The sequence below is a fragment of the Homarus americanus genome, unplaced genomic scaffold (assembly GCF_018991925.1).
Source record: "Homarus americanus isolate GMGI-L3 unplaced genomic scaffold, GMGI_Hamer_2.0 scaffold29324, whole genome shotgun sequence".
Classification (NCBI taxonomy): Eukaryota; Metazoa; Arthropoda; class Malacostraca; order Decapoda; family Nephropidae; genus Homarus; species Homarus americanus.
Window position 1 is genome coordinate 152619 of NW_024755207.1, and position 124894 is coordinate 277512.

Below are 124894 nucleotides of genomic sequence, written 5' to 3' on the forward strand. Positions count from 1 at the left end.
TAGCACCTCACCACCAGCAGGTAGCTCCTCGTGTGTCACTGAGCAAGACAACGAGTGACTCAACATCAACACCTAAATAACTCTACACACAGCCAAGTTCGTTTTAACATCTTTTACAATGTAAACAATATGATTTTCTCACCTTATGATCATGTTAGTTCAACTTACGTTCATATTTAGGTCATATTGGACAGTATAATATTTAGTTCAACTCTTCAATATAACTTTATTTATTGTCAGGTTTCAGTCTTTTATCAATTTACTCGAATATTTATTTTTAAGTTTTACGTTTCCGATAATAACGTAGTTTAGTGATACTTTCATGTTCTATTCACCTATTGTAACTATATAATTCACTGCTTCATATTTATAGTTTAACAAGGTCAAGTTATAGTCACACTTCTATAATCAGTAGAACACAATAATACAGGTCACGATATAAATAACTATACAACTACACTGCCATGTTCAGTGTGATTTCTGTGTTGTCATGTTCAGGTCTACCCACAGACCGAGGCGGCCCTGTTAACAACTGACTATGGCTCGGGGCAAATTCTAAAAAAAAAAATCGATGGCGCCACAAGTATTTCTGGTAATTATATCATTTTAAGTGACGTATTTTAGATAACTATATATTTAATTGACGTATTTTGGACAATTATATATTTTAAGTGACGTATGTTAATTTTTTTTATCAAGTGACGTATTTTAGGTAATTAAATAATTTCAAGTGACGTATTTTAGGTTAAGTTGACGTATTTTAAGTGATTTATTTTAGGCCAGCTAAGCATGTTTAAGGCGACTTATTTTAAGCAACTTCACCTACTTTACCCGACTTATAATAGACAAGTGGGCGAATTTTCCATAACCATTTTATTAAGAGAAGTGACCACCATATTCCCCCGGACAGGTAAGGTAAGGTGTGGGGAGCATCAGTTGGAGCCCGGACAGGTGCTCACTATAATAGGCACCAACTACACCTGTTCCTGGACCTTCAAGGTGAGTTAATTACCTATTACTGAGATAGACAGACAGAAACAGATAGATGGATAGATAGATAGATAGGCATATACTGTAGACAGAGAGTGAGACAGACAGACAGACAGACAGAAAGACATATAAACAGACAAACACCTAGATATAGACAGAGAAAATCAACTTTATATAAACCTGATTAAGTATCTATTATAAACACGTGAATTAATCCGAGTTGTGTTGCAAGAGATCAAAACAAAATTTCTTTGTATTGCAAGAATATAACACATCGGTAAGCTATGTTGCAAGATATCAGGATACCGCTATATTATGTTGCAAAACGTTAAGATATCACTGTGTTATATTGCAGGGGCCACGTGATAGCCAGGTCAGAGCAAAATGCACGACCTTCCAAGTGCCAAGGTCAAAACTGTGCTCCGGGGCGGCACTACATGTCTCCGCCCCGGGTAGTGCCACCAAGAGGTTAGTAGAGCCTACCACCCCGACACTGGCACCACGTACTGTATGGACCTAATGATCTGAATAACACCTGTATAACACCATCATATCTCCTGTGTAACACATGTATAACACAAATAACACCTGAATAACACCTGTATAACACTTATATAACTCCTGTATAACACCTGCATAACACCTGAATAACACCTGAATAACACCTGTATAACACTTATATAACTCCTGTATAACACCTGAATAACACCTGTATAACACCTTCATATCTCCTGTGTAACACATGTATAACACCTGTATAACACCTGATAATATTTGAATAACACCTGTAGTTATAACACCTGTATAACACCTGTAGGTTGTGTGGCCGCAGAAGTAATGTAATGATAGACAGGAGGTCACAAAGCCTGACCCTAACCAACCATCCCCAACGTCACACCTCTAACCTCTTCACCTGTGACCTCTACCTAGTGTGTAAGTACCTCTTGCTGAATTGTATTTAAGTAATAACCTTTTAAGTGTTTCGTCTTTACAAGTACACAAGCACTTTAATTGTTCAAGTACGTACAAGTGTGTTTAAACTGTACTTAACTCCCCTATAAGTATTCTAAGTACTTTACCTTCTATTTAAGTATGTAAGTATATATCTCACATCTAAGTATAAATTAGGTTTCAACTGTAAACATAAATACCTCATAAATAAGTACTACAGTTAACTACTTTTACCATCAGACACACAAACACTTATTTTAGATCCGTTCATTAACCCCAAATGTAATTATCATCAATATTATATACAAGTTAACCCCGTATGATAATGTTACAGTGACGCCCCCCCCCCTACAGCTGGTATGAGTCACAGATCACTTGTTTACTATAATCAGCTGATAGTATGACGTCATAGCTCTCGTGTTTACTATAATCAGCTGATAGCGAGACGTCATAGCTCTCGTGTTTACTATAATCAGCTGACAGTATGACGTCATAGCTCTCGTGTTTACTATAATCAGCTGATAGTATGACGTCATAGCTCTCGTGTTTACTATAATCAGCTGATAGTATGACGTCATAGCTCTCGTGTTTACTATAATCAGCTGATAGTAAGACGTCATAGCTCTCGTGTTCACTATAATCAGCTGATCGTATGACGTCACAGCTCTCGTGTTCACTATAATCAGCTGATAGTATGACGTCATAGTTCTCGTGTTTACTATAATCAGCTAATAGTAAGACGTCATAGCTCTCGTGTTCACTATAATCAGTTGATCGTATGACGTCACAGCTCACGTCACCTGTTCATCCAAGCTTCTATAAAACGGGGAGATACTGATAAAGAAGAAGATAAGAGAAATAATGAAAAAAGATTAAATTACAAAAAAAGATTAAAAATAAAAAAGAAATCGAGAGACAAATATAGAAAGATAAATGAAGAGAAATATAGATAGAAACAAAGAGAAGAAAGAAAGAGTAAAATAAAGAAAACATGAAAAATAATGAAATAAACTTAACGAAAATAATTGTTTTTTGTCTTTGTTGTGTGTATTGTATTTATCTTTGTTTATACAGTATATTTTATTTATTTGTTTTTCAGCGCCTCCCAACTCCAGGGTCAAGTGCAGTAAGTCCACGTTATGTTTTTATGTGAGGGAAGTGTGTGTGTGTGTGTGTGTGTGTGTGTGTGTGTGTGTGTGTGTGTGTGTGAGTTATTCTAAACCTTTTTAAATATTTTCATTAATTTGGCCATATTTTGATAATAATTATATCTGTACACGAAAAAAAAAAGTTATACCAAACACACATTCCAACAGGGCCCTCAACCTAACCTAAGCCAACCTAACCTAACCCAACCTTACCTAACCCAACCTTACCTAACCCAACCTTACCTAACCCAACCTTACCTAACCCAACCTTACCTAACCCAACCTTACATAACCTAACCCAACCTAACCTAACCTTACCTAACCGAACCTTCATGACTGGGAATCATTAGGACTTCATATCCTTCAGGTTGAAACATCCTATTATACAATCCTAGCTGTTATCTGTGACTGTATCCTTGTGTTGCATCGTTCTATCCTCTGTACCTACGGCTGTATCACTGTATTTACCCCCCCCCTCCCTCTTAGAATGTGGTGCTGAAAACCTACAAGGATCTATCAGACAATTGGGTGGCTCATGGGCGGCAGAGGGCGGCGATGGAGACGAACTACCTGCACAGATATCCAAAATGGGCGGCGTGAAGATCGTGGGCGGCAAAGAGACGAGGGTGGGCCAGTACCCGTGGATGGGCGGCCTGGCGTGGCGGAACATGAAGAGGGTGTTCTGTGGGGTGGTGGTGGTGACCGACAGACACGTCCTTACTGCCGCCCACTGTGTTGACGAGTGAGTGAGGGAGCCAGGGAGGGAGGGAGGGAGGCAGCCAGGGAGGGAGGGAGAGAGAGAGGGAGCTAGGGAGGGAGGGAGCTGGGGAGGGAGGGAGGGAGGGAGGAGGGAGGGAGCCAGGAGGGAACAGAGGGATGGGAACCAGGGGACAGGAGGAACCAGGGAGGGGATGGAACCAGGGGATGGGAGAGAACCAGGGAGGGAGGAGCTTAGGAGGAGGAACCAAGGAGGGAGGGAACCAGGGGAGGGGAGGAGCCAGGGGAGGGAGGGGACAGAGGGAAGGAACTAGGGGAGGGAGGGGAGCTAGGGAGGGAACCAGGGAACCAAGGAGTAAGGAGGGCAGGCAGGGTGTTAGGGAGGGAGGGGGTAGGGAGGAAGGAAATAAGAGTGAAATAGGGCGATCTAGAGTGAGAGAGAGAGATGGAGTAAGAGAGGGAGAGATGGAAGGAGCAAGAGAGATAGAGTGAAGGAGAGAATGAGGGAGAGATGGAATGAAAGATAAAGTAAAAGATGAAGTGAGGAAAGTGTTCTATTGGTCAATGAATATTCAAATATGAGAATCTCGTTGCTTCTATTGATGCTTATGTGACGTCACGACCAATAAGATTTCTAACACTATGACGTCACGACCAATAAGATATTTTTACCCTATAACGTCACGACAAATAAGATTCCTAAGACCATGACGTCACGACCAATAAGATCTCTAACACTATGACGTCACGACCAATAAGATTTATAACACTATGACGTCACGACCAATAAGATTTATAACACTATGACGTCACGACCAATAAGATTTCTAACACTATGACGTCACGACAAATAAGATTTCTAACACTATGACGTCACGACCAGTAAGAAGTCCTGGAACCTGAAGGTGGTGGTAGGGGAACACGACCTATCGACAAACCGGGAGTCTATCAAGTGGACCAGAACTATAGCCGATATAGTCTTCCCTCCCGACCATACGTGAGTAATATAACGATAAAAGTATAGTGTTTTAACCCTTTGAGTATAATGTTTTAACCCTTTGAGTATAATGTTTTAACCCCCAATTCAAACAATTAAGACAATACTCAAGGGATTATATAAATAGTTTTAGTTCGCTGAGAAAATACCTCAATACACTGAACACATCAACTCACAGGTACCAGCGGGTTGACGTGGGCGACTTGGCGGTACTCACGCTAGACCGGCCCTTACCTTTCGGCCAATTACTACAGGTGAGAACATACATAAAACAAATTTTACATACACACCTGTACAAATTAAAGTATATATACACACATACAACGGTACACATAGAAGGGAAAATGCATTTATATATATGGATATTTTTTTTTTTTTTAGGGGATTAGCCCACCCGGGCATAGGTCACTGACCCACATGACCACATCAGGTCTGGGGGGGGTGAAATAATTATTATAATAATAATAATAATAATAATAATAATAATAATAATAATAATAATAATAATCAATACAAAATAATAAAAACAAATAAAAACTATAATAAAAATAATAAAAAAATAATAATTATAATAATAATAATAATAATAATAATAATAATAATAATAATAGTAATAATAAATAAATACAATAATTAATAATCAAGAGTGAGAAACGATATACTGTACAGTATGTATTTTGTCAAACCAAGAGAAACAATTGAGACCCTGCAATTGTGTGTAAATGAGGCAGAAAGTCAGATCAGCAACCTGGGACTTGGTCACAATTTTCGTGGTGCCATATGGCAGCAGGGTCTACCATTAGACAACACATTATGCTTCCAATATCTTCCCAGGCGGTAGTACCTCCCTGTTTGGTAGCTGCCTACTTCCCACTACATACATATACCGGTTATACTGTGTTATTCGATTCAACAGAGGTAAGTGGCAATCTCTACAGTAGACGTCTCGGCTTTAGTTGTACAAGTATGTGCTGTGGTGCAGGTGTAGCCAGTGTCTCCCCCCCCCCTCCTCACTTAAGGAAGATAATTAAGGTACAGGTGTTGTGGTGCAGGTGTCGATGTCGCCTGTGTGTCTCCCTGAACGAGACTCTGGCAGCTGGAGTGACCACAACGCCACCGTGATGGGTTGGGGCACAACCGACGCCAACTCCCATCAACTGCCCCACAAGCTACAGGCGACAGTGGTCCACATTATGAGCAACAGAGAGTGTCGCACCACCACTGGCTACGGGATATACATTAACCATAAGCTCCTGTGTGCTGGTCTGCCACAGGGAGGTTCAGATGCCTGCTTGGTGAGTCACTGTTTATACCTCGAGTTACGGTTCTCCTGGGTGAGTGGTCAGTCGTTAGTCTAGAATAAAAATTAAGCAGCTAGCTTTCGTCATACAGACTTACTGTTCAGAGGCGAATCCAGGAATATCAAAATGGGGGTCAAAGAAGTTTTGGGTTGAGGAACCTGGCGTGCAAAGTGAGCCCAAACAGCTGGGGGATTTAAGGGGGCGTTGTAAGCCCCCAGAAATATTTTTTGAAATCTGACCAATATCATGGACATTCTGAGGCCATTTTGAAGCAATGAGCACTTGATATTAGGAGATATTCTGAGGTTAATTGTAATTATTTTTTACTATACAAAAATACCCGAGTGCAATACTGCATTAAAGAAAAAGTATTGGAATTTTCTGATTAAAAGGGGAGGTCAAGACCTCCTGCATGCCCCCCCCCCCCTTGCTGTTTACCATTTTCAAAGCTGTTTTATCCCCTTAAATCTACCCTTAATGTATCTTAAGACTTCCCCCCTTCATATCATTATTTCAGTCTTCACATTTTACACTCTAGAACTGATGCACAATGTCATTTTTTATCCTAACCTCGTCACCTTTCACTCTGGGGGTTGGTGTAGGGTGACAGTGGAGGGCCCTTAACAGTGCAGGGTGAGGGGGGTCACCACACCCTGGTGGGGACAGTGTCGTTTGGTCGATCGTGTGGTGTCTCTAGATGGCCAGGCGTCTACACCAGGACCACGGGTGAGTCTATGCTTCTGATCTTACTCTGGGTCAATCTCAAAACATGTCATAGTCTGGGGCAGTGGATTATGTGATAGTTTCATTTGATATGGTCGGGGTGAAGCATCACGGCAGGTTTAACCAGGAGGTATATTAAATATAGCTATATAATATTGCCTACATTACACATTATACTTCATCCGTTATCTTTTTCTCTGCACCACACTGAAATCTGGAGCTACTTAACACAACATTAAAATCCTGAATAAAATTTAGCCTTCTGACAACTGATGCTTCTGGCACGTTAAAAAACTAGTCAATAAACAGTTTGTTAAATTTGGGCTTTAGAGTAAGATTAGGTTCGACAAAAACTGAGGTTAATATTCGTCCACTGGCTGTCCGCAGGTTTCCAATTTTCAATATTACAGACACAAAGACTAGAAAAAACAAACATACGATCAAATTTCTTGTGCAAATCAATATTAACGGAATATCTCACAAATTTCTTGGTGTAAATTTTTGTACCCGCTATGTTGCCAGAGTCGCTTTTCTCGTCCTCTCCTCCTCCTCTTTGTGACATGACCAATGATCTTCAAATATCGTGTCATGTGACTTTGCTGGCAAATTATTTTGAAGCAGCCTTATGAAGGCTGATGCAGCCATTTTGACGGTTCGTGATGGAGTGCGAAAAGTTACCCCCCCCCCCTTATCTAGCTGTTATTCAGCGAGTTTATCAGAACGAGTGAAACAATCCAAATATTACAAGGTCACGGTGTCCTACCAACATGAAGACAGTCTTCCGTATGGAAATTTTTTTTTTCCCAAAGAGACAAATTCTTTTGCCTATAACCATAGGCGTACCAGAGCGCCTAGCCGTATCCCCCACCACAGTAGCAGGTAAGCTCTAAAAATGGTTAGGGTAGGTTAGGTTAAGTGACGTTAGGCTAGAATACGTTACTTTTGTGTGTGTGTTTTATGGTGTGTTTTACTCAAACCTGGCCGCCAATTTGGTGCAAATTAGTCGGTTTCTGTTACAAATGAAGAAGTTAACTGTTTTCAAAAACCGCTAATTTACACATGAAATGAGTCAGATAAGAGTAAAACACACCATACTACACACAACAAAATATTTTTGTATCAAAATCTGTGGACAGCCAATGGATGAATATTTACCAAAACTAATAAGGAGAAAAGGTTACATCTTAGCCCCTGCCTTATCCTGATTCATGATACTGAGAGAGAGAGAGAGAGAGAGAGAGAGAGAGAGAGAGAGAGGAGAGAGAGAGAGAGAGAGAGAGAGAGAGAGAGAGAGAGAGAGAGAGAAAGAGAGAGAGAGAGAGAGAGAGAGAGAGAAAAGAGAGAGAGAGAGAGAGAGAGAGAGAGAGAGAGAGAGAGAAAGGAGAGAGAGAGAGAGAGAGAGAGAGAGAGAGAGAAAGGAGAGAGAGAGAGAGAGAGAGAGAGAGAGAGAGAAAGGAGAGAGAGAGAGAGAGAGAGAGAGAGAGAGAGAGAAAGGGAGAGAGAGAGAGAGAGAGAGAGAGAGAGAGAGAGAGAGAGAGAGAGAGAGAGAGAGAGAAAGGAGAGAGAGAGAGAGAGAGAGAGAGAGAGAGAGAGAGAGAGAGAGAGAGAGAGAGAGAGAGAGAGAGAGAGAGAGAAAGGAGAGAGAGAGAGAGAGAGAGAGAGAGAGAGAGAGAGAGAGAGAGAAAGGAGAGAGAGAGAGAGAGAGAGAGAGAGAGAGAGAGAGAGAGAGAGAGAGAGAGAGAGAGAGAGAGAGAGAGAAAGGAGAGAGAGAGAGAGAGAGAGAGAGAGAGAGGAGAGAGAGAGAGAGAGAGAGAGAGAGAGAGAGAGAGAGAGAGAGAGAGAGAGAGAGAGAGAGAGAGAGAGAGAGAGAGAGGAGAGAGAGAGAGAGAGAGAGAGAGAGAGAGAGAGAGAGAGAAAGGAGAGAGAGAGAGAAAGAGAGAGAGAGAGAGAGAGAGAGAGAGGAGAGAGAGAGAGAGAGAGAGAGAGAGAGAGAGAGAGAGAGAGAGAGAGAGAGAGAGAGAGAGAAAGAGAGAGAGAGAGAGAGAGAGAGAGAGAGAGAGAGAGAGAGAGAGAGAGAGAGAGAGAGAGAGAGAGAGAGAGAGAGGAGAGAGAGAGAGAGAGAGAGAGAGAGAGAGAGAAAGGAGAGAGAGAGAGAGAGAGAGAGAGGAGAGAGAGGAGAGAGAGAGAGAGAGAGAGAGAGAGAGAGAGAGAGAGAGAGAGAGAGAGAGAGAGAGAGAGAGAGAGAGAGAGAGCTAAGTTACCCCCCACAAATAATTTTTACAGTGATACGTTTTCTGTGTTTCTCTTAGCGTACGTCAGCTGGATAATGGAGCACATTAAGGACGGACTTCGCTGTGACCAGTGACGTCCTGACGAGAGTACTGTACACCCTGAGCCTACATCCCACACCTTATAATTGTATCCCCTATAGCTTAACATCTATCCTACATCCTATGCCATCCAACACCTCCAACCTACACGACCTAATTACTTCATTCAGTGTTCTTCAGGTTTACTGTGGGGTTGACAAAGGACATTATACTCTGAATGCATCGAAACTTGTGTAAATATTTGCACAGTTAACCAAGACACACTACAAGGCATAGATCACCATTGTGTTGTGGGGAGGGGGGGGGGAGAAGGGTGGTGGAGGTTTATGTAGTTAGGACCCAGCGCCGTGTGTAACGGGTGTAAGCCAGTTTGGCCTGGTTATCAAGCCAGGGAGAGGTGGGTGGACTGAGGTCAGGCAGGTACTTGAGCCAGGTAATTTCAGAGACATCAGCTTGACATATCTTGAGTCACCCTTACCAGTATAGTACACAAACCTGGAAGTGAGTAATGACAAGTTCAGTCACTCAAAAAGTTATCTCTACTTGAGAATAGACGAGTTGTCGGTCGGAATTTTTTCGTAAGATGGCAGATCAATGGGTAAAGAAAACGCTTCAATTCACTTCTCAACTGATTAGCTCTGTAAATAAATATTATTAGATAATAATTGTGCCTTACTGTGCAACACAGTATACAATATTGAATATATAAATATAACTAAGCACATTAACTAATTCAATGTATATCAGCTGCCCCTACTACAAATTTCATATTATAAACATTCCAAACAATATTGGTATTATTTTCGTTTTGGTCATCTGGGGAACCTTAAGATTCTAACTATGGGATTAAGTACTTTAAACAATAAGACACATTTTCTCTACGGGATTTCTGTCGCAAAACATTTTTCGATCGCATAAGAAAATACAGGTCATATGTTGGGTTGGGTTGGGTTAGGTTAGGTTAGGATATTATGAGTTATATTATAAATTATAAGGTTAGCTTAACATACATCGGTAAGGGGGAGGTGTGGTAACTCAAAACTAGTGTTTCCGATGGAAATGAAGGTCAAAATCGTTCATAACACATCGCAAACCATCAGAAAAAAGATAGTCTGCATGTCTAAGTACAAGGATAACAAAACTTAAAATTTACCCAGTACAGCCTACAGTATCTCGAATCTAAACATCCAAATACTTATGGTAGTTAACGTAAAATTTTACCCATTAATTAATTTAAATGATAATATATCCCAATGCATTCTCAAAACAAAATTCAGATAATGTCATTACTTCTAAATTAACTCGATCTCCATCTAGTACTGATATACTCTGTAAATGAACTGGAAAAAAGAGAGTCTTCCAGGTAAGAATACATGACAGGTGAGCTGGTGTGAACAGGGGAGTTTTTTATGTCCATAAGCTGCTCTTCGCGGCACATTGCTTCACTTACGAAATGTCCATGACTTAAACCATAAAGAAACACCCTTAAAACTTACATGGACGTGGCATTTGGGGTCAGAAGAGGCCAACCTTGTATTACCCTCCGACTGCAGGGGTGAGTTTGTTGGAGAACGTCGGCTGCAGGGAAACAGGGCCGCCATTGCAAATGGCGGCCCTGTTTCTAGAGAAATAAACTTATCTCGACTATTATAGCATGATTTTAAACTTTTATTACTAATTATATATACCGTATCACTGTACGAGCGTGGCAGAGTGTATTTCTTGTGTTTACCGAGAACCGACAACTCGTCCATTAACACTACGACTCCTGTTGTCTCGGTAGGGCTGCCAAAATCTTTCGTCCTTGTGTCATTTTTTTTTCCAACACAATTTTCTACAGATAGTTTTTTAAGTGACTGTATATATCATTCATGTGTTAGGTGTGGTTAGTTCAAGAGACGACATGAAGAGAATTAGATACTATACGAAGTGTTCTGTACTACTGATGTAATACAACTGTATATACGTAGTTTACAGGATTTATTTTACGTAAATGTATTTTTTTACATTTTCTGACAGAATGTTAGTGCGTCTATGATATATTGTTAACGCAGGTATTTATTTTGTAAGAAAAATAACAAAATAATCCTGGAAGCTCTTATGATTTTCACATTAAATTTAGCTGCTGAGTGTCACCTTATTACGCTGTCACTCAGGTCACTCATTTCTCTACGAGGCTTCATCACGTTCCCGAACCAATTATATTTACTAATAAGGAATTAATCCATATAACTGACATATTCTTAGCCACGTTAAAATGACTCAAATAAAGTTAGCAATTGTTATTTTTTCCTTATCTTTCTTCCTCGTTGTTATCTTTACCTTGTGTGTGTGTGTGTGTGTGTGTGTGTGTGTGTGTGTGTGGGTTCATTATTCTTACAACTCATCACAGTCAACCTCCACATGTATAAAAATGAAACTAATGTATATCAACGTTGGTGGTGAGATGGGTATGTATTAAAGCGTGTGTTTTGTTTGGGAACATCTCTTTGTTAAAACTCCAGTACATAAACAAGAATAAATGAGTGTGGTGTTTGTTAACCTTGAGTGTGTGTGTGTGTGTGTGTGTGTGTGTGTGTGTGTGTGTGATGTTGAATTAAGATTAGGATTATCATGGCAGATCATGGCCAAGTGAGGAGAGTGGTCGAGGAGAGTCAAGTGAGGAGAGTGGTCAAGGCGGAGAGTCAAGTGAGGAGGGTGGTTGAGGAGGAGAGTCAAGTGAAGAGGGTGGTCGAGGAGGAGAGTCAAGTGAAGAGGGTGGTTACTGTGTAACCAACTGTTTCAGCCACACATTGTCCACTGCAGGACAGGTATTATTCACTCCACGTTAAAGGCGTCCATATTACTGTCCACCAATAATCTATGTCACCGTTGCCTGGCACATGTAATGAGTCAAATTATATAATTTTGGTCCCAGGCTACTGCGTGCACCTCACGTCTCACCGAGTAACTTGGAGGCTTCAGATTCACATTCAGATACTCTCGGGGTTCACACCTCAAGGAAAGAATGGATTGACAACGCTGAGTGTACTAGTCGGAAATGTCCCCAACTGTACATACATGATATAGTTCACTCCAGCACACTCGTAAAATACAACTTATTTGCAGACGATAGTAATCTCTATGCCAGCAACTCAGACCTCCATTCCTTGACGAAAATTATGAACACTGAATTGACTATAGTCAGGAAATGGGTAACACGCAATAAACTGACGTAAAACCTCGAAAAAAACCACTACACAATGTTTCACAGAAGGAAAAACTTACCCCCAGACTTGGACCCCCTGTACCTTGATAATACAGTCCTCAAACACGAACAAAATACTAAATTCCTTGGCGTTATTGTTGATGAGAAACTTAGCTGGAGAAACCACATACAAGCCATTCACACTGAAGTCAATAAACAGTGCGGTATCATGTATCACACTCGTCAGTCACTCACTCTTGCAGCAATAAAAGTATATTATGATCTTGTTTACCAACACCTGATACACTGTCACACACACTGTGCCCTATTTGTATACAAATCTATCAATCACTTGATTGACAATAATTATTTCCAGTTCCGGAAAAATCAGAGATACAACTTAAGGCACCCAGAGCTACTAAGACCACCCCCCATGCGCTCCTCTCAGTCCCAGACCTCCATAAAATATCATGGTATGAGGGTGTGGAACAAGTTACCCCACTCATCCGAGCAAAGACTACGCTCCCTTCCTTTAAATCATCTAAGAAAATATCTATTGTTAATGTATTAATATTTTTGTAATACCTACTTTATATTCCTGCTTATGTTGTACCACCAGAACCATTATATCAGAAACTGTCAAGTAGACAGACAGAAATTACCATTGCAATAATTAGATTTGCCGACAAGACATGATAGTGGCAGTTTCTGTCCTCTTGTTCCACCTTAATACAACCCAGATATCAACTCCTCTGTATAATATGTATATATTCTAATATAAATGTAAAATATATAAAATAAATAAAGTAAGTAAATAACGAAGTGATAACCGTGGTAACATTCTGATATGTTCTTACCACCACCATGTTACGTATACTATTCCAGATGATACTAAATGTGACATAATACTTCATTGAGATAAATGTACAGTATATATCAGGTGCCTTCAAGAGAGTTCAGGCTCTCAACTGGCTCAGCCATGTTAATATTGTTATTATTATCAACTCTGTACTGTATCTGTATTGTTCTGGCTAAATAAACGGCTTCAATATCAATAACAAAGACCTTTGAATCAAATAATACTAAAAACAAATAAGTTAAATATAATTAAAACTGTAAAAACTAAGAAAATCTCACCAAGAACCATTGATACCACCGTCAGAGCTGCGTACTGTATAATAAGAACATAAGAAGGGCCTATTGGCTTATAATGCACCCAACCCCTATCGCTCATCTATCCATCCATCCTATATTTGAAGCTATCCAACGCGCGCGCACACACACACACACACACCTATAGGCACATCTACCGTACATACCCAATCACCCACACACATAGACCCACACTTAATATATTTGTAAGTAATGTTAAGGACAGGAGCTTGTGGCCATACTATCCGCTGGTGTATTTGGGAAACCATCAGAGGGTCAAGGGTAAATATTTATACCCGCACACAGTTGTAAACAATCTGTATTTCATCAGTCACAACAAATAAACAAGAGATATGAGAAATAACTACGAGTTTGATAATTAAATATAACGAAATAGCTGCCATTAACCAAGTTATTTGAATATATAAATAATTACAAGTATAAGTTAAGCTTATTGTTTGTTTCATTTTATGTATACCTGATTTAAAATGATGGTTATTTTTTTTTATGATTATTATTATTATCTCTCCGCTCGTTCCATTTGTTAAGTTGTTTTTTATCTCAACCTCTCATGTACCCACCACTTTTGTTATAGCAATCGACGTCCCTGTCTGGTGTAGAGGGTAATCCGCCCCTATGTCGGGGAAACTGACGCCACTGCTGACACTGTCCGTATACTTGTATGGCGATTGTACATTAAACGAATACCTGTCCATGTCTACCTTTCTAACTCTGTAAACTCTTAGCCTACTCACGTCTATGATCTGTACATGTTTAAAGAGCAAATAAATTCACTCCCTATAAAACTCTTACTGTGTTTAAATTCAAATTAGGTTAACACAGCAGACGCCAAGCAGTGGTAGTATTATGCAACACAAGAGTTCACAGTTAAAACTTTTGAATGACGGCGGTAATAAGAGCCAGCACAACACGAGGGTCAGTACCTGGGTGTCTCTGGTAGTGGATGGGTGCTGGTCTCTCCTTCCTCCCTGTCCGTGTATGGCAGACGATGGCGGCTTAGAACACAGGACGAGTCTCAGGGGGTGTTCCACGGAGAGGAGCGTCACGAACACTGACTACAACAGTCACAACTCCTGAAAATTATAACTTAGAGATTATAAAGCGGTACAAAATAAGATATCCATAAATAAAGATAATTAATTAAACCTGTAAAATGGCTCCAAATTATATAAACTATTTGTGTTACTTATATAGTGAAATAACAAGTGATCGTGGGCCCTTCGTGCCCGGTGAAAGTTTGAACGCTCGTGCTTGGCTAGCGCGCAACCGCCGTCCGGCTGACAGCGTACGAGCATAAATAAAATGGTTAATTAATGCCTTCCTAAAGAAACCATCGACATGGGACCAGGTTTGTTCCAATCTACGAATTTTTTGCGATTTTTCCACCAAGTTTGATGAACAACGATTGTGCCGTTTCGGCTACCCAGAACACACACACACACACACACACACACACACACACACACGGCTATTGCTATAGTATATTAGATGAACAGTACTGTGTTATGTTAATGTGTGTGTGTGTCCAGAATGCAGTAGTGATGCACACAAGGTGAGTCAAGGTTAAATACATACGGTAAGAGATAATGGGGAGAGAGGAGGGTGGGAGGCGAGGAAGAGGGGAAGGAGGAGAGGAGAGAATGAGAAGGGGGATGATGACAAGGGTAATGTGTAAGGCCATGGGAGGTTAACCTTGGTGGAGGTCAAATAATCTAATCTTAGAATATGGTAGAATCTCTCGACAGACAGACCAGGATACAAGGTTGATTGTGTGGCCTGACAACCTGGAACTAGTCAATAACAGGATGGAGGCCATAATGATGTGAGAAGAGGAGGGGTAGGGGAGAGCCGTGGGAAAGGGGGAAAGGGGGAGGATGGAGAGGGGTAGAGGAGGAGAAGGGTAGATAGGGAGGAGGGAGATGGGAGGGGGGAAGAGGGGAGGAGGAGGGGGTAGATAGGGAAGGAGGGGAGATGGGAGGGGAAGAGGAGGAGGAGAAGGGTAGATAGGAGGGAGGAGGAGGGAGGAGGAGGAAGAGGGAGAGGGGAGATGGGGAGGGGGAAGAGGAGGAGGAGGTAGATGGGGAGGAGGGAGATGAGGGTGAGGGAGGAGGGGAGATGGGGAGGGGAAGAGGAGGAGGAGAAGGGTAGATAGGGAGGGGAGGGGAGATGGGAGGAAGAGGAGGAGGAAGGGAGATAGGAGGAGGGAGATGGGGAGGGGGAAGAGAAGGAGATGGGGAGGGGGAAGAGAAGGGAGATAGGGACGGGGAAGAGAAGGGGATAGGAAGGGAGAGAAGAATGGGAGATGGGGAGGGAGAAGAGAAGGGGAGATAGGGAGGGGGGAAGAGAAGGGGGAATAGGGAAGGAGAGTTAGAGGGGGAGGTCACTGCATTAAAACAAAAACAAGTGGAGTATATATATTTAGGAATTTAAATGATTAATTCTTCATTTTAATGCGAGAATTTAGTCAGGTGTTCATCATTGCTGAGTCAGGACAGTAAATTTCAGATCAGGGATAACGGAAGAAAGAGGGAAGGGGAGATGTAACCTAACACATAAGGACACGAGACAGTGAACTGCTCAGATCTAACTGGTACGCCCCGGATACGAGTTGTGTTTACTGTTCATGAAAATAAGTTGTTTTTAAATATTGTTAAATTTATTGGTTAACTGTCTATGAAAATTTTGTGAAGGGAAGCACCATCATCCAATTGTAAGGAGCGAAAGTACGAAGATGAACATAAATTTTAAGCCAGAGTGTCTCTCACCCACTCACTACAAAGCCAGTACAGTAACTGGAAACGCCACTACGACACAAACCACAAAAACTTCTCGTGTGATTATCCACCTTAATCAGAGTTACGTAAAAACAATCTTTGTAAGGCGGTAACTGGTTAAAATATCTCTAATTTTATTGTTTTGTTTTTCTTTTCATTTTTCCTCCAAGTTTTGACCAAATGTTTACCAAGACAAATAAATATAATTAAAAATATTTTATAGTTATTTTCACCATTTTCCCCCCTTCAGCAATTCTATTTTATGTCACTGAAATGAAGACAGGCATATATTTTCTGAGTCTTTCATTATGTACTAAACATCCTCACCACCGCTAAAACAAACATCACTCAAGATTCGGATAACATTTATGTGTACTCCTGATTATTGAAACAACTTAACACTTTAAAAACTACTTACAGGGTACATGAGTCAATATTACTGCGTACAGGTGTTTCATAGTAATATTTGCATGCGGCTCTTACTGTAGGTTAAGCAAGTCTGGCTCACCCCTGATGTAGTGGAAGGAAAGGAGGGGAAAGCCGGGAGAGGGATGGAAGAAGAAGGATAAGGAAAGGAGGGGAAAAGCCGTGAGAGGGATGGAAGAAGAAGGATAAGGAAAGGAGGGGAAAAGCTGTGAGAGGGAGAGGGATGGAGGAAGAAGGATAAGGAAAGGAGGGGAAAAGCCGTGAGAGGGATGGAGGAAGAAGGATAAGGAAAGGAGGGGAAAAGCCGTGAGAGGGAGAGGGAGGGAGGAAGAAGGATAAGGAAGGGAGGGGAAAAGCCGGGAGAGGGAGGGAGGAAGAAGGAGAAGGAGTGGGGAGAAAAGTGGGGGGAGAGGAAGAGGGAGAAGATGATCATAGTCATGAATATAAACAAAGTGTGACTTCCTTAAGAACTTGGTTTTTCCAGCCTTCCTCAAACACCCACCCAACCACCCACCACGCCGCCCGCTTGACTACAAACACATTGGAATTCCTTGATAGTAAAGTGGACGGTGTGCAGATTTGGTTGATTAAGGTAAGGTTAGGTTAGAATAAGTTAGGTTAAGGTAGTTTAGTCTTGGGTTGGTCAGGCTAGATTAGGTTTACTTAGATTAGCTAATAAGACGTTTTATGATTGGATGAGAACCCAGTCACTTTTAAGTGTATTCTGATTGGTTGAATAGCCTAGATTCTCATTGATTGGCTGGATAACATTACGTTAATAACTCTGCTAACGTTGTTTAAGTTTGTAAAAATAAGACACAAAGTTAAACGAGCAATCAACATCACCTCATGCATACAACGCCAGACGCACGTTCGCCTACCCTGGCACTACAAGAGAAGCTCCATAAGGCCTGGAGACCTGGCAGAGGTGAGGAACAAAACAGGTATCTTGCATCAACACCAAGGTCACCTCTGTGTGTGTGTGTATGTGTGTGTTTGTTTGTCTGTAAATACGTCCGTGTGTGTGTGGGGGGGGGGTGTGGGGGGGTGGGGAAAAGGTGTAATGGGCAGACACAGGTAGGCGGAGTTGGTCAGTGTACAGGCATCGCACCAAGAGGTAAGTCCACCTAGCCTTACCAGCCCCTTCTACAACTTCTATACTCTAACATTCTTCATTATTATTCTTATTTATCATTATTCTTCCAATATCATCTTTCTTTCCCTTTGATCTTTATTATCCTATGGTTCTTATTTTTATTTTGTATTACTTAGTTTATCTATTTCCTTTATATAGCTTTTTATTTTTTTTACAGTGTCTTCGTCTTCTTCTTCTCGTCTTTATCTTAGTTCTTCCTATCATTAATTTTCTGTGTTTTTACTTTATTATCATTATTGTAATTATTATTGATACTGTACTTATTAAGATATGAAATCCTGCTTGTCTGAAAAACCCACACACTTTACCCACACAAGACACACACATACCCGCACAATCACTCCCACATACGCACACACACTATCTACATTTAAACCTACACATTCTATCCACATTTAAACCTACACATTCTATCCACATTTAAACCTACACATTCTACCCACACTTACATCGACACATTCACACCCACATACACACACACATACTCTACACATGCACCCACATACTCTATCCAGCAACATAAGTAAATTTACTGATGACACTAAAATAGGGCGTACAATTAAACCTGACGAGGACTCCGCAAAACTACAGGAATATCTAAACAAATTTTTCGAAGGGTCTGAAAAATGGCAGACGAAATTTACTGTGGACAAATGTAAAGTACTTAGTCTAGGAGATGTAAGCAAAGAAACCAGATACCAGGTGAACAACGATGTTATAAGAGAAATCCGGCTGTGAGAAAGATTTAGGAGTAGGGATCTTAAACCTAGTCAACAATGTGTATTTGCTTGAAACAAAGTACTTGGGTTCATACAAAGGAGTGTTAGTTACAAAACTAGCTAGGTCATCCTAAAACAATATCTTGCGCTTGCGAGACCTCACTTGGATTACGCAGTTCAGTTTTGGTCACCGTATTATAGAATGGATATAGAATCCCGAGAAAGAATTCAAAGGAGAATTACAAGACTAAATCCCGGGCATTGGGAACCTTGAGTACAGAGACAGGTTAAAGCATCTTAATCTGCACTCCCTCGAGAGACGTAGAGTGAGGGGCGATATGATCGAGGTGTATAAATGGAAGTCAGGGCTAAACAAAGGTGATATAACAAAGGTACTCAAACTATCCAAACAGGAGCGAACTCGTAACAATGGTTTTAAATTAGACTAATTTAGATTTAGGCGCGAGATATGTAAACATTGGTTTGGAAATAGAGTAGTGGACAAGTGGAACAAGTTACCAAACATCATCATGAACTCGAACACGCTGGATAGCTTCAAACATAGGTTGGATGGATATATGAGTGATAGGGGTTGGGTATAAACGGGACTGCCCAGTATGGATGGGTCAATGGGCCCGCTGCAGTTTTCTCCATTCTTATGTTCTTGTGTTTATGCTCACACCCACATACACGCACACTACCCACACTTACACCTACTCACTCTACCCATCCGGGCTATTTCAATTTATTATGACCAACATCAAGAGCTGGGGGGCGAAAATATAATAAAATAATAATAATAATAATAATAATAATAATAATAATAATAATAATAATAATAATAAGCCATAAATAAATTAAAAAAATTAAAAAATCAATAATGAGAAAGACTATATGTATGTTGTATTGTCAAACTAAGAGAAACAATTGAGACCCTGCAATTGTGTGTAAATGAGGCAGAAAGTCAGATCAGCAACCTGGGACTTGGTCACAATTTTCGTGATGCCATATAGCAGCAGGGTCTACCATTAGACAACACATTATGCTTCCAATATCTTCCCAGGTGGTAGTACCTCCCTGTTTGGTAGCTGCCTAATACCTCCCTGCCTACTTACACATACACTACCTATACACCCACACACGCACACGCACACGCACGCACACACACACACACACACACACACACACACACACACACACACACACACACACACACCATCCACACTTACACCTGCACACTTTACCCACACTCAAACCCAACCAAATACCCATGAATACCCCACATTGACCCACCAGAGGCCACACCCACAAGGTCAAAGTGCGACTATATTACTACACTGAACACTTTGCAATCTCTCTCTCTCTCTCTCTCTCTCTCTCTCTCTCTCTCTCTCTCGTCTGCTTCTCTTCACCCTTTCAATCCCCTTTCTCCTCTCCTCTCCTCTCCACCCTCCTTGTCCCCTTCCTCCCATTCTCTTCCCTTTGTCTTTCTGCCCTCTTTCTCTCTTACTCTGTGAATTAGTCTTCCTTTCCTATCTCCTCCTTCTTTACTTCTTCCCCCTCTCCCTTCCCCTATCTCTCCTTATTTTCTACTTCCCTCTCCCCCTCTGTCTCCTCCTCCTCCCTCCCTCCACCCCCCCTGTCACAGGTAAGAGAACGCGTTTTACTTATTCAGGTAACTTTTATGGTGCAGATTCAGTGTCCTGTCTATGACTTGAATATATTTATGGTGTTCATGGTGTCACTCCCCCATGATATGGCAACACCCACTGTGCCACTCTCCCATGATATGGCACACCCACTGTGCCACTCCTCCTATGATATGGCAACACCCACTGTGCCACTAAATAATATGGCACACCCACTGTGCCACTCCTATGATATGGCAACACCACTGTGCCACTTCATATAATATGGCAACACCACTGTGCCACCTCCCATGATATGGCAACACCCACTGTGCCACTCCTCCTATGATATGGCAACACCCACTGTGCCACTTCAAATAATATGGCAACACCCACTGTGCTACCCTATGATACAGGCAACACCCACTGTGCCACTCATATAATATGGCAACACCCACTGTGCCACTCCTCCTATGATATGGCAACACCCACTGTGCCACTCCTCCTATGATACATGGCAACACCCACTGTGCCACTCCTCATATAATATGGCAACACCCACTGTGCTAATTCTATGATGAGGCAACACCCACTGTGCCACTCCCATATAATATGGCAACACCCACTGTGCCACTCTCCTAAGGATATGCAACACCCACTGTGCCACTCCTCCTATGATATGGCAACACCCACTGTGCCACTCAAATAATATGGCAACACCCACTGTGCCACTCCTATGATATGGCAACACCCACTGTGCCACTCCTCATATAATATGGCAACACCCACTGTGCCACTCCTCCTATGATATGGCAACACCCACTGTGCCACTCCTCCTATTATATGGCAACACCCACTGTGCCACTCCTCATATAATATGGCAACACCCACTGTGCCACTCAAATAATATAAGAACAATAACATAAGAACATAAGAAAGTGGGATACTGCAGGAGGCCGACTGGCCCATACAGGGCGGATCCCTTTCACACCCATCCCAGCACTTCCATGTGCCTATCCAACTTCGTCTTGAAGCTCCCTAGCGTCCCCGATCCTACTATAGCACTCGGTAGTCTATTCCACATATCCACAACTCTATTACCAAACCAGTGCTTGCCTATATCCTTTCTGAATCGGAATTTATCTAATTTAAAGCCATTTTTTCTAGTTATTTCGTTATTACTGAGCTTCAGAAACATCTTCCATTTTACCCTTGTTAATCCTAATTTACCCACTTGTACACTTATCATATCTCCTTAACCCCATAGCCTCTCTAATGAATGTAGTTTCCAAGCTTTTCTCAGTCTTTCTTCATATGGAAGGTTTCTAATATTATGGATCATTTTTGTCATTCTTCTTTGTACTCTCCAAAGAATCTATGTCCATTCTATAATAAGGACACCAGAACTGAACCGCATAATCCATGTGTGGCCTCACTAATGCTAGGTAAAGTTTCAAGATAACGTCAGCAGTTCTGTTACTCACAGATCTAGATATGAACCCAAGAATCCTGTTTGCCTTGTTGCGAACGCTAATACATTGTTTTCTAGGTTTCAAGTCGTTGTTAACAAATACACCTAGATCTTTTTCACAAACCGAGTTTTCTATTTCAGTGTTACCTAGTTTATACTTAACGTTTGTATTCGTCTTCCCTATCTGTAGTACCTTGCATTTATCAGTATTAAAATTCATTTGCCAGTCTACTGACCACTCATGTAAGGTATCTAGATCTCTTTGAAGGTGTTCAAAGTCACTGTCTGAATTTATCACTTTCCCCATTTTGGTATCATCTGCAAATTTACTAATCCTACTAGAAGAAGCTCTAAATCAGTGATCATTAATGAATATAACAAACAGTGAGGGCCTAATACAGATCCCTCAGAACTCCGCTTTTGACCGCACCCCAGTCTGACTTTAATCCATTTATGCTGACTATTTGTTTCCTACCAGTTAACCATGACCTAATCCATTTTAATACTGATCCACCTATTCCATGTGCTTCTACCTTCCTTATCAATCTCTCATGAGGGACTCTATCGAATGCTTTACTGAAATCTAAATAAATTATATCATATGACTTATCATTATCTACCGCTTCAAATACTTCTGAGAAAAAGCTAAGCAAATTTGTAAGACAAGAACGTCCCTGGGTGAACCCGTGCTGAGAAGAATGAATTAAGTTGAATGTTTCAAGGTGGCTTCTGATTTTGTAGCAATAATTGACTCTAGCAACTTGCCTATGATTGACGTGAGACTAATGGGACGGTAATTTGATGCTATTGATTTATCACCTTTTTGAAAATCGGAACTACATTTGCAAGTTTCCAAGCTTCTGGCACTAGGCCCGATTCTAATGACTTATTAAATAAAACTGCTAATGGATTTCTCAACTCATCTCTACATTCTTTTAATATTCTAGCATATACCTCGTCTGGACCAGGCGATTTATGAGGCTTCAGTTTGTTAATTACTTTAAGCACATCGTTACTAGTAATATTGATATGGCAACACCCACTGTGCCACTCCTATGATATGGCAACACCCACTGTGCCACTCCTCCTATGATATGGCAACACCCACTGTGCCACTCAAATAATATGGCAACACCCACTGTGCCACTCCTATGATATGGCAACACCCACTGTGCCACTCATATAATATGGCAACACCCACTGTGCCACTCCTCCTATGATATGGCAACACCCACTGTGCCACTCAAATAATATGGCAACACCCACTGTGCCACTCCTCCTATGATATGGCAACACCCACTGTGCCACTCCTACGATATGGCAACACCCACTGTGCCACTCCTACGATATGGCAACACCCACTGTGCCACTCCTATGATATGGCAACACCCACTGTGTGAAAAGAAACCGAGACTTAAAGCTAAAACTATTAGCCTCGTATAGCTGAAGTGTGAAAGGTTTACTCTGAGTTATACCTGTTAGCCTGAAATAGCTTTAGTAAAAGAAGTTATCTTATAGCGTCCTAACTTAACATATACAGTACACAAAAATTACAGTTTTAACTTTTGTCATCATAATATTGTTGTTATTTCAGAATCAATTTTATTTTTCTAATTTATAAACAAAATCAACTTGAATCTCTATAACATTAATTTTTTAGTAAATATTTTTCACTTTTTTATATTAACCCGACAACTAGTTTTTCTTATATATTTTCTCACTCTCTGATTTAAGTAATATTATCGAGTATTTGATATTATTTCATTATTTATATCCATTAATCACTACTTGTAACTTTCTACTGTGTGTTACTTGTTAAAATAAAATAGAAGGATCCACCAATATGACTCTTCGAACGTCTTAAGTCATTTTCGTTCATTATAATTCTCAAACGTATTAAGTGTTCCCTCTGTTTGCCATACCAGCTCACATGAAGATTAGTCCCCCTCAGATTATTTCACCTGATGGTTTAAACACCGTAATGTTATCTTGAGGGTTAAGTTAAATTAGGTTATCGTTAAATTAAATAAGGTTAGCGTTAGGTTAGTGTTAGGTGAACACACGAATTATTACTATTATTTAACACCTAAAAATGACATCGTTGTGCGTATTTCTCTGACTCAAAAAAAAATTGACATCATTCACATCTGTATATACGAATACCTTCTTCACGCTCACTCATCTCCCACAGGAGTGATGACTAGGGTGGGTGAGGTCCTCACGCTGGTGGTGTTGGCGGCATGGGCGGCCATCAACACTCTCACCAATGCCGCCCCTCTCCAACACCCACTGCCACCCATAGTTCAACTTGCCCTCGACAAGGTATGTGTGGTCTTGTGAAGCTGTATAGTGATGCTAATTTATTATAGTAGCAGTAGTGTCACCCATCCAAGTACTGACCAGACCCAACGTTGCTTACCTTCGCTAATCGGACAAGAAGCTGTTTCCAACGTGGTAATTGTTTTTATAAATAATTAAAAAGAACAGCCTAACCTAGCCCAATATTTTATATTTGATTGGGAAGCACTGAAAAGATTCACTTGGGAAGATGCATTATTACTGTTTTGTGTTATGAGCCTTCATACCCTGTCAATGATGATCCCACCAAAGGTGTACAGGTCTTTGAAGCAGTGGGAAAATGTGGAATTAAATACATAACAAAAAAGAACCTAACCTAATCTGATTAAGGCTCATAAGTTTGTGTTTGCTAAAAAAATTTCCATTATTGAAGATTTTCTATGTTTCTCCTTCAGAAAATGTTGTTGAAGTTCCCTGAGACAGGACTCCCTTTAAACAACTGAAAGCTCTCTCAACGTTACTGATGTGACTCAATAAATGCAATAAGCCTTTCTGTCACACATCAAATTTTAAAACAAAGGAAAACATATTCTGACTTCAATAAATTCTTTCTGAGACTTGACGGGGGTGATTATATACTTCTACATCAATATTAAATGCAATGGAATAAGCTAAAGGGGTTTAGCTATTCCATTGCATAGAATATTATCAATGATTTTACCAAGAGAGAAGGTTTCAAAGAATCTTAAATGATCGAGAACCAGTTAAGTGTGTTTAACCACTTACCACTGTCTCCATTCAAAACATGGCTATCATTGAATAAACATTTAAGAAATTTCTTTCTTAATTTGAACTGCGGTATAACAACAAAGCTACACTCTGCCATCCAGTAAGACTCATGGAAAGAAATTTAAATTTTTTCCCAAGTGATTGATGTCTTTTTTGTTTTACTAAATGTGAATTATGTCAAGTTCAAAACCACACAATATAGACACATTTGATTTTCCCACATTGTTATAATAACCATCACCTCCTGAACTACTAGACGGAACCAAGTGAGATGATTTACTTATGAACCTTGTAACACTCTCACCAACTGTCTTAAGAGTCACTATAATGTTTTTACATAGTGGTAATATATAACATTTAATTCTACCGAAACGTTCTAGAGATCTGAAATATTTTTTTTTTCACCGTTGGAATCACTGAACCGATTAAAGTGAAACCTGATGTTGACGGTTTATGTACCATCATGAAAATGTGATTGGGGATTGGGTAGCCATCTTGTGAGGATTAGAACCGTAAGATCTCTCTCTCTCTCTCTCTCTCTCATTCAAAATAATGATTAATGGTTTGGAGGAAAGTTAACCCAAGTTTACTTAAAAAAAAAATAGTTGAATTACTGACGTGTTGGTCGGCCATATTGGGACTAATCTCACGAGAACATTACACAGTGATCGAAAAGTCACTGTGCACCTGTCGATAATTATCAATAGAGGTGTTCCTTGTTATACCTGCATTTTCTGTAACTAGAACAAGGTAAATAAGAATATCCGTAATAGTTGTAGGTGCACAAGGACTTCTCGATCACCCTGGATAATTTTCTGGGCCGAGCATAGTGACACCTGGAGGTACTGTATTTAGGGGCCAATACCAAACATGTGAGCGAGCGACCACGTGGCACTAAAGATACCCACAGTGCCAAGGAACTGACCAAGTGGCACTAAAGATACCCACTGTGCCAAAAATATGATCACGTGGCACTAAAGATACTCAGAGTGCCAAGGAACTAACCACGTGGCACTAAAGATACCCACTGTGCCAAAAATATGATCACGTGGCACTAAAGATACTCAGAGTGCCAAGGAACTGACCAAGTGGCACTAAAGATACCCACTGTGCCAAAAATATGATCACGTGGCACTAAGATACTCACAGTGCCAAGGAACTAACCACGTGGCACTAAAGATACCCACAGTGCCAAAAATATGATCACGTGGCATTTAAGATACTCACAGTGCCAAGGAACTGACCACGTGGCACTAAAGATACCCACAGTGCCAAAAATATGATCACGTGGCATTTAAGATACTCACAGTGCCAAGGAACTGACCACGTGGCACTAAACAACTCAGAGTGCCACCAGAACTATAATGACCCCTAATAAATGCCTCCCTAGTGCGTTAACCAGCTTGAACTCTTATCAGCAACATAAAGGTCACGAGTTATGCCGAGTCATGTAGTTAACGAGGAGAAAAGTAAACAAACCAGAATGTCTTAAGGCGAGATGATAATAAGCAAGGTGTGTTAATTGAAGAGGTGTGTACGTATTTAAGAGGTGTGTACGTATTTGAGAGGTATGTACGTATTTAAGAGATGTGTACGTATGAGAGATGTGTACGTATTTAAGAGGTGTGTACGTATTTAAGAGATGTGTACGTATGAGAGATGTGTACGAATTTAAGAGGTGTGTACGTATTTAAGAGGTGTGTACGTATTTAAGAGTTGTGTACGTATTCAAGAGGTTCGTCCACTGAAGAGATGTGCACATGTTAAATGAAATATGCACATAACAAAACACATGTATACATATTAAAATAGATGTATACATAAAACATTAGTTCTTTATATACAATACCCGTATTTTGTAGCACACAGGCAGTGACGTTATCAAAAAAGGATATGACGTCACAGCATAGGTAAAAACATAACAATGCAAGAAAGAAGAAATTTTAAAGAGGTAGAACTTTCACGAGATGGTTATTATTTTTATTATTTTTCTTCCAGTTTTGTTTACTATTGTCTTTTATTCACTATTGTGTTACGATATCTGATATTTGTGTTGTTTTTTTAGGAATACAATACAATGTTTTAAAAGACGTGTAAACTAATATATTTCTAGGCGAGGTTAAATATAATATGTAGGTACTAAGGATAAATATGATATGTAGGTACTATGTAATATGTATGTGACTATTGTATATGTTTTTAGGTGTTGTGGAGTATATATTAGTAGTAGTTGTAGTAGTATTTATATTACTATTATTATTATCTGAACAGTTTATCTTAATCACTGTTTCTCACCGTTTATACTATTAATTACTGTCACTTCCTCAGGTGGGTCAGAGGACAGGTGGTGGTGACGTGGCAGATGGCTCGTCACTGTGGCAAACGGTGTTCAAGTTGGACCAGTTGTTGCAACGACCTAATGAATACAATACCCCGATGTGGGAGTCTGGGGAGGAGGACGACCAGCTCTCTAGGTACGACCCTGGAGCTAGGAGGAGAAGGAGGAGGAGGATGAAGTGAAGGAGTAAGTGGTGGTGGAGGAGGAGGTGGATGAAGTGGAGGAGGAGAAGGAAAATGAAAAAGAAGAAAAAGAGGAGGAGAGGGAGAAGGGAAAGGAGGAAGTCGAGATAAAGGAAGAGGAGGAAAATGAAGAAGAATATAAAATAGAGGAAGAGGAGGCGGATGAGGAAGAGGAGGAGGAGATGAAGAAGTCCCTATATCCGAGAACAAACACTACATCACCTTATTGTACTCGAGGACGAACTACATCCCTTCAAGCACACATCATAAGACACTAAGTCACTCGAGGCAGAAGATAGCGATAGATACTAACCATTGTCACAGTATGTAGTGTGTGTGTGTGTGTGTGTGTGTGTGTGTGAGTGTGACGCCCTTCACCTTTAAGTTACATCCAGTGTTCGTCGATGACACCCACGTTATACAGAGAGAGAGAGAGAGAGAGAGAGAGAGAGAGAGAGAGAGAGAGTTAAGATAGCCACTGTGTCTTCGTTTTGTAAGAGAAAAAAAAAACACAATTCAGAGGAACGTTTTTTGACAAGAATGAATGTTATCAGTTACATGGACTCCGGTGGTGATAGTGTTTGGTGAGAGGTGAAAGTGGTGTGGGGGGAAAGAGGGCCAGACGATGATGATGATGATATGTCGTATATATACAGTTATACAGTGTTATCACTGCCAACAACACCGTCAAGGGTGGTTAGATTTTGTGTGTCTAGGGAGGAGGGAGACAGGTCGTTGGCTCGTTATCTTAATGAGAGGATGACACTGAGGAGCCACACTAATGCCTCAACTCTTCCATATGTGTCAATACTGAGTCTGACACTAAGGAGCCACACTAATGCCTCAACTCTTCCATATGTGTCAATACTGAGTCTGACACTAAGGAGCCACACTAATGCCTCAACTCTTCCATATGTGTCAATACTGAGTCTGACACTAAGGAGCCACACTAATGCCTCAACTCTTCCACATGTGTCAATACTGAGTCTGACACTAAAGAGCCACACTAATGCCTCAACTCTTCCACATGTGTCAATACTGAGTCTGACACTAAGGAGCCACACTAATATCCCAACTCTTCCATATGTGTCAATACTGAGTCTGACACTAAGGAGCCACACTAATGCCTCAACTCTTCCACATGTGTCAATACTGAGTCTGACACTGAGGAGCCACACTAATGCCTCCAACTCTTCCATATGTGTCAATACTGAGTCTGACACCTAAGGAGCCACACTAATACTCAACTTTCCATATGTGTCAATACTGAGTCTGACACTAAGGAGCCACACTAATGCCTCAACTCTTCCACATGTGTCAATACTGAGTCTGACACTAAGGAGCCACACTAATATCCCAACTCTTCCATATGTGTCAATACTGAGTCTGACACTAAGGAGCCACACTAATGTCCCAACTCTTCCACATGTGTCAATACTGAGTCTGACACTAAGGAGCCACACTAATGCCTCAACTCTTCCATATGTGTCACTACTGAGTCTGACACTAAGGAGCCACACTAATGTCCCAACTCTTCCACATGTGTCAATACTGAGTCTGACACTAAGAAGCCACACTAATGTCCCAACTCTTCCATATGTGTCAATACTGAGTCTGACACTAAGGAGCCACACTAATGCCTCAACTCTTCCATATGTGTCAATACTGAGTCTGACACTAAGGAGCCACACTAATGCCTCAACTCTTCCATATGTGTCAATACTGAGTCTGACACTAAGGAGCCACACTAATGCCTCAACTCTTCCACATGTGTCAATACTGAGTCTGACACTAAGGAGCCACACTAATGCCTCAACTCTTCCATATGTGTCAATACTGAGTCTGACACTAAAGAGCCACACTAATGCCTCAACTCTTCCATATGTGTCAATACTGAGTCTGACACTAAGGAGCCACACTAATGTCCCAACTCTTCCACATGTGTCAATACTGAGTCTGACACTAAGGAGCCACACTAATGCCCAACTCTTCCACATGTGTCAATACTGAGTCTGACACTAAGGAGCCACACTAATGTCCCAACTCTTCCACATGTGTCAATACTGAGTCTGACACTAAGGAGCCACACTAATGTCCCAACTCTTCCATATGTGTCAATACTGAGTCTGACACTAAGGAGCCACACTAATGCCTCAACTCTTCCATATGTGTCAATACTGAGTCTGACACTAAGGAGCCACACTAATGCCTCAACTCTTCCATATGTGTCAATACTGAGTCTGACACTCATGATGTCAATACTGAGGACACTGCCACACTAATGCCTCAACTCTTCCATATGTGTCAATACTGAGTCTGACACTCAGAGCCACACTAATGCCTCAACTCTTCCATATGTGTCAATACTGCCACACTAATGCCCAACTCTTCCATATGTGTCAATACTGAGTCTGACACTAAGGAGCCACACTAATGTCCCAACTCTTCCATATGTGTCAATACTGAGTCTGACACTAAGGAGCCACACTAATGCCTCAACTCTTCCACATGTGTCAATACTGAGTCTGACACTAAGGAGCCACACTAATGCCTCAACTCTTTCCTATGTGTTAACAGATCACTACAGACAGCTGATTCAAACAACCCCTCCCCGTTTTACTAAGCTGGGATCAACTCTACAATAAGCTTAATAAATCAACTACCTTACATAATATTAACATACATCTTACAATATAAACATCACCTCAAGTTCAATTTAACACCATAAAAAAAAAACATGAATAACTTGTTAACATTAATTTTTTTTTTTAAGAAATTCAAGTCATATAACTTACATGCATTAAAACCAAGTGAAGTGAAAGTAAACAAGACAAACTGATCCATCAGGTATATAATAAAAATAAAAGGCGAGAAAAGAGAAGAAAAATAATGTATGGCCAGGGAAGAGAGATGGCCAGGTGGTGGGGAGGATGGCCAGGTGGTGGGGAGGATGGCCAGGTGGTGGGGAGGATGGCCAGGTGGTGGGGAGGGATGGCCAGGTGGTGTGGAGGATGCCAGGTGGTGTGGAGGATGGCCAGGTGGTGGAGGATGGCCCAGGTGGTGTGGAGGATGGCCAGGTGGTGGGGAGGATGGCCAGGTGGTGTGGAGGATGGCCAGGTGGTGGGGAGGATGGCCAGGTGGTGTGGGGGACGGTAAGGTGAGGTTAAGTGAGGTCATATTAGGTTAGGTTGTTACATTAGATTGAATTAGGTTATATAAGAGTAGGTCAGATGAGGTTAGGGTAGGTTAAGCTAGATCAGCGTAGTTCAGGGTAGGTTAAATGAGGTTAGGTCAGGTTAAATGAGGTCAGGTCGGATGAAGTTAGGATAGGTCAGATCAGGTTAGGATAGGTCAGATCAGGTTAGGATAGGTCAGGTCAGATTAGGTTAGGTCAAGTCAGGTTAGGATAGGTGACCCGTTTTGACCTTAGTTCAGGAGTCGTGGCAAATTCTGAAATGTGTAAACCTCAGCGGCGTCTCTCCCACCCAGGCTGTTGTACGAGGTTCAGGAGAACTCACTGGATGGCAACACCGACCTAACAGAGGAAACACTGCTCCGTTACCCCAGAAATACCAAGGTATGATTTCTCTCTCTCTCTCTCTCTCTCTCTCTCTCTCTCTCTCTCTCTCTCTCTCTTCCCTCTAAATTCATGATTGAAGGTATGTGTCCAAATAAATCAGTGTCTGTGTTGAGAGAGAGAGAGAGAGAGTTATAACACCCACACCACAACGCATGCTCTCAGTCTTGTAAATATTAAAACACCGTTACATACCTGACCTGCCTATTACCTGTCAATGCTTGTGTCCTGTCGTAGAGAAAGTGACTGAGTTGACCTTTCTGTACCTGCCTTGTCCTGTCCTATAGAAAGTGACTAAGTTAACCTCTCTGTACTTGCCGTGTCCTGTCCTAGAGAAAGTGACTAAGTTAACCTCTCTGTACTTGCCGTGTCCTTGCCTAGAGAAACCTTTCTGTACCTGCCGTGTCCTGTCCTATAGAAAGTGACTAAGTTAACCTCTCTGTACTTGCCGTGTCCTGTCCTAGAGAAAGTGACTAAGTTAACCTCTCTGTACTTGCCGTGTCCTTGCCTAGAGAAACCTGTCTGTACCTGCCGTGTCCTGTCCTAGAGAAAGTGACTGAGTTTACCTGTCTATACCTGTGTTCTGCCGTAGAGAAAGTGATTTGAGTTTACCTGTCCATGCCTGCAGTGTTGTAGTAGGGAAAGTAAGTGATTGTTCTCTTCTCTCTACAGAAAAGTCTGGCAAAAAGAGACAACAGGGAGACACAACTGAGTAATGAGGAAGAGGAGGAGGGGAAGATTACAGATGTGACAAGCAATGAAAGTAGAGAAGACCGACAGAAGCGAATGGCGCGAAGAAAAAGCCATGAGGTAAGTAGAAGTAGTAGTAATAATTTTAATATGTGATAGTTACTGATACTGGTCTATAGCTTGTGACCCAAATATACACATGACTGTTTATCCTTGGTGTGTGCGTGTGTGTTTAGTGTAACCTAACCTTTCAATTTGATCAATAAGATTAGTAGTAGTAAGTAGTAGTAGTAGGAGTTGTTGTATAGTAGTAATAGCAGTAATAATAGCAATAGTAGTAAAATAGTAGGAGTGGTAGCAAAAACAATAGTAGTAGTAAAATGGTAGCAATAGCAAAAGTAGTAGTACTAGTAGTAGAAGTAGAAAATATGGTAGTAATAGTACTAGTAGTACTAGTAGCAGTAGTAATAGGAAAAGTAGTAGTAACTACAGGAGGAACGAGAACGACAAGATAAGGGCATACGGGGAGAGAATTCAGAACGTTGATCAAGGCAGCTTCACTTCTCTAGTGTTCACAACCTCTGGTAGGATGGGACCAAGTGCAAGATGCTTCCAAGCCAGACTCACAGAGGTGCTATCCGAACAAAAGCAGCAGCCCAGAAGTTATACTACAGCCTGGATGAGATGTCGACTGTCCTTCTCTCTCCTTAGGTTGGCTTTGCTCTGCCTCAGGGGAACGAGAGCATCGGCCCCAAAGTCGACAACAGTTGCAGATATTGACTATGAGGCAACGGTCACTGAATGTCGCATAAATCTGCCGCTCAACTAACTCAAAACAGCTAAGATAGCTACTTTTGTATTAGGATATTTAATTTTAAGGTAATAAAATGGTGGCGAAGGTATGGCTATAAGTAGTAGTATAGTAGCAGTAATAAAAATAGTAGTAGTAGTATTAGCAGTAGCAGTAAGAAGTGGTAGTAATGGCAACAGTTCTAGTAGAAGAAGAAGAGGCCCAGAATAGCTAACTTTTCAACTTGCTCAATAAGATATAATTCATGTGTGTGTTTCAGAGAGAACGCAGCAAGGAGAAGAAATGCAAGCCGAAGAGAGGGAGAAGACCAGGGAGTAGAGAGAGGAGACCACGACCAAGAAGCAGAGAACGACCCAGACCAAGCCAAGAGATGTGTGTAGATGATACTACTACGACGACCTCTACTACCACCCCTACTACTACAACTACTTCAACTACGACCACAACACCCTCTACTAGTACTTCAACTACTACAACACCCTCTACTACTACTTCAACTACTACAACACCCTCTACTACTACTTCAACTACTACAACACCCTCTACTACTACTACTACAAGCTCCACTACCACCAGTACGACTCCTTCAACCACCACCTCAAGCACTACCACCCCACCGAGATAAGGTGTGATATCCTGCTACAGCTAGACACAAGACAGACACAAGCAGCAGTGGAGGAAGAGTTTGTGTAAGAAGTGTATGAAGTAAACGATATACAACCGCCATATTAAAACGTCCGTAGACACCATGTACTGGAGAACACTATCATGACCCTCTTGTGTTTTCGGTCCTTGATAATTACTGTATGACGTCCTCTTGTTTGAGTAGACGATTGATTGATATCTTCTTCAACATTCTCTTTCTCTTCTTTTGCTTCCTCCTCTAGGTTTTTCTTCATCTTCAACATTGTAATCTTATTCTTCTTCAACATTCTCTTCCTCTTCTTTTGTTTCTTCCTCTAGGTTTCTCCTTCCTCTTCAACATTGTCTCCTTCTTCAACATTCTTTTTTCTTCGTCAACATTTTCTTCTTCCTCTTAATCATTTCTTCTGCCTATCAACATTTTCTTCTCTTTCATCTTGTACCTTCTTATTTTCATTTCTTCTCCCGCCATCTACAACTGTCATCCATCCATCCCCGTACCCTAACCTAACCTAACCCTTACCCTAGGTAGCGTTTAATCTTAAGGTGAAATAAGCTGGGTGGCGGCTAATCTTTAAGGTGAACATTTTACTTACAAGGGAGGCAGGCAGCTTACTCAATCCTTCCTAGGCAAGACGTAAAGAAAAGTAGAGTAAGATTTTCTAAACTCTTTCCTCTTTTATTAAGTAAGTAAATAATGTAGCTGAGTTTACTTTGACTTTACTTTACCTTGTTTGTGTGTTATGAGATTTACTTAGTTTTGAATCAATTATTGTGTTTATGCAGAATTTTATAATATTTCTGTTTTATTTGACTGTTTTGTGAGGTATTGTATTTTATTAAACAATAGTTCTCGGAGAATTGTATTTAATTAACCTCTAAGTCATTATAAGAAAATTTGCCATTTATAGAATGTAAACAAATCAATCATTAGCTAAAACAACAGGTAACAAGAAACACTTTGTAAATAAACTGATAAAATGTGAATAATCCACTCCGTTAGTCCGTCTGTCCGTGTGTGTGTGTGTGTGTATGGGATCTTCTCGACACTGTCAAGACAAAAACCTGCAGAGACCCTCGGCCAGATCGAAAGAGTACAGCAGGACTGCTTTCATAAAAATGAATCGGAAATCAATGTACTCGTCGATGATAAACGTGCTGCTGTAACTGACGGGCAGAACAACCCTTAGTCTCGGACCAAATCTGATACCTTCAGCAAGAAGAAAGCGGCAGCGGCGCAACGGGAACTTTGCAGTCTAAAGAACGACTGTTTTAAAAATAAAGCATGTGAAACACAAAAACTTGCAGATCAGTACAAGATGCGCAGATTTTTCAATTCCATTAAGACATTTTATGAGCCAATCACTCATGGCGCAGCCCCCCTCTGCTCATTCGACGATAACTCCATAATTAAAGACGATGAAGGCTTCCTTCAATGCTGGAAAGAGCGCTACCATTCACTGCTCAACCGAAACACTGATGTGGATGTCCTGACTACCCAGCAGGTCCCTCAGCATCCAGAGCTGATCCACCTCGGCTATCCTCGATCCCTGGATGAGGTAGCTACTGCCATCAAACAAATGAAAAATAACAAAGCCTCAGGGCCTGATGTAATCCCAGCAGAGCTGTATAAAGCAGGAGAACTTTGCTTACAACCAGTCTCCACTCTCTCCTGGAGAATATATGGGAAAAGGAGGAAATCCCCCAAGCTCTTAAAGACGCCTCCATCGTCAATATTTATAAGAAAAAAGGAGACCGGTCAGACTGTGGCAACTACCGCGGGATCTTGCTGCTGTCCATAGCTGGCAAGATTATCGCCCGATTCCTTCGAAACAGACTTCTTCCTGGGGCGGAAAATTTCCTCCCAGAGTCTCAACGTGGCTTTAGACCATCACGTGGCACCACTGACATGATCTTTCCTGCCCGTCAGATACAGTAAAAGTGCAGAGTACAGCGCCATGACCTGTACATGGCCTTCATCGACCTAACCAAGGCCTTCGACTCGGTCAATAGGGAAGCCCTCTGGCAGACCCTCAGCCGTTTTGGCTGGCCACCAAAATTCATCGCCATTGTGAGGCACCCAGTCTTAGTTCTTCCCCATCCAAATGGAGGTAAAACAAGGATGTGTACTGGCACCAACGCTTTTTTCCACTTTCTTGGCTGCCTTCCTTACTTGTGCCAGTGCCAATTTAGCCGGTAGGGTGGACATCGAGTACCGGATGAAGGGCGTTTTCAATATAAGACGACTGTAGGCAGGAACAAAGGTGTCGGCAACTTCCATTACTGAACTTCAGTATGCAGACGACCTAACCCTTGCCGCTCACACTGAGCGCGACCTACAGGAGATCCTGAACACCTACCCAGATGCGTATGCACACTTCGACCTTGAGGTGAATGTACATAAGACTCAGATTCTCCTTCAACCTGCCCCTGGTTCAGCCACACCTCCATCATCCATCCAGCCTCACGGCACTACCCTCTCTAATGTTACCCACTTTCGGTATCTCGGTTCCCACCAGTCCACCATTGCGGACATCGATGAAGAGATTCAACATCTGATCAGATCGCATCTTAAGCCTTTGGCAGACTCTGTACCCGTGTCTTCAGTTGTAGGGAGCGGAAATTATCCACAAAGTTGCACATATTTCGAGCAGTGGTCCTCCCCACCCTGCTATAGGGCAGTGAGACATGGGTTACATACAGGAGGTACCTCAAGGCACTTGAAAACTTTCACCAACAAAGTCTACGTTCCATCCTCCGAGTTCGCTGGGAAGACAAGAGAACAAATGCCAGTATTCTCGCTGACACCAACTGTACGAGCATCGAGGCTACCATTATCCATGAACAACTACGTTGGACTGGCCATGTTATCCGCATGGACGACAGTAGACTGTCAAAGCAGCTACTTTACAGTCACCTCACGAATAGTAAACGTAACCCTGGCGGGCAACTGTAAATGTATAAGGCTAGTCTTAAGACAAGCCTGAAAAAGAGCCAAATCGACCCCCTCACCTGAGAGACGATTACTCCACACCGTAACGCTTGGAGGAGCACCACACAAGAAGGTGTCAATACTTTCGAGTTAGCCCGACTGCAAACCAAGGCAGACAAGCATCAGCGCCGGAAAGATGCTGCCGCTGCCCCTCCCGCACCAAATGTAGCCCTTCACATGTGCAACGTCTGTGAACGAAGTCGGTCCCGTATCGGCCTCTTTAGTCACCTCAGAACTCACCAACGTAGGTGACATCCTTAATAACTGATTTAATTGCATCACAGCTGGATGATCGTCATACTCGATTCCGAGTGACAGCAAAGTGGCAGTAGAGTGTGTGTGTGTGTGTGTGTGTGTGTGTGTGTGTGTGTGTGTGTGTGTATAGAAGGGTTACAAGCTCTAGTTGTGTGTTAAATAGTGTGAGTGTGATTGAGTGCATAGGCGCTGCCTGGCCAAGAGAGAGTGTGGGTGATCGACTTTGTTCAAGGACAACACGGCGCCTGTAAATATTAAGGGCACAGAATCCATTGAACACGGAGTTAATGAGTCCAGTGAACAAGTTAACCAGCAATGACTTCTACACACACACACACACACACACACACACACACACACACACACACACACACACACACACACACACACACACACACACACACACACACACACACACACACACACGTGCAAACAGGCATTAGTCAATCTATTGTTTACCATAATGAAATGTATCAAGTGAAACATGTACTGTATACGGAGCAAGTAACAAGATCACTAGATTACAAGATGTTGTAACCGCTCGACTAACGTCAGGATATAAGTACCTCTGGCAGTATATCCCCCAAGCAGATGTGAGCAAGACACAAATGTAAAGTGTGTGGCCAGACATATGGCCACATACTCGAAAACTACGTCCTCGACTGTGTGAAGATATACCTTTTAGGGACAGGTTCAAGCACACTGTGTGTGACATAGCACAACACTTTACCTGTAATGGCAAGATAGCCGACATATTAAGACTGTATCCACTTTTTTTGCACTCAGTAGCTACATCAGCTCCCATGTATAAAACCAAACACACGATGTGTTTGAATACCTCTCAAGCAAATGTGAGTAACAAAGTGTGCGGCCAAACATATTGCCTCACACTCCTGTACGCACAGTTGCGAATAAGTACATGCAGAACTAAACAAAGAATTTATTTGAAATACTATGTAACATTCAATGCCATGATATAGCTGACCACTGGGGTTATAATTATTCAGACCCTTTGTGAACTCTACTCTGTAATCCTTTTGCACTACCGCTCACACACACACTACTATGGGGATTTCATTTAATTTGGATTAATTTCAGGGGATACTATTATTTTGATTTGCTTAGTGTTGTTCCCGCCCTGCCGTCGAGAACTGCCCGAAGCTAAACAGGATTTGGAACAGTGTCAGTTGCTTGTTCTTCTTGTTCAAGCTTCTGTGTAAAATCATCCATTATAACTGCAGCTTAAAATGGCTGTCTCATAGATATATTTAAGAAATTTGGCACCGACTGTCTCCACTTTCTTTCCGCTTTCTAGTAACATTATCAATCATTCAAATCTCGTAGTTTTTTGCGGATCTTGGAAAAAAAATTAAATAAATTTTAAATATGCTAGAACGCTTCGCGAATTTCCTGGCGCGAATTAATTAAAATTACACTTGAGACCTTAAGTGTCACTTATAAAATTGGTCTGTCTAGAGTTACTTTTTACCACTTAACTATCTAGGCCACTGCTGTGACGTCATCAGCCACGCAGGTCATGACGGCCTGACTATACACGAGGGATTTAATTTATCAACTTAAAAATAAGTTACACATCTGTTTTTTCTTAATTTGAAAGTCAATGACGTCATAATTTAAGACTACCAGATATCACTTAGAAAATTAATGATCCACGAGGAAGTCAAGTCAGTCTTTACATCCAGAACTTAATCAGGGAAGATATAACCCACCACTAAACTACCTTAACTCCACGTGGAAAGTTGGACAAAAAAACACTAAGTTATCCTAATAATAACAGAAACAAAGGAGGTAGTGGCCGCGCTGATACAATGTCACGTCCTAAAAGGGTCGCCGTTCCTTGTGTATGGAAGGAGTGCGCTATATTCGACTGGTCAGGTCTGTTGGACCCAATTACAACCCAAACCAGTTATTCAAATTACCCAAATTTAGCCACAGCTTCAACACTCACCAAGCTGCTCCAGTGAGTACCGTGATGATACTACTTATTGGTCTCACAGACGTAAACAATACACCCGCATGCTGTGTAGACTCTAGACCAGTGGTTCTCAACCTTGTTTGCCCCATGCACCCCTTTCACCATATGTCAGAATGTCATTCCCCCCTCCTTTCCAAGATTGTCTGCCTCAAAAAGTGCATTCCAAATAATATGCATATAATACTGAAAATCCTTTAATTTTTCCATATTAGTATCAGTTCCCCCCTGAAAACCTGAGGAGGGAAATTCCCCCCTGGTTGAGAACCCCTGCTCTAGACAGTCCATCGAACAGTCTTGGACGTAACAGGAAACAACACAGTTTTTATAGCAATGTGGAGGTTTAGGGTGACTTTCAACTGTTCTAGCTGTTCAGAAATAGAAAAAAGTTGAAGTTTTAACTGTATACTGGTTATTATTATTTATTAGAGTTAAAAAAAAGGATTTATGCCTGCAGAACCGAGGAAAAAAGTGGCTGGCCAAAATGCAAAGCGCAGACATTACACACTACAAATTGACCATATAATATTCAATGTTCCAAAATAAAAAAATATATAATTTTTTTTAGAGAAATGGCTACGATTCCTTATTATTTAGCTTCATCATTAGCAATTTATGTTTTATCGTGATGGTGTTTTTTCCATGACTTAATATTTTTTTAATGTCAACTTTTTTGTTGAGCGATATTGTAACGTTTTAGGTACCCACCCACAGCAGGGTAGACCTAGAGAGCACCTGACCAGAACCAGCAACACTTCAGGTATGTGTCGAGCGATATATCCACTTGCATTAGGCTGTTGGACTCCACCAGCTCATTAACGTTTATTAAAAAAAATTGCTAAATTAACAGTGTGTCATTTTGAAATAGTCCTTAATTGGATATAGAAAATGTTTTGATGTGCTTGAGAGACGCCATTGTCAATTGCCAGAAAAATAAGTCCAATTTGTATTTTAAAGGGCTTGTGTTAACTCGCCAGCCCTGACGTAAATGCGTTGCATATTCTGGTCGTCTGACTGGCAGTCAGTAAAAAACAAGGTCCACCACCATTCGACATCCTGCACGCGTTGGTGCAGTACTTGATGAAAGTTTGAACAAGCACTCGACTACAGATAGACAGTCAAAATAATTGAGATTATGAAAAATTATCGTAATTAAGTCTATACAAAACTGGTATATGCCTTTGTCTCGAAAAGGAAAAATTAACGTGTCACATGTCATTCGTAAAGTATGTATCAGAACAACACACCATGCTCATGCCACACGTAATCCTCTAATGCTTCTATTGAAGTGATGGATTGCTGGGTCGTCCTCTACACTGATGACCCTGGTAACCACTATAGGAAAGACTGAGGCAGGTGTCTACATCTCCCGTCTCAAGGGCATTAAACCGAGCTTAGACTCTGACAAACTGAGTTTCTAACGAGACATCCTCTTAACAGGTTGAACTGGTACCCTCCTTGCTACTCCTCCGATGAGGAAGAGAATTCAGTATACGTTTGCTCTCTACTTTTAACCCAGGTCGATGCTCAATGCATCAGGGGAGAATAAGTACCTCATCCTCCTCATACAAGGACCGTCTTGTGACCTCCAAATAGATACCCAGTCACGTCAGTAACTCGACGAATAAGGCAGCAGATAACCTTACCAAAACCGGTTCTACCAAGTCTATACTTGTGACGTCCTACGAAAAGTTGCACTAAAATAGACCAAAATTTGCCACATAGAGGCTGGTGAATGAGCCATTCTTCTCCCCACTCCACAGATTCTCTGAATTTTCCTTTGTTTACGGGAAAGAAACAGTCGTATCATCTCTGAGTACGACTTTGCCCAGAAGAATAATGTCCCCACTTCAACTCCTAGCAACTAGCCTGTGCTCCATGTTTGGGACCAGACAGCCACACCCTCGTCCACTGCCCGAGACTTCCTCGCATAAACCTCCGTGACCCTTGTTAGATCACTACTCCACAGCGGAAACCTGATGCTCCTCTACAGACTGAACGTGTAGTTTGTAAACAGAGTAATCCGGTATTGTACACTGCCCCTCTCCCTCCTGGATGTGCCGCGCGAAGCACTGGGGAAAATCTTTCTCACGTAAATTTTAATTTTATTATTTCATTATAATTAAGAATGTCTTATTTTGAAGAAAAATATATACAGTTGAACCAAATAATTATAATTCTATAGATATATTCATAAAATAATTATTACATATTGAAATTATTATTGGACTTATTTAAAAATATGGGTAAACAATTATTCGTATACACAAAATTATTATTCACATACACCGCAGGATTACTAATATACCTGTTGTTTTAAGTCAGTCAGCGAGATCTTGTGGTAGCAAGGTGCACTCGCGTAAATATATTTCGGGCAAAGTCCATTACGGTACTTTGTGAAAAATATTCCTTCTACTATATAATCTAACTCATATATATTTGATATTTTTTATATATCAAGTGACTTGAACCAGTCTATCGCAAGGTCTACTTTACTGGACCAGTCACAGCCGCCGTTCACTTGTACATACCAGTTTCTTATGCAGTCAGTAACAGACCAGTGTTAATCGGGGAGGAACATCGTCTTACCAAGCTAGAATAGTCTTCTTGTTCAGCTGGCCCGTGCCCGTTACTTTGTTAACAGGCTGTTGCTACGGTCACCCTCCAAATTAAAAATATAAAATATAAAATAAGTAATCGACTGCATATAGATGTGAGTAGCGTACGCCGCAAGATACTGAAGTTATCTATAGTGATAAATTGTCCGCAAAGTATAATAGTACTAACTGACTTTCCTTCAAAATTCATCCAAATCTGTTGCCGTGTAGTGTTCCGTTTTCCCAAGAGAGGCCCATAAAAACGGTTAATTCGCCCTATTCAATGCATATTTTAAATATCTTATTATTTAATTTTAAGAGTCATAAAAGGGGGGGGGGGAGTTGTTGTAGGGAGATAATATTATATCAAATGTTATATGATCTTTAGTTAGAAAACAGTGATTAGTTTAGTTTCAGGAGACTTGGTATATACACCTGGCTGTGGGCGAGGTGTGGGCCGCGAGTACAGTTTCCTCGCAAACACTACTTGTTAACGGACGGACAAACGAACACCCCCTTGAAAGTGGAGTTTTATCGGCACGAATAAAAAAAAACATCGCATTATGATCAGTAAATAGCTATACTCAACACTGAGTGTGTTTGTATAAAAATTCAAAATTTATTCATAGAGAATTAAGTATACAGTCAACAGCAGCAAGGTACTGAGCGGGTGCGAGTGTCCGGGGTCAACTTTCACCCTCTGTCCACAGAGTTGCTGGGCTGGTCAGGTTGAGATGAGAGTGCGTGGGGGCTGGTGGTGGCGGCAGCTTGCACTTAGTATCTCCCCAGAAGTACCGAGAAGAACACTTGCGCAATTTTAACTCCCGCAAAACTTGAACAAACCTTATTTTCTCGAACAAGGATAACTTGAGTGTGACCTCGCTACTACGTTGAAACTAAAAGTAAGTGACATCGATACAGTTACGTTATCGAGGATCCAGCTTGACATCCATGACCCTTGTGAAATACACTTCAGGGGGACGGGACAAATTACCCTTATAATAACGGTACAATGATTGAGACTGTGATAATAGGCAAACAAGATACTGATAAGTGTTAAAAATAAGCAACAGTGATTATATCTTATTTGCTTTTGTTCTTTGTGCTGGATAAGCTGTGATATGAAGTGTGAGCTGAATTTAACTGCAAAATATGTTTTACTGGTGGAAGCTTCGTCGGGACAGAAAGTTGTTACTTTTGGCCCATTAGAACCATATAAGGATATAAGGATATTCACTATCAAATTAGAATAAGTCACTCAACGATACGTTTTACCTTTTCTTGTCATTTATCAAGAAATGAAGGGCCATAATTTTTAATGATTTTTTTCCTGTTAGGATAAAGAAGGCTTGAGGCACCCAACAAGAAGTTTCATTCTCTCCAATACTAATTATGTATGGGGCTATACTTAGACATGTTCGTAGACTGGCAAATTATGTAAAGTTGGGTGTAAATAGAAAATCAAAATACTGTATACAGTATTCTTGATCACCAATCCCCCCACGATAACGTAAAATTTCATCCTCTCGTCAATAACAATCCGTTTTCTTAACCAAACTTCCCAGCCTAAAACAAAATCTGTTCTACACAGAACAGCATCTCGCTAGACTGCTCCACATCCTCCTCCCTGTGTTCTTGTTGCACGCTGAATAAACTCCATCTGCATTCCCCTTGACCCCGGTTTCCCCTTCAACACCATGGTATAAACGTGTTAGGTATACCACCCGATCCTGTTTCCATCACCACCTCCCTCCCACAATCCACCTGTTCCCCCCAACCCGTGAGGCCGGACTGGTCGAGTTACCTCACTAACCTCCCTTACTCGTTCTCCTCCAGTCGACTACCTCCCTATTACAGTACCTCACTTTCCTCCCTCCAACTGACTCCTTCCTATTACCCCAATTACTACTCCAACGCCACCGCCCCACCCTAGCCGTACCTCAGAAGTTGACGGCCATCAAACCCAGTGAACCAAGCATGCCACAACCAGTCCAACTCTCCTCTCTCCATCACCACCACTCCACCACCTCGCCACTCCACTAACACTAATCCACACCTTCCCTACTCCACCACCACCACCAGTCCATACACTCCCCACCACCATTAGCTCACACCCTCCCAACCACCAGTCCACCCCGTCCCCCAACCACCACCAGCCCGCCCCAGCTACCTCCAGTCAACCCCCAACCACCAGCAACCCACACCCTCCCAACCACCAGCAACCCACACTCTCCCCACCACCAGCCCGCCCTCAACCACCAGCAGTCAACTCCAACCACCAGCAGTCAATCCCCAACCAACCACCAGCAGCCCACCCCTCACTACCATCAGCCCACCTTCCCCAACCACCAGCCCACGCCCTTCCCCAACCTCCAGCCCACCCCCAACCACCAGCCCACCACCGGTGACTCACCACCAGCCCACCCCTTCCCCCAACCACAAGCCCACACCTCACTACCACCAGCCCACGTCATCCCCCGGGCCCCACCACTCGCAGTTCACACCCTCCCCACCATCAACACTACCTTACACGAGGACTGCGGTCCATCCATTGAATGTGTTTTTGTCGATACAATTTTACCTTTCATTATTGTTTGCCCCTTTACCCCACTAGCCACACGTGTTACATGTACAGAATATATAATAGCTGTACTGGAGAGAGTGACCGTCGTTGCTTGCCCCAGGCTTAGGGTAATACAGTAACTTATTTGTGACCATCTGGAACAGCTTATTGCGAAAGAGGAATTTAATGCTACCTTGATTAATGTAGACGCGGGACAATTAACCTTTTGGGTACGTAGGCAAAATACCACCTGCCAATCCCCCTTTGCCAAAAGTGTCAGAGCTCAGACTCCTTCTAGGTCGGCGAATCTTAATACCCAATTAGGTCGGGTTAAAGTAACTTAGATATGGTTATTTGGGTGTCTGCCATACAAGAAGTGTAACCAATTTTGATTAAGTTGATGAGTTTGAGGACTTTCTTTTTTTTTATTTACCTTCATAAACTCGCACAACCATATATAGAGATTGATATTCGTTCCGGAAAATCGTCAAACAAGGTTACAGTGGTTCAACATGTACAATATACTGTATAAGCAGTAGAAGCTTGCTAATAGCAGGAAAGAGGAAGTCGATTTAACAAAGAATAGCCAAAGAACGCCATTAAAAGCACATTTCCTTAGATAATTTTAAATATTCGTGTTGTTTAGCTTTTCTGAAGATCTAAAATTGTCAATAAATATATGGCATTGCTTTCTCCTTCCCGTCACAAAGCGCAAGTAGAGAGCTGTGAGAGGCGAGGCTTTTGGGTATCAGTGTTTGTCAGGTCAGTTTTTATATGCCTGCCATAATCATTGTTAATAGACCTAACGAAAAAGTCACTGCCAGACATTTTACTTACTACAGGTTTTGTAGGTTACCTGCCTGGTGACCGGTTAAAAAAAATATCACAAATAGATAGTCACAAATTTAACTTGGTCATGTTTGGTGACTGAATTTTTTTTCGTGGATTCACCCAAGGATTAGATACATTAATTAGTCCCCGGATGCAGCCGTTAAATTTTCCCAGAGTCTGGAAATATCAGAAGTGTCTAATTGGTTAATTTGTTTTTACATCCAATGGTTAAGATTGGTTTTACTGACATCCGCATTTCCTATACAAAGAGTGAATATTAAGTACTTTCTGTTAAATATGGCGACGGGGTGGGGGGGGGGGTCATGGGGGCGGAGCTCCCGGCTAGGAAATTAGATAAAGTGAGGTAGGTTTCTTAGGTTGGTTAATGATATATATATATATATATATATATATATATATATATATATATATATATATATATATATATATATATATATATATTTGACAACTAAATCGTTGTTTCCTTGAAAATCACAAATTTCCCAGGGAAATGAGAGTCGCATTTGAAGAAAACACGCCAAAGTACACCATAAAATTAGGGTTTCACGTAAAAAACATGGTCACCAAAAGTATTAATTACTCGTCCAAGAAATGCTGGTCAACATGGTGTTGAAATTGCAATGAGACTGCAGTAGTGTAACTAGATATACTTTCTCTCTTAAGGTAAATTTTCACTTGTTGTCACTATATGAAATCAAAGTTGAAGCTATGTTTTCCTATGGTTTTTGATGTTATAAACGAACTTGACCTTCATTTCTGGAGCAAATCAATAGTTTCTGAGATAAGCACCCCCCCCCCCATATCAGAATCTAGAGATTTTTGCTATAAAAATAATGGTTAAAAGTGTTCAAAACACATCGTAAGCCATCGGAAAACAGTTTTGAATCTAATCTGGCCTAACCTAACCAGGGTAGCTCCACAGAGCGTTCGATGTTCAGGGTGTGTACCGCTATGTAAGAACATACATAATAAAATGTTAAATATCTCGTCTATATGCAATTCGCGCTGGAAATGGCAGTGAAGAAAAGTGTCTTAGAATTGACGAAACTACTGATTGCAACTATAAAATTCCTGAGATTCGTTTAGAAGCAACAAGTGAACTAATACCGATGTTAATAGTTTTAACCACAAACATATCCTGTACCTGCCATTCCTAAGCTTCAACTTATCCTGGCGACCTAGCCTGGTAGCCTTCAACGATTTTTTTTTTCGCTAAAAACATATGACGCAAAATAATTCGCTCATGTATAGTGATGTGGCAATTCGACAAAGCAGGATAGTACTTACAAGGTAGTGACGAAAACTGCAAAAAGTTGGCTGGCCTTCATTATGGTGCACAAAACTAACCAAACGTCCACGCCAGACACAGCCAAAGTCACACTGAGTGACTGATTGTTTAATGAGCGTTTAGGAAACAAACACGAAGAATGATACACAGAAAGTGGGGAACACAGGGAGTGGGGGACGTTTTCTTTCTTTCTTTTTAATAACACCCGAAAGAGACGGTAGGACTACTTCATAATTTTAAAGCATCCCACTGTTCAAGCTCCCGCTCAACTGCTGCGTGCAACGACAGTCATCGAGTGGCACAAGCATGTAAGATTTTGTGTAGCTAAAGGTCCAGAAAAGTTTGGGCAAGTTTAAGTTCATATTTCCTTTTGGCACTATGGGAGAAGTGTGTATAAATATGTCTGATTAGGTCTTCGCAATGTCGTGGTAGATATTTTATTGATTCTGATGTACATAAGCGAATGCTATGACAAATATACATTTATTTTAATATATAAAATTGTATTCTTCGATGACGTGGCACATGTATGAATATGTAACATAATATAAGGTATTAAATAAAACAGCCATAGTAATATATTACAATAAAATTTATTGAAATTTCAATGTAGAATAAAGCTTATTTTAATTTGTAGAATTTATGAAGAATGGGCGTAGGACGTGTCTAAAACGTGGCCTTGTGGTGACTAACTGGCAACTAAAAAGCCACGTTACTTGCCAAAGGTCACTCACTAGCAGACTACAATTCGGCAACGCTGGTCCATACAATTCAAAAGGCAACTGTCAACTTGTCATAGACTCATGGGAAGAGTCAGTAAAGGAGTTGGGTACAGACGCCATACATTACCGTACGTATAGATATCTGAACCATCAAGCACATAGAAACCTTGTAAAATCACGCACATAAATGTTCTAGGGCTCAGTTTCCATTGAAACGTAAGTGATTTTCTTTTGTCAGACGTGGCAAGAACAATGTCTCGCGGTTTTCTGGATGACCTGATATTGACTGACATTGCAGAATTAAGAAACTACAAGAAATCTTCCCTCCCGTCTTGGAACAAGCGCGGTGTTGACACTTGAAACCCATGAATCGATGTACTTTATTTTCATTTTTTCAAGATTATTAAATATATTCGATTCTTTTTGGCCACATATAGCAAGATGAATGTCTCACTTTCCTGTAAATACCTGGGTATCGACAAACATTCCACAATTAAGGAGATACAAAAGAAATATGAACTTTCTTCAAACAAGTTCTCGGCTAGCCTAAGGTAGCCAATAGCACTATTGAACACCAGTAGTCAGTACCTTAACCCTAACAGAAGAGTAAGCAGTCTTAAAAGAGTGATACAATTAAAGATAACCTTTACCCACAACCAACAGACCTGACCTAACCTACTGATAATTAGGCAACCTTCCTGGGGTTTTAAGGTAGTAGGGTAATTGGTAAGTTACGCACCGGTATATATATATCTCCCCCTCCCTTTCTAAAATCACACAAAATAACACACTAATGAACACAGTGAAACTGGGGAAAAAAACAGAAAAATAAGGTGGCGAAACTAAAATAGGAAATTACCTAACAATATTACCACAGCATAAAGGTAAGTTAATAACCTTTTAAATGATGTTGATATCGTGGAAAGGACTTCGTTACTAAAGGAGTACAGCTTATGAGAAATATTATGTGTTGATTTTGTAAGTCCCATCTCTTAACTCTTCGCTCATGTTTTTTTAAACTGAGCTCACACAACTCATTTCCGATGCCAAAGGAGCTAGTATGAAGTAGAACGAATCAGCCATAACATCATATTTTTTGATTTTATATAGAAAAAACTCGAATGCTTGAACATTGATATTACAATTCATTACATACCTGCATCTGATTTTGCCCTTGAAAGTTGTGGGGTTGGTAATCCTAGGTTGGTACGGCCCAATCGGCCTATGGATACAGTGTTCCTTCACGTTTTACTGTTCTTTCCTTACACTCTACTCAAGTCTGTAATCACTTTTTTTTAGGTGGAGAACACACACGGGCAAATTTGGTGTTTATTTTATCAGAGCGCTTGCAGGCATTTATCCATTTATCACAAGTTTTCTTATCTCTGGGAGATCTGTAATACTTCAATTTCAATTGTTTATTCCTTGATAGAGGAAGCGGGATCCTAGTGCTGTCACTAGGTACCCCTGTACAATGACACCAGAAGCATCTGGCAAGTGTGACAAGTATATACAGTATAAATATTATAAAGGGGCTTACTAAAGTTCTCCACTTGATGTGCTCTTTGCTTGGGATTTAAGCTTTTCTGGTGCACCCATATATTGCACAAATAACCATAATTGTTGATACACTGGTCCCAGGAGCAGACGCGGGCACGCGGAGCTCACCAGACGATGCGTATTTACAACAACAACGTCACTGCTGTGCATTGTGGGTAAAACAAGTGCTTGGTGAACTATCCTTACTGGTATATGATCCTTGTCAATTGGTACCTACTACCGACAACTGATGCCCGTCACAGTCGTCACTGCCAACTAGTTTATGGGTGTGCATGGGTGTCAGTGCTGATCTTCAAGGTGTAAACACAAATTCTTATTTTAACTTCACTCGCTATCTTGTTTGTTATGGCTGCTTATGTCAGCGAACAACTTAACGCATGTTCTTCCTTTGACGTGGTTAGGGAAATAGTGCTTGGGTAATATTAGGAGGTACTGTAGTGGATTTCTCCCCTACAAACGCTGTTTGTCGCTGCGTAGCCGACCCCGCGAATTCCCCAGTGTATGCCTCGTGGTCTGGGTCAACCAGCGCCGCCATACATCACGGAGGTCAACTACTAAGCCACGCCTACCCCCCGCTATTTAAGACCTGACCTCGTGGTGATCGCTCTCTTTCTACCTACACAAACCAGCCAGCAACACCTCCTCCTCCTCCGCCTGCCTGGCGGTCCTCTCTCCCGCCCGCGAGCATGGCGACCCACAAGCTGTCCTCCTCTGAGCACCCTCACCAACCAGCTCTCACTACTCAACGCTTGTAACCATGCTGCCTTCCCAGCACCAAGCTGCATCGTACATCCAATACAACATGTATACAGAGAGCACATTGTGAGTTTCCTTTCTCCATCCCATCCTGAGTGTGAACCAAACATCCCATACACCACAGTACTATATTTAATTTTCACCCCAAATAAGACAAATTTCTGCACTATAACTTTTAGACTAATATACTGTATTGCTTTATCTTCTGGATGGACACTTTCCTCATGTATGCAAATTTCCATTACTTCACTCTTGCTGATGATAATTCCCAAGTTTTTTATGTGCCCAACTCCATCATCATCACCATCCCAACAATGGTAACACCACCGCCCATCCCCCGTTTACAACCAAACCGTCACCAGCAGAATATAGACCCGTAAAGATAGCCTCTTGTTACCCCCTTCTTTCTTTCCTAGCTCTCATTTACTCATATTGTGTTCGAAACTTCGATATCATTAGTGAGAGTAGTAAATCATCCCCTGCATCACTTCGCTATCCATTCTAAACCAAACACTGGTTTCTCCATCTATTTTGACATAACAGTGACGAGGTGGCCATTTCCAAATTTCCAAAAAGGAGGCCATTTTTTTTAAATTTTACTTCATTTATTTTTAACCTGAATTAAACATGTTTAATGATGAGTTGAAATATAAAAAGTTGTATAAGATATACAAAATATACTTAGAAGTGTTGATTTGTCAAATATCACTATACAATAATGTAATGAAGGCTATTCTGTGGTTTTTCTAAAATTTTATTTTTTTAAACGCACTGTACATGTTACATACATGCATTCATACAGTATAAATAAAGAACTGAAAGAAATGAATATTCATTTTTACTCCTGGTGGAACAACATACTGTATGCTAACCAAATTAACTTACTTCACAAACTATACGAAGTAGCCTACTTACCAATGTGGCCTTCAGTTCCCACTGTTTTAGTATACGTAAGGTAATTTATAAAATTCTTTTTAGACAGGCCCAAAAGAGAAGGACAAATTAACGTCCTGCTTGAGGTGGCGCAGGACGGAGGACTGCGTGCTCAAAAGCAGTACAGTACTGTCCTGCCTAAAGCAGGACGTCTGGCCAGCCTAATAACTCTCCACACCCACCCTCATATCAGTTCCTCTAGTTACACTGTATTCAGTGACATGATATTACTGTGCCATTCTCCACATTTCTTCGCTCCATACCGGGCTGTGTACCTTTTCCAGATAAATAAAGTCACAGTATATTGGCCTCGCATCCTCCCACATCTTGCCTGCAACTTGTCTTTTTACAAAAAGCAGTTCCACTGTTGACCCTTCCGTTATAAATCCCGTTTGTTCAATTTTGTTTGTTGTGAGCTTTATCCTGTTTAGTATGAGCGGTGAGCCTTATACAATAATTACTTTTTATCACATTGGCAATACTGTACTGTATACTGACACTAAATATTTTTTTATAAAAGGGAATTATTACACCTTCCTTACCTGTTATTGTTTCGCTTTCTTGGACTATTAAATACCATAAATACCATTATTGGTGCTACATTCATCCTGTTAACAACTGCTTTCACCATCTCGTGTGATGTCTCATACCACCAGTTCATCCAGTCCATTATTTTTTTTACTAGTCACTGCCATTTCCACTTCCTTATTTAAACAGAACAAATCAAGACTTCAATACTTGGTGATGCAAGAATTGTTTTTCTCTATAATCTTCCAGTAATACATGAGTTTCTATGCCTTTGGTTAACCTTTTGCTTTACCTCTGAACACTTGAAGGAAGTGGGTCTTGTAACCCTAGTGGCTTGTCAGGGATTGTGATCATTGTGGGTACAACCCATTAACAATATATATACTCAGCCTTTGGTACCCAAGGAGCTGGGTGTCCCCTGGGTGCGAATTAGCAACCCTTAGGGAAAGGAGCAGTATATGAGGTGCTCCGCATTAGAAGGGGGTGAAGCGCCAAATTAAAAAAGCTGAGAAAAACGTTTTAAGAGTTTTTTGAAGTTCAAACAACCACAACTTTTTTGTTTTTTTAAGCTAGGGGGTTCTTTTTTTTATCGTGCAGCTCAATCCCTCTTCTAGCGAACTTTGAAAACTGAAAGTTAGTACAGGTACTTTGAATTGTTATTATTTTATCACGAGTTGAATGAGAATAACTACCCATGCTGTACAGTTGTTTGATCTTCAAACAAACACTAATCGCGTTTTTCTGCAAAATTTTCTTATTATTGTGGGCTAATACTGTAAAAAAGTTAATGATCACCAAAACCAGCACTCGTCTTGCACCCCCCCCCCCAATGAAATAATAATAAAAAAAACTCATTTGCCTATCATTATTTATCTTTCCGCCCCTATTAGTAGCCAAAGATGTATAATATTGTTAAATATAATACTGTGTAATAATAAGGAAACACCACTACACTCATCCCCCCACAAAGTAATTAACATACGAATACAAAGGCGGGGACAGTTTGCATAATCTTTGGTAAAAACAGTATCATGATAATAGTATTACATTCTTACTTTGTTTAGTTCCTTCATTTAATTATCCCTGAAGATCGTAGTAAGTTGAAGTTACGTAAATCCTGAGGAGTGCATATAACTTTAATACCCTTTTGGGGTTTCGTGATGTTGAATCGCACATAGGATGGAGGTGAGAAGGGAAACTCAGCTATGGCGGTTTTCTTATATAAATATATTATATACAAAACAGTCTGGTGCTGGGAAGTTGCTGCGTGGTAGAGGAGTTGCTGCGCAGGAGCTTCTTTGGAGGAGGTGTTGCGTGTTGCAGGGCTCTAGCTAGAATCAATCTCAACGGTGAGGCATGGAGCTTATATACACGTCCAGCGGATGTCGAACCATTAGTAAGCGTCGCAGGTGGCGACCCCTCCCCCCTAGTCTAGACGGCAAGGCTTATCAGAGAAACTCGCCAGTTGGCCGAACCCCGGGGAGAGTATCCACTACACCCTGGTCACAATCAATCACATACTGATCCAAGTCTTTCTGTGTACTCTCTAAAAATCGCCACACAGATTCTTCATCAACTAAATCATTGATTAATTATTGATGCCGGCAACAGTTTAATTTCATTATAAGGCTGAGTTATGGGCTCACTTTCACTAGCATTCGTTGGGTCAGGCTCACTTTCATCACTATCTAGGTCTGTTCTTGTTGTGATACATTATTGTCACTGTTTGTGTTACCATTAGACTCACTTTCAACATTTTCATCTTCACTTTTATAGTCATTATTGCCGTCAGTGCATGTCACGTAACTCTATACTGGATCACAGTCTGCAAAAAGATCTTGTGATGCTTAGCAATCACTTTTTGTATTATGAGTACAGTATATTCAATTTCATCTATTTCAAGTTCCCTTTCACTGCCATTATCATCGTCAATGCATGACACATTGTCTTTTAACTCTTCATAGTCGGCAAAAAGATCTTCGGACACTTCATAGCACGCTAAAAAATTATTCTGTACGTTCAAAGTGTTATTGTCATTATGATAATCACTTTCATCATGCTGTGAGTCACTCTTATTGTCGACAGGTAAGTCATCATAGTCTCTAAAAAGATCTTCCGATGGTTCATAACGTGATGTATTGTTTTTTTCTGCAATCACAGTGTAACTGTCATTAAGGGACTCACTTTCATCCTGTTGTGGCTCATAATCATCATCATATTCTACATCTGTTTCATCACTGTCGCATTAAGTTTGTACAAGTGGATATCTCACCAACATTCTCATGCACGTCACCTGCACCATCGCCAGTAGCACTTGTAACACCAAAATCACTATCACCAAGCATTACTGGGGTGTCCGTGTGAGCACTGGCATCACTACACACAAGCTCACGAATAATGGGCTCCTGAACCCACACCAGAAGGTCTGGCCTCACTTGAGTCTTCCTCTAATATTGGGCAGATTGCACAGCACTTCTCACACCCGTGGAACACGAATAACATCAATGTTATGCCGAAAAGTTATAAGAAATGGCAGTAGAATGTACACTGAACCTCCTTATGTTATAATATGTGCCAAAACTAAGAAGGAGGCAGCATCTGGGTGCACGGATTGGCCGAGGAGTTGTGACGTAGCAAGGGGAAATCCATTGTGATTGGATGCCTCAGAGGGTATGGTCCGAGGGAGGCGCGCTGTCATTGGCTCGCGCTCTGAATGGGATGTTGCCACTTTCTTTGACAGCGCACAGCCACATATGTAGCTCCAGGCCTGAGGCGAAATCACACCTTAGTTTTTAAGGACTTTCTACCATATTTTTATTCTAGCTAGATGGTTACATCCAATGCCAACATGTTGAGGAAGGGTGAAAGTAGTGATATCCATAAAAAAAAACCCATTTTGGCCGAGGTGTCGCTTCACCCCCTTCTAATGCGGAGCGCCTCATATGGTGTCAATTATCCACAGGAGGAGAAGTACAGTACATAGTGTCAATTACCCACACAAGGAGAAGTACAGTACATGGTGTCAATTATCCACAGGAGGAGAATTACAGTACATATTGTCAATTATCCACAGGAGGAGAGGTACAGTACATGGTGTCAATTATCCACAGGAGGAGAAGTACAGTACATGGTGTCAATTATCCACAGGAGGTGGTTCTACTAGTGTGTTAACCAGTGATTTTCTTTTGCTCATTTCAGGAGTCATGATGGAGGTGCGGGAGGTGATGGTGCTGCTTGTGATGATGGTGGCTTGGTTCTCCCCACCTGTAAGCCCACAACCCACCATCCAACCACTGACCACCTTGCCCACCACCACACCTACCACGGTTAGTGAGTAACGACCTCTTATTTCAGATCTCATGGTGTTTAAAAAAAAGTGGATCCTATGTAGTACGCACTTGCTTTGGGAAATTTTTTTATTCTTAACTATCAACATATCTCAAGGTTTTGTAGCAACAACTTTCAAGTGGTGGATGAACTAAACCCCACAGGATAATGTACAGTGAGGGAATGAAGTATCTAACCAGGGTTTTGATGAATAAGCCATTCAATACAAGCTGCTGACAGGCCTGTGAAATCTAGGAAAGGGGTCACCAGTGACTCCATTCATTGTGTTGGGTACTCAGGTTTCATTATACTTTGACCAAAGCTGGTTAGATACTTTATTCTCTCACTGTATGTATTCATGAGACAACTTTCAACTGGAAAAAATCCTCAAATCCCACAAGAAAATAATGATGAAAAACCCCACTGACTCCCATTACTAAATGTTAAATTATACCATATTAGATTCCATCAGATTTGGTAAAAAAATTTATCCCAAGAAAGTGCTTACAGATTCATTGACAAAACCCTATTAGTGTACTGAAGGACTGTAAATGGAGTCCTATGTCAAGGATTTACCATACGATTCACAGGCTTTGCCTGTCATCTTGACATTTGGACCCAATTATCAGTTTCTTCATATGATTTCACTGTGTACCTTTGAAAGAGAAATTTTACTTCAGCTACACCTTAAAATTGGTTAATTTGGGTAGTATCTCATTAGCTTAGGTGAAGGGATTATATGCGAAGAAACCCAGAGTATCAAGATGGCAAGCAAATCCATAAGAGAACTTTAAAACACATGTTGCCTCAGTTTTACAGTTTCATTGATAGAACAGTATACTCACTGTCAAGTGAATCATAACCTCGACCTTGCACTAATGGTGTTCTATACTAGAAGAGTTCAATACAGTAGTCTCAGATCTTAACAAGACAGATAGACTGACTCTCTGAACAACATTGACAGTAACACCTTGACAGTCTACACAACCGCTTGATGACATATCCTGACAGTCTCCTCACTGCCACTTATTTACATACCCTGATAGTCTCCTACATTAACAGTCTTCACAACCAGTTAGTGACACATCTTGTCATTTAACAGGTGAGTCAGTCAAGTGATATTGGTGGCGTGACAGATGCGACTTCACTGTGGCAGTCGGTGCTCAAGGTGGATCAACTGCTGCAGCGGCCCAACGAGTATAACACCCTCATGTTGGAGTCTGGTGAGGAGCCAGACCAGCTCTCTAGGTACGACCCAAGAGCTAAGAGTTGAATGACTATAACGAATAACTAACTAGGTGTAAGACAAGGCTCTGTTCTGTCTCCAGTTTTGTATAATACAGCACAGTACAGTATACTGTATACGGATTTCTTAGCGATTTTTTTTTCTTTTTTTTTTTAATGGGGATTAGCCCACCCGGGCACAGGTCACTGACCCACATTGGGGCTTGGGGGGGGGGGGTTAATATAATACCCTGTACTATTAATAACACTAATATTAATGATGATAATAATAATAATAATAATAATAATAATAATAATAATAATAATAATTCATAAATAAAATTTATAATAAAAAATAAAAAATTTAAAATTAAATAATATAATAATAATGATAATAATAATAACACTGTCATAATAATAATAATAATAATAATAATAATAATAATAATAAAGTACAAAATGAAAAAAAGATCAAAAGTGAGAAACAATACTGTATATGTATGTTGTGTTGTCAATAGTAAGAGAAACAATTGAGACCCTGTAATTGTGTGTAAATGAGGCAGAAAGTCAGATCAGCAACCTGGGACTTGGTCACAATTTTCATGTTGCCATATGGCAGCAAAGTCTACCTTTAGACAATACATTATGCTTCCAATATCACATACGGTTCGTATACAGTATACTCTATTCAGATGATACTGCTCTTATCACAAATAGTGAAGAGACATTACAAAAACTGGTTCACAGAATAGTGGAAAAAGGGGAGAATATGGGCTGAGAGTTAATGCTGTAATGACGAAAGTAATGGTTGTTTCCATATACGAAATAAATCCTAAAATATAAAAATTGCTGTTGGCAGCAGGGAACTTAAACAGGTGGATTTTTATTTTATTTTTTGCATTTACCAGTAGGATATAACATTAGCTATGATGGTAGAGGTGCAAAAGAAACCAAAACCAGAATAGGTTAAGCAAAAACATCATTTAACCTACAAGACCCAATAAAAAGGCACATTTGCTTCAGTTTTAAAAAAAGCGCTGCTAAAATACAATGTATGGTCTGGACTGTTGAATGGATCAGAGGTGTGGACACTCAGCAGATGTAGAGGTCTTTGAAATATGGTGTTACCTGTATTGGAGAATTTTAAAACTAAATTACACTGACAGGAAAACAAATGTAGAACTACGAAGATTGGCAAAAACATAAAGATAAATGCTTGAAATTTATAGAAGGAAAATGAGATAACTTTGGTCATTTAAATAGGGATGGGGAGATAATAGCTGAAATAGTAATGGCCAAAGTTAATTGTAGGGAGGCCAGGGGAAAACAGAGACTAGAATCGATGAATGGAATTAAAAACTTTGTCTGGAGAGAGATGCAAAAATCTCTAAAAAAACAGGCTGAAAACATTTAGAGTGGAGGACTGTAGTCGCCAATCCTCAGATATAAGGATGGCTCTTTTGACTGATTAATTGAACTACAGTATACCCTTTCCACGCTAACCTGGTCCGTCAGCCACGCCCCTCGTCTATAGCTACAAATAGCTGATTGCTTCCCCTGAACATCTTAACCCCCGGACTGCTCGTATATAAGCACGTATTTACTGTATATCAACCTTTATGATAAATATTTAAAAATTTCTAATATCCTCTCTGAAGTGCTAATGCCTTGAAATCATTTGCATTTTAATAATCCAGATACAGTATTTAACATTAATTTAGAAATAACAGGTCTGCTTACCAATTGTGAACACATTTAGTATGAATTTTCTATGAACCAATCAGCTATTAGTGTATAAGAGGGGCGTGGCTTACGGGCCAGGTTAGCGTGGGAAGAGCATAAGTGTGTGACTTCAGGGATATATGTACTGTACAGTACTGTATATTGTACAATACCTTAATGTAAAACCCTTGAAGTGTACAGTCCAAAATGTGCAGATTTTTTATGATAAAAAATATATAAACCTGTACCTGTATTTTTTAGGGTTCTTTGAATACACTGTACTGTATCAAGGAAACTTCACGTGTAGATTTGAATAAAATTATAATATAAAGGAACTCCAAGAAATAAAGTAATCTAATACAATATATAGTATGTACTAAATACTAAGAGATTTTACCAAAAACTTTAAATAACATACCGTAGTACTGTACTGTGAAAATAAAATTTGCTTACCGTAATAGCCCAAACAGAAAGTCATAAATTATGGACATTAAATACAATAAAATCCCTCTACTGCTTTTCTCAAAAGCCAGACAAGGAAACTGAATAAGCTTATGATTAAATCAGTAAAACCAAACACCCTCTGGTCCAGAAAGAAGTACCGGTACTACAAATATTCTGTAGAAAACCGTTAGGACATGGATAAATCAGCTAATTTTTCCAAACCAACAAAAACACATTATACAGGTATGTTAGACTTTCAAGCACCCTCTTCGTTGGCAAGGAAGGGTTGTAACTCCCTGGGATAATCAAAGATCGACTCTAAACCCACAATCTTCAAAAAGCATTGCATATTTAAATAATTTAAACTTGATTTTCATATACTGTACAGTATTCTTCCCAACAGAAAAATGGGGAGGTAGTGCACAGACTAATCATGCAGTACATTGTACTGGTAGTTAGTACAGTACAGTAGTGTCAATTTTAAAGAAAAAATATTTCAAATTCGTACAGGTACATTAGTTTCCCACTTGTAGGGTTTTTGTGCACCAAAATATGTTTCAACGTGGCCAGAAAAGAGCTGATCCCCTGATTCTTAGCATTCAGCAGCTAGTGGGTTATTCTATCTCCTTGGCAGGATGATACAGGTAGTCTTTATCAAAGTATTCTTCCACCATTGGCAAGAGCACCTGATAGTGTATTCATCTGTTGTTTAGTGTGCAGGATCTAGGAAAATATGAGGGAGGAAATTATTTTGCAAACAGGTAAGTAAGTTAGCCATCTTGAGATCTCATATTACATATTGTACTGATAGTATTGTTACTCAATGCAAAAGCTGTAGAGTGATTTTTTCCAAATTCACAAATGTGCTTTATAGATTGGTAAAAACATCAACATTGTAACTGCTCTATCAAGTACAAGCTTTCAATTGCTGCTAAACCTGCATAATGATTTTCCTATTACAGGCTGCTATATAAAATGCAAGAGAAACAACGACATTGGGAAATGCAGTGGGATATGTACAACATGATGCCCAGGCCTGATGTAATAATAAACAACAATCTTCAGATGGTGCACCAGGTATGATTCACAGTACAGCACAGTGTAAATCTCATAAGTTCCCAGAACAACCTTCACTTAAATACTCCTTTACATGACTGAAAGAAATTCTATTTATAAATACTGTAAATGTCTGTGCCAGCAGAGATGGCTTCAATCTCTTTGAGGGATGGGGAGCAGTGACTAGTGAAACTAATAAACTAAACTGTTTACTATATATATATATATATATATATATATATATATATATATATATATATATATATATATATATATATATATATATATATATATATATATATATATATATAATAATAATAATAATAATAATAATAATTTCTGCCACTTATCAGCCATTTGGTCAAGCACTCTCTTCTTTGATATTTTGTTACAACCTTCAATGTGCAGGAGTAAATCAGACTACCAGGAGAAAACATGCAATGTTACACTGGATAACATGCTTCTCACATATAACTTAAGTATTTGAACCCACAACTGCAGTGATGAGAGGTAAGTAAGCACTGTAGGTATACTGTACGCTGTTCACTTAAGGTAGACATCTGGGACGAACGAAACGATGTTGATGATTGGCAGACACAATCAGGATAAAGGTTGGGTTGGAGTGTGGAGACGTAGGAGTCAATTTGATTACCTACCATTCGTTGAATGCACACCACTAGTGAAACACTGTCTCAGGAACAGAGCTCAACTATCTTTCTCCACTCTTGTCCTCACACTATCTCTTAGTTCCTTGGATTTTTTGTCACTTACAGTGCTAAGTTTAATATACATTGTAATACCGGTAATAGTACATTCAGAATTTAGTAACAAATAATTCAGATACAAATCATTACAGTTTATTACAAACCATAATTTACAAGGCTAGTGGACGGGAGTGTTCCTTTGTTTGCTTGTGTTAGCGTGGTTCACAGAGGTTTCATCCAAAAACACCTCTGGTCATCTGTTGGTAGGGCTACTTTTTCTTTTCAATTAACCTTAGGTACCTGTTCCTTACCACCACTTTGTTATCTTTCTCCATTAAAAGTGCCCTCCCACTTGACACTCTCACAATTATCTAAACTCAAGTTCAGAACAACTTTCCACAGTGCCGTCCTCCCACCTTCAAACTTCACTGGATTTTCCTTCACTTTCTTGAAGAGTACATGTAAGGTCAGGAACTCCACTCTTGTAGAATAATAGAATTTCTTCACTGTATCCAGTTTACTTAATACATGTGCAGTGTTCTTTCTTGATGTTATGTGCAAGTAATGATATGGGGTGGGGTTTGCATTCAGATGCCTGTCACTTTACTCTCTGCACCATGCTTAACAACACTTACATGGCCTCAGCAGTTTTCTGGGTGACCTTAGTGCTTGAATTGGCTCCCCATTGTCGACTGAAGTAACGATATACTATACTGTACATTCATGATGAGATTGCGAGTCCAACTACGTATTTGTGCCCACTGACTATGCCTACCAGTCCCAATTTCTCTCCACAAGCTGACATGTGATGAACTGCAGGGGTACTGGACAGTACCAATCAGTGCATAAAATGACTGGTTGAGACAGCCCATCAAGTGGTCTAGATAAGATATAATAAATTTACAAGTTATAAAAACTAGAACATGTGTGTAAGAACAGATTTTCATGCCTTTTTATGCCAAGCTTTTCAATGGTAGTCAAATTTTATGAATAAAATATTGAAGTACGTAATGAGCAAAATTTCACCCTTTTGTATAATTTAAAAGTTGTCTTACAGTGCACAGAAGATTAGTCACTGATCATGAATAGATTTTTAGAACAGGATTAGAATAATGATTATCCAAATTATTATCATACTCATTATCATAACTATGTGTACACTACATCTAGTAAAGTATTAGAAATGCACATGGTCATTGGTGAAGATAATTCATCAGTTAATAAAAGGACAAACAACTGTCAACTGCAGTATAAAACTACATGTATTAAATCTTTCAACAACTATAGAGAAGAAATAGAATGTGTTGAGGTACAGTACTTACACTTAATATCTTACACAATATTTGGTATATCATCTACACACAAGGATATGTTGCCTCCCATGACTAGGTTACACAGAGGTAAAAATATATGTTTCTAGATATTGAAGAAGGAACCAACGAAGGAGTATTTTTGTGTGAGGAGTTCAGGTGAAAATACTGTATGTAGAAATGTTCAAATTTGGTTAGGTTATGCTGAGAGTCTACCCTGAGTGATGTTAGAAGTACAGTACAGTACTGCTATATTGAAACCTCTGTATGTTGTACCTACATGTACATACAGGTGTACTGTAATTATGCCTTGTGTGTTCCAGAATAGGTTACAAGTACCGTATCAAGCAAGACCAATGACAGCAAACCGAGTCTTCTTAAAAGAATAGGGTAAGAGACTGAGAAAGTAAGTTAATGAACCTTGTTGTCAAATGAATTAAGCAAGTGCCTCTCCTTTCCATAATGTTTCATGTAATTTCTTAATGTCAGTAACAGTGTGTTTAAGTAATGTAAATTTCAATACAGTAGTCATTTTAAATAAATTTTTCTTCCAGCAAGGGCAATATGGCCGGTGTAACTTAAAAAGTAATCCCAGGAGTTGTGAGAAACATGGACCACACAGTCATGTAAGACATGGACCAAGGAGCTGTGAGAAACATGGACTACACAGTTAAGGAAGACACGGACCAAGGCATCATGAGAAACATAGACCAAAGAGTCACAAAAGGCTTATTAGTAGCAGAGGATTGTACTACTAATACATAATGAGAGAATGTAATTTCTACCACACCTACCACTAAATTTACACCAGATCCAGCTACTGTGCTACTGTAGACCTACATCATTCAGTATTTAAATTTTCACCCCATCAACAACCACTAGATATAATGTATACCAATAATAACCACCATGACCAGCACACCAACAGTGTCAGCAACTACAGTCTCTCCACTCACAAAAACTACAGCATTGAGTACAAGAGCTACTAGTCACACAACACACTCCTCAAGTCCCAGTACACAGCCCAGCCAGTCTTTGGAGGATCAATGTTGATAGATATCTTCACTACCATTTCACACACTGCCAAAAGCAATGGTAATAATAAAAAATGGCATAGAACAGGCATATGAGGAGGTTATGTACACAGACAGTAATAGTATTGATGACTCTGTCAGTTATAAAAGGTTACATTATCTTATGATGCAGAAACTCATTCCTTTTCCAAGAAGACTTCTTGGAGACGGTTATGACTTGGAGCTTTTCCTTATTTCTGCATTCTTTTTAGCTTCAGCTGCTAAGACTATCCATACTGCTTTAGCAAGAATAAATACTTTCAAGGTACTATTCAAGTCTAAATTTACTCTTGTTGTGATATATTTAATAAATTATTTATTAAATTTAAGAAAATGTCTATTATTTCCAACACTCAAGAGTGAAATTGTATTACCGTACAGTTTGGTTATGGTACATAATTATACAGTCCACATTTATAGGGTCGAGGTACCGAGATAACCAAGGCACACAAGGTAACTTCTCACACCTGTGCCAAGCTTCATACAATGCTGAAGCCAAGTCAGGTCAGAAAATGTAAGCAAGATATCTTTTGGACAAACAAGAAAACAAAAAATGGATCAACCCCTTTCAGAACTTATATCTTGATGTTACACGTCATGAATCTTTTTACAGTACATGCCCTCTAGTTTCAATGCACTCAATTCAAGAAAAAACAAATAACCTGCTAGAAATATTAACAGGTTTTTGTATGCTCTTAAATCTTCAGGTATAACAACTACACTTTTTCCCACTGTACAGTAGTAATGGGTATACTGTACCAAGTTCAGACTACTGTACACACTTTCAAGTGCACTGTGACACATGTACATCAAATTAGCACTTTATAGAAATAAAGAAGGTTTACAGTAAAGAAAGACAAAGTTACTTGCATAATTTATGTATAAAGTAATATACTTAGAGGTTATAAACTTTTTCCTTTTGCTGGCTTACACAAACAATAAAATATTCTGAATGTACTGTACCAGTTTTTACAGGCATACAAGGAATCAATTCTTTGGTTTCCTGAAAGAGTTGGCAACATTGGGGATTGACATTTCCAATTGCTTTACTGCATAAAAACTCAAGATATGTAACATTATGCCTATTTACAATAAATTTACAATCGTAAAATAAACTCTTAAACACAGGGACACAGTAGCTGTTCCGAAGCCTGTGAAGAAATAACTAAGGTGGAGTATAAAGTCAAAATGGCTGAAAAAAATTCTTGAGCATATAATGATCTATAATGCAGAACTAAAAGGAAAACAAACAGAAACAAAATTTCCCAGTCCTGCTTCAAAGAAACTGACAGACTGTCCGAGCCTTCAAAAGTTACATGACAGTTATCTACTCCACCCTGTTACTTCAGTCATTATCCAGGTTACAGAATGTAATCTGAATACTGAGCAGAACTTGAGTAACAAAAGAATCATTTTACAAATCTTCCATGGAAAAAACAACAAAATTAAATATGAAGAAATAAATTTAAGATAAATACTCTGAAATTTTTTTTTGGAAAGTTGGAGCTCTGAATGTGTGTCCATAAGCAAGCTGAGTAATTATGGGGGACAGTTTAGTCTTTCTCAAATACTGTAACACCTATTACCCAGCTATTGGCCATGGATTAACTGCTGCAGTGCTAACCAAAGTAACACAACTGGTCCAGTATGAGGACTCGCAATCTACACAACAAATGATGGAATGACATTATCTCCTGATATTGAACTGTGGTAATATTTGGTAGCAAGACTAATCAAGCTTTGCATATCATATAGCACCTTATCAAAGCTTTGCAAATAAATTTTTTTACTCAATCCATTCTCCAATTACAAATCATAAAGAACTTATACAATCCAGGCTCATTCACATATGAAAAAAATCACCAGACAGACTTAGCTTGTAGGAAAAAAGTTCCGGCACTTGCGTGAACATTAGCCTACCCGATGTCTATATACTACAGACAGCAATTACACGACAGCTTTTGCTAAGTTCTTTAAGAAACAGCAGCATGAATGCTGTGCATGACCGTAGCTGTACTCATAGAAAAAAATTACTCAAATGAAGATATTCTACTGTATATAGAACAAAGAATAAATCCAACTAGTCAGAACTTAGCAAAGACCATTGTTGAAATACTGACTTGTGAATATCTCAAGGTATAAAGCCTTTGAAAGTGAGAGTAGATTATCGACTAGATCTTTGTTTTCTTTGCTGGTGAATGCTGAAAATCCCCAAAAATCTATTAACACTGTTTTAATTATTCTAATCACTGGGAGACTGGTCTCAGCACCTCACTCAAAACACCAAAGCGGGAAATGAGCAAGAGAAGTGCAACTTTGCAATACACTAATTTGTCAGAAAGAATATATGACCCACTCATGACAATTATAGACATGTCCAACAATATCTTTTTGTGTTGGACAGAAATAGTCTTTCTATATATATAAAATTCAAAAAACAAAATTTCCTTTCTAATACTATTGTCCTTTGTCACATGAAATATATGAGCCAATGGAAGAACCACCATTCAAGGCAGAGAAGTACATCAATAGATGCTAATTTGCCAACTATTTCTCCATTAAAAAAATTATAAATCTATATAGAGCTAACTTTATTCTCTCAGTTAATGAATACATAAATATAATAGTTAATTTGAATATTTATTTTTCTACACAAACATTCCCTCTAGACACCACCATCAACAAAGTGTAGCCATATAAAAGCTGTGAGCTGAGCCACATCGTCCTCATTCAAAACAAAGAAATCTTTACGTACTGCCATTAAGAATTAAGTATTTCAATTAGGCCTGGAACCCTCTCTTACTCGGAGGCACTAGGTGTTCAGGGAGGTCGTTGGGCAAATCGTTACCATCCAACTTGATGTTGATCAGGTGCATTGCTAGTGCAAACTCATCTGCATCCAACATACCATCTTTATCAATGTCAGACATTTTCCAAACCTTGCCCAGTACTGAGTTGGGTAACTTTGACTTGAGCATCTCGTGCTTAGCCGCTGTAAAATTGAAAGAAATAATTAAAAATATATAACAGATGCTCATGTATATATATTATAAAATTGAGATAAATTAGTAATCTTATACACTACTATATGCAATACTGTATATTAAGCTAAAGTTAAGTGTTTTGAAATTTTAAGAGAACAAAATAATCAGTTCACATGCCAACCTCTAATACTGTACAATGATACCTCCCACATATCTACCAAAAAGTATTTAGAAAATTGCAAGATCTGACAACTACAATAACAATGCTGTGATTAAGTGTTCACAGAATAATAATACAGTACTTAATGAATTACTGGAAAAGGACATGAAGCTTTCTGAACTTTGCATTATAAAAGGGATACTCATGATAAGATACAGTAGATACACATTGTAATACAGTACAGTACTAGTAAGTGAAAGAAATTGAAGGGAAGTGATAATTAATATGTACCCCGGTAATATTTCTAGAAGGTACAGAAGATGATACAATTAATACTACAATACTAGTAATCTCTCTGTTAGCTGGACTCTTCAATCCCCGGAACTCTCCAGTAGCCAGAAAAAATATTTGAGCATTCCGAGAAATTCTGGAAAAAAATCTCACCATTCAGAGCATGGGAACAAATTTCCAAGGATTGCAACATTCGCATTTCCGGAAAATTCTGAGAAAATCTTTCTGTTACTAGGCATGGGAGTGAATTTTCAAGAGATTCCATTATGTTTCTAATGCGGGGATGCATGCCAGGAACATGGGTGGGTAAGCTATGATTGGCTACAACTGTCATGTGACTGTATGGGCTGCCTATGAGTGGCTGATGTTTCTCACAGCCTAATTACTCAAACTCTTGCATCATGATACTCTTAGTTCATTGTCTGCTACCTTTGTACAAGTTTCTTCACTCACTTACTGCTGTTTTCGCATACGATCTGTGTTGTGCGGTACTGTATCCACAGCATATAATCAGCCAAGAATAATGTTAAAGAAGTGTTAAGACTTAAAAAGTGATTACAGTTATGTATACTGTACTGTACAGTGCAAAGAATGGACAGTGTATGCCAGCATGTAAAAAGTGTATGTACGGTGTACAGTGCTTATACAATCCCTCCTTCATGGAGGGAGAGGAGAGTGATAGTTAGCAACACCTGCTACAGAAGATGGTACAGGGCAAAGGCAGGCCATCATGTATCATCATATCACCATTTGACCTGCCTGCCTGTATCACAAGCTCAAGACGACAGCATCTGCTGGAGTACAGTACAGTATAAAGTATACAGTAGTATATTTTGTTTATTTACAATGTACTGTTTGTGTAGTGGTGTTTGCATAAAAAATACAGCTCCGTCTGTGAGATGTGTAGTTTACACTCTTGGAATACTTTCCCAGTACAGAGTGGAAAATCCCAGATGGTGGGGTGATTTCCTTGTCAAGCTGCAAGAATGCCAAACCTACAGTAATGTTTAACTAGATTGTTTTTATATACAGTATACAGTATATTTATTTAAACAAACCTTTAGGTAAACTATTCATGATTATTCCAATAAATAAATGGCATTTCTAATGTAATTAGAACTGATTTTACAGACTCCGGTATAAGCCTTTCTTACGTTTTTTCATAGAAGACTTGAGTCTCCATCATTATATTGGTCAAAATATTTGTTTAAGGATCTTTTATTGAAACAATCTTGTAGAAAATTTCTTCAGGATCATTATGGTACCAAATTTATCTCTCAAATACAATTAGAACAGATGCCGTGGATAAAAGTTAATACACTTTTTTGCTAACTGTAAATATTTTTGCCAGTGACCGCAGCCTAAAGAAATAGGACTCCCGTAAAACTTTCCCCAGTACCTGGAAAAATTCCGAGGATGAAAAAATTTGTCTCCATACCCAGAAATCTCTCAATCCCTGAACCAATCTGTACCAATTATTCCATAATATTTCTTCTTGTATAAAAAGTGCCATTAAATGAGGAAAGCTACCAAACTACTGTCCAAATGCAGTAGCCACAAAACAGAAGTTAAGTGCAAACTGAAACAGCAAATTACTCGCCATAATAATACAGAAAATGTAAATCAGTGATATCTCCGTTAGCCGGAACAATTGGTGCAGAGCACTTCTGGGAATGAGAGATTTCCGGGTAACGAGACAACTCTCTCAAAGCCAGAAAAAAATCCCTCATCCCTGGAATTTTCTGGGTAATTTTCATCTCTCAAACCCAGAAAAAATCCCCCCATCCCTGGAAATTTTCTGGTATCAGGAATTTTTTTCTTGGAATTTTCCAGAAAATGTGCCCCTCAGAAAATCGTTCTCAAAGTCAGAATTTTCTGCAAAATTTCCCAAATCCAAGAAAACTTCAATTCCGACTATCAGAGAGTTCCGGGTTTGAGGGATTCCGGCTAATGGAGATATCACTTATAAAAATATAGTGAAAACAAGCATATGAAGTGATTCTGCCTATTGTCACCTATCAATGAAAAGTTGTAACACCTACATTATTACAGTGAGGTGGCTTGTTTTTAATTAATAATCAATACAAGACATGATTTTTGTTTGGAAATATGGATTAGTAGCTGTACACCATGAGTTAAAATTTACAAATCATGGAACACTAGACCGTATCTTGTCATGCTTTGCCGAGGCTTTGGCTTAACCACTTGGGGATATAGTACATGCTATTTGCTCAACTGTTATTATTTCATTGTAAATGCTTGAAATATACAGTAATTATCAGAGAATACCTAGTCTGGGTATGTACAGTACTGTACTGTATCACTAAACAGCAGTGGTTCTTAAACTGGGGGCACGAGTGGTCAGAGAGAAAGGTCTGGTCAGGTTCTGAACGCGTCTTGTACATGATTGCTCATCCCTCCCACTCTATAATAACCATGGGTTGCATAAGGGGGTGGGGGGACACGAGGCAAAAAAGTTTAAGAACCACTGCTATACAGTACTGCTAAAGGTGGGTTCTCCATCCATTATTAGCCATTTGCCTCAATTGATGAAAATTTTGATAAACAGTGATTATTGACTTTTGGTACATATAGCAGTACACACTATGTATAAAATTATGCTACCAACTAGTTTAATCATCATCTTCAAGGACACAATCAATTCACAATATTTGGAAAGTCTATTCACTCACAGTCTAATCATACTGCTTGGAGTCAATTATCATGTTCTATAAGAGTCTAATCATCCTGTTCATGGATAGTCAAAACACCTTGTTCGGGAGCAGTGTCTCTTACCTGAGCCAGTGATCTTGCCATCGACAGGGTTAAGGTTGTCAAAAAGTTGGTCATACTTGAAGCGATCTTTGGCTACTATCCAATCTGGGTCACCAGCTCCTGCATCTGCTCCCTCTCCTCTCTTGAAACCAAAAACTGTGCTGTCATTCATCACACCATCAAAAGCACCACCTGAAAAAATAAAATGAACTGAAACTTAAAAAAATAAAAATAAATAAATAAATAAAAAATATGCGCGTGGGGTAGGCACTCTCTTTTTCAGTATGAAAGTTTGCTAATGGGCCTACTCACCATCCCTCAATGTGAATGTTGTTGCACCAACTTCAGTTTCTGGGGAGATGCTGGAAGTCAAGTGCATATATTTATCCTTGATATTAATATTATCAGTTAATTCAGCCCAACCCTACCTCCTTGGAGGACCACAAAACTTGACCATTAATCTTCCCTATTTCTAACTTCTTCTATTCAAACTTCCCATATTTTGTATCATAAAATGTTTTAAAAAAGACAAAAGCAAATATATAAATTACTCTCGAACTCTATAATAACAAGGTGCAACTTTTTTTCAAAGACACCCATAAGTCAGCATGATGAGAGTTGAACTTACCACGAATGACTGCATTTTCTTTGTTTGAGGCTGCTTCTTCGACTGGGATCATTGCCATCAAACGGGCAATGTCTTCTGCCAGCATCCTGTCCACAGCCTCTAGCAGTCGGGGCTTCATTACATTGAACTTGGTGAAGTCATGATGTTGGAGTTGATCCTGAGGGTACAATATCATGTTACAAGCTAAATCTTTGCATGAACATAATTCATTCACTTGCTCTTCAAATGCCCACTTTACTAGACCTTATGGTTAAATTCACCAAGCTCATTCATTTCACACATATCTTACAACCTACTTTCCTCTTCTTCAAGTTGCTACAGTAATGAATGCAATAAGGGTGAAATATGAAGGGATGAAGAGGAACAAGATCACTTTATGAGTGCTGTATGTATATGAAAGGGTAATGTTTGAGCTACAACAGAATACAGTACTGTAGGAAAGCAAAACAAGAATAGACGTTGAAATGAGAAGGCTCTGCTAACTAAGAATACAAGATTATATGATTGCCAGTTGCAAGCAAGGAGAGATAAAAGAAGGGAGGACTACAGGAGGGCCCCCAAATTTGCGAGGGTTTGGTTCTCAAAATGGCCGCAAATCGCCAAATCAGCGAATAACATTTGCGGACGGGAGGGGTACATTTTTACTTGTGTACAAAGAAATGTATATTCCCATTATGTGTTTGCCCTTAGGACAATTATTTCTTTTACTTGTAGTATTGTATATGTGTGTGTATGTACACACACACACACACACAAAACACATACAAATAAATAATAATTGAAAAATCCTCTCACAAATAATCAGAAACAAATTTATTAAAAATATGAGTCTACCCTCAAGTCCGTGCTCTATTAATAAAATAATAGAGCATGGACTTGAGGGTAGACTGCCACAATCAGGATTTTCCAATATTATTTATTTGTATTTGTTTTGTGTGTGTGTCTACACACACACACACACACACATATTTACAATACAGGTAAAGGAAATTATTGCCTCTAGAACAAATGGCTCCCTGTCCCAGCCGCAAAAATGCCGGCAACTTTAAAACTACCCACAGACATACTTGGGTACATCCAGGGTGTCATCCACGAATAACCGAGAACCGCAAAGTAAAACTCCGCGAACTTGGGGGACATACTGTATAAGGAGATAAAAAAAAAAAAAAAGCAATTTGAGAGAATATATGAGGAGCACAAAACAGAAGTAGGACAAGCACAGGTATACCCTAAAACAATATGTATAATGTCTTTCACTAGTATCAATTAAATATGCACTAACAATACTACAATCTTTCACTTGAATCACTTCAATATCTTCACTGGTTCCAAAGTTATGGTAATTTGAAGGTTTGCAATCTTTAACTGCATTTCTTCCATTTTTCATTTACAGTGCTTGTCCTACTTCTGTTCTGTGCTCCTCACATAAAAACTGAAGATAGATGGAAAGAAAGTTTGCTACAAGGTTTTAAAGAGAACAAAAAGAAGTGGTAACGAAGAATGAACAAGGGAAAGAGGAGGTAAAAAAAAGATGGAGAGAATATTCTGAATTAATGTTAAAAATAAAAGATGCGAGGGGTCAGACATATACAGTAATCTTCAGGGTGTAGAAGAATGAAAGAAAAATATTAAGTGATGAGGTGCCGAGACAAACTTAAGTCAGTGGATGAAATCACCAACGCAATGTTAAGGATGAATGACGGAAAAATGATGAGATAGATGAGAGTACAGTATACCATAGGTTAGGCATGGATAAAAAAATACTAAGAGAATGGTAGAGAGCATGTATAGTATAGTTTCCTTGAGGAAGTAGAAGGGAAGGTGACATAATCCACTCAATTCGGAGGATATCTGAACTCAACCTGTGTTTCGCCCGCCCCTTCTGGCCTCATGCTGTTCAGTCTCCAGTCAACACCCGTGTTATTTACATCACTTGTTTTTTTGTTGTCATAATATTCATTTCTAGTGTCCCAAACTGTTTTTAACCCTTAAGTCCCGGGTTTCAGATGGATAACAGACATTATGAGTGTAAACACAGATAACAACAATGGCGTCCCATCTCCTCTTGTGTGACCATATTATTATTGATTTATATTGTATAAGGTGCATTCATAAACATTATTTAAAGAATATAGTTAGCATTTTTCATTAATTATATTGTTTTGGGGGGAAAAGAGGGTAAAAAAAACACAAAAAATATGAAAAGGTCAGACTTTGGTAATGCATCTCATATTTATTGCTTTACTTTAATGGTAATTAATGATTCACAATATTGGAGGACAATATTACCGTCGGTATTCGAGGCTTTACTGTACAGTATACTGTATATATGCTTGTCATTTTTTCATTGATATTCACTTAAGAAATAAAGTCTAAAATGTAGTGGCTCACTGATAATAGTAATAGGTTAAAGTGGCAAAAATTTGACCTAATTGGCAACTCAAAATGCAGGCAGCTGCGAGCCTTAAAGGAAACATTTAGAGCCTGTTCACTCACCAAACAGAAATTAAATTTTTTTTTTTATTATTGGACAATCTTATTTTATATAACATTTATTTATTAAAATAGCTCTTTCATAGTAATGCATTGTTCTTTACTCATGTGTGATGTACAGCCCTGTACTCACCCTCCTTTACAGACGAAGCCATTTGTGTCGTGTGCAGTCAGCTGATTATTATCAAAACACCACTTCATTTCATCCATATACAGTAGAAATATTCTTTCCGAATAAAAGTAATTTTCACCATTTTTTGTATAATTTTCTTAACTTATGAAATAAATTACAGTACCTAAAATATTATGTATTACCATGAATTTCAGCCCGAGAATATTTAGAGTGGAGGACTGTGGTCGCCATCCTTCAGATATGAGGATGGTACTATGATTGATTACCGATTGATGTTTAATACAGTAGCTCGTGTTTTAGTAGCTACTGAGGGCAATCACCATGCTTCCGAGACAACATCAGCTGAACACTCATAAACCTTAACATAACTAATTTCCACAATTAAAGTAATTTTCTAATTAAAAAAAGAAAAGAAAAAAGATACTAGTGTTTTTAATATTACTGGACTCTCAAAAACCTATCTTCCTTTTAAAATGGAAATTAATGGGAAAAAATTACGTGAAAATAAGTTTTATTACACAACTTGCTGCATCTCAATGATGTCTTCAAAACCATTACCCCATTACTGTATATTCGAAGGTATTACTATATGCTGTACTACCCTGCAAGAATGTTTAAAACAACATTAAGAACATATTTCAGCTACAGGTTGACCTCGAAAATTAATGCTAATTGGTATCCCACCCTAACTGGATTACCAAATCATGGAATTGTGAAATACAGAGCCTATTACACATATTGGAAAATATACAAAAAAAAAAAAAACACTAATTGTACTGAGGAAAACTTGTTTCACCGTTAAAAAAGTAAATTTTGCCTTCAATGTGTCATCATTCTCCTACAATCACCATACAACTTACACCTCTAACTCAATGGTGATGAGTTGAGTTGTCTCCACCACACAAAGTCACTCAGCCAGTTGCATGATTGTTTAATTCTCCTTTTTTACTCAAGTAATAAGTGGAAAATTAATTATGTTATTCTGTATTCTTAAATTTCACATGCTGATTATGTACAGTCGAATACTGTACAGTATTAAAGTCCATTTGCCTCTGAACCATGAACCCTGATATTCAGAGTCACGAATCCAAAGCATTTATTAACAAAATAATGTATTAGTCTACTACTTCGGGTTCACGAGTCTGAATCTCGGGGTTCGAGGTTCTGGGGACGAGGCGAACGGACTTTAGTAGTTGGCTGCACAATGAAGGTGCAGAGCCATAAGGGAAAGTGTGGAATTTGGAAGTGTGGATTTAGGCAGCCACGCACAAGAGAACATAATTGTAGTGTAACTTGACTGACGGCAGTGTTCACGCCATGTAAACAAAGTATGACTCACCTTGGAGTCTGTACAACTGCTTCCTGGACTGCAATTGTTCAGACTCATGGTGATTAATGGAGCAATAAACACTTGTGTTGTGAACCATACTTGACCTTCTCTTTCATCATACACACCTACTTTCTCTTTCATCATACACACCTACCTTCTCTTTCATCATACATACCTACCTTCTCTTTCATCATAATCACCTACCTTCTCTTTCATCATACAGTACTATACTAACCTGCATTCTCTTGATCTCTGGGAAGTCTCCAGGAGAGATCTGGTGTTCCCGTTGAATCTTTTCATAGATGGTACTTAGGTTCTTGATGAGCTCCTTCTTCTTATTCTCTCGGCCAAACATAGATGGCATCTCCTTCTTCAGCTCGGCGATGATGTATGCGTGAACCTGCAGATAAGGAGTGTATTCTTAATATCTTTGAAAGGCATATTTCCTGAACATTGCAAGAAGGTTATAACTGGCAAATTGTGGTGTGAGAGAATTAACTTTGTCACAGGGAAATCATGGGGGAAGGGGGGGGGGGGAGAATTGACTTCAAAACTGTCACTGGCTTTAATCCTGCAGCTTTTCAACGTACTGGCTAAAGAACTGAGATCTAAAAGTAGTAATTCCAGTAAGTACAGTAATTTTGTTCTTGGCCTTCTAAATAAAGTAATCCCAACCATGTTTGAGTGCCCATGTCTCACCTCATGTATATTCTGAATTCAGTTTTCCTTTTATGTAAGACCAGAGGTGATCCCTTGACTTTTTGGCAGATTTTTATTTATTTAACTTTAGTATGATGACATTATACTTAGGAGGTTAAATCATAGTACAGTATAGTGCTGCACTCAAGTGGTTAACATGTCAAATATCATACCGTTTAAAATACCCTGGAAAGAACACATGAAACATTTGAAGAAGAATTCCACAGTTTGAGTAACATGTATGAGAAGCAGTTGTCACATGCCTGCACATACATGCACTAAGAAACCTTGTGGACAGGATGGAATTTAAACACCTGTATTCATGTGCAAAAGTTTGAGAACAAAAAATTAAGAAAGAATGAATTCAAGACTAGAAAAATAGTTGTCAATAAAGGGATGAAAATAAAACTATCGACATTCTATTTCAGAAGACAGGTTGGACCCTGCCAATCCAGGAACCAATAATCCAAGAGCTTCAATGGTTCAGGACGGTGTTGAATCTGGCTGTCGTGAGTTTGCGTCTGTCATAGTTCACTTCTAGTGCCTGTTGCCACTATAGTATTTTACCTTTAAATATTTACCTCTAAATATGCCTCCTAAGAGACCAGCAAGCAGTGTAAGTGGTTGTAATGTGGCAAAACATTAGCATGTGGCATTAACAATTTTAGAAAAGGTGTCTACACTGAATAAATTAGAAAGTGGGCCTTGTGTGTAGAATATGGTGTGGGTTCAATGATTGTGTACACTTTGTCATAAAGAGGTCCAGTAAGCCTGGAATAGATTTCTGCTGCTGTAAGTTGTATTGGTACAGTACCAGCAATAGTAAATTTTATGCATTATTTTGCCTATTACTGTATAACCTTGTCGTCGATGGTTCGGAATTTTCACTCATCCGGAACCGGTCTGGTCCCAAACTTCTCGGATTAACGGGGTCCAATCTGCATAAGGAGGCAGTGCACTCAACTGCCTTCACTTCCTTCAACTGATACCAAATGACCTATAGTAATACCAAGTAATCAGGTATATACTGTATCTATGTAACAATACCAAGATATACTTCCTGTATATATTTACACCAACCAGCTGATATCAATATTCTAAGAGCAACTGATCTGCAGGTGGACATTTTTAACTAGTTTATTGAGTACCGTGATATAATTATAACATTTATATGATAATGTCAATATTTAGAAAGCAATGAAGCCATGGTTAGATTAGGTTAAGTTGGGTTATGTTTAAGATATTGCACCAGAGGTGATGAAATGTCTGTTGATAAAATGTCCTAGAACAGATCTCTATACGAGTACATTGATAATGTACCACGTTCCACTACCTATGCTGCACACTACCAAAGTACAGAAAGGTCTCCAGGTGAACTCAGAGAAAAAAGAGTGTGTGTGTGTGTGTGTGTGTGTGTGTGTGTGTGTGTGTGTTGTTGATAATAATAATAATAATAATAATAATAAATGGTTTAATGAAAGAGCATTGCAGCCGGAAGGCTTAAAATATACAGTTAAATAATATACAAGTAACAGTGATACAAATATGATATATAATAACTAGGTGGGGAGAAACTCAAACTACAGGGCATTTCAACATAGTGAGTGTGTAGATTACGAAGACAATACAGGCTATTATGACAAAGATGATAAGGTTCTCTATCAAGCTATATGCGATAAAGTTCTTTCTATCAAGCTCTTTGTACAGTATAAAGATTGCATTTAGTTATACAGTGTTCATATCTCTGCCATTCCATTCCTAAAGAGCTGCATGTCCACACCAAAATGGCATTAAGTGCAAAAGATGGAGAAAGGAAAGAAGTAAAAAAATAATTGACAGGAAGAAAGTAGGCCATGAAAGAAATGAGGTAAGTAGCATGAGAAAAAAGGAAGAAAGTGCCATAAATGAAGGAGGAGGAATGTAGAGCAAGTGAAAGGAGAGAAGTAGAACATGAGAAAACGAGAGGAGAGAAGGATATCGTATAGGGAAAGAAGAACGACAAGAAGAGTCAAAAGTAAGGACCATCACAGTAGCAGAAAGAAACATTTGCAAAGAGGACAAAACAAGATGAGGATCTTACGATGATTAGGAACCCTGCTTATTTAAGTTAATGATTAAATACCCTAATACTAACTAGGGGGGGTAAATTGGGTTGGGGTGGGGTGGGTTGAATGGAGTTGAGTTGGGCTGGGCTGGGTTGAAATGGGTTGGGTTGGATGAAATAAGTAGGGGTTCCGAATCTTCATGAGATGATGAATCTCATAAGATTAGGAACCCCAAGGTAAGGTAAGGTTATATTAAATTAGGATATCCTGTTAGATCAAATTAGGCAGAGTTAGGTTACCATTTGGGTGTTAAATTATCATGTGAAATAATTGGGGCCTTTTAATCTACATGATATCCCTGTGATGCCCTGTTGAGACATACCTTAGCGAGGCGGGCACGTTTGATGAGATCATTGAGTTTCCTAAGCGCTGCATTCCGGGGCAGAGATTGTAAATCGGAGAACAGATCTTGCTCTTCAGCTTCAAACAATCTGAAAATAAAAAAGGCTTTAGAACTTTGATATTTTGTGTCAATATACCGTAAATAAAAAAATGTCATACTCTTGCTTTCAATTCATCTAAAAAAGAAGAAAAACAAGGGACTGATACTGGAATATTACTTAATGGTCAAACTCATAGTCATACAGCTCTTGTTAGGGTTTGTTCATCACGCCCAGGTGACTCGTGGAACTAAAACTAACTCGAAAAAATGAAGGTGAAAAAAGGGAGTTACCCTTCACTCTCATTAATTACGATCAGTCATAGCCTTCAAAGTTACAGTCTCCCACCCTGTTTACTAAGACCCACACAAAATATGACATTCAAGAAAAAAAAGTGGTAACAAGTCTCATGTTGGCGTAAGTTATGTAAACATAAAATTCGGTGTAGCTGTGATGATAATTCTCGAAATATCCGGCTGACAACTTGTGTGACGGGCAATAGACGGCAAGGCACTTCTCTGTGACAGACAGCACAACACCAAGACACCATTATGTGATAGACAGCACAACACCACTGTGACACACCACAACACCACTATGTGACGGACGGGCACACCACCATGTGATAAATACAACACCACTATGTGACGAACACCACCATGTGACAGACACTACAACACCTCCATGTGACAGACACCACAACACCACCATGTGACAGACACCACAACACCAGGTACAGGTGTAAAAGTAGTAGTGGGCAGCTCAAACAGGGAGGTACTACCGCCTGGGAAGATATTGTAAGCATAATATGTTGTCTAATGGTAGACCCTGCTGCCATATGGCATCACGAAAATTGTGACCAAGTCCCAGGTTCCTGATCTGTCTTTCTGCCTCATTTACACACAATTGCAGGGTCTCAATTGTTTCTCTTACTTTGACAACACAACATACATACTGTACATCATTTCTCACTGTTGATCTTTTTTAATTTTGTATTTCTTTATGGTTATTTATTATTATTATTATTATTATTATTATTATTATTATTATTATTACTATTATTATCAGTGTTATTATTATTATTATTATTATTATTATTATTTTAAATTTGTATTTTCTATTATAAATTTATTTACTATGAACTATTATCATCATTATTATTATTATTACATTTTCGCCCCCAGGCCCCTATGTGGGTCAGTGACCTGTGCCCAGGTGGTCTAATCCCTGTAAAAAAACAAATAAAAAAAAACATGTGAAAGACACACCACCACAATGTGATAACACCACAATTTCTCCCTCGGTTATAAGACAGTTAATTACTCACGGACAGGTTTACAAAAGACCCAGAGCTGCAGCCAGTGAGAATGCCTCCACCTCGTACAAACGTCAGCAACCATCTCATGTTTCCACGGTCACAACATGACAGGTGTGACAACATCAGTGTGCATGTTAAACAACCCCAGTCCACCCTGTCAGCACCAACTCAGGCGCCATCAGCACAGGAAACACCGTCACCCCCCCTCGTCATGTAAGAACACCACACGATTTCCCACAGAATATCTCACTAGGTTCAAAGTGTTTCCAAAAGGTTTAAGTTACCCCACGAGGAAAGTTAGAAAATCCTAGTCTTGGGCGTTAATGGCTGGAAAGTCTGGTCGTCGAGGACTAATGTCCATTTTCAGACAAGTTTAAGCCTACCTGTAGCTGAACAATCAATCTTTAGTATACTTGCTGAGAGTTGCAATGCCATTTACTTTCAGACGCTCAAACATTTAAGGTTGCCGATCCCAAGCAAGCTAGAGCCTTGTTTATTATATTAACGATCTTCACAACTACTACTACTTCGGTCTCGAGTATGATGATCATCCAGCGACGACATAACGATACGAGTTTTTAGTGACGTCACCTTCGTTGGTGAGCTCTGAGGTGGCTCAAGAGACGGCAGGGCCATCCGCAGTTATTGCACGTGTGGAGGTGTACGGTACACCTTCTAGTGCGGTAAGGACGATGATAGCGCACCCCAACACACACAGAGGAGTTATATACAGTATATACACCTCTATATGTTTTCTTCTTTTCCCAGTATTGTGTGGGGCTCGATATAGAAACAAAAAACAGGGAGGAAATGGAAGAGGACAGCGAAGGAAATGTAGAAAGTGACAGGAAAGAGTTGAAAGTATCGAATAACACACACACACACATATCACACAGTAGATTTTTAATTACTAAAATAAGAATGAAAATAATCAAATAGTAATCCCGAGAACTTGTAATGATGTGTGTCAGGGCGGACTGATGACAAGTCGTGTCAGTGAGTAGCGAGTCAGTCAGGGGAATCAGTTTGGTGTTATTTGCACTCGGTTAACTGAGAAAATATCGGGGACATTAAACAAGAAGCCGGCGCCGGGCTGGAAAGTCTGGGCGGATGATGCAAGAACCTTAGACTATCACTACTGCGCATGCGTCACACAGCCATTCAAAAGTGGAAGTCCCTGTCACCTCTAGAATCATTAAATCGTAAAGAGACGGTAGCTTCCTTCCCCAGTTGAGGCAGAAGAATATAACTTAAGTTAGGTTGTAGTTAAAGTAAGTTAATCATCAGGTAAATTCAATAAGCTGGGTTAGGGAGGATAATGTTCAGGTGGTACCAATTTTTTTTATTGAAAATGTACTTGGGAATACCTTACCTACATGTGTTAGCTAACCTCCAGTCAGAGAAGTAAATTCGTTGATAATCCGAGACTGGGATTACGGTGTTTTATCTGTGGGATTATCCGTGTGAGTCAACCTCCTGTGTACATATGATATAGCCCCCCCCCCCTCCCCCGCACACACACATAAATATCTGTTGGACAAACTGTAGGTTAGGTTGGATCTGGTTAGGTTAGGTCATGTGGGTGAGTGCCATTAAAAGCCTTTACCTACTAACATTTAATGAACTAAGGCTCGTCTCTTCAACAGATGTTCCAGCAGTCCGCCTAACCTTGCCACTGTTACACAAACAAGATTTCACCCTAAGCACCGGCACCTCGTCCAAAGGTCAGCTCGGACAAAGGTCAAACTCGATGACACAACACATGCTTCGGAAGTTTCACTACATTATTACTACACCAAATATGTACACACAAAAACACTTTCTGTACATGCAAGCATTCATCCTGCCTCTCCCAAAGAATCAAACTCTATCTCTCTCATCTACACAAAATTAAAACACAAAAATATAGTTCACAACCAACCATCACGTGACCCCCATCCTCCCCTCACCCCTCATGACCTACCCCCTATCCCTCCCTCACCACCGACTATACAATGACACCTCCCATTCCCCCATCCACATATGATACACTAATTCCCCTATCCCTTCCCCTAATCTCATGTGACCACTTCCTCTCTCTCTGTTAGCCCTTAAGGCACATTCCCTGTCTCTTTCCCTTAAACCCGACAGATAATCCCTCCTCCAGGATGAAGTAATAGGAGGCAGGGCGCAGGTGCGATGTCTCAAGTATCATCATCACCACCACCTCCTCCTAAAATCCTCACTATCTTTCATCACCATCATAAGCATCACCAACACAGGGTCATCTGAGGTTGGTAATACAAGCGCGAGATGGACAGAGTGGTGGGAGACTGACCGGCGACCACTGTAGCGCGTAAACACCGCATCACCCACCCACCCACATATGCACCATGGGGCGTGAACAATCCATTGAAAACTGGATGAGATGGATTTATAAGCTTAATGACGGATGGACAAACAAACAGACGGATAAACAGAAACAGGCCGAGAGTGAGATTGTTTCCCTTGAGTGGGACCACCTTGGCATAAACACACCAACCATCCACTTGGTAGTGTGAAAATAACTTCAAAACTGGCGGTCGGGTTGATTATATCGTACCAACTGTTGATCACACACACACACACACCTCACCCATGGATTTAAAAACTCTCTCTTCTCTCTCTATCTCTTCTATCTGATCACACAGATGTGTTTACCACCAATCTTAGCTGACAAACTTGGCTTCGTATAAAACATCGAAAAAAAACCCTCGATCCATAATATATATATATATATATATATATACTCGACCCGGTAGACCCATCTCGTACAGTAGTGATATTGTATCTTTATAGCTATAGGAGTAATATATTACATATATTACAGAAAAAACATTAAATTTCAGGAAGATTAGGAACCCCAGCTTATTTCACCTGATGGTTTAAACACTCTAACGATAACCTAACCAAACATAACCTAACCAAACATTACCTAATCCAAACATAACATAACGCCCCCATTTAGCGTTAGGATGAAATAAGAAATGGTAAATATTAGTCAATCAAGATAATCTGGATTTTATGTAAATACAGTATACAAAGTTACCAATGTACGTCACATGTTGCGGACAGCTGTGTGAGGGGGGGGGGGGAGAGGGAGGGGGAGGGAAGGGAGGGGACGTAAAGAGATTTAAGGAAGGATGGAGTGCTTAGAAGGAAGAAAGAGGGAGGGAGAGAAGAGGGATGAGAGGGTGGGGATGGAAGTCGGAGGACAGGGATTGGGAAGGGTAGATGGGAGGGGAGGAGGGGAAGGATGGGGAGGAGAGGAAGATGGGAGAACTTCTAGAAGGATATAGAGCGTATGTGTTTTGGGGTGACGTGACGAGTAATTATTCCAGAGCTCTCTCTCTCTCTCTCTGTGTGTGTGTGTGTGTGTGTGTTAAGACATTCATGGGTGTGTACATTTGTGTGTAAATGCAGATGTGCGTATGTTTGTATGTAAACAGGCATGTATATATGCTACCATCCATACATGAGCATTATATTTCATCTGCCACGTGTACATGGGGGGTGTGGGGAGGGGGGCAATCCTCCACCCACCTGGGATTACCAAACATCATCAGCTCCTCACGCATGTCACGGCCACCACCACTACCACCACCATCACACATCTCTGTTATACTATCGCCACCATCACACACCTATACACCATCACCACACATCTCTATACACCACCACTACCATCACACACCTATACACCATCACCACCACCACACAACATATCATCCAATACCAGAGGGTTGTATAACGTTACGCCCACCACCACTACTACTACCACACACCACCATAATCACTACCACCACCACCACCACCTTCCCCTTAAACACCACCATCATCCCCACTACTACTACCATCACCACCACATACCACTATCCTCAATAACCACCACATACTGTACCACCATCCCCATGACCACTACACATTATACCATCCAATACCAGAGGCTTGTATAATGCCACGCCCACCCACCACCACCATGGGCGTGTGTGTGTGGACTTTCTCAATACCCAACCTGTGTTAAACTCAGACGTGCCCCAAATTGATCTCGTTGTGGTGTAAGTACGTAATGGTCACACTACGACTCTTAAACCATCCCTCTACAAGTGTAACACAGATAAGCTGCCCACCCTGAGATCTGTAGAAAAACCTCGACTAAATGTGATGATAAAAAGTGGTGTATTAAGGTCTACACTTAGTTCCTACCAGGCTTAACTATAATTAAAACTGTACAGAGTGAAATCAGACACGCGTTACCATATTTCACAATCTCGAAATGTTTTACGTTGAAGGTTGGGGTTAGCTCTAATTAGGATAAGATAAGATAGGTCAGGGTTGGTTAGGATAGGATAGGTCAGGGTTGGTTAGGATAGGATTGGATAGAAGAGGACAGGTCAGGGTTGGTTAGGATAGGATTGGATAGAAGAGGACAGGTCAGGTTTGGTTAAGTTGTAAATCATCAGGTGTGTACAGTAATTACAAAGGCGTCATATACAGTATACTGCGCCTCTTGTTGTTCACACGTCTGATTATTTTTATACATATTGATCCGGTTTCTACGTACGTACACTTGTTATTGATACTTATCAACGGAGAGCTTGTGTCGCTGAATTTTTACCCTTGCTGGGTGGCGAGACTTGTGAGGATGTATGCAGCGGTAACACGACTATCCCACACTCCCACCACCCCACACTCCCTCACCACCCCCACACTCCCTCACCCTCACCTCCACACACCCTCACCACCCCCACACCCTTCAGTCCCACCCCACACCCCCCCACCTCCACACCCTCACCCCACCCACCCCACACCCCCCCCCTCCACACCCCACCACACCTCCACACTCCTCACCTCCTCCACACTCCTCACCACCCACACTCCTCACCACCGCACACCTCACTCACCTCCACCCCCACCCCCACCCTCCACACCCCCCACCCTCCACCTCACCACTCCACACCCCCGCCCACCACCCTCCACACCCCCCACCTCACCTCCACCCCACACCCCCCACCCCACACCCCCGCCTCACCCCACACCCCCGCCTCACACCACCACCCCCACACCCCTCACCCCACCTTCCACACCCCCACCCCACCTCCACCCCCACACCCCCCACCACCCACACCTGCCTCACCACCAACCCCACACCCCCACCCCACCTCCACCCCACACTCCCCACCACCCACACCCCCACCACCTCCACACCCCCTGCCTCACCCCACCACCCCCACCCCCCACCCCACCCACCCCACACTCCCCACCCCCACCCACACCCCCACCACCTCCACACCCCCGCCTCACCACCACCCCACACCCCCACCCCACCACCACCCCCACACCACCACCCCCACCTCCACACCCCCACCCCACACTCCCTCACCTCCACCCCACACCCTCACCACCGACCACACCCCCTGCCTCACCACCACCCACACCCTCACCCCACCCACCCACACTCCCTCACCACCTCCACACTCCCTCACCCTCACCACCACCCCACACCCTCACCTCCACACACCCTCACCCCACACCTCACCTCACCCCCCACACTCCTCACCCTCACCTCCACCCCCACACTCCCTCACCTCCACCCCACACTCCCTCACCCTCACCTCCACCCCACACTCCCTCACCCCACACTCCCGGAACACACCGGCGCAGCACATCAAGCAACACGTGGGTAATAATAATTGCTGTATAATAAACAAACTAATATTACCTCCCACCAACCCTGAATTATAAGTGGTTGTTGTTTACCCGACATCCCCATTCCCCCTGTCACTGTCACCCTCCCCTTCCCCTGTCACCCCTCTCCCTCGCTGTCACCCTCCCCCCCTTCCCGTCACCCCTTCCTTCCCTCCCTTCCTCAGTAGTTGCAACACGTCTATATCCCTCCCCAATCACCCTCTCCATCAACTCCCCCAACACCACAATAACTCCTTTCCGACCACTCCTTCCACCTACAATTACTCCCTTGCCACACCTCCTCTATGACCAACCCTAACAGCCCCTCGCCCCCCTCCCCACCATAACCTCTTTAATAATTATCATCATCTTTCACACCAACTTCGTCTCTCACCTCACCCCCCCCCCATCCCACACACCTCCACTTACCTTCTCTCCTCCTCCATTATAGCTTCAAACATTAGGTTGGATGGATATATGGGCGATCGGGGTTGGGTGTCAATGGGACTGCCCAGTATGGGTCAATAGGCCCGCTGCAGTTTCCTCCATTCTTATGTTCCCTTTTCCCCCCTCCCTGCCTACAGTATACCTGTACTTCTTTTAAAGTAAGGCACAGGAGACAGTTGTACTATGTATGCATGTGGCGACCTGTGGTGTAATGGTCAGCATGCTCGCCTCGCAAGCGAGCGGACTCGAACCCCGGACAGGGTGAAACTATGGGCAAGTTTCTTTACGTCATTTGTCTCTGTACACCCAGCAGTAATTGGGAACCTGGATGTTAATCGATTTGCGGATCGTGTTCCGAGGTAATGGTTAGCCAGTGCAGTTGACGAGTTGTCCGGTCTTCTCGGTCATGCAGCTCGTTAACTTAGGGCGTGGTTGTTGTGTTGGCGACAGCTTCTACACCTTAAATAAATTCATACCTACAGTAGGTGGCCCTTGGGCCGGCCATCCTAGTTACACGAGGGGCAACCATTGTGTGCGTGCGTCTGTGTTTCTGAGAATTGTAAGTGGTATGTTGTATATCCTGGTACCCTACCCTGTATGGTTCGGTAATTTATGAGGTAGTCCAGCTGTGGTGTTTGGTGTTCCTTGCTACAGACGGTGGGGTGAAGGTGCTTCTCTCAAGAGCTCTTAGGGCATGAGGCTCAGGGGAATACTTACCCCTCTTCGCTTCCCTCCCCCTCCTCTTTCCGACCTCCAGCTCACCCCCTCCACCATCCCCTCCTCACTCCCTTCCACCACATTCCCATTCCCTCTTTATCACGCATCTCCCTCCCTCCCTTTCACTAAACCCCTCCCCCCCTTCCTCTCCCCTGCATACCTCCCTCCCATCTCATGCAACAGAATGCCACAGTCATCGCGCCAACAGTGTTTACTATTTCGTGTCTGTCAGTCTGTGCGCGCCATGGTCGCCCCTTCCCTCTTAGTCTGTCTCACTTAATAAGCTTTCCTAGTCGTTTGTCCGTCTGAATTAGGTTCCTATTTATATACGTGCTGATAATTTAATTATTTGTGTATGTACGGCACGGTATGTATGGTAAGTAAGTATGTATGTATGTATGTATGTATATATAGGAACGTCCATCATATATACGTTTAAACATATGGGGACCTTGCAGGTATATGCATGTAGTGTATTTATGTGGACGTATATTTGAAATATTTTTAAGTGGTTAAATATGTCAAGGACGCGGGTAACTAAGTATGCCGCATAACTTTACGATATGTATTCGTGTGAGTCTATACTGCCCCCCCCCCCGTAACGTGTGCGTTTGCGTGTGTGTCAGCTTGCGTAACAATCACATGTTTTAGGTATGTATAGATGGACGTAAGTTTCTGCGCGTCATATACGTGTACAGTTTGTATGCCTGGCCGACTGCTAATGCCTGCGTGACAATCATGACGTGTGTGTGTGTGTGTGTGTGTGTGTGTGTGTGTGTGTGTGTGTGTGTGTGTGTGTGTGTGAGAGAGAGAGTGAGTCATTACAATAGTCCAAAGGCACTCAAGGTTATAAGGCCAAAATCATACGAGAGAGAGAGAGAGAGAGAGCTGGAACCCAACAAGTATTATTGATTGTAGTGGCGGCAGCACTAACACACACAGGTGGCGGCCAGTTACTGCAAATCACGTTAAACTATTCGCATATACTAACAAGAGCATCCCAACAATGATCAAGACAAGATAAAACCTAACCCAACCTAAACTAACCTGGCGTGACGTGACGTAACGTAACCTAATCCAACCAAGCCTAACCTAACCCAACATTGATCCAGACAAGATAAAACCTTACCTAACCCAACCCAACCTAAACTAACCTGGCGTAACCTGACGTGACGTAACGTAACCTAATCCAACCAAGCCTAACCTAACCCAACATTGATCCAGACAAGATAAAACCTAACCTAACCCAACCAACCCAAGTAACGTACACTAACCAACCAAACCTAACTCAAATAACCTAACCATAACGCATCCAACCTAAACTAACCGAACTCAACCAACCCAACCAACCAACCAAACCCAACCCAACCAACCAACCAACCTAACCAAACCCAACCAACCAACCTAACCGAACTCAACCAACCCAACCCAACCAAACCCAACCAACCAACCAACCTAACCGAACTCAACCAACCAACCTAACCCACTCAACCCAACTCAATCAATCTAACCAAACAGTCTTAAAAAATACCCTATAGCCACAATAATGAACATCCCAGAACAAGTTCCACGTCGAAATCCAAACTGCTGCTACTCAGGACTGGCTCTTAACTCCTTCACATGACCTTCAGTTCACTACACCGGTTCTGTAATGTTTGCTTCTCTCACAGTCTTGTAAGTCTGTCTGTCTGTCTGTCTGTCTGTCTGTCTGTCTGTCTGTCTGTCTGTCTGTCAACCAGCCAGTCAGAACGCAATATATAAACATTATTAAAACATTCATGCAAGTACGTATAGATAAAAACATACGGACACCGACACAGGTACACACACACACACACACAATGGGCACGAGTGTCGCCACCAGATAAATTGCTGTCTGATCACCTCAACTGCTGTCAATGGCCACCCTGCCTCTCTTAACAGCCACGGTGGAGACAACCTAGTTAAAATAACCACATTAAATAACAATAACACAGAGAAAAATGAACATAACAAGATAAAAAAACAAATAACCATAAATAACACAAACTACACATCACGTTTGAGGTACAGAGAGGTATAGAAGGCAGGCATAACATATCGTAGTTAGTGTGGTGATGGGACCGAGTCGACCACACAGACAGGCAGGACTTTTTAACTACGCCACACACGAGCGACTAAGGTTGACCCACCACAAGGTGAAGAGTGATGCAGTTTCTTTTATTATTCTTACTCAATAAAAGCCTCACCTTTATCATCAACAGTTCTCATACAACGTTTTTCTTTTACGAGGTGAATATGTGAGTGTGAGTGTGTGTGTGTGTACTGGCCACTGGTGACAACTCGCACGCCTCGCTTTACTTAATTAACCCCTACCACAAACACTATACCCAGACGTCGATATAAAACTTTACGGATCGCCTGATGGGTTGGGTTCGGTTAGCGTTGATAGTGAAACTCGCATAGGCAGCCACCCTCCTGGGAACTTTCCATCATTTACTTGAGTGTGTTCGTGTTAAACCTTAAATATCTTCACACAAGACACGTTCAGTCCACCACAATGCCCTGTCCTTCATAATGAGAGCAGCAGCAAAGCCCAGAAAGTCCTACACAAACTAAACCCATCAGTGGAATGGCTTATCATCGCCCCCCCTCCCCGACCTGTGACCTCAGATTCAAATTTGCCCAGAGGGGGATAGTTTATTGAGCACCCCATTCCTTTACATCCTGTGCAAGGTTGAACAGATCACTTGACGTCATTATGAGCACCTGAGATTCACCTGGAGTCATTAGAAGCATCTGAGATTCACCTGGAGTCATTATGAGCACCTTAGATTCACCTGGAGTCATTAGAAGCACCTGAGATTCACCTGGAGTCATTATGAGCACCTGAGATTCACCTGGAGTCATTATGAGCACCTGAGATTCACCTGGAGTCATTATGAGCACCTTAGATTCACCTGGAGTCATTGTGAGTACCTGAGATATACCTGACACCGGTATCAAACATGTGGCATCGTAAGAAACACTTGTAAGACACCAACCATCAGGCATGACCTTCTGTGCCAATATGAGATGATTAAAAACACCTGTACGTCACCTGCATCACCTGACTCACTATGAACATCTGTCAAACCCTCGACTAGATTATCAGCAATAAGTGTAGTGATGATTGAGGATGTGAGGCAACAGATTCACCTTACTCACTGCCAATGATGATGACCACAAAACATCAGTTAACCACAATGAATGAACAGTGGGAGGTTCAATGATGTTGTTATGAACTTTTATGAACTGTATTGACACACAACGTGACGGACGGACGGACGGACGGACGGGCGAGAAGATGGCTACATACGCGAGTTTTTTATCGATTTTAATTCTAAAAAACAAAATTATTTATAATCTCGTGTCATTAGATATCTATACACCTAAAGTATCTATCTATCAACTTTGGAATTCTTTGGTGGCGAAACATGCACTTTGGTAGCCTCAGCGAGCCAATTATACAATACATTTCTAGTTTCCAGTTAGGGGGAAAATGTTAACGTACGAACCATTCAGAATCCGGGCCCAGGTCTGGAAGGAAACAGAAACTTTTAACTTTTTTCTTTTTGGGGGAAGGGGGGGGGAGGGAAGGGGGAGAGGGGAAATTAGTCGTCGTTGTGGTAACTGGGGTTTGGTAATGTAGGCGAGGGAAAAAAATCTTATGCGTGTCCTGATTCTTCCCAGTATCCACCTCCCAGCATTGCCACCCACCTCCCAGCACCACCACCCACCTCCCAGCGACATTTGATCACCTGGCCACAAACTGACCACTTATGTGTCACACACACACACACACACACACACACACACACACACACACACACACACACACACACACACACACACACACACACACACACACACACACACTTTTTTATAATATTTAACTTCACAGAAGCAATAAGTCATTCTAGTAAAATGACCTTTGACCTCACTACAAGTAAGTGCCTTAACAGCGATCTTTTAAGACTCTCGAAGGTCATCACACGACTCAGCGCCTTAAGACTGAATGACCAAGCAACACAGCATGAATAAAACACCATTGTATCTTATCTACTTGAGTACAATAGTTGAACTAGTGCTTCCGATCCACTTTACAATCCCATACCGCCACAACATGACCCCACATAGCGTCAAATAACTCCACACAGCCCCACATAACTCCACACAGCCCCACATTACCTCACACAGCCCCACATAACTCCACACAGCCCCACATTACCCCACACAGCCCCACATAACCTCACACAGCCCCACATAACCTCACACAGCCCCATACAACCCCACACAGTCCCGCATAACCCCACATAAACCCCTTCCCTCCTGCCGGGGTGTTGGCTGACCCCACTATTGTAGACTTTGGTGAGTCAATGATAAACACGACTGGCCTGGCCTAGCCTCTCCTTCACCACACCACCACACTATCACTTCGTCCAACTACCCTCTTCTCTTTCTCTCTATCAAGTCATACTCATTACACTCTGGACTAACCATAAGCTAATCTAACTTAACCTACAACAATCCAACCAACCCTACAGTACCTAACCAATACGGAATAAGTTCTCTCCTCATCCAGTTTCAGGAAAAATATAATGTAAAATTCTTAAAATCAATATAGTGTTTGTGTCGCTATTTAAGAGGTACAGGAAAAGACCTGTCATCGTGCCAACACTTACGGAGAAATATGAACGTTGGAGAGCTCTGAGCATCTGATGTCTGAGTTACACCACTACAGGAAGGGGAAAATAACCAGAGACCAGCTTGTATTAGACACTGGTTGTAGACGGTGTTGGACTTCATTTTCTTTCCCGTGTGTGACTAGAGGAGACAGCGTTGAATACATTGTGCCACCCCTCCTCATACAAGCAAGCATCAAGCTCTCTCTAGTTCGCTTGGTCTGCGCGACACACACACACACACACACACACACACACACACACACACACACACACACACACACACACACACACACACACACACACACACACACACACACACACACACACACACACACACACACACACACACACACACACACACACACACACACACACACACACACACACACACACACACACACACACACACACACACACACACACACACACACACACACACACACACACACACACACACACACACACACACACACACACACACACACACACACACACACACACACACACACACACACACACACACACACACACACACACACACACACACACACACACACACCTCCCTACGTCGTCAGTTATACATTTCAACACAAGTTTACACAAAGTTCTGAACAAATCAAAACAACCTTACATCTTTGATATAAACTAGAGATACAGTAGCAATAATAATAATAATAATAATAATAATAATAATAATAATAATAATAATAATAGATACCCTGACCTCTACTTTAACTCAGATCCGACAGAGTATCAAGCTTAGCTCATTTAATCCAGAACATCACAACACGACACCTTGACTTATAACGAGGCAACAGTATCTTCCATACGGTAACAGTTCCATACAGGTGTGTGATGCCTTCAGAGACATGAGGACAGGTACAGGGTTAGGTACAGAAAACACAAGTGTGGTGAGTAATTCTTGTACCGTGTTAGCCCAGCGTCATAAAAGGTGGTGGGGTACCTTGACCAAGTCCACCACCTTTCACGATCACCTTCAGCACTTGGTACACTTATAAAGGTTTCCACACCAACCCAAGATTATTATATTCTTCTCTTCTTATATTTCTATGCATAGTTTCTGCCATTTCTTTCCTATTCCTCGTTTCTTTCATATGTTCATTCGGTGTTCTGTTTGGGATTGTCTTGTGTCTTCCTCACCCTTGTCGCATTCTCAATCCCTTTCCTTTCCATTCGTTTACTACTCCCTCTCATCTCCCCCTTTCTGTTCTCATTCCCTTCCGACCTTCACCCCCATGGATATTTTTATTTTGTTATCCATTTCTTTTCTTTCCCATCTCTCCTGCTCTTTTTTTGCTTCTTTTCCCTTCTCCCTACTCTCACTCTCTCCACCCTTTCACTTTCCTATTCTAATGTTTCCTATCCCATCAACCCCCACCCCTCTCATTAGATGCAAATTAGACGTAAACAGATGTGTCCTGTTTTAAGTTGTGTCTCCCCTCACCTCCCCCTCTCCCTTTTCCCTTCATCCAATTGACGTTTATTCTCCCCTCTCCCCCCCACGATGCCCCTCTCACGGTAAATATCTACAGAATGAAATCCTGATCCCCCAATTACATGTTTCCAGTAATTTGATGGACGGATGCCTGTACTGCTAACCACGTGTGTACTCTCCACCCCCTCCTCTCTTACTCACACAAAGGGCCTGTCAATACTCAGTCCTCCTTCTAGCACTCAACTCAAATCTCTCTCTTGTCTCGAGCTAGTTATTCTTACACTCGCTTCCTCTCGACACTCAGGCCGGCCTCACCATTCGGTCAATCACTCTGGCACTCGACGCTGCCACGCCCATATCAGGTGGCCACGTGCACAACTCCATCCGTTCACAAATGAGACAGATCTTATCAGATATTGCATGATAGCTCCTACCCCTCTCCCCTTCCCTCAGCCACCAAGCCCCCCATCCCTTCCCTCAGCCACCTAGCCCTCAACTCCTCTCTCAGCCACCTAGCCCCCATCCCTTCCCTCAGCCACCTAGCCCTCAACTCCTCTCTCAGCCACCTAGCCCCTTTTACCCTCGCTCAGACACCTAGCCGTCCCACCCCGGAAGTTTCTCAAGACGAACACAATCCCACCAACTCAGATTACGTCTGGGTTGATCTAGTGGACTTATGATAGTAACATCGTGTGATTTAATATAGCTGAGGAGAGATTACACCATGTTAGAGTAACTTTCTGCCCTTATATTACGCTTTTATACAGGTTAGGTTAGGAAAGTGTAAAAAATGGTTAATCATCAGGTGAAATAAGTTTGGGGTGTTTATTCTTCAGGTGATATTAACTTGGTGGGGGGGGGGATATTCTTCAGGTGATCCCCCGAACAGTGAGACTTCTTGAGGATACAGCACCCACCCTCACACGGCACTATACAGCTCTCAACCCAGCACTAAACCTGCCACTTAAAACACTCTTACTCCAGCGCCAGCACAGCCACCAGCAACGATACTTGTTATCGCCCCCGCGGCCACAGTGTACCAGAACAGTGTGGCCATTATCACACAGTGTGGCCATTATCACACTACTGTTATGCATTTATTACGTGGATTATTTGTAGAAGTTCCGTCCTGTACTGACACCGTTGCGCAAGTCCTTATTCACTGTGCAATCTTTAGTCGCGCCAAAGCTAACCTAACCTAACCTCTCCTCACCTAACCTATTTCAACCAAACCAAACCTAACATGAGATAAGCTTGGAGGTCTAATCTTCAGGTGACCCTTTTATTCTCTTTACCCACTCATCGATATTTATCAGTGACTCAGAGACAAGATACGAGGATCACATGAAGATTAGCACCCACAGCTTATCTCACCTGGATGACTAAACACCCTAACGCAACCTGGTGGGCGGGGGGGGGTTAAGTTAGGTTAGGTCAGGATAAGTTAAATTAGGTTAAGTGAGTTAGCTTAGCGTCAAGGCGTTAGGTTTGGTTAGGTTAGGTTAAATTAGGTTAAGTTAAGTAAGTTAGTTTAGCGTCAAGGCGTTTACCTACCAGGTGAAATAAACTAGAGAAGTACAGAGAGCTCTTAAAAATGATTACAGTAGAGAAACATTTCCCCAGGGTCAATATACAGTTGACGAAAGTATTGAGCAATATTATTTTGTACACACGGGCAGCAAAAGTGTACAGTAAACGTGTTTCCTTTACACCACCTTCGATCTTCCTCATCACAAGGTAAGATAAGATAAAGATCCTCACGAGATCTTCCCCATCACGAGGCAAGTTAAAGATCATCTCATCCTAACAAAGGCAACAGGCTATTAAAGGTGATGTCTCGCCGTATCAACAAGCGTGCGGGGACTCGAAATTAATCACTCATCATAAAATTAGTACACGTACGTCCAGGAAAGGTGTACTACTCAATGGGGGGAGTGGGGGGGTTCCTTTAGTGACTCGCTGATACCGCCAAGATCCTCTCACCAGGTGGCTCATATCAGTAAAGTTATAGGCGAAATCTAGAGAATCAACACCAGCCTATACGTACCTGTCAGCGCCTTTATTTACTACTAAGAGACACCCTTGATAGTTAACCAAGCCATAGTGTGTCAAGGATCCGTAGCCCTGGAGGTTATCTGAGAGCTATAGTATGACTTACTCGCTGGTATAGCCCCGGTGTTTAGCTAATACAACTGCTATTTGAGAGAGAGAGAGAGAGAGACTATTCCTCAACCATGTCTGTACCTCGAATTTCAGACCCATTGAAACGTCGAACTGGGTGGATGAACAGCACACCATGGGCGTCCCCAAGCCTATAACAACAACACAAAGCCAGCCTAATTACACCATACAGGCCTACAAGACTGTTTATTCCTCGACACCCCCCTTGACAGTCCCAGGCTATATACTGTGACCAGATCTAAAAAAAATACGTGACAAATGTTCAAGACACACTCGGCTGTATGTATGTCGGTGTGATATTTATTCAAGAGCAGATTTATGGAGATGTAATTCTAAAACCTGATCTTTATAACACGAGAATGTTAAGGAATACCAAAGTAATATCACTGTTGTGCTGTATACGGTCAGGGAGTACTGCATACTCAACACGGCCCCTTCACTGTTAACAATCAGCTCATAATCACCAGGGAAGAAATTACTAAATAGTATTTGAAGCTCTGTTATATGTGAGTGTTATCAGCACGTATTGTTGATATTATTGCTAACATTAACCACTATCTATCTGTCTCTCTTATCTATTACTCATGGGAAATTAGTGATGGTCTAGTAATTATATCGTCCCCACACACACACACATACATGGTGCTGGCCTGTATACACCGGCCAACTCGGTATCCTCGCCACTCACAATTAACTGATTAGGACCATTACCAGCAGTAAGTGACAAAGTGGCAAATTTGCGAAACGACTTCATGATGACAATTTTCCGAGAAGATAAGCTATTTCCTTCAATTATCTTCTCGAGAGAATAAAAATCTTCAAGGCTTGGGTTATCAGACTCACGCCACGAGTTCTTTTTCCCCCCGAAACTGAAGGATGACAAAACGGTACAGTCCGAGGGTAAGTTCTATGACATACAGTATACTGACGACAATATGTTGTTTGCCAGGCCAGAGCACCTATAGTACCGACACATGAGCCGCCACCCTTCAGAAAAAATCAGTACAGATGTAGGGCAAAGGTGGGAAGCATGCGAGGTAGCGACGCCAAGAGCCCCGGATGTCACATTAGAAAGTAAACAACTTCCTTCCGAGACCAATGACCTTTTGCATGATGAACCCCTGCAACAACAACTCCCCCCCCCCCACACATACGGGGGGTGGTGCAAACTACACTTACCCCTATAACTATCTAACTAACTCCGAGGCACTTTCTGACGGATCAATGCATATACAGTAGGCCTTTTGATCTACTGGAGGACAAACACGTGTATTTATGACGCAGCAACGACAGAATACACTTGTTCCATGTTAGGACTGGTTAGGTTAGGTTTAGTATAGGTTAGGCTAGGTTTAGGTTAAGTTAGGTTAAGTCCCGGAGGTGTAAGACATTAAAGTGCTTATTATTATTATTGTGTTCAACTGTGGCATCTCCCCCGCTAGTGTATACAAACATTGGTGGTAATTTTACGTTCATGATTTTTTGGAGTACACCGGTAAGCCATCTTGGACCACCAGTGTATAGAGCTCTTGAGCCCCAGTGACGTGCTTTTATAACACTACCAACCACTGTGAGAGCCCCGGAGACAATATGTGAGCGCCACTGTAAGAGCCCCAATACTCAGCTATGACGTAACAGTACAGAGAGTCTACCTTAAGGACATCCACCTGCAGGCTACTGTGCCAGGGTGACGACGAGCCCTAAGTGGGACGGAGTCAGTGAGTCCTCCTCCTCCTCCAGACTACAACCACCACCACCCCCCCAACTATGACTCCACTACCACCATCACCACTCCCTCCCATAAAATACACCACCACCCCACTATGACACCACTACCACCACACCACAACCACCACATCACAACAAAACAAGCCACCCTCATCATGACCACCACCGTCACTACCCCTACCACAAACCATAACCCCTACTACCCAACACCCACCCCCCCTTACAACCACCACAACCAACCACCACACACAATGGGCAGTATCAGTGAGTTATCTAGTGAATACCGGTATGGTTGATGACACCGTCACTACCCCTACCACAAACCATAACCCCTACTACCCAACACCCACCCCCCCTTACAACCACCACAACCAACCACCACACACAATGGGCAGTATCAGTGAGTTATCTAGTGAATACCGGTATGGTTGATGACACTGCTCTCTCTCTCTCTCTCTGATATTATATAATGTACATCCAACAACATTTACTTGGAGGGGTGGTGTGTGGAGAGGGGGTGAGAGAGGTGAGAGTGACAGGTGAGGTGGGGAGTAGGGGTGTAAGAATGAGTTGATGTGGGGGCAGAGGTGAAGGCGTGTGTGAGGGCGGAGTTGTAGGAGTGTGGGTTGGGGTGTAAGTGAGTGGTGTAAGTAGGGGTGAAGGTGTGAGAGAGGTCAGGTGGCGAGAGAAGCAAAGGCAAAACAAAGGTACTACACCCTGGCTGGGAGTGGCACCAAGCACGACACTGACCCCCCCCCACCCCCGTGTTGGAGCCATTGCCCTCACTATCGGGAAATATAGGGGACAAGCCGGACATCCTCAGCATTCAATCATCACCATTAAACACCACCGGCACTATCACTAGCACCAAGACAATCATCACTACCACCACTCGGGTCCCACAAAACAAAGATAACCAAAAATATTACTTCAATTGATTAATTATTATTACATTATTATTGACATTATTAAATAAATTGAACCAATCAATCAACGAATGAAAACAAAAATATTCAGTATATAAATTACTAAATAAAATACATCGTAGATAGACCTTGAGGAAAATACAAATAACAAAGTACTGAACCACTGAAAGATTATAACAAAATAAATTAATACGATACAATTTTAAAAACAGCCCCTGGCTCTCTCTCTCTTACTGAATGAACCTAACAGCCGTACACTGGCAGGTCAGGCAGCGAGGAGTGAGTGACGGAGGGTGGGGGAGGGAGTGACGGAGGGTGGGGGAGGGAGGACGGAAGGTGGGGGAGGGAGGAGGAGGGGGAGGGAGGACGGAGGGTGGGGAGGGAGACGGAGGGTGGGGGAGGGAGTGACGGAGGGTGGAGGAGGGAAGAATATGAATAGGTAAGAAGGAAAAGTAGAGGCCTGGGAGGGGGGCAGGAAGGAAGAAAGGGGGGGGGTCAGGAGGGGAGGGGGAGACAGAAGGGTAGGAGGGACAGGAAGGAAGAATGACAGGAGGGGACAGAGACATTTACTCCCTCCCTCCCTCCCCGCCACTCACTCCACCTACCACCACGCCCTACTCAACGCTCCTCCACACAACGGTCACCACCACACCCACTCACAACCGTCACACCCATCCACAACCATCCATCCACAACCGCCACCACGGCATCAGTCACACCCACCCACCGCCACGTTCCAAGAGGTACCTCTGTGATCACAAGACATTAATAATTGTTCTTCGTCCCTATATTGGTACAGATGGTTATGTCTTTAGGCAAACGATATATTCTGGTCCTGGACAATATCCGTCACAACTCATCTACATTACTACCTGCACTGTACAGCTTAATTCGTTCTGTAGACGTGGCAGCGATGACGCGGAGATGACGTGGCAGTGATGACGCAGGGATGACGTTGCACTGACTCAGCTTCCAGCCAGGGTCGAAAGGGAATCGCCACCACCACTTTCTTTGAGAGAACAGCCAAGATGACCACACACACACACACACGTTATCGTACACCTAAAATACCCCCCCCCCCCAACACACACACACACACAGGATGTAGGAAATGACGAAACACTCATACCAATTGACAGCAGTTTACTCCGGTACAAAATCAAGAAATAAGAGTGACATAATTTCCTTCCCGGAATGTATTAGTGGAGTTAGTCTACTGGAACTTGTCTCTGAGCGGGTTAAAATCGTCTGGCGTTTGTCAAATATAAAGAGTATCGTCCCTGTAGTGATGCTCTTAATGTTGAGAGAGAGAGAGTGTGTGTGTGTGTGTGTGTGTCTCGATGTCCTGGTGGCCGCCGAAGCTGTAGCCTTGACCCACTCACTCGAAGGCTGTATATACTGACTGTACACACTCTCACTGCACATTCTTACTACACACTCCTTCACTCTCACTGCACATTCTTACTACACACTCCTTCACTCTCACTACACACACACACACACTCTCTCTCTCTCTCTCTCTCTCTCTCTCTCTCTCAATTTCACCACACACTCCTTTACCGTCAACACACACACACACTCTCCCTCCCTCACACTCAACACACTTCAAGGTACACGGGTCACTAACAATCTGTCATCCTTAGACATTTGGGATTTCAGTACCTCGGCATCTCGTGAAGATTAGGAACCCCAGCTTATTTCACCTAATAAATATACACCCTAATGCTAATCGTGGGGGGGGGGGTTAGATTAGATTAAAATTTGGTTAGGTTAGTATTTGGGTGCGTCATCATCGGGTGAGTTAAGCTTGGGTTCCTATACTACACGAGACAGTAAGTCCTTCTTGCAGATACAATGCCAAATGTGAAGTACTGTGGACTGATAAATGACCACACATTAAGAACAGTACCGGATATGTCTTAGATTGTGTGAAAATAGAACACACTTGAAACAGGTCCAAGTGTAATGTCTGTGTGTGTGTGCGCGTGCATGAAATGGCAGATGACTTCACTGTTGATGTTAACATAGCTCATCTTAAGACTTTTGTCCACAATTTGCACAAAGTAGGTAAGTCGAGCATTCGGCACATTTACGGACACACTATGGGAGGAAAATAGCTATTTATTCACTGCCACAATAACCTAACTACTGGAGTGTGATAAAAACCCTTTGCTCTGTAATCCTTTTTAAGCTATAGCCACTGCCAACCAAAATGAATAAGAACAAATTCATCTTATTATTACTGTCTTACTCTTGTTATCCGTCTCGCTACACTATCCCTCGCTCAGTACACTAGGGACGGACACTTAAGTGCTACATATCCCCCAATATTAGGACAATAGTATGAACTCGCCTGTCTTTGACCAGGATCCAATGTAAATGTGAACATGGTCGTGCCCTTAGGACGATATCCCCTCCCCCTCCACCCAAAAGAATCTTCATGCCAAATTTTATCTGGATTCTAGATCAGGCCACGGTACCCCCCCCCTACACACACACACACACACACACACTAAATTAGTCTTTATTATATACACAAAAAAGAGGAGTCGAGTTTCTAAATTCAGACTTAGGTTTCATGTTACTACGGCGCTACGCTTACTACGTGTGTACGCTACTACCACATACACACACACTCCATCATGACATCATGCAATTAGACAACTGCAGGAAGAGGACAGACAAATGTTGGTCTGGCATCATTTCCAGAAGCGTGTCATCGCTGACTTGTGGTGACTTGTTTAGGCTTGTATTAGAGCAAGGAATTAAAACATCACAAGTAACCTTACATGGGTAGGTACACAAACTCTGACACGTCTCTCTGCCCGACTGCACAAGCTTGCACATTCCATATTACTGCCATACACAAACGTACTCCATCACTTGTCTCAGTCACCGCCAGCCCCCACACCCCCCTCCACCACCCTACGACGCACACCTCAGCCTTCATAAACCGGTAATGATGGTGGCCGCCCCAGACACCTATTACTTGTATCAACACTCAACTTCCTCTCCCTAGGAGGAAGGAAGTCCCATCCAACCTCACTCACATACACACTAAACCTCGCCTTTTCTCGCCATTACCAGACCTAAATGTTTCTTTAAGTGTGTGTATATATATATATATATATATATATATATATATATATATATATATATATATATATATATATATATATATATATATATATATATATATATATATATATAGTCAGAAAGCGACGTCACCTTCCGGGTCTCAGTGGTTTTTCTCACAATTGCCAGACTTTGGGCTTTATTTTCATACTTCTGTATTTGTGTCCAGGAAACACGCCTCCTCTGGAGTAAAATTCAGTCAACTTGAATATCTAATCAAGCAAAACACGGATTATTATCAAAACAAGACTACAGCATCCATTACTCCACAATAGATCCATCTTTCTTTATCCCGCGGAAACCCCATAATTATGTAAGGCAAAGAACACGTACAGTATGGACACACGTGTAAAATATAATGCAGCCGGTGACGACACAAAGACGCTGCTCTCTTCGTTCACCAGACATGACGAGTTAATGGAATTATTTTTCCGGATACAATAAAAACTCACACAGAGGATGGGACGCTTCAAAGACGTCTGAAAAAACAAATGAAAATAGCAATGTCTACCCCAAAATGTGGCCAACTCCTGAGCCGCTGCTCAAGTTACCAAATATCATCATTAACTCGAATACGCTGGATAGCTTCAAACAGGTTGGATGCTTATATGAGCAATAGGAGTTGGGTGTAAACGGGACTGCCCAGTATAGGCCAATAGGCCCGCTGCAGTTTCCTCCATTCTTATGTAAAGTCCAAAAGGCCACACAATTCATATACAGGTACAAGGTATTGGAAAGCAACAAAACTTCGCAAAGACCCATGAGCAAGTTTTAACCTTTGGCGTTTAGAACCAAAGAGAAAATATGCACAAATGGATCAATTCCTGAGTGACTAATTATATTTACTACAAGATTTTGGATATCACATCACTACATCTGCTGAGGGAAAATAATGACAGAAAATATCAATCTCACACACACCAGAGTACGGAGGAGAAGGATGAGTGGGGTGAAGGGCGGACCTGTCAGATGATACACTGTTAGGCAAGATTAATTCACACGCTCCGTTCTTCACCTCGCCTGCCCAACCCAGTGTAACCTCACTCCCTCGCCCCGCCCCACATGTGATTTAAACCCAAAACCACTTCTTACCTACGTGACTTGCAAATAATTATTAAAACCGAGATGCATGTGCATTTCTCAATGACCACCAGCAAAATCATGAGACTTTTTACTTTTCAGGGTTTCGAAACCAGTAACAAGTGATAGGTTTTGAAGAAAAAAAATTATATATATATATATATATATATATATATATATATATATATATATATATATATATATATATATATATATATATATATATATATATATATATATATATATATATATATATATATATACACACACACGATTCTTCCCCAGTTGCCATTTGTTGAATTTATCGTCAGGGTTCCATTGTTCCACCATTTCCGCACGTCGAGCATTGTTACCATACCTTGGTGAGTGACGTGGCTGGTGTACAACATTATGGCTTCCACCAAGCTTTGGCCAAGTCATTTGGTGTCGAGTCAGATATACAGTCGTGCTCCGTTATACAAATCCACTCAATTCTCTCTTTCTCTCGTGTAAAATACTTGACTGCAAGAATTAGCCTAGAGTGGTTCAGCCTTCTCTATCAAGTGACAACGCCTGTATCCTATTTGGGATGAATTAAGCAACGTTAAATCAAGTCTAGTATACTAAAAGCTCTTGTTTAAATCTACGAGTTATACAGCACAGATTTTAATGCAATCTGTACTTGGCGACATTTCAACTCCGAGAGTCATTTCCTGAGTAAGATTACAAATTTACTTCAATATTGTCAGCGCTTTTAACACCAAACCAGTACGAGTTCCCGAATTTATTGATCCCCATTAACATACGCAGTTGAATCATGTAGTGATCACACCCTACATGCACCAACTTCATCAATATTCAGTCAAAATAAAGCTTAATATAAATATAATCTAACAACTTGATTCATACTTTAATAAATATTAAATTCTCCAGAAAATTAAGACACCGCTACCTAAAACACAACCTACTGTACTTGAACAAACTGTAAACTTTCACAACTATATATATATATATATATATATATATATATATATATATATATATATATATATATATATATATATATATATATATATATATATGATGTATCTACTTACACAAAATATTCGTTTGTAAAATATCAGTAAATATTAACAAGTGCAAACTTTTTCAACCGTTAAACACCAAAAACACTAATTTCCGTTTTCCCGTCGTCTTGTAAGAGACCGGACAAATTTAGCCGGGGTAAGTCATAGGCTGTCACGTGTTGGGGAAAGCCTCATGGTACTTGAACTATTCAGAGAGTAGATTAGGTAGGGTGGGTGGCGGCTGACTGGCGCAACGGCGGGTGTGGACGAGGAAATCAAGAATGATAAGGAACAGGATGGGATAGAAGAGGGAAAATGTGGTCAGAATAGGATGAGCAGATTGGTTTATGGATTTGGTATGAGCAGGATGAGGCAGGCCTTGTCTGGGATGAGCAGGGTGGGGGCAGGTGTCTGGGATTGGGGCAGGATGCAGGGTGGGGCAGGCCCTGGGATTCCTGGGATCTAGGGTCTGGGATGGCAGGGTGGGGCAGGTGTTGTCTGGTATAGATGGTGGGGCAGGCGTTGTCTGGGATGAGCAGGGTGGGGCTGTCTGGGATGAGCAGGGTGGGGCAGGCCTTGTCTGGGATGAGCAGGTGGGGCAGGTGTTGTCTGGTATAGATGGGTGGGGCAGGTTGTCTGGGATGAGCAGGGTGGGGCAGGTGGGATGGGTGGGGCAGGTTGTCTGGGATGAGCAGGGTGGGGCAGGTGTTGTCTGGTATAGATGGGTGGGGCAGGCGTTGTCTGGGATGAGCAGGGTGGGGCAGGTGTTGTCTGGTATAGATGGGTGGGGCAGGCGTTGTCTGGGATGAGCAGGGGGGGCAGGTGTTGTCTGGTATAGATGGGTGGGGCAGGTTGTCTGGGATGAGGGTGGGGCAGGTGTTGTCTGGTATAGATGGGTGGGGCAGGCGTTGTCTGGGATGAGCAGGGTGGGGCAGGTTGTCAGCAGGCGTTGTCTGGGGCAGGCGTTGTCTGGGATGAGCAGGGTGGGGCAGGCGTTGTCTGATGGCAGGCGTTGTCTTGAGCAGGGTGGGGCAGGCGTTGTCTGGGATGAGCAGGGTGGGGCAGGCGTTGTCTGGTATAGATGGGTGGGCAGGCGTTGTCTGGGATGAGCATCAGGCGTTGTCTGGGATGAGCAGGGTGGGGTTGTCTGGGATGAGCAGGGTGGGGCAGGCGTTGTCTGGCATAGATGGTGGGGCAGGCGTTGTCTGGATAGAGGGTGGGCAGGCGTTGTCTGGTATAGGGGTGGGGCAGGCGTTGTCTGGGATGAGCAGGTGGGGCAGGCGTTGTCTGGGATGAGCAGGGTGGGGCAGGCGTTGTCTGGGATAGATGGGGCAGGCGTCTGGGATGAGCAGGGTGGGGCAGGTGTTGTCTGGTATAGATGGGTGGGGCAGGCTTGTCTGGGATGAGCAGGTGGGGCAGGTGTTGTCTGGTATAGATGGGTGGGGCAGGCGTTGTCTGGGATGAGCAGGGTGGGGCAGGCGTTGTCTGGGATGAGCAGGGTGGGGCAGGCGTTGTCTGGGATGAGCAGGGTGGGGCAGGCGTTGTCAGGCGTCTGGGATGAGGGGGCAGGCGTTGTCTGGGATGAGCAGGGTGGGGCAGGCGTTGTCTGGGATGAGCAGGGTGGGCAGGCGTTGTCTGGGATGAGCAGGTGGGGCAGGCGTTGTCTGGGATGAGCAGCAGGCGTTGTCTGGATAGATGGGTGGGGCAGGCGTTGTCTGGGATGAGCAGGGTGGGGCAGGCGTTGTCTGGGATGAGCAGGGTGGGGCAGGCGTTGTCTGGGATGAGCAGGGGCAGGCGTTGTCTGGGATGAGCAGGGTGGGGCAGGCGTTGTCTGGGATGAGCAGGGTGGGGCAGGCGTTGTCTGGGTATAGATGGGTGGGGCAGGCGTTGTCTGGGATGAGCAGGGTGGGGCAGATGAGCAGGGTGGGGCAGGCGTTGTCTGGGATGAGGCATGTCTGGGATGAGCAGGGTGGGCAGTTGTCTGGTATAGATGGGTGTCTGGGATGAGCAGGTGGGGCAGGCGTTGTCTGGGATGAGCAGGTGGGGCAGGCGTTGTCTGGGATGAGCAGGGTGGGGCAGGCCGTTGTCTGGGATGAGCAGGGTGGGGCAGGCGTTGTCTGGGATGAGCAGGTGGGGCAGGCGTTGTCTGGGATGAGCAGGGTGGGGCAGGCGTTGTCTGGGATGAGCAGGGTGGGGCAGGCGTTGTCTGGGATGGGGCAGCAGGGTGGGGCAGGCGTTGTCTGGGATGAGCAGGGTGGGGCAGGCGTTGTCTGGGATGAGCAGGGTGGGGCAGGCGTTGTCTGGGATGAGCAGGATGAGGCAGGCGTTGTCTGGGATGAGCAGGGTGGGGCAGGCGTTGTCTGGGATGAGCAGGGTGGGGCAGGCGTTGTCTGGGGATGAGCAGAATGAGGCAGGCGTTGTCTGGGATGAGCAGGGTGGGGCAGGCGTTGTCTGGGATGAGCAGGGTGGGGCAGGCGTTGTCTGGGATGAGCAGGGGTGGGGCAGGCCTTGTCTGGGATGAGCAGGATGCAGTCTGGGTGGGGCAGGCCTTGTCTGGGATGAGCAGGGTGGGGCAGGCCTTGTCTGGGATGAGCAGGGTGGGGCTGGCGCTATCTGGGATGAGCAGGTGGGGCAGGCGTTGTCTGGGATGGATGGGGTGGGGCAGGCGTTATCTGGGATGGATGGGGTGGGGCAGGCGTTGTCTGGGATGGATGGGTGGGGCAGGCGTTGTCTGGGGGTGGGGCAGGCGTTGTCTGGGGTGGGGCAGGCGTTGTCTGGGGTGGGGCAGGCGTTGTCTGGGTTGGGTGGGGTGGGACAGGTGCTGTCTGGGATGGATGGGTGGGGCAGACATCTGGGATGAATGTGGGTGGGGCAAGGGTGCTTTGGGATGGGTGGGAAGGTGAAGAATGAGGTGCCAAAAGGGAGGGGAGTGGTGGAGGGAAAGGGAGAGAAGTGGTGAAGGGGGTCAGGGAGGATATAAGAATGGGTGAGGTGACGGAGGGAAGTGGTGACGGTATCAACAATGTACTGTACTGTATTACCATCTGGTCGTTCCTTTCTTTAAGTTTCTATTTCTTCATCCTCATAGACTAATATTTTGTGACAATGATACATGACAAATACGTAGATTATGCAGGGGAAAATATGTGTTCACACAAGCACTCCCACTTTGTTTCAAACCCTGACTCACAGCATTACTGGTGCCTGGATCACATGCATACAATAATGTAATATATTACATATACAAAACGGATAAGTTTTTCTTGAACTGGCCACTAATTGGCCATCTTATCACAACACACTATAGATAAGATACCGTAGCTATAGTCTAATACACCCCCTCGCCTCTCATCTTCAGTGGAATCCTAATATAATGACATAATACTGTTATACTGTACAGTACCAATATATACAGAATGTTCCGTAAATACCTTTTTTAAATTAGGCGGTGTATTCCCGAGACACAAATAAAGATACAGTAATACATAATAGTACTGAATGACTGCACACTTCACCAGTAATACACAATAGTAATGTACAGTACAGTACTACACCCCTCACTGATAAATGAAAATTCACATTTTATAATTACTGTATTGGTACAGTTTGATAATATACAATCATTACAACAAATTAAAATAATTCTAAAGTAACTGACCAATACAGTACAGTAAAGTACAGAACAGTAATGTCAAGATCCTAACTAATGTTGCTAATGCTCCAGAAGCTGATACAGTATGTCTAGGTCATCAGAAAATAGTTACTTTTTATGGTAAAGTTTTACTTTCGCACAACACAAAAATATGAGGAATTGTTCTTTGTAATCAATATATAGTTTAGACAATTCTTAGACACTTTTCTTCTATGACATTTCCCTCGCAAATGACCTAACCTAATCTCCAAACCGGTATAAAAGTCGTTTGCGAGGGAAATGCCAAAGAAGAAAAGTGCCTTAGAATTGTCAAACTATTGATTACAAAGATAAACTTCCTAAGATTCCCGTATTGTGCGAAAGCATTATAATACCCTTTTTAAGCTAATACAGTACAGTACTATAGTACTGCACAATAAAAATCCACTTGCCCACAGGTATAGTGTTCCACCCCTTGGTGGCCATTCCGAACACATGGCAACGTCGGAATCATAGTCGAACCTTCTTTACAAACATTACATCTATAATATCGCTTAGCACAAATCTCGAGTACTAATACAGTACACCCAAAAAAATATATATTGTTGGCCACATGTTCATCTTGCTCAGTCTTCCAATCCAGATGTAACAGTGCAGTACAGGTACTGTATTATACAGTAGTGAGGAAAATGGCACTGGATACTGTATAACAATGATATTACTGAATATCCTGTACTACAGTACAGGTACTTGTACAACTTTCAGTCAGGTTTGTTAAAGTTGAGTTTGAATGAGAAAACAGATCATAATCTCATGTGCTGCATAATGTATGAATTTGACATGTTCACTTTCATCTGAACTGGGCTCATGGTACAGTAAGGTACATGTATATACAGTACTATACTGATAAACTGTACAATATACTGCACAGTACAGTATACTGTATGTAGAGCACTATAACATTTGTCATTTACACATTTGAGATTAACATGTACTGTATATTTTTTAAGGCATTAGACCACCCGGGCACAGGTCATTGTACCTGTATAATGACCCACATGAAGGCCTGGGGGGCGAAAATTGAATAATAAAATACAATACTGTACAATAATAATAACAATAATAAAATTCATACAACTCAATAAAAATAAAATATGTACAATTATAATAAAAAAAAATGTTAATAATACAGTACAGTGATATCCCCATTAGCCGGAACAAATGGTACATAGCACTTCAAAGAATGAGAGATTTCCGGGTAATAACATGACTCTCTCAAAGCCGGAAAAAATCCCCCATCCCCGGAATTTTCCGGGTAACGGAAAAATGTTCACGAAAGTTCCAGAAATTGTCCATTACATCATCTCTCAAACCCTGAAAAATATCCCTCATCCCTGGAATTTTCCGGGTAACGGAAAAATTTTCTCGGAATAACCAGAAAATGCGCCTCATTCTCATCTCTCAAACCTGGAAAAAAAATCCCCCATCCTTGGAATTTTCCGGGTATCGGGAAAATTTTCTCAGAATTTTCCGGAAAATGTACCCCTCAGAAAATTTAAATTCCAGCTATCGGAGAGTTCCGGGTTTGAGGGATTCCAGCTAATGGAGATATTGCTGTCCTAATAAAAATTAATAATAATAATAATAATAATAATAATACAGTAATAATAATAATAATAATAATAATAATAATAATAATAATAATAATAATAATAATAATAATAAAGAACCACAAATAAATACAAAAATTAGAAAAAATAAGAGTGAGAAATGATGTGTGTTGTGAATAGTAAGAGAGACAATTGTGACCCTGCAATTGTGTGTAAATGAGGCAGAAAGTCAGATAAGCAACCTAGGACTTGGTCACAATTTTTGTGATGCCAAATGGCAGCAGGGTACATTCAGAAAAAATGTCACTAAGAAAACATGGTACAAATGTCAAATCAAGAGAAAAATAGCACCAAAAAATTTCACTGGGTGAAGGGGAGGGGGTCAGGTCAGTTTAGATTAGATTAGGTCAAAAATTATATTTTTTAGTGTGTTGGACCATCAGATAAAGAATAAATTTTCAATGGGTTAGGTGAGAATAGGTTTACCGGGCCCCTTAGCTTTAACTTAGCGAATTTTTTGTGTCAGTTTACTCCTAATTTGACAACTGTGCCATTTTTTCCGACATCCATTTGTTTACATTCTGTGGCTATTATCCTAATATTACACAAGTTCTATAGGGTAGCTCAAGTATTTGAGTGCAACAAAAGATTTAAAAGTTATTGGCTGTTTCCGAGTTTTTTTTTTTTTTATTCTTTTATTTGGTGTTTATAATCCTCAAATGATAGGTTATTCCATATAATGTAGTACTGTACTCTCTTCATATGCACAAAAATGAAAGTGGAGAAAGTTGAGACATTACCACATACTGTAATGTACTGCATAATGTGACTGGTAACTGGCTTATAAAGTCCATCTTATAATTTATTTTCTGCACAAATTTTCAGTCAAAATTTACAAAAAGAAAAATTTTTAAAGTCATATTGAAACTATCCAACAATGATTTCTGTACACAAGTATGATATGCCCAAGCTACCTTGTCAATGTCTACTCAACCAAAATGATGAAATACAAGTATTCATACAGTCCACAGACCTGTACCTGTACTGTATATTCACAGCAATTCAGTTGGTCTGGCACATTTAGTCAAGGAAAATAAATACCTGAAATTTATGATCTGCTAAAATTAACCCTTTAATTCCCTTAAATCCTATAGCTATATAGTATACGTACTGTAGTCTGAGTACAGATATACAGTATAGTACTGTATTGCAATTCCAGCAGTGTGTGGGGTAAACATTCGGGTGACTTTGATTTTAATTTCTGATATATACAGTAAACTATAAGCTTATACATGTAGGCAGCTACCAAACAGGAAGGTACTATCGCCTGGGAAGATTTTGGAAGCATAATGTGTTGTCTAATGGTAGACCCTGCTGCCATATGGCATCACGAAAATTGTGGCCAAGTCCCAGGTTGCTGATCTGACTTTCTGCCTCATTTACACACAATTCTTTCTCTTACTATTGACAACACAACACACATACTGTATACCGTTTCTCATTTTTTATCTTTTTTTTTCTTTATTATTATTATTATTATTATTATTATTATTATTATTATTACAGTTGTGTTATTAGTATTATTATTGTTATCATCATTAATAATTTATTATTTTATTTTAAATTTTTTACTTTTATTAGAAATTTTATTTACTATGAATTATTATTATCATTATTACATTTTCGCCCCCCAGGCCCCGATGTGAGTCAGTGACCTGTGCCCGGGTGGGCTAATCCCTGTAAAAAAAAGGACCTCAAGAAGATTAGGAAACCTCATTTATTTCACTAGAAGATGAAACACCCTTAGGTCAATTTGTAGTTTCGGCCAATCACGGCTGTTGTGTTGAGCCAAGTGTTTTTCCAGTGGTTTAGATAATTTTAAAGACACTTTTGTTTGATGAAGTTTCCCTCGCAAATGACTTAAAATTACTAAACCTAACCTCCTAACCGTGGGGCAACACCCCCCCCCCCTCCCCTGGATCCCCCGGTATATACAGTGTAAGTAATTTGCAAGGAAAACGTCATAAAAGAAAAGTGTCTTAAAACTGTCTAAACCATTGGAAAAACAAACTGCTCAACTCGAGAACAGTGGTTGGTCGAAACTAGAAATCGACCCAACCTAGCCTAATCTAACAACCCCCCCCCCCCCATACAGAATTAGAGTGTTTAATCATTAGGTGAAATAGGTGAGAATTACTAATCTTCATGGTGTCTCAAATTTTCTTTAAAGTCAGTCTTTGAACAAAAGGTCATCAACTTCAATATGATTGCAAACTCACACACAGTGTTTCAACCTTATATAATGCCATTAAGTATCTAAAATAAAAATTTTGTATTCGACCATTTAGCAAAAGAACACAGTACAGTACACATATAAATGGGGGCCAACCAAGCTTAGGTAAGACATTAGGGCATATAAAAATTTTGGCTACTGGTCTAAGCTAAAAATTTTTTACCTATTCTAACTATGTCCAACATAACCCATCCTTTTGTTGCTACCTTCCCTGAATATATGCCAAAAGGCCCAATTTTCTCTAGAGTCTAGACATTAAACTCCTGAGAAAACAAATAATTAAGAAATGAAAAACATTCACACACCTTCACATTAGCATTTCTTGAGGCAATCGTAACTGGAATGTCACTGAATTTGATCTTTTCCCCAAAACATAACTGCCTATTCTCCTTTGGCATACTGGATAATTGATAACAAAAAACTACATGTATGTCTAACTCTCAGCAGGAACAAATCACATTTTTTTTCTCACTAATTATGTCAACAGAGCTATGTCAAAAGGATTTATGTAGCAAAAAAAAAAAAAATTCTTGGACGAAATATGACAGGAACCAGCCAAAACTAACAATCAATAAATTAGTTCCGGGTAACATCCTTCGGTTTGGTTCAATTGTTTCATACTGTTATGCTGTCTTAAGTGATTTACATTATTTCCCCCCTGACTTGAGCTCTTTTGACATAACTGTGATACTTCACATTGAGAATTTTGTCTTAAAGAATCATTTTATGCCTTAGTGACATTTTGATCACTAAAATAGGATTTTTCTACGTATTTTTACTTGTTATATATGAATATGACCTTTATTTTCATGGGCAATGCATATTTATGGATTTTTTACTCCTTTAACACCAGCAATGACAATGAATCTTCCAAAGTGAGCAGGACTTTGAAGACAAGGGAAAATGAGGAGTTAAAACACACACACACCCCCAAAAACCCACCAAATACACCTTTGAAAACCCTACCCTTTTTTTTGGTATTATTATTGTTTCGGTTACCCAACACATTTTAGAATTTTAAGTTACCACCATCCGCGAGAAGTTTAAGTTTGGTTAGGCTAGGTTGAAATTATGTTTTCCTGGTGTTATTTTGTGTTTTGAATGATTCTGACCTACTTCCAAATAGGTGGATGACCAAAATGACAATTTTACCCCAATATTTTACACAAAATCTTACCTTATTTATGTGATGGACACACAAAAACTGAATCGGTGAACCTGGTTTCATACACAACCAAACATGTTTACAAATGGTGGATGTGACCAAGATACAACAATAGTGACGGATTTTAAGTTACCTAAACATATTTTTGCAGGATTTTATATTCAAATCTCTTTCACGTGAGTTTAACGTGATCTGCTTTGATCAATCTGAGGACAGTTCAGATCTCTTGGGCAGTTTATGTATGCACAAAAATCACTGATGAAACACCGAAAATAAGAAAAACATCAATATAATCACATCTTCTCTGACGTCTGTTTAATAAAGTAAGGTTTTTGGTATGGTTTTAGTTTCACACAACCATGGAATCTTAGGAATTCTATCTTAGCAATCAATATTTTGACAATTTTAAGACACTTTTCTTCTACAGTACACCTGCATGACATTTCCCTTGAAACAATTTATATATGCCAGGGGTCCAGAGGGGGGGTGGAGCCCTTGGTTAGGAAAATGGGTTAGGCAATTTTTAGGTCATTTGCAAGGGAAACAGGTAAATTTATAGTACAGGTAGTTCACACAACTGTTACAAAGTCAAAACTATGTTTTTATAGTCTTTTTTTTTGTGCGTGTGTGTTTTGATTGGTTCCGACCTTGATAATCGTCGGAAATTGCCTGTTTTTTAGTTATCGCACCCTTCTACCCCCAACAAGATAGGAGAGCCTGTTGGGAACCGGGGTTTTGGGTGGGGGAGAGAAACAAGCATTTTTCGACAAAAATCATGGCCAAGTGAATACAAAACACATAAAAAAACACTAGAAAAACATATAAACCTAATCTAACCTAACCAAAATACAGCAAATTCTAAAAGCAGAAACCACAATTCATTTTAATTGGTGTCAAAAATAGGAACGCTTTTGATTGGCCACGTGACGTATACAGGAACACATGCGCATGCCGATTTATGAAGGGAAGATTAATGGAATTAAATAGAGAAAGATTTGGCATGTGCTATCTCCATTAATATACGTTTCCGACGGTAATGTAATAGAAGAAAATTATCCTAAAATTAGACGTCTTTTTCTAATATGATACTGTATTAGATCTGGGGTAGGAATATTGTGTGAACTACTATAAAAATACCGGGAAACGTCCTATTGTAGAGGAAAAGTGTCTTAGAATTGTCTAAACTATTGATTGCAAAGATAAAATTCCTATGATACCCTGGCTGAGTGAAAGTAAAAGGGTAGCAGCTTTAATGGGTAAGGTTTAGGTTTTCAAAGGTTTATTTTTGTATTTGTATTTTTTTTGGGGGGGTGGGGGGGTTAATATTCGATTTAGTACATGACCTGGACTTGACGATAAAAACAGGTTCTTCTTATATAGAATTTAATTCTGGGTCGATATTCAAGTGGTATTTTTTTTACAAATTGATAATAACAGAGCTACGTATAAGCAATATCTGGATCAATTAAATGACCATCTGTCAATGAAATCAGCATGTGTCGACTATGATGCAACCCTCACAGCATTAAATTAGGTTAAGGTTTTAAGGTTTGGTAGTGCCCCCACGCCCTCTTTTAACTCACAATTTACCTCAAATCAAAACCACTTTTGTGGATTTCAAAACTGTTGGATGCAGGGGAGGCATATATAGTAGAATTAAATTCTATACAATATAAGAACCTATTTTCATCCTTAAGTCCAGGTCACATAACTGAATAATTACCTTTTTTAAACCCAGCATTTTCCCTCATCTTCAAAGCTCTGCCCACTTTGGAAGAAATCATTGTCGGTGCTAGTGTAAGGTTTATATCTCCATAAATATTCATTTCCTACAATTAAAAAGGTCGTAATCAATATCCTGTTACGGCATAAAACGAACCTTTACCGAAATATGCCAAATGAAAATTACAAGAAATAAATTGGAGCACATTATCTTACCTTCGATTGACGTCATATCTAAGCGGCTCATCCCAGAAAGATCCAATGTACACACGAGCCACTTCAGGTGTGGCGAGCACTTTTCCTAGAGACCACATGAGGGCACCATACACTCTCATCAGCTGCTGATGATCCACCATGTCAGCCTTGTTAAGTACAATGCGGATTTTATCATCATGACCTTTGAGCGCTTCGATGGACCGCCTGAATTCGTCACTTATGTCCAGTTTGTGTGCATCAAAGAGGAGAATAATCCTGTCCACACGCTCTGCAAACCACTCTAACACACCTGTGAACTCATAGCCTCGATCGACCCTTTGTTTCTCCCCAGACAGAATGCCGGGCGTGTCAATGATGGACAGCCCCTTGAGCACTGTGGAGTTGACCTGTGAGCACTGGAATCTGTTCAGGAATGCGTTTCCGAACTTAGACAGAGGTCTGAAGGGTTTCTTGGGGTCCACCACCAAGGCGTTGCCAGGGATGGTGCCATCTGTATCCCCGTACATGACAGAGATGAAGCCATCTGTGGTGGGCTCAGGACCAATCCTGATACCAGGAAAGTCCCTCTCCAGCAGGTACCGGATAAAAGTGGTCTTACCAGTGGAGTACTGCCCCACCAGTAGTATCATAGGCTTGGCATCGAAGTCTGGATCATCGAGGGCGGGGGAGTGGAAGTCATGAAACTGATAGTTGGACTCGAGCGGTAGCACCTTTGTCTTGTACACTTTCCTCAGACCGTCTAACACTGTGTCGTAGACGTCCAGCGATTTTTTCTTGGACTCGTCCTTGTTCATCCAGGAGAACATGGTGTTGGTGGTAGCGGCGGTGCCCGGGCCACGGTCGAGTCTGTGACAGCTTGGCTCACTGGTGGAGATAACTGTGGACTCCGGCCCCCGGAAGTTGACGTGAGGTGTTTACCCACACCAGCGCCATCTGTCTCACCTCCCCGCCAAATTTAAATACCGCCCACTACTTAAAGCCCATATATATACAACCATTTAACTACTACGATTGGTAGGTTGCATTAGTAATTTTTATTTATCATAATGTCAGTATCAGTTTCTGTTTTACTTACAGTATGTGTTTGTTATAGTTACAAGGGGCACTTACTGTACAACTGTTCCGGAGACTATTCCACCTGTTGATGTCTAAGTTGTATTAAAATTGCAAGAAGCAAATAACAAAAATCACGAATTTACGACGTAATCAAATCATACTAATGAAAACCTATGGTAATGATGTACTTCTATGAATGTTTTCAATCAATGAAACTGCAGAACATAGTTACATAGCCCAATTTAAATGAAGTTCTCAGTAACTGAATACACTTGTTTAACATTTCGAGATTGTAAACGTAAGCCTGCCAGTTCACGTAAGTGTAGAGTTTAATGCAGTAAATATTTAATTTCTTTATATCATGTATATGTTGCCAAAAGTCAAGAAAATTAATATTTTAGTAAATTATCCATGAAGTCAGTATACACTTATATTGCCAATAAGTTTGATGATTTGCTCAAGAAGTTTCTTGGGTGATGTACTGTATTATCAAATGGTTACGAAGTCTAATTATATACAAATATATATATATATATATATATATATATATGAGAAATGTTTAACATACATTCGAGCCCGCGCAACAACATGGGCAGGTAGGTGGGAACGAAGACTCACCGGACCAGTCAGGCGGGAACCAGATATTAAAAAAAAAAAAATGTGGTCCTGACTGGGCCCAGCCCTAGTAGCGACTCAACAAGGAAAGAAAATACCAAGCTCACCATAAATAAACGTGCCGCTGATTCGATTGGTCAGATAAGCTACCAACATTCTATGAAAATTAATTAAACTGGCTAAGTGAAATGAAAGATTAAGCACGGGCGAGGATTATTATTACGTATTTTGTTTTAGGTTGGTGACTAGCGCCTTGCGTCCTGGGAAAGCACGTGAGGACAGCATTCCTGAGTTATGTAACGTGTCTTCTTCAAAGATACAGACCATGAGGTTATGAATCGTAATACTGCATCGACAGTATATCAAAGTTCTATACGGTATACCAATAAGCAAATTTAAAGGGAAATTAATAACAAGGGGGTAAAGTTTAACAAGTTGATGTCGTTTAAATACCAAGACAATTGGCAATCAAATGTCAAGGCCATACAGTGATTGCATATTTCTTCGTTCGTACAAGACACGCACAATCAGGTTTTTCGTTCACAATTGTAAGATAAACATTGATATAGTTCAGTTTTACACAAGCCAACTGATTTATATCATATTTTTTTCAATATAATTTTAAGCTATATACTTTCTAAGCCTTTTTATCCACGTATGCAAATTTTTCTGTATATTTAGCTTAAGCACCCACTATATTTTTCAAACTTCAGAGACAAACTTGGCCTGTAACCATCTTTATGAAACTTTATATTCTCGAAATACGTGTTTGATGACAAGTTGTGGGGATAACCACTGGGGTCACCGATACTGCTTGTCACTGTCAGGCGCATGTGTGTGTGCTGATTCGAGTGAAGCCTACCGGGTAAGCGGTAACGAATATGAATAATAAAAAAAATTAAATATGAAAAAAATACTAATAGACTCATTAATACTGTGAATAAATGTGGAAATATACCTGGACGAAGAAAATACGAAATTTTAAAAGTTGTTGAGATGAGGAGTAGATGAACGAATGAAGGCAACCAGTAGAGAATATACTGTATAGTGGCGTGTTAAGGTATGCATCATAGACAGGACGAAGAGGTCATCTTTGGGGTCACTTGGAATCTCGTTTATGTCAATGGATCTCGGGCCACTGATGAGCTAAAGGACAAAATAAACCCACATTGTGGCAATACCAACGCTGAAATGTTGTTAAGGCCTACGAGTTAATCTCTCCTACTTGAGCCGGTTCATTATTGAACAAAAAACTGAATCTTTTTTTGTATTTTTTTTAATTTTTCCCTGTGATGCAAGATTTACGCACCACCCTGTACATTAAAGAGAGGTGGAGAGGGAACAAGAGAAACGAGGAAAGAAGCAGGTATCATCAAAATTAGCACAAATAATATGTAAGTCATAAAAAGTCATCACAAAAAAGGGTGTATGTTGGCCTCCACGTTTTATTTTCACATCAACAAGCCTGAACTTGCAATACTGCAAAAAAGCCTCGTTCATCACGCTTATATACAGGTATTCATAAAACCGGCTAGTTTACGTTTATGCACACTGTCCAGATTCATTAATGATACCTATCAATTTATCTAAACTTAACATTTTATCAAGAATAGTTGTAACTACAAAAACAAGACACCCTGTCAGACCCTGGCCTACGAAACGATTAGGCACACGCATAAGAATTTAATATAGCAGCCCCTCAGACAGCCACACACACACACACCGTGTTCTTCAAGCATGCAAAAAAAAAGAAAAGAAGTGTATTACCATGTACAGTACCGTACAGCAAGGCAGATTGGATCGTCAATAAAATCCGTGGATAAGTTACACATAAGAAAAACATAGTATAATAGGGTCAATGATAATAACAATAAAGGTCGTAACATGTAACAAACCGACCGTGCCCGAACACCTAATAAGCTGATACGATGATGTCATTACTGTACATGTGTTCAAAAAGTACCTTCAAAGTATGCACTGACATTATTTTTGCGTTGTATAGATAAAGGGGTCAATGACACTCAGTGACAGCCGGAGGCATGATATTCTACTGGCCTGAAAAATTATGCTTAGGTTATACAGTCGTGTATGTGATGTATGTGAATAATAATAATAATAATAATAATAATAATAATAATAATAATAATAATAATAATAATAATAATAGAAAGAAGAAGCAGAAGGAAAGTAACAATAAACCTATAATAAAATTTGCACTATCATTACTGGTACACAACTACAGTATTACTATGAGTGCTACTACTATTACTACTGTACTATTGTAATTATGCAGTTGATCCTTATATCGCGAGATTGCAGGTACTGTACGTCAGTATAGGGATAGTCGACTCTCCAAAATTCCAAAATAGTTTGTGAATAGGAATTTTAAACTTCAGCCACGAGTCTCTTAAAGTATATATTATGTGTGTATTATTTATGGGGCACTGATAAGACCAACAAATAATATAGATGTATTTGTGTATACCTACGTTGAGACTATAGGAGGATAGCTCACTCAATGCAAAATTTTTCATCTTCTAGCGACGGTGGCGTCGCCAATTGGCCGGAAAGCGCATAACTCTCACTAATATGTCAAGGGTTCGAGCCTCGGCTCGGACACACGTGAGAAGAGTGTTATCCAGTGTGACACTACCAAACACCAGAGGTTTCCAAGTTTCCTCCTGTACTAACACTGGATAAGCCGCCCAACCGGCTAGTAAGCTGATATGTGGCCAATATGAAATAATATATATATACTGTATATTGTACGATAACATCAAATTATTCAATAAACACAACTTATATATATTCAGTAGGTTATTGACATCCAACTTTTGATATCTAAGGATAATTTATCAAAGCAACACATTGATTATTTTGTAGTAAAAAAAAATATTTACCATCTTAGGAATATACTCCCTTCGGTTCTTCAGTAAAAGCGATGGTGGTAGCTACAGCTTTTATACAATTTCTTATGAACAAAAAATATCGCAGACAGTTAACCAATGCACTTTATTATAGTTTTTTTTAACAGGCTGATAAATAATTTGTTTATTTTATAGCCGGTTGGCGGCGCCACATTGTTGAGGGGGGGGCGGGGGGGGTAGGTGTTCGTCCATTCGAGTGAGCTATCCTCCTTCAGGAGTCCCTGGTTGAACACAGCGGAGAAAACGGGAATCGCCTAAAGATTAACGCAAGGCTTATTTCACCTAAGATTATTAGCCTCCAGTCACCTTAAGATTGATCCCCTCTTATTTCACCCTCAGATTAACCACCCTAACGTTAACCTTACCTTACCTTACCTTACCTAACCCAACCTAACCTAACACTGGTGTGTGTGTGTGTGTATATGACAAAGACCAACTGCCCGTCTATACTTTCAGAAACTTGGGTCTTATGGCCTCTTTTGTTGTGTTTATTGAGCTCCAATGACATTGTATGTACGACGACCATCAGTTATCACATCATATCATACTGTATCTGAACCACCGATCTAAATACATTGCTGCTATGATTAGGTAGTGGCGAGGCCTACTTACCTAAATACCGAGACAACAACGGCTTATCTTTAACCTAACCCTAGTAGCTAAACATGGTAAAAAAAAAATTTCAATTGATGATTAAACACCTTAACACCTTATGAGGGATTACTTTAAGTTAGGTTAGGTTAAATCAGATCAGGATTGTTAGATTAGGTTAGCTAAGCATTAGTGTTCCATCAACAGGTGAAATAAGAGGGTTCTGAGTTTTTACGTATTAAAAAAAGCAGTAGTGTAGTTTACTAAGTTTAGATTGGAATAGATAGACATATTTTTAGTTAATGTTTTAGTCTGCCTTCATAAGCTACTAACATCTAACACATCAAAATGTGTGTCACTCCCAGCAATATAATATACTTTCGAGTTTTCCAACAAACGGGGGACGCTGAACAATGTCATGTAACTGTGGTCTCCAATACACTCAACTGCCACCACAGCTCTTCCTGATTTGTTTTTTGTTGTTTGTATACTCAGCATCTTTCAGAGCACTAACAATAACGCAAATTAAACTAACTGGTGCAGATTGTGCAGAAAAATAAGAAACGTGCACAACTTCATGTTATGCACAATAATAAAAATAATAATGAAATGTTGACGATAGTGAGTGTTTGGATTCTTGTGGCTGACGCCGCTAAAAATACTTAACTTTCACTTACACGCTTGTACGGCACATTTTAGCCTATTTTTGATCATTGTTTGTTGACCTTCGTAATATAGTCTGGGTGGTAGTATATATAGATCTTAAAGGGAAAATTCAAATCAGCATTTCAGACGAGACTTCGAGTATACGATCCACACAGGCTATAATATTCATAGTTGATAAAAAATAAATGGTTCCGTACAGTAATTATATATATATATATATATATATATATATATATATATATATATATATATATATATATATATATATATATATATATATATATATATATGAGTAATTATGAACGTTGAAGATACATATACAAAAATTCACAAGACTTTGTTTTGTGGAGCAAATACATTTAAATATATCAGTCAGCTTAGGTAGCCAATCGGAATAACCTAAATACTGTACAATAAGATAACTTGATAATAGAATCAGTACGATGTCAAAGCACCACAGTCACCCTGAAACAAACATCTGATATCCACAAAAAAAAATCAAAATTCTTCTGAAGGTCCGGTAGCAGTGTAACTTCCGGTATCAATGTAACATATTTCTAATAATACTATAGTTGACTATGCAAAACGAGACGACTGTTATAGGACAAAAAATCCCCCCTCCCCCCCCCTCTCTCTCTCTCTGAGGGCGGTACACCACCTCCTCCATTACCAGGGTTTCCGGATTAACGAGAATTTCTGATATCTGACCCCAGTGTCCGCCTCAACCCTCCCAACACTCACATGACAAACCTGTGTGCAAATAATTTACAATATATTCTCAAAATGAATCATGTGATGATAAGGTAGCCCTGTTTATTTTACCTTAAGATTAATTACCTATCTGGAGGTGGGTGGGAGTTAGGTAAGGTTATGTTGTGTTAGGTTTGGTTATGTCATGTTCGGTTAGGTTAGGTTAAGTTAGGCTAGCGTTAGGTTATGGTGCCTTTAAGTTAGGTTTGGTTAGGTGAACTTAAGGGTGGTTTATCTAAAGGTGTATTATGCTGGGGTGCCTAAACTTCACATGATCCCAAAAACGAACTAGAACTAAAATTATTCTTTACTGTAATTTGAATTATATCACATTGTATATACAATAATCGCGCTTTAAATACTACTACAACATGATTAAAACGTTTAATTAAGCTCTAAAACAACAAAAAATAAAGGCATTTCATTATCCTTGAAGACGGTCTTGAGTAAAAACTTCGACTTAGTGAACAGTGTAGACTGGTCGTTGAATAGATAGGTTGATTCTGTAATTATTGAGTAAATTCGTTATAAAAGTTTACATCGGTTGAGCAACATAGACCTAAATAAAATAAAAGATAAAAATACACTGTAGAATATACTGTAAGCTTTCATCAGCTTTGTATACAATGCAGAATACACTGAACTTTCATGCAGCCTAGTAAGACATTACATACATCCACGTGGCGGTTGATATCAAAGATGGATGAGCGGTTAGTGGGAGTCACTGACAGCCAATTTATCATCACTACCTTCTACAATAGTTAACGTTGTTAATAGTAATCACCCTTTCAGAACACCTGATGCACCCTCGTGTTTATCACCTACATATGGATAGTAATCTTTTGTTACATTATTGGCATTATTAATAAAGGCATACCCAAGAAACGAGCGTGGTGTATTTTGTGACTATATATAGACCAAGTTCACGGAGGTCCACGGCTGGCAGTGACACATAAGAGACTGTCAACACATGCCGGCGTGCAGCCAAAGTATAAGTACACAACACAGTATAAATGAAAATTGTTTTGTCGACTTGTGGTGTGTTATTGTGATGGGAGCGGATGTTCTACGACAGAACGCAGGAGGTTTTGACTGGGCTGCTCTGAGATAGATGGTAAAGCTAATTAAGTAAAGGAGGGAAGAGAACACCCAGCCCGGCCTGCGACTCCCGACCCCGCCCATAGGCAAAGCCACAAAGCCTTGTAACACCTCACTATAAAAACAGCGCCAAACAAATGCTTGGCCTTCTTCTGACAACACTGGCTTTCACTTAAGCACAAACACCGGTCTTAAAGAACATGAAGTTCTGACACATGTGGCATATGACACAGGTTGACTACAAGACAAGAGAACATAGCCGCTATTCTTCAAAGATTCATACGTTAAATCGTCATTTCAATTAGGTAGCCCACTAAATAGTAAACAAATATGGTGGCTAAAATGGCGTCCAAACTGAACCAAGACTACCATAAGTTGATGTAATCAATCATCTCCTACTAAGAGGAATATAACATATGAACCTTTGAGAATTTTGACAAAGAGAAGGAGTACTTACGATCTATTAATGTCGTATCTAAGCGGCTGGTTCCAGAAGGAGCCGACGTAGACTCTTTCTACCTCTGGTGTGTTGAGGATCTTGCCCAGAGACCACATGAGGGCGCCATACACCCGCATCAGCTGCTGATGGTCGATCATATCAGCCTTATTGAGTACGATCCTGATCTTATCGTGCTGACCTCTGAGACGCTCCAGGAAGCATCGAAATTCATCTGAGATGTCGAGTTTGTGGGCGTCGAACAGTAGGATGATTCTGTCGACTCTTTCGGCGAACCATTCTAACACAGAGTGGAAGTCGTAGCCTCGGTCGACCCTCTGTTTTTCTCCAGACAATATACCGGGAGTGTCAACGACAGTGAGACCCTTCAGCACATTGGAACTGACGTGGGAACACTGGAACCTGTTGAGGAAGGTGTTGCCGTACTTTGACAGAGGACGGAAGGGCTTCTTGGGGTCGACCACGAGGGCGTTGCCAGGAATAATACCTTCCCTCTCGTTGTACATGACCACAACGAAGCTGTCCGTCGTGGGTTCCGGGCCTATGCGGATCCCCGGGAAATCCTTCTCGAGGATGTAGCGGATAAAGGTGGTCTTGCCGGTAGAGTACTGCCCCACCAGGAGAATCATGGGTTTGGCATCGAAGTCCGTGTCGTTCAGGGGAGGGGAGTGGAAGTCCTCAAACTTGTAGTGGGACTCGAGGGGCAGGACTTTGTTCTTGTAAACCACCTTGAGCCCCTCCAGCACTGATTCACACATCTGTAAGTGACGTTTTTTGATATCATCTCTACTGAGCCAGGAGAACATGACGAGGAATGAGAGAACATAAGCGACCGCCGCCGGGGACACAGTCAAGGGCCACACTGCCTCACTACCTCCGCCACCAGCCACTCGCCGCCTGTGCCAACCACCGCACGCCAAATCCGTCCCGTGAATACCTAGACGGCTGGTAGATCCCTCCCCGTCAGCCACGTTCACCCGCCACTCCTCCCTCTTTCATCCCCACATGGGAACACCCCAACGCCATACCACCAGTTAATTCACGACACAATTATCACTACACCAATGTGCACTTCAATTTGTTTACAGCCGGCACCACATTGTCTTATTATAGCTCAAGTTCTAGCAAAGTTTATGTTGCAGGGAAAGTGAGTAAGTGAGAGGAATCCAACACGAAGGGAATGACTTGTTGCACGTACGAGTTACACCAACACTAAATTTAATGTTTCTTCATAGCTGGCAACTTGAATTATCGTGTCTCGAATGACAAGGGAGAAAATATATGAGATAACTGTCAATCTCCACGTCGATATGTCTGAATCTATATAAGATATTGTGTTAATTTGTGCTTTGTGCTGTGTTTTGTATTTGTGTGCTTGTTCGTGCTGTCACGTGTGTTGTGTGCCTTATGTTTGCTTGTGTGTGTTTATGAGCTCCCTCTCTTTCTGTGTGTGTGTGTTGATAGTATGTGTTTATGACTGTGTAATGTGCTGTATACGACTTAGTATGTCGGTGTGTTTATGCTTATACGTGTAATCGTGTGTACGTTTATGGTTTTATTTGTTGATGTGTATAAGTTTGTATTTATATTTGTATGTGTGTGTGTGTGTGTGTGACGGTAAGACAATATCAGGTGTGACGGTATCAGGCCGGAAACTATCAAGTGTCGGGTGAGTCAGGATGAAGCAGATATATATGAGGTAACTGGTGTGGCTGTATCAGGTAGGATTATTAAGTAACTTATGTGATAATACCAAGTAGAAGTATCAGGTATAGGTTCAGAGAAAGTTGAAACACACGCCCTCACACCCACCTCAAGTCTTGATCACCACTGCGGTGTTGAGGGAGGGGGTGGGGGGGAAATGATTGGGTTGCGGTTCTGCTGTCGGACTGCCACAACGCATAACCTCCTTGGCTTGCATTGTTGTATAGTTAGCACACAAGTTTGTTACCTTCCCCGGGGCCAAGATTATAGTTATTAACATACTGTATCTCCAAAAGAGTCTATGGAATATTATGGAATCGGGTGCTCCAGTAACTCCTGAAGATGTAAACAAGCTTCCCCGACACTTGCCAGGAACGATGTCCCCTGCTAAGGTCTCGGATCAGTTCCATACGAGGCAAAATCCGATTGATATAGGCGATTTGTTGACTATTTTCATTTCATGGAATTCCGTCTTTGGTGGTGGTAGTGGTGACATGGGTATTGTTGCTAATTAGTGGTATGCTCATGATAAGGTGACGTCAGGCTATGAGAACCATTCAAATCAGTTCGAATTTACTCCATAGTTAGCGATTATGGAAAACTGGTTAAAATGACAGGTACGGTGGCGTGGTGGTGAGGTGAATGTAACAGAAAATGGACGTCTGGAATACTCTTGATCGGTCCCCGGTGTGAAGATGTGGAAAGTAAGAGACAGACATCACACAAATTATTCAACTACGAAGAATATAGGATGACGCTGGTGAGGGGTAACCTTACTCTCAAAGTTCTCTGATGTATGACTACAATCTAATAATTTTTAGCTGAACTTACCCAGACTACACGTGACGATTTTTGAGCCGAGAAATTTATATTGTCCAAAATGTCAGTAAAGGTCGGCTCGACCCCCTGACCGAGGATCCGGTGTCCAGAAACACCAGAGCAACTTTCTGATATATATATATATATATATATATATATATATATATATATATATATATATATATATATATATATATATATATTCTAATCACATAACTGTAAACAAAATAAACACATTACTAGTAAGTATAATTGTTCCTTGTTTAATTAAAATCCATTGTTCTTTTTGTGCCGTACTCGTGACTCACGACACTTTCATCACGCCTGCCCATTCATTTCGTCTCGCCTCTCTCTCTCTCTTAACGTTGTTGCTTTATGGCGAGTACATGGAGTGTGGCCAGCCAGTTACTGGGTTGCGAGAACGGCGACGCGTTTTTGCAGTGACACCGCCCTATCCAAAATAGTCCGCAGGACGGCCGGCCACTCTCTGTTAGGCTAGCCCGGTCCCCTCTCTCAGCCACACATGCCTGCCAACTTTTTTTTTTTTTTTACAGGGATTAGCCCACCCGAGATGGTCGGTCACACTGGTCCTCTCTAAATCAACACATTTCGGCGGTCGGTCACACGAGCGCTAGGATCGTAACCAAACCTGCTGACGGACAGACAGTAATGACAGCAGTTACTCTTTGTTGTCAATATTGTACACAAGGTTTTAAAACGACTGCTGTCAAGACCATAGAACCTTTCCCCCCCTTTTTTCTTAAGTTTACAGCAAATCGGCTGGTCTATTATTTATCCTCCATTCTTTGGGTGTAGTACAACAGAAAAGTTGCCGTGGGAGATTGATCCATTTAACATTAAATTCATAATATCACTGAAGAGCACGACATGCCCAGTCACTTATACTCTACACGCCCATTGGGCAGTTAGTGATATTCAGGCGTGCTACACTGCTGTACCATGTTACCTTCACTCAGGAAAGTTCATATTTTTTTTCTTTTATTTAAAATTTTACAGTTTACATGTATACAGAGATATTACATATTAACATATTTGTCTGTGAAATATGTGGATGATTTTTTTAATACATTCGGTCATCCATTTATTATAAACTATCCTGCTTTTAATAAAGGCTAGTCTCATCAACATTGTAATTAGCCTTTCTACTAATCCAAATACAGTAAATATAATCTGACATTAGCATGATCACTGTATTATCCTTACTATTACTACAGTTAATATTAAACATTAACAAATGCAGAAATAATTTTGTAGTAACATTGCAGACTATATTCAGGATATTTTTAAACCATTTAATTGTCTCTGTTATGAAAGCAGAAGTAAAATATATTATGTAATGGAAAAGTTCATGATTTCAGAACAAAACACGGGACAGCAAGGATCAGACCACTATTGTAGTAAAAAAATAATCAATATACATTACACTTTAAGATACCTGTTCAAAACTTTGCTGATCACTTGAAGAACTCTTGATTTTCATCTTAAAGTGTGGGCAAGTTTGCCGTTTTCATTAATTGTGCATGAATAGAGAGAGAAGGAGGTAGAGGTATTCGAATACAACACAGCGCTAGTAGTTGGTGACGCAATAGTGGGCAGGCCCTCTTTCTAAGCTAACACCGGATAACCAACATCTTAAGTAAATTCGAATTCATGCACATTTATTCGTACTGTGCTTGACTAATTGAACTAAATATTGATATCTAAATCTATTGAACATTCAGTAGAAACACATGCACTCATAAAAAGTGCCAAACAGAACCAACCTAATCACACCAAAGTAGTCTTATTAAACGGATGGAGCTTCGATGGAGCGTAAAATTGATAACTTTTAATCTCATCAAACTAATAGCAATGTTAACAAAAACATGGCTACAGTTCCGAGGCCTGTTATCAGTTTGTTTTGATGATTTAGTCAGAATTCGCACGAATCATAGTACTATATACTGTATAGTCAGACGCAACGTGTGAAATACTGTGTAATAGGTCTAGTGAAGTGAGGTTAGGTTGAGGTGGTGATAGGAAAAATGACAAAACAAACGAATGCTAATACACGAAAATCATGTCACCAACACCAGGCTACAGTACTGCAACATACCGGTATATGCTACAACCAACCAAGCCAAAAAAATCAGAAAGTTAGGTTAAGGTGGTCAGGCTTGTTTTGGTTGATGTTGGTTACTCTAACTTCACTAAATCTAGATCGTTTTGTTCGGCTGGATAAGTTTAGTTTCGTTTGTCTTTGTGTGAAAACTTAAATTAAGTCACTAATGTAAGTCTAGTTCAATTACTTGGAACAGATGTAAACACACAGATGCTTTTACGTGAAGCTGTGAGCTTGATCTCAAAATCCTCTATGTTACAAGTACAGTAATAATAAAGAACCTTTTCAATGTTGATTCACGTTTTACCTCTCCCAACGATGAAATTGTTTAATGTTCCTGCTTCCTTCATTGAGTATTAACTTCCCATTTACTAACAACTGAACGTATGGATTGCAATTTTACGTTATTTGCACATTTATTTCACATGCAGAATAAATATATAGAAATAAACTGGGAAACAAATTACGAACTGAAGAAATACTACTTGGAACTCACTGGTTTAGGATGCACCCATTTGTACACCATCAACGCCATGTCGAGGATTGTAACTCCATGTGACGGTGAGAGGCTACGGCACCAAATGTTTGGGTCGACCTATCTAGTACAATAATCTTTACAAAAAAGGGGGGGGGGAGAAAAGGAGATTGGTCCGGAGACTATTTTTTTTAGTCATAAATTTCCCACAAAAAGTGGTTAAATCTTGATAAGCCTCTATAGGAAAAAAAATGAATATACTTAAATATAATTACAGTACAACCATGTTTTGTTACATTTTTTCGTTCTTTAATACTAATATGTGATTCGTATAACATTGTTTATATAAATAAAGTTATAAAATGAAAAGATCAGATGCCGCTAGCAAACAATTATTTTAGGCACGGACCTAGAGTTTAATCTCAATTTTTATCGTTGTTGGACTAGTCACTAGTGTATTACTAACCTTGCAACACGCTTAAAGATCTTCGTTGTTCAAGCACAATAATATCAATATAAAATTGGGAACATAGAGCTCTCTCTCATGATTTTTTAATGTTAGTGAGCTGTGAGTACCGTCCTCCATCTGAGGGTTGGCCACCACAGCCCCTCATTTAAAACGTTCTCGGGCTGGGTTTTTTTTTTTACCACTCCTCTATGGTTTTGTATCTCTCTGGGAACCCAGTTTTAATTTCATTCATCCATCCCAATCTCTGCCTTCCCTTGGCCCTCCAACACTCAACTTTGCCCATTAATATTTGTTATTATTCCCTCATCCTTAATTACATGACCAAAGCGTCTCATTTTTATTTTTCTGCACCTAGAGTGTTGCTGAAGCCATGCATTTGCAATTATTATCAAACTAGTCACCTAGTGTATTACTAATCTCGTTACGCACTTAAAAACCTTCATGACAACTTATCCGCGATGTAACTCACTTTTATCTTGTAGTGGTAAAAAATATATGTATTGTTTACATTGTCATCTCCAATGCCAACAAAATTAGAAAATGAAAGGAAAAAAGTTTTCAAATTTACAAAACGTTAGAGATTATCGCATAAGTAAAGTGTTGTAATTTTGAGGCCTGCAGATATATTGTCAAGTTCTCAACAGACTCGCTACCGCTGTGCATTGTTTTGTCACTGCCTTACTGTTAAGTATTTGAGTGTTAATCGTGGCTTCACTTATCGCCCTTCTCTTTTATCGATTTATCTAATTTTTACAGTTGAAGAAGTGAAGGTGGTCTAGTGCAGTGCCGGTTCTTTGCATACTGAAGCCTAAAGGTTAAGTGCATTATGTGTGATATCCCCTATCCTAACGGGCAATCAGGTATATATATATATATATATATATATATATATATATATATATATATATATATATATATATATATATATATATATATATATATATATATAGGGTATATTCTTTAGCGAAAATAATATTAACAGTGAATTCTTTCAGTTCAAGGATAAATGGAGGTCAGCAGTGTGCTTGTAAATTTCAAAACTTTTCCTACATAAAACAAATAGTCCAGAGAAGTACTTAGTGTTCAGGGGACGACGCCGAGGTCAAAAAGAATAGTGTTAATCTATTGGCAAGAGGACGCCACCACCACTTATAAATTTACGTTTTC

At 40.8% G+C, this 124894-nt stretch overlaps 4 protein-coding genes across 6 annotated transcripts; 3 read left to right on the forward strand and 1 right to left on the reverse strand.

Moving 5' to 3' along the window:
- Positions 1-3581: 3581 nt before the first annotated feature.
- Positions 3582-6342, forward strand: LOC121856458 (venom serine protease 34-like). The gene is made up of 5 exons (XM_042352064.1): positions 3582-3831; positions 4690-4803; positions 4982-5057; positions 5856-6098; positions 6196-6342. The coding sequence occupies exons 1-5, from the start codon at positions 3677-3679 to the stop codon at positions 6340-6342; spliced, it is 735 nt and encodes a 244-aa protein (XP_042207998.1). The 5' UTR covers positions 3582-3676.
- An 11461-nt stretch (positions 6343-17803) lies between these two features.
- On the forward strand, positions 17804-33876 carry LOC121856456 (integumentary mucin C.1-like). Its single transcript, XM_042352060.1, has 6 exons — positions 17804-17834; positions 23883-24013; positions 27107-27252; positions 30788-30875; positions 31548-31685; positions 32636-33876. Exons 2-6 carry the CDS (start codon positions 23888-23890, stop codon positions 32999-33001), a joined length of 864 nt encoding a protein of 287 aa, XP_042207994.1. The 5' UTR covers positions 17804-17834; positions 23883-23887; the 3' UTR covers positions 33002-33876.
- A 7680-nt stretch (positions 33877-41556) lies between these two features.
- On the forward strand, positions 41557-61246 carry LOC121856457. 2 transcript variants are annotated; one of them, XM_042352061.1, is made up of 6 exons: positions 41557-41757; positions 53256-53383; positions 54487-54632; positions 57737-57851; positions 60168-60250; positions 60399-61246. In XM_042352061.1, the coding sequence occupies exons 2-5, from the start codon at positions 53261-53263 to the stop codon at positions 60231-60233; spliced, it is 450 nt and encodes a 149-aa protein (XP_042207995.1). In that variant the 5' UTR covers positions 41557-41757; positions 53256-53260; the 3' UTR covers positions 60234-60250; positions 60399-61246. The 2 variants fall into 2 exon arrangements, with proteins under 2 accessions (XP_042207995.1, XP_042207996.1); XM_042352062.1 differs by having other exon boundaries at positions 41558-41757; positions 60168-60234.
- A 533-nt stretch (positions 61247-61779) lies between these two features.
- Positions 61780-119065, reverse strand: LOC121856454 (EH domain-containing protein 3-like). 2 transcript variants are annotated; one of them, XM_042352059.1, is made up of 6 exons: positions 118139-119065; positions 74838-74946; positions 71947-72111; positions 67756-67912; positions 67149-67319; positions 61780-63909 (listed from the first exon to the last, which is right to left on the reverse strand). In XM_042352059.1, the coding sequence occupies exons 1-6, from the start codon at positions 118942-118944 to the stop codon at positions 63698-63700; spliced, it is 1620 nt and encodes a 539-aa protein (XP_042207993.1). In that variant the 5' UTR covers positions 118945-119065; the 3' UTR covers positions 61780-63697. The 2 variants fall into 2 exon arrangements, with proteins under 2 accessions (XP_042207993.1, XP_042207992.1); XM_042352058.1 differs by lacking the exon at positions 118139-119065 and adding an exon at positions 109979-110870.
- Positions 119066-124894: the final 5829 nt, after the last annotated feature.

Bases quoted from the DNA above. Each gene is read 5' to 3' on its own strand.
- LOC121856458 (XM_042352064.1), top strand. From the start codon at position 3,677: ATGGGCGGCGTGAAGATCGTGGGCGGCAAAGAGACGAGGGTGGGCCAG. The intron at 3,832-4,689 runs GTGAGTGAGGGA...CGTCACGACCAG, and splicing joins GCCGCCCACTGTGTTGACGA to TAAGAAGTCCTGGAACCTGA. The intron at 6,099-6,195 runs GTGAGTCACTGT...TTCGTCATACAG, and splicing joins GAGGTTCAGATGCCTGCTTG to ACTTACTGTTCAGAGGCGAA.
- LOC121856456 (XM_042352060.1), top strand. From the start codon at position 23,888: ATGACTAGGGTGGGTGAGGTCCTCACGCTGGTGGTGTTGGCGGCATGG. The intron at 24,014-27,106 runs GTATGTGTGGTC...TCACTTCCTCAG, and splicing joins TTCAACTTGCCCTCGACAAG to GTGGGTCAGAGGACAGGTGG. The intron at 31,686-32,635 runs GTAAGTAGAAGT...TGTGTGTTTCAG, and splicing joins CGCGAAGAAAAAGCCATGAG to AGAGAACGCAGCAAGGAGAA.
- LOC121856454 (XM_042352059.1), bottom strand. From the start codon at position 118,944: ATGTTCTCCTGGCTCAGTAGAGATGATATCAAAAAACGTCACTTACAG. The intron at 67,913-71,946 runs GTTAGTATAGTA...TTGTACCCTCAG, and splicing joins CAGAGATCAAGAGAATGCAG to GATCAACTCCAACATCATGA. The intron at 67,320-67,755 runs GTAAGTTCAACT...TTATTTTTTCAG, and splicing joins AGAAAATGCAGTCATTCGTG to GTGGTGCTTTTGATGGTGTG.
- LOC121856457 (XM_042352061.1), top strand. From the start codon at position 53,261: ATGATGGAGGTGCGGGAGGTGATGGTGCTGCTTGTGATGATGGTGGCT. The intron at 54,633-57,736 runs GTACGACCCAAG...TTCCTATTACAG, and splicing joins GAGCCAGACCAGCTCTCTAG to GCTGCTATATAAAATGCAAG. The intron at 57,852-60,167 runs GTATGATTCACA...TGTGTGTTCCAG, and splicing joins ATCTTCAGATGGTGCACCAG to AATAGGTTACAAGTACCGTA.